We start from the raw sequence: 144179 nt of genomic DNA on the forward strand, positions 1-144179 counted from the left end.
ACCAGGGACTTGATGAAGCTCAATTACTTTCAGAACCAATTGCAGTCCAAGCACTAGGGTCATCTCACTAATCTTTTTCCAGCAGTTTTTCCTCAGGAATTGTGGTCAAACAGAATCTTGGAGAAACTGTGCCTGAATGAACTGAGCTTAGTGTGAGCAGGCCAGGGAGTGGGTCCTGCAGAGATGAAGGAGAGTAGATTTTCTTAGCGCCCACCAGGAACCCCATTACTAGGCCATTGCACCTATTTCTCACATCTCCCTTCTCTGGGGAAATGTCCTGTGGATTAGGACCTCCTCACGGAGGATGCTGTGCCTTTCTTTCTCTCATGTATCCGTCAATGACTTGCTGATACGGAATTGTAAAAGCGCCAAGCTCCAATGCCTTAATGTGGGAGCAACTCCTGCTCTGGGGTTTGCTGTGAAGTCAGGCTGAAGGTGGAGCCCAGCTGCAAACACAGCCGTACTTGGTTCCCCTCTTGCCTAATCCTGTTCCCCACATCACTGTCACTTCCAAAGCAATCTAATCCTCATTTCACTCTCCATTTCTAGGCACCAGCTTGTACATAGCATCCGTCAAGGTCATACTTGCATGCCAGGCCCTTTATTTGGATTATCTCGTGAAATCTTCCTCTCAGCCTGGAAGACAGAAATTATCTTTGTCCTTATTTTGAAGCTGAGGAAAGCCTGACTCAGAGCCCTTAAGGTGCACAGTTCACACTCAAGTCTGAGTTCATCTGTCTCCAAAGCCACTGATTTTCACACTTATGCATGTTTGCATTTGTAGGTAGCAAATTCTGTTACTGCAAAATGGCCTGGAGAAGGACCTTCAAGAGACTCACAGAAGAAAGCACCCTGGAGAGGCTCCAGAGAGGCAAGAATTCAGTCTATGAATTTCTGACGTACTATCAAGGAAGAGAATATCTAAATTAGGTGAAAGCAAAATTCCTGGAAATGCCCAAACCAAGGATGAAAAAAACAAAAACCAAAAACCAAAAAACAACAACAAAAATAAAAAAAAAAACCACCAGAGATATCAGGAGGCATTGCTCATGCCTGGAAGGAAGTAAAGCAAAATGACTCTTGAAGACCTTGAAGATCCTGAGAAGGATTCTACAGCTCTGCCTTCATTATTTAATCGCTAATGGACCAACATGACATCCTTGAACGTGAGTAACCACAGGTCCGCTGGCAGGAATCTAGTATGACTCTTTCAGATGAAAGACCCTGCGTCCTGAGCTTCAGATGGAAATCCCAGAGAACACAGAGAGGGGAAGGCTGACTCTTTCCCAACTGGACGGCAGGTCAGTGCCACGTTTTACCCCATCAGGTCTTGGAGAGCCAACATTCAGTGGAGGAGATGGTAATAATAATGATGTTGATGAAAATATAACCATTCTTACTACATGGAGAGATTATTCCATGCAGTTTACATTACAAACTCATTTAATTCTCATAACTATCAGACAAACAGGTGCTACTATTATTCAAGTTGAATGGCGAGGACTGAGGCACTGATCAGTAGTCTCTTGTGAATGCTGAGTGGTTTTCCAGAGACTGCAATGTGTTCACAATAGACTGAAAATGAAAGCAAATATGAGAATCTACCTTCTATGAAGCCAAACATTAAAGAAATTCTTTTCTTCCCATTCACTGATTTTTTTAAAATGGTAGTTATTTCCATACAAATAGTTACTTATGTCAACATGTAATGAACTTATTATAATTAAACTGAGTTAATTAATAAATGTTTAAAAATATTTCTCAGTTTAGTTTTAATGTTTCAACTGCTGATAGAGATGATCTACATAAAAGCCATTCTGAGGTGGTCTATAATTTTTGAAAGTGTAAAGGGACTCTTAACCCCAAAAGTTCAAGAACCCTTACTTGATTCTGTTCTTTAACCTAGAATACCTTTGTATACCCTCAACCTGGCACAATCTTTGATGATTAAACCTGTGGCTTGTTCATCAGTTTGATTGGTTGTTATGTCCTTTGGGGAGAATATTCCCTTTTCCTCTGGAGATGCCCTATGACCTAAACAATTATTCACTGAATGTGTTGGAAGAAGTTGGCACAAGGGCATCAAGAATGGTGCCGCCTCTAGTAGGACTGGGGGTGGGGTAACATGGGGTGAGGTTAGTGGAAGTTGAAGAATGAGATCCACAGGATACATATGGACCACAAGGCTGTCCCTCTAGATTCAGATGTGACTGCAGCTACCTTGGAGGGGCAAGCCACAGAGGAGGTGGGACACTGCTTCTCTGGTGACCTGATTCTTCCTTATCTGACTCAAAATTGGTTGTGAGGGGGGAAATGTCATTTCTGCACATCACCATTTCCTTACTTTGGGTGGCCAGGATTTAGGTGGACCTCAGTTCCAGAACAAGATTGAAAGAACATGATGAATCATTTGGGAAACAAAAATCTAAACCAAGAGAAAAGTGAGCTGATGCAATGATCAGGAGAGACTCACTTTATTTTCTACAACTGCAGATTTTCCTAAATAGTGTCATTACATTGGAAGCCCAGAAAGAACTGATGCTCCTGAGGAAGAGTACTCACCTCAAGGCTGCATACCTATATTGTAATTAGATGACTACATATGGGATCAACTGTTCAATGACTTACTGGGAGAAGTGCACTGCTTAATTTTAATGGCTGGAGAAACTCCTGGCACATGCAGAGTCTCAGAAAATACTTGCTAAGTGGACAAAAGGAAAAAAGGGAGAAAAGAGGAAGGAGAGGTGAGAGGAGAGGAAAAGAGGGAGGGAAGGAGGGCTATAGGGAGAAAGGGAAAAAGAGAAAGGAAAGGAAAATGGAAGGAAAGAAGAAAGGAAGGAAGGGGGAGGAAGTGGTTTCTTCTCTTGGCTGATTGGATTTAGAAGTCACACTTGTGACTCTATTCCATGATGATGTATTTGACATAAGTGTATGTAAAAAAATCCATTTTGTCCATTAAGAGTACAAAATTCAAGATTATTTTTTTCCTTAAGGCGAGAACTGTGTTTATGGAATGGTCAAGTATTTCTAAGAAAAATGATCCTGTTTGTAAAGCATTCAACCATTTTGTTGACATCAGATTTTTACTATGACAAGATTAGAAATATGAATTACATTGACTATCCCTCTTTGTGCTGGTAGATATAACACTTGTGTAGCTGCAATGCTTCTTTCTGCCATCCTGTACCATACTGAATCACTGTATTTTACACCCTTCTCACCCCAAACAGCTTACTTTCATTTTAAACAGCAAGAATTGAAAGGAAATGTGTAGGTTTAGAAAAAAATATATATATGCACATACCCCAGAGCTACCTTTAAATGCATTTTTCCAAGGCATATCAAAATACCTTTGGAATTTGTTGTGAAAATTCGACCACATCCTAGTTAGCATGAGGTTAAAATTAACAGTAACATGTGTTTTAGGGATCTCAATTTGCAAAATATTAATAGAGTTCATGGGCAGTTAACTGCAATAAAGGGAGGAAATGAGGTTTATAGTGCAAGGCCCTGGGGATTACAGCCTTCCCTACCCCTGAGTACATTCATACCCCAGAGCTCAACATGAGGTGAAGGAGGCACAAAAGAATCACTGGAGGAAATCTCAAGGTTAACATAATGGGTCTTTTTTTGCTTGCCTCTTGGGAGGGCTTAAAGTGCCTCAGAGGTAGCTTCACCCAGACTTGGCTTCTCCCTGTCATTCATAGCTCATGGTTCACCAAGACCTGCAAAAACAGGAACCAATAGCAAGACCCAGAGCTGCTGAAATTTTAGGAGAGAACTCTGATTTTAATATTCTCTGAGGGAATCTTTGTTGGGTTTGGATCTTTAGATCTCCAGTTGAACTTTTTAGCAAAAAAAAAAAAAAAAAGAAAGGAAAAAAAAAGTCTTGGAGGATAGTTTAGGTTGAGGATGTTAAGAGACATATTTTTCTCAGTCTTTTGCTATTGATTCTCCTGTGACTTTGAAGAAATCAGACCTCCCTTCTGGACCTCTGCAGGTTCATCCAACAGAAAAAATGGCGGGACAAGAAGATCTGTAGGGACACTCCCTGCTCTTTAATTTTTAGTCCAATGCAAATCTCATGACATCCAGTGGATTTTATAGTAAATGGTACTAAATAATCTACTTAATACATTAAGACTCAGATGTTAGAGTCAGGAGAAGTCACTGCAAGCTAAACTAATCCCAGCATGTAGGATTTATTTCAAAGATTGGATTGAAGTAGTGCCTGGAGAGGGGAGGGTATTCTAGACCAAGAGAAGTCTCTGGGTTAGGGCCTGATGTGCAGAGATCCAAGGCCAGATTTGAGACTCAATTGGGGACGAGGTGATGGGAGCATGTTGAAGAAGGAAACATCAAAAACCACCATGACCTTCCTAGGACTTCACATGAGAAGGGAGGAGCTTGGTGGGGCTGCCTCTGGGACCACTTTTAGGGAAACATTTTGGACTTAGAATGTCAAAATTTGTAGCTGATCCATGCCCTTTCTGACAAGGACTCTGCAGTCTTGCCTGTCTAACCTGGCACTGCTATAGCTTGATTTTCTCATTTCTGTTGATTGGTGTCCTCAGGTTACTTCCTTTCTCACTGTCTCCTTCATAAGTCTCTTATCCTCACTTTCTGCTTACAGAATGAGGTCATTCTTCCTCTACTCTAGGAGAGTCTCCATGGAAAGGATCTGGGATGGATGACTTTTCATGGTACTGACCCAGGAAATCCTTCACCCTCTTTAGATTCTTAGGTCTGAATCCTCCAAACAGGCAGTGGCCTTTGAGGAACACACGTTATAATACAATCCTGTTCATGGCATACATTATCAGGAAATTTCAGCTACCTCAATGTTCTGGTTGGGGAAGCTCAGACTATCATACACTCTGTTATGACCCATGGACTGAGTACACTGGCCAGATAGTCTCCTTAGATTCTAATCACTTTTGCCACATGAAGTCAGAAACTTGGTAGTCACCAAGAAACCATACTGACACCTCAACTTACTCTAACCTTTTCTGTGGGACTGAGATTTGCTCATGGTCTTTCTTAGTCATGAACCCTTATTTTGTTCATTATCCCAGGTCTCCTGGAACCATGGCTCTGCCAAGAACTTAGCCCATTTATCTAGGTGTTGACGTCCTGCATTGTGCTTGTCGGAGTCAGGATTCTTCGGCAGATTACCTTCTGAACTGTCTTTAGATCACTGTTTTCTCAGGTCCACTTGTCTTCCATTCTCCCATCCTCCAAATATCCCTCAAACATTCTTCTTGCTTCTGCTTGACCTCTGGCTCTTGGTTTCTGAGCATCTGGAGCAACAATGGCTCCCACAGAAATATCAAAAAGTGTTTTCTATCATGAAGACCTTGTTTTTGTCTCATTAAAGTTTTTCTGGAGAAAGAATTTCATGCCAATACTTCATACTCTTTATGGGAATTATTTGATAACTACTTGATAAAATTTTTTAGGCTTATAATCAGTTGCTGTGGATCTTCAGAACACTGTGAAATTGAAGGAAATATGTAAGGTTTATTTGTTCTCTTATTTGCTTGTTTTAATTAAAGTCAGCAGTTGCCCCAAAGTTGTAGTCTTTTAATTGTGCACATTTTGTGCCTTAGTTTATCTGTGAACAGTTCCTGGCCAGAGGTAATTTGTTTTTTAAAGAGAATAAACATGTATCTGAAGCATCAGAGTTACAGGCACAGATCCTCAGTTCCTCCCTGCAGACTTCATCTGGTCCAGTCCCAGGCTAGGGAACTGTCATCTGACTCAGATCCATTATCAGTGGGATCCAGAATTGGTCCTTGCCAACTAGTTCTGGGCTCTGAGTAAACTGGAATCCATCTTATGTGTCAAGAAGTCAGTTGAATGGCATTGTCTCAACCCCCCATCAGAAGAGAGTCACTACCCTGCCTCACCAAGTAGACTGGACAGTCTTGATCCATGGAACTAGTTGTACTGAGTTAATGGGACCCTTGGAGCCCATGAGTAGGGCCTTTGGTCAAATTCATTTAGGATTTCTATGCCATGTTTTCACTCAAGACAAATACAGATTTTGTAGCTCTAATGGGCCTGTGAATTTGTTATCCTAGCATGCTTCAATGTCTGAAAAACAGCAGATTGCTTCTTATAGTTTGGACTTTCTTGAGTTTGTTATAATCAAGGCAAGCGTCCTATCCTCTCTTATTCATAGTTATCAAGAAAGGCCATCTGGCAAGAGCTGACTCAACAAAGGAAGTCACCTACTACCCTAAATTACTCAGGTCTGTTCTCCTTGGCACAAGTAATGATGTGGGTATAATTTGTTCTGATTTCAATACCTGGGTCCTGTATATTTTCTGCTCTTTTAGCAGATTATTTTAAGCAGCCCAACTTCCTCCAAATGGAGCTTCAGGAGATATTTGCTTGCTGAACAGACTCAGCAGAGGCACTACACTAAGCAATATCTTCAGAATGAGGAAGAACTTGGGTTCCTCTCATTTGGGACCAGGATTACTGGTCTATATCAAAAGGTAAAATAATAGAGCCCTCTGAATGATGGGATCAAGAGAAAATCATCTTGTTTTTTTCATAAGCAAATTTGGGTTCTAATCATTGTTCAACAACAACAGTAGGACCGTGAGTCAATTTACATTGTTTCCCCTAGTCCTGATAGCTCCATCAGTTAAATAGGAGTTATAATGTGCATCTTGAAGAGGGATTATGAACATCAAATGTGGCCTTGGTTATGAAGTATATAAATGGAATTTGGTACACAGTAAGTGTTCAGAACAGAGAAGCTGCTTACTAGAGAAAATGAAAGAAAGGAAGGAAGGAAGAGAGAGAGAGAGAGAAAGAAAGAAAGAAAGAAAGAAAGAAAGAAAGAAAGAAAGAAAGAAAGAAAGAAAAGAAAGAAAGAAGAAAGAAAAGGAAGGAAGGAAGGAAGGAAGGAAGGAAGGAAGGAAGGAAGGAAGGAAGGAAGGAAGGAAGGAGGGAAGGGAGGGAGGGAAAGAAAAGAAAAGAGATAAGATGTTGAAGTTACTTCATTTTTTTCTCTGGAACTGAGAGATTCCAAAGAAGTTTCTAGAAATATGGTCTACTTAATTTAGATTTTAGGAAAATCTAAAACAAAATCCACTTAGTTCTTACAAGATTAGCAGAGCTAAAAAAAAAAAAAAAATCACTGCCCCCTGTATTTGCTGGAGAACTAAAAGCTGAGTTTGGGTCCTGTTTGTCTTGTGAACAGGTAGGACCTCCCTCCCTCACATCCAGCACCATGCACATACATATGGGCACACAAACACCCACAAGCATGCATACACCTGCAGACATGCCTGTGTGCACACGGAGGTCCATACAAAGGCCCAGCTCTCAGCTTGAGCTGTGATCTCCTAGGATCCATTTGCACTGTTCTTAAGCGTCTGCACTTTTTCAAAGGAGAAGAAACTGATGTTTCAAGCTGTTGAATCCCAACTCATCGAAAAAGCTTGGATTACCCCCTGTACTGCTTCACCAGGCATGTTAGGCATTTTTTCATGGGTTTGGGAAATCATGTTTCAGCCAGTATTAAACAGGATTGAACCCCAGAAGACTAGAGTTCAATTTCAAGCTCAGAACCCAGGAGGTCAGAGTGGGTTCTATCAAGGAAAGTCCAAACTCCCTTTCCTCGGCAAAGCAAAACATATTCTGGGAGAAAGAGGAGGCTGAAAGTCAAGCACAGCAGTTTCTAATATTTTTCCACTTGACTTTACTTAATTAGTGTTGACTAGCTTAACGAAGCAATTAAGGGGCTTATTTGCTTTTTTAAATCACATGTGAAATTTAAGAAACCTTGAAATAGAAGAAATATTTGTCCCCAAGATCTTACCCCACAAGGGATATCAATTTGACTATTCTCCAACCACTAGAAAGTGAGAACAGCCGGCTCTGCTCTCCACATGAGGCCCAAGCAAAACAGAAATCACAGTAGCCAGCTCTGCATGCAGAAATCACCAGCAGGTACTTTTAAATGTACTACTAAGATTTCCACTGAAAATAACAAACATAATTAGCTTTTAATAATAATTAGTTTTAACAATAACATGGATAATAACATCGACATTTATTGATTACATTAGTTATGTGCTAGCAATGGGGCTACCCACTTTAATATCCCATTTCAATTTAAGTCTATAAATCTTCACCATTCCCTATTTTGGGGAGTAAAAAAATAGGGATTCTGAGAAGATGGTTGGCATGCCAGGGTTCACACACTTGGCAGGCCCTGGATCAAACTTTTCTCATTCTAAGACATGCAATCCTTCCATGATATTTAACTACCAGTCCAGGAGAAGCTTCTTGAACCTGATAATTGTGGCTCAAGTACACTGAGAACTATTGAATAAGTAGATTTATATAAGTATGTTTACACTGTTATATATGTAAAGAGCAAAACATGAATGGATTATTAGCTGGAGATACACCTCAGTTGGTAGAGTGCTTGCCTTTCTTGCACAAGGCCCTGGGTCCAATCCCCAGCACCACAAAAAAATGAACAGGCATATCATTCATTTTTAATAATTAATCTATTTACCTGTGCGGCAACCTAATATGCCTTATAATATATAAGGTATACTAATTATATGTTTTAGTGAGCTTTATCATCGCTGTGACCAAAAGACCTGACAAGAATAATTTGAATAGGAAAAGTTTATTTGGGGGCTCATGGTTTCAGAGGTCTTAGTCCATAGATGGCCAACTCCATTCTTTGGGGCTCAAGATGAGACAGAACTTTATAGTGGGAGGGTGTGGAGGAGGAAAATAGCTGGCAACCTCCCACCAGGAAGTAGGGAGAAAACTCTGCTTTACAAGGACAAAATATGTATCCCAAAGGTGTGCCCCCGGAGACCCACTTCCTCCAGCCCCAACCTACCTGTCTACAGATACAACCCAGTTAATCCCTACCAGGGAATTAATGCACTGGTTAGATTAAGATTCTCATAACCCAATTATTTTACCTCTAAACTTTCTTGCATTGTTTCACACATGAGCTTTTGGGAGACACCTCATACCTAATCCATAATATCATACCATTATTGTTCTATCATTTGATCTTATATCACTTCTTTGAATGAAATGATAAGCTTATATGTAGAAATGTATATTTTATATAAATATAAAAGAATAATATATATACATGTATAGGATTCAAACATGACACATGATGCATAACATATATAATATAGATTCATGATATGTAATAGGAAATATTAAAATACAAAGCCATATTTCACAGTATTGTGAGTACATTGTTTAAATAGTATATAATACATAACTCATATTTTAAATAATTACATATAATTGCTTATAGATTATATAATCTAATAAGGGTTAATAATTAGATTATTTACTTAAATAAATAATGCAGGACAATATTCTCTATTATAATCTAATACAATAGTATGGCATCTCATATGATGAATAAATTTTATGACTAAATAATAAAATTATGAAATAATTTGTAAATCGTGTGGTTCAGAGTCTAGTATAATGCTTTCAGCCATAGCTGATCAATATTTATTACCTACCGAATGCTAGAAACCGTCTAAGGCACTTTACATATCACCGCCTCTGAACCTCAATAAGCCAGCAGAATAGGTTCCATTTTTGGAAAAGAAACTCCGATCAGATGAATATTTTGTTTTTCCTTTAAAGATGGTAAAAGAGCCAGGGATCAACTTTGATTCTGTCTGATTTCAAATCATACAGGCTTAGTATTCTACCAGATCAGATAAGTAGTTGGAGAAGAGAAATAACTAAACACAGGAAGGAAAAGGAAATTGCCCCTGACTTCTTGCCTGGTCCTTGTCATAGAGGACACCGGGGCTTGCGTTAAGTTGTCAGGGATGCAGGGGGCAAGGCAGAGGGACCTGCCCTGGAGCCCAGGCAACCACCCCTCAGCCTCTTGTTTAGTTCACATGCTGTTCCTCAGGGTATTGGGGATGCAGGACTGATCTGGCCCGGCGCCCCCAGCACGTGTCCTGATGCAGGCACATGCAGCCTCCTTGCCAGGCCCCTTCCAGAGGGACACCCTTGTGACCAGAGTCCACACACTTAACGACATGCCCTTGCACTCATTCTATTTTCCCCTTGCCCCAGGCCTGCAGCCTAGATACTTGGCACTGGAAGGACTGCCAGCAGCAAGACAGAATGGGCGGACAGAGACGGCACTGAATCAACAGCCCACGTGGGAAGACACGTAAGTCCAGGGAGATTTCTTAACTATTTACCAAATAGGGGCATTGTTTATTTTCTACATATCTCCCTAAGAGTCCATTTATGAGCTCCGTTTACGACTTCAAACAGGCGAGCTGGCAGAGGGATGGCAGCGGAGATAAGATGGTGACTAATTAACGGTTTTGCAACAGGTTTCAACACCCAGATCTACAACCACCTGTATTTTTTCTTAACTGCCGACACTTATTTTCAAATACAAACATGCTTTTAAGTATTTTTTTAAATACAGCTAATAGTTTTATCTTGTTCCTGGCACTATTTCTTCTTCTTGATAGGGTTATAAATAGGGTATTCCACTTGGCAAGACTCTTGTCCATGGCATTGGAGAGATGGTTCTTTAGTTACTCTAAGAAAACAGCACATTGTTGGCATATTTCTCCTCAAGCTTTCCTAACATTTAAACTACCATCTGCATACTTTTCGTTTGACTTCACTCTGAAAATTGCCTGTTCTTCTGATACATACCAGAGACTTGGCTACTCAGACATTTGGGGGAAAAAAGAGAGAGAGAGAGAAAGAGAGAGAGAAGAACATGAACAGCATTCTTCCCATTTCTGATCTCAGGCTTTTAATACTTGCAACAGAACTTGCTTTCTTTAAAGTTGGTTTTAATTTTAAGATCGTAGGATTCTGAATAGAGGGGCAATTCAGTATTAATACACAAATCCTGACAACTGTATTACTTTCCTTAGGTTTATGCAGCTGATTTCCTATACTCAGATAAGTGTGTAGAAAATACATGATTCCATATCTTGGCACTGTGTGTGTGTGTGTGTGTGTGTGTGTGTGTGTGTGTGTATTTGCAAGAAAATTCAAATATGAGTTTTAAAAATGCAAGCAATAAAGTTACATTTGAAGATCCAGGGCTAAAAGCCTTTCACTTTTCATTGCCAACATTTCAAGCCAATTTAGATAACTTGGGTGAGTTTGTAAGAGGATTGAAGTGCTAGAAAATACTATTGCTTGAAATTCAAGGCTTTTCATTGTGAGTCAAAGAAGACAGTGGTACAAATAGCCTCTGGTCCTTCTCTAAGATAATCCAGGGCCCCCCAACAGCTGATCTTCACCTTTCCTGAAGGACTACAAAAAGGAAAAGGAAAGGTTGGAGTAATACTTAGAGCCATTATGGATGAATTGCAAAAAAATTCTCCAAAATTAGATTTTTTGGGGTTTCCACAAAAACACACATATCAGTAGCCTGAAGAACTGGATGAACAATTTATCTACATTGGTCATGGTTAGCTGAAGCATCATTTGAATGAATGTCAAGGAAAAAATGAGTTCCGAATGCTTCTTCCCAAAACTCTGTATTCTATTGGTATTCGTGGTTTGTAGAAGAAAGGCCAGGTAAATGTTGGCCCATAACACTCTGCATGGAGATCTATCTGGTGCTCTTCAAACTCCATGTGAGGATTCTCCAACCCCAAAATATTTTAACTTATTTAAGAACGCAGCCAAAGGATCTGTTCTTTCGAGGGTCCAAAAATGTTAGTGTTTCAATTGGTGGTGTTAGGGGCAAGGTAGCTTTGTTATTTTGCTATTATTTTATTCCTTTCCTTTTTCCTTCTTTCTTTTTTTCCTATTTTTAAGAAATTACTGTAAGAAACTATTTATCAAGTTCAGCACCAATTTTTGCTTGTGTTTTGATATTTCGTTCCTAAATCTTTGGGGATTCAATTTCTCCTGGTCTGGGGAAGCTCAGTTTTCTTTGTTTTAACAATCCTTTTGGTCCATGAAGCAAAGGCATGGACATTTCCTACTGACAGAATGCTTTATTCATGATTTAAAAATCTAATGAAGCTGAAATAGAAACAGGATTTTTGAAATGGGTTTGAAGTAATACAGATAAGGTGTTCAATGAACTTCTTGGAGGTTTTCAAACTCCAAGTGCTTTAAGATAAAAATTTGAGGCGAGGGATAAGCCAACATACATGCACACATACACAATGTTTTTAAGCATTGCCTTGCTGCAATTAAATGATTGAATGGTCGCTACCTCTAATAGTCATCCCTTCCACCCATTTGAGGTACTGAACTTAACCATGTTATGTTATCACCTACAGGTCTTGGATTAGCTGTCTCTCCATTCAGCAAAGAATTGAAGAATGGGACACAGAGAGAGCCAGAGAGGAGCAGGTTTATTGTGAAGTGGAGTAACAGAATTCTCTAAAGAGAAGGAGCCCTGAAGCAGGGAGTCCAGTGGGGAAAGTTTTGGCTTGTCCTTTTTATGTTCCCTGGAAGTTCTTCCTTTCCTTATCTCCTCCCCTCCTCATGCTCTCCTCACTATTGTTCATTGGTGTCCCCATGTCCATGCATCTATTTTGAATTTTCTATTGAATCCCCCACTTAGGAGCACAAGTATGGAAGTGTGTGTCTGATTGGGTCCCCTGCTTGTGTCCACGAATGAACACTTTGGTCAACTGGGCAGTCGACCTCACTGGAAAACCCTTTCCATGCTCCTGAGGTCTGGATCTGCCCCTGACGTCCTTACTCACCATCTTGCCCTGGCTGCCTGCATCCTTCCATATCTTTCTCCACAACATATTAACAGAACTGTGATTGAGTTTAGCAAAAATATCTTACATAAGGCACAGTGCTGATAGTGAATGTCAATTAAGAGATGACAGAAAGGACATCATTTTGATACTGAAGGGGTTCATTTGTTGGGAATGACCTTCCTTACAAACTGAGTGTGTGTGAGCAGTTGCCTTTTGAACTCTGGTTCACAGATCAGGCAGTTACAATCTTGACATCATCTCTGATCGGAACTTCCAATTCTTGTACTCTTCCTCCATTTCTCCTGACCTCTCCAAAGAATCTCATTTCATCTCTTTCCTTCTATTAGAAAGTATCTATTTCCCCCAGGTAGGTGTAGAATTCACTGTTAATCTCATTCTGCCAATCAATTCTCTGTTCACTGACTATCCACAATGATAGCCCCTAGTAACGTAAGGCCTTTAGATTAAAATTAAAATTAATTACAATGAAGCCAGTTGCAGTGGTTCATGCCCATAATCCCAGCTACCTGGGAGACTGGGACAGAGGGATCACAAATTTGTGGTCAATCTGGACAACAAAGTGAAACCCTGTATCCAAAACCAAGGGTGGAGACTGGAGATGTAGCATAGTGGAATAGCACCCCCGGCTTTAATCCCCAGTAACAACAACAACAAAAAAACTTAAGTTGAACTATTTTAATTTCTTAGTTGAACCTTTCAGTGCCCAATGGCCACATACAGCCAAGAGCTACCCTATTGGATAATGCTGATGATAAAACATTGCCATCATCTCAGAAAGTTCTTCCAGTCAGGCCTGTTCTAGAACATGGTTAAAGGCTTTCTGGTGGTGCTCCTCTCTGCCTGGTGCTCCCCAGGCCTGCCATCCTCCAACAAATTCAGTGTGCACTGTTCTCTGCATATACCCTGAGCTTTGCGGAGGGTCTCTATGCTATTTCCAAATCTTGAAGCTCTCCAGAAATCATGGTATCGTTCAAGACCTAGTTCCCAAGAATCCTTCTCTTTTCCAGTCAGAACTTTGCCTCCTCTGAAATCCTAGATCACACTTCATACTTTGGTTGTACCTGATTTGTGGTTCTTCTTTAGTGTGTTTCCAACTGTAGTCTTCAGAGACCTTTCTTCCTTGTAACCCCTAGCAGATTCTGTTATTTTTGAGAGAGGTGTGAGGCTCATTCTTTTTACATTTCATGACCTCTATTTTTTGATATTTGCCAGTGTGTCTTATTTTATTTTATTCTCTCTCAGTTTTGAAGACAATAAGGAGGAGCTACAAAATGCAGGGGCGTGGGGGGAAGAGTCACATGTGGTAACAAAGTCTGAAGGAGGAAGCGAAGAAATACGTTTATGTCAACCATACAAAAGGGGACAGAATGAGGCATTGCACATGCTGGAAAAGAATTCTGCAATCGAAGTCTGACTCTGCCCTTTGTTTTATGGATCCGAGTACTTTACTTATCCTCATGATTCAGCCGTATCATTTATCAAATAGGAATAGTACTGTTTACCACACAGGTTTTTGTGAATTTCCCTTGAAGTAACATGCATAAAAGTGCCTCTGAGAAAATAAGAGGGGAGTCTCAACAAACACAGAGAGTCATGCTCACACCTCTCTTCCAGAAAAGACTGGTAGGGAACTGGGAGAAATACACATTCCCCTGCCCCTCACAAGCCCACTTTCTTCGGACAAACCCCACCTACTGATAAAGTTGCAGTAGACTCTGCGAGTTATCCCCAGGATTCTCTTTTTATCTCACAGAAATATTTATGTATCTAGAAGTCTCTATAATGTTTTTTATTCCACCCTCTGGGGGACATAGTTATGGCTGTTGAATGTTTACTTTGCAGGCATTCCTTCTCCCTTTGAAGAAATCCACAAAAGAAAGAGCAAGACGCTGACACGTTTTCAAAGCCATGATTTACAGGAATGATTTCTCAAAAGCAAGTGGACACATCCGAGTTCATCATCAAATAATATTTCTAAAGCACCCTCTAGTGTCTGGCCCCAGGCCAGATGAGTCAAGGCCTGGGGAAGCTGCACACTTTTTAAAAATAAAATGGACTCAAGTCAGCTGCTGCAAATCACGTCTGCAAAGCGTGGGCTGCTTCAGGAATGACTGACTCCCTAGGTATAAGACGGTGCATTGTTTTAGAAAAAAGAATATGATTAGACACACTCATTCTCTTAAATGCAATTCAACTCCTTTTTGAAATAGATATTCAGACTTAACAAGACCAAGTTAAAAACTACTCTGGAAATTAGAAGAATTTAAAATCTAAGTAAATCTTAGGGAGGAAAATTTGCTCTCTATGTGAAAAAATTCTGAACTTGAGGCAAGGTAAGAAGGGCAAGAGCAGAGAGGTGTCATCTATTAGGAATGCAGGACTCACCTGCCAAATGATGATGCTGTGGCTGTTATCCTCTGTGGAGCTCGCTCAGTGGACTCTCAGGGGGTACAGTGGAGAGGGTGGACGCCTGGAATCAGAAGGCCTTGGGGTTGTCCCCAGGCTGTGTGATTTGGAACACATCACACAAGTTTTATGACCCTTCATTTCTTCTCATGTAAAATAGTAGTAATTCTGCCAGATTCACGGAATTGTTTCGACTTGAATTAGTTCAGATACGATGGACTTGTTCCTTGGACATAGTATTTGTTCTGAGAATGTAACTTTTTTTCTAAGTTGTGTGATCAATTTGGCAGACCTCAATTTCATAATATGCACTCCATTGGACTGCAATGGACAATGTGACTCTTGAATGCATTTACTCCCCTCAGTATTCCATTGTCACATCTTTGAGAATGGGATCATATTTTACACGGACTGGAAGAGTCAATTTCGGCATGGGCCAGTTGACTTCCACCAAAAATACCCAATCATTCACTCATTCTTAATTCATTCATTTAATTCTCATCTCCTAAATCCAGAAGGCTCCCTTCACTAACTGGAGATCTCATTAATAAGATAGAGCAGGCAATTTTTATCACCTATAAAAGATCTTTGTAGGCAGTGGAGAAAGAGCACTGGATCATTTCAAGAGGTCACATTGAAAAGAAAATGACTTTTGAACATGGAAGAACTTTGGTCCAAGCAAATTATATTTCAAAGTTTTACTTACAAGTTTATTTATTACTGTGTGGAATCTCACTCCTGTGGCTCTGGTCAAAGAAAATGGGCACACAGGTGTCTGCCTATTTACACAGGCATTAAAAAGTGTTGTAAAATGAGCTTCAGCCTTTTAAGTTACTGTCTTTTCCTTTATAATAATAATCTCTTCAATTTTACAAGGTCTATATTATTTTTAGGTAAGAAAACACTGTAGAGTTCATGTTTTATTGTTCCTTACAGTTGTATAAATTATGTTTGGCCAAAACAAATGTAATTCCTACTGTGTGAACTGGGAACCCCAAATGTTGATTTTCCTCAAGTTATAAACAATGTGAAGATATGTTATACTAGGTCACAATTTTCCAGAGCAGGGCAAAATATATAACTCAGTTTTAATAACAAAACTGCATATATCATTAAAGTTTCCTACTCCACACCAAATGTATTATATTACTGTGCCCAGCAAGAGACATCCTTTGTGTTGACCACAATTTCTAAAATACCATTTGATTGAATGGAAAGCATTTTAACCACTTGTTATTCTTAAAAAAAAAAATTTAAAAATCTCTAAATGCTCATGAAAATTCTGCATTTTCTTTGCCAGTGAATATTAAATTGCTTATTGGTTTGATTACCATAGATTTTGTGGACACAGGGTCTGGGGACAATTGTTATAAACCTTTTCTGACTATTGGATAAATCTTCACACTTTAGCATCCTGGAAGCAGATGCCACTTCTTTGTAATATCAAAGAGTCTTTATAATATATTTTATACATATATTATACATATATTTGTACATATATTATATCAACTTCAAGCTGCTTTGTAATTATTCACTTGCAAAGTTTTCACTCTAAAAAGATTGTCATTCAACAAGCAAGGATCAGCTCACGTACCCTGTGCTCCTGGGATAGTATTACAGCATTAGAAATGTCAAACGAATGAATAAACACTGAAGGAGCCACCACTGAATCACCAATTTAACCAATTTAATCTCATTATACAAATTTTAATTGACACATAATAATCATACATATTTATGGAATACAGTGTGATATTTTGATATACGTTTACAATGTATAATTATCAGTCAGACTAGCATATTCATAATAAAACATCATTTCTTTGTGTTGGGAATATTCAAAATCCTTTTTTCTTTCTATTTTAAAATAGAAAATAAATTATTGTTAATTTTAGTTACCCTGCTCTGTTGTAGAACTCTAATACTTATTCCTGATATCTGACTTAATCTGTGGACCCCGTTCCCAGTCTCATTTTTTCTTTCTTTTTTTATACTGAGGATTGAACCCTGGGGTAGTTTACCACTGAGCTACATCCTCAAACTTTAAAAAAAAAATTTCACTTTGAGACAGGGTCTTGCTAAGTTGCTCAGGGCCTTGCTGATTTGCTGAGGGTGTTCTCTAACTTGTGATCTCTCTGTCCCAGCTTTGCCACTCACTGAGATCACAGGCGTGTTCCACCATGCTGGGCCAGTTACCAACCTCTTTCTATCCTTCCTTCTGGTAACCACTATTTAACTCTATACTTGTACGAGATAAATTTATTTAACTTCCCTATATGAGCGAGAACATGTGGTATTTGTTTTTCTGTGTGTTATGGTTTGTATATAAAATGTCCCTCAAAGACTCATGTGTTAAAGGCTTGGCCCCCAAAGCAGCAGGGTTTAGAGGCAAGGTGTCTGGGAAGTGATTGGATGGATCCTAAAGGCTCCAACCTCATCAGTGGATTAATAATTTGAAGGCATTATAGTGCGACCTGGTTGAAGGAAGTATATCACTGGAGGCACTCCCTTGGGGACTATGTCCCTGTCTCCTCTCGATGTGCTTCTTGACTGCTGAGAGCTGAGAAGTCTTCCTCTGCTAGAATCTTCTGCCTCACTTTAGACAGGCCCAAAGCAATGGAGCCAGATGATCATGAATGGAAAACTCTGAAATCAGGAACCAAACTAAAATTTTTCTCCTCTAAGTTAGTTTTCTCAGGTACTTGTCACAGGGGTGACACTGTATCTGATTTACTGCCTTTAACATAATATCTTCCAGACTCATCTCTGTTGCCACAAATGATGCTATCTCATTCTTTTTTGTGACTGAATAGTATTTCACGGTGTGTATGTACAGTTTCTTAACCATTCATGTATTTCTTTTTCCTGTAACATGCAACATTTTATGAGTGCCTATTAATTATGAGAAGTGGAGATTTTCTTTATGGCACATTGGTGCATGGCTATCACATAATTTGATCAATCTCGCACCTTACTATCTTCTCTTACCCTCCTCTCCTCCCTCTCCCTGTTCTTTTTTCTCTCCCATTGTTCTCCCTTCTGCTTTCATGACATCCTTGTGTCCCCTGCCCCTGAAACTGACTTCCACATGTGAGAGAAAACATGCAATACTTCTGTTTCTGAGTCTGACCCACTTTGCTCAACATGATGCGATTTCTATCCATTTCCTTGTAAATGGTACAATTTTATTCTTCTTTACTGCTGTATATGCCACATTTTCCTTAACCATTCATCTGCTGACAGACTCCTAGGCTGATACCAACTTGACTATTGTGAATTGTGCTGAGATAAATGTGGGTTTAAGGCTTGTATCTCTAAAGAATGTGAATTAAATTCTTTTGGATAAATACAAAGTAGTGACATATTGGATCATATAGGGTTCTTTTTTTTTTTCATGCTTTAAGGAATCTCCATACTGATTTTTATAGTGGGTGTATTCATTCACATTCCTACCAATAGTATATAAGTGTTTCTTTTAACCTGTATCTTCACCAACATTTATTGTTATTTGTATTCTTGATCATGGCTATTCTCAATGTAGTTTTGATTTGCATTTCCCTGATGGCTAAAGACCTGGAACATTTTTTTATATAATTGCTGGTCATTTATAAATCTTCTTTTTTTTTTTTTTGTACCATGGATTGAACTCAGGGACATTTGACCACTGAGCCACATTCCCCATCCCTATTTTGCATTTACTTAGAGACAAGGTCTCACTGAGTTGCTTAGCACCTTGCTTTTTTGCTGACACTGGTTTTGAACTCAAGATCCTCCTGCCTCAGCCTCCCGAGCCACTGGAATTACAGGTGTGCACCACTGCACCTGGCCCTACACATCTGTCTAATGTCTGTTTAGTTAACTTGCCCATTTATTATATATTTGTATTATTACTTTTGGTGTTGAACATATTTTAGTTCTGGAAGTTAATCCTCTATCAGAGAGTAGCTGGTAAAGTAGCTCCCATTCTTTAGACTGTTTCTTCTCTCTTCTGTTTCTTTTGCTGTGAAAAGGCTTTTAAATTAATTTGATGCCATCTCATTTATTAACACTTAGTATTATTTTCTTAGGCTACAGGAATCCTATTCAAGGAGCTGCTGCCTATGCTTGTATGTTGAAGTGTTTATCCTATGTTTTCTTTTAACCTTTGAAGCATCTGGTCCTGTACTTAGATCTAGACTTATGTTGAGTTGACTTTTGTATAGTTTCATTCTTCTAGTTAAGGATATCCACATTCCCCAACACTCTTTGTTGAAGAGACTGTCTTTGCTCTGAAGTATATTTTGACATTTTTGTCAAGAATCAGATGCTTATAACTGTGTGGGCTTATCTCTGTGTCTTCTATTCTTTTTCATCACTCTACATAATCTATTTTTATGCAGTATAATACTATTTTGTTAGTATGGTTCTGTAGTGTATTTTGATGTCAGGTATTTTGATGCCTCCAGCATCACTCTTCTGGCTCAAGATTGCTTTGGCTATTCTGGGTATTTTGTTCCTCCATATGAATTTTAGAATTTATGAATTTTAGGATTTTTTTCCTAGTTCTATGAAGCAAGTAATTTGGTAGTTTGGTGAGGACTGATTGACTCTGTAGATTGCTCTGGTACTATAGACATTTTAGCAAAATCAATTCTGCATATTCATGAACATGGGAGTTCTTTTAATCTTTTTGTGCCTTCTCCAATTTCTCTTTTTCTGAATTGTGTAATTTTTCTTGTAGAGTCTTTTATATCCTTAGATTTATTTCTACATATGCTATTTATGTGCTTGTTTTTAAGTTAGTGGGAGAGGAATTATTTTCCTCATCTCTTTCTCAGTGAATCCATTATTGGTGTGTAGAAAAGCTATCGATTTTTGTATGTTGATTTTTGTAATGCATTGCCAAATTTGTTTTTTAGATCTGGAAATCTTCTAATGGAAACTCTGGGGTCTTTTAAGTAAAGGATCATATTATCCACAAACAGGAATAATTTAACCTCTTCCTTTTCTATTTCTTTCATTCATTTCTCTTGTCTAATTTTTTGACTAAAATTTCAGGTATTATATTAAATAGGGTGGTGAGAGTAGGCATCTTGTCTTGTTCCTGTTTTAGAATAAATGCTGTCAGGTTTCCCAATTCACTATGACTTTGGTTTTTCATAGATAGTCTTTATTATATTAAGGTGAATTCTTCCTATCGCTAGTTCCTTCAGAATGTTTGTCATGAAAAGGTGTTGAGTTTTGTTGAAGGAATTTTTTTCTAAATTTAAAAAGATGATCTTGTGAAATTTTTCCTTGGTTTTATTTCTGTGGCATATTACATTTATTGATTTGTGTACATTGAAATATTCTCACATCCAGAATGAGACCAACTTGATTATGGTGAATAAGAGTTTCAAGTTGTTCTTGAATTCAATTTATAAATAATTTGTTAAGATTTTTAACATCTATGCTTTTCAAAGATATTGGTCTTTCCTTTCAATTTGTTAATACTGATAACTTTATTTCCTTCAATTTGTTAATATTTTAGTAAGGATTTTTGCAATTATGTTCATCAAGGATATTAGTCTATAACTTTCTTTTCTTAATTTATCTGTGACCAGTTTTGGCATCAGGATGATATCAGCTTGTAGAATACCTTTGGAAGTGTTTCCTACCTTTCTATTTCATAGAATAACTTGAGGAACATTGGCATTAGTTCTTTAAAGACTTGATAGAATTCTACTATGAATCAGTCTAGTCCCAAATTTCTCTTTGTTGGGAGACTTTTTATTACCACTTCAATCTAATTGCTTACTATTAGTCTAAAATTAGGTTTCCTATATTCTCTTGGTTCAGTTTTGGTAGTTTGTATGTGTCTGGAAATTTGTTCATTTCTTCTAAATTTTCAAATTTATTGGAATATAAGATTTTAAGATCTCAGTTGCATCTACTGTAATATTTCCATTTTTGTCTTCAACTTCATTAATTTGGGTATTCTCTTTACTCTTCTCTCTTGTTTCCCTCCTCAATTTAACAAAATGTTTACGAAAATTGTTTATCTTTTCAATGAAACAATGCTTTTTTTTTAATCCTTTGCATTTTTTGTTTTAGTTTCTATTTCATCAATGTCAGCTCTGAGCTGTATTGTTTTTTCCTTCTACTAATTTTGTTATTCAGGTGTTCTTATTTCTGTAAGACTTTGAGAGGCATCATTAGCTTGTGCATTTGAGATCACTATTTATTTGTAGGCACTCATTGCTATAAATTTGCCTCTTAGAACAGACTTCACTATATCTTATAAACTCTGGTATTTTCTCATTCCACTTTTATATAATTCCAAATATTTTAAAATTTTCCCCTGATTTCTTCAATAATCCACCCATTATTCAAAAGTATATTAATCAACTCTCACATTATTTGTATAGCTTATATAATTTCTCTTGCTGCCTACATCTACTTTCATTCCATGATTATCTAAATCGATACAAAATATCATTTCAATTTTTTCCAGGACTTGATTTATGGCATAATATATGGTCAATATGTTGGAGAAAGTTGCATGAGTAACTGAAAAAAAAAATGAATTCAGCTGTGATGACTAAAATATTTGGTAGATATCTGTTAAGTCCACTTGATCAATGCATAATTTATTTTATTATTTTTTTGATTCATTGTACACATATGGGGTACAACTTTTCATTTCTCTGGTTGTAAACGAAGTAGAGTCACACAGTTTGTGTAATCATACATGTACATGTTTTTCCTTTCCCCTGCCCCCACCCCACCCCTCTACACAATCCATCCTTCCTCCATTCTTCCTTTACCTCTGCTCCCATTATGTATCATCATCCACTAATCAGAGAAAACATTTGACCTTTGGTTTTTTTGGTATTGGCTTATCTCACTTAGGATGATAGTCTCCAACTCCATCCATTTATCTGCAAATGCCATAATTTTATTGTTCTTTATGTTTGAAAAATATTCCATTGTGTATATATACCACAGATTCTTTATCCACTCATCAATTGAAGGGAATCTAGTTTGGATCCACAATCTAGCTATTGTGAATTGAGCTGCTATAAACATTGATGTGACTGAGTCACTGTACTATGCTGTTTTTAAGTCCTTTGGGTATAGGTCAAAGAGTGGGATAGCTGGGTCAAATAATGGTTCCATTCCAAGTTTTCTAACAAATTTCCATACTGCTTTCCAGAGTGGTTGCACAAATTTGCAATCCTAGCCAACACCTACTATTGCTTGAATTCTCAATAATAGCCTTTCTAATTTGGGTGAGATGGAATCTTAGGGTAGTTTTGATTTGCATTTCTCTTATTACTATATATGTTAAACTTTTTTTATATATCTGTTGATTGCTTATAAATCTTCTGTGAAGTGTCTGCTCATTCCCTTAGCCCATTGACTGATTGGTTATTTGCATTCTTGGTGTAAAGTTTTTTGAATTCTTTATAAATTCTGGAAATTAGTACTCTATCTGAAGTGCCTGTGGTGAAGATTTTCTCCCACTCTGTAGGCTATTTCGTCACATCATTGATTGTTTCCTTTGCTGAGAAAAAGCTTTTTAATTTGAATCTATTCCATTTATTGATTCCTGCTTTTATTTCTTGTGCTTTAGAAGTCTTGTTAAGGAAGTCTGGTCCTAAGGCAGCATGATGAAGATTTGGACCTACGTTTTCTTCTATTTCATGCAGGGTCTCTGGTCTAATTCCTAGGTCCTTGATCCATTTTGAGTTGAGTTTTGTACAGGGTGAGAGATAGGAGTTGATCAATGTATATTTTAAATTCTTTGTGTTTTATTGGTCTTCACTCTGATTGACCTATTAGTGAGAATGGTGTATTGAGACCCCAATACTACCATCATTTCATTAGTGCATATCAGTTTCTTAATGTTGAATAGTTTACTTTATAAAATTGGGTCCACTGAAATTTGGTATAAATATTTATAATCATAATATTCTTTTTGAGTTGTTCCTTTTATCATTATGTAATGGTTTTATTTGTCTCTTCTAATTTTGACTTGAAGTCTGCTTTGTTGGATATGAGCGTAACTATTCCTGCTTGCTTTTAGATTCCATAGTTTAGAATATTATTTCCCATCCTTTCACTTCCAGTCGGTTAATGTCTGCCTGTGAGGTGTATTTCTAGGAAACATCATACAGTTTGGTCTTGTTTTTAAACCCAACATGCCAATCTATGCCTTTATTATTTTTATTTTTTTAAGATTGAAAAAAAATGTTTTTCATTTGTCATATAACTTTTTCATTTTTTAATTCAAAATATTTTACTAAGCATCAAGCAGAACAGTTTCCAATCTTTTCACTCAGAACACATTTATTGTTGAAAACTGCCCTGAATATAATTCGTTTACTTAGTCTTTTTGTCAAAAACTCTAAAGCTGTCAATTGGAACTTCTAATGAGTATGAGATGACCAGATTAAATCCTTATAACACAAGTTTAAAGACTGTTTAATTTGTGCATTTTAACTGTGGAGAGTCTTTGGCCTCAGGTTGACAAACATCCATGTTTGCACATCCACAGAGCACACAAACAAAAATAAGTCATAAGTATTGTCATATAAAATGCATGGTCTCACCTGCTCAGGGGAATAGTGCCTAATGCACATAAGCACATATTGAAACAAAGAGCACAGAAACAAATACAGATCACTAAGTGACAAGGAGAATCAACATGGAAAATGGAAGTCATATTTATTTTTAGGTCCTGTGCCCTGGAGATGAAGTGAAAAGGGCATTTGTAAGGATCCATTGACCAGGTGGCATCCAGGTCAGGCAAGGAACACAACTAGATATCAGTTCAGGAGGGAAAGGATCTCCAAGATTAGAAAGAACAATAATAACTGAAATACTGGGCCATAGACCTACTGACTATTCAGAAGACAGTGGAGTGTTACATTGGGTGAAAATATGTAATCTAATAAGAGACTGCATAAAACAAAGAAAAGAAACCTCATTCACCAAGGACAAAATGCCTTCCCCAGAGCAGCTTCCACATGCTCGCTGTGGACGATAAATGGATGAGGATCACTCCGCAGTGTTCCCTCCACCCTTGAGGCACTAGGCCTTTGGAATCAAGTCCATGAAGCAAAAATCTTCCTTAATGGAAAGTGTCTCTTCTCCAAAATATAAAACAAAAACAAAACAAGCAAAGAAACTCAAAAGTAAAAGAGCCATTGGAGTAAGCCTTGACTTCTCACATTTCACAAGCATAGAGTGTCATGCTACTGAGACGGGGTCTGTTTCATTACTCACACTGATTCAGTACTGCAGAGTGTAATAACATGCAGCATATCATGCTTCTCGTATATCCACCCTCAAAAAAGGAAACCCAACACAAAATATAAACCTATCCCAAATAAAAGGCAGCACCAACTTAAGGATCTACTGTAATATTAAAACACTAACCTAGCGTATTTCAACACTTTTCTGGCTCATTTACAAAATACCCACACTATGTAATGCTTTGGAAACATTACAAATGTTGCATTCAATTCTTCTTCTAAGGTAGTTCTTGAAACAGTAAATTTGCATATTTTCCTACACTCCCAGGGATGGGTAGTTATCATCAAAAGCCTAACCCTAAGCTCATCCTCTGATTCTCAGATGATTGTAATTGTTTCCTCAGATCAAAACAACCTAATCAAACAACTTAAAGTTGTACAAAAATGAAATCAAGGGGAAAGAAAGACTCTGTGTCATCACACTAGCAGCCTAAACTTTGCTACAGAAAAAAAAAAATTTGTTTATCAAAGCTAAACGCATTTTATGTAGTACTCAAGAAATTAACAGCTCATAAAAACAGGGGGAAAATTTTAGGTGGAAGCTTAAAACTAACATCAACTCATTCTCCAATAAAAAGTTCTTCCAAAATTCCTTGTCCTCAAGGAGTGATGTTTGGGGAAAATGTCTCTGGGGAGCAACCATGTAGGCCAGACCACTCTTAGGTGTGTGTGGAGGCCCAGGGAGTATCTTCAGAGGCCTGCTTGAGGTAGGCCAAGCAGCCCAGGGCCTTGGGCTGGCGTTGTGTGCTGTGACTGACCTCCAGCACCTGCTGCCAGTACCTCAGCTGTGTCCAGTGCTTCTGGACCAATATGTCTTTGGCAATTTATTCCTTAGATCTGAGACATCTTAGCTCTTTGATTCCTTGTCCTTGTTTCTGTACATAAAACTGCAATCCTTTCTTAGATGAAAAAAAAATCTGTTTTGCAATATCTAGAAATTCAGGGTATTTTATATCGTTCAATTATTTGCCATTTTATGTTATCTTTGTAACAAAATAACTTACACAAGGGGAAGGAGAAAGGACAAAAATTTGGAAAGCAGGTCTGTTTGTATCAATTTAACTAGCAAGCAAAGAAAAGCAAACTGACAGACAATACCATTTCCTTCTTTCCAGATTTAATGATAATAACTAATGATGAGTAGAGGGGGAAGCTCTAATACAGATGAGGTCATAAGGAAACAGAGGCAAGTTGAGCGTGGTGGGGCACTACTGTAAGCCCAGTGGCTTGGGGGCTGAGGCAGGAGGATTACAAGTTCAGACAGACTCAGAAACTTAGCAAGGCTTAAGCAACTTAGCAAGACCCTGTGACTGAGTGGTTCAGTACACCTGGGTTCAATCCCTGCTACAGAAAAAAAAACAAATGAAAGAAAGAAAACAGAGGCATTCTTATCCTGCTTCCCTGAATGGGTACTGGAACAATATTAAGTTTAACAACAAGCGGATATTTTAAAATATTCATTCAATTAATATTACTTCTGTTACTCCATCCATAGGGGAAAATCAGAAATGTAGACAAAATAAATGCATAAAGCAGAAAGCAACACATTATTTGTAAATGTGAAAGAATTTAAAAGTGGGATTGTGATTAAGTAAATTATGATTTATTCATATTATGTCATATTATTCAGCCTTTTGAAAGGTTCTTAGGGAGTTTTAAAAGTGTTAGCTATTTTTTTGGCATAAAAATAAGGTGTACTGTCATTATACAACATGATTTCAAACATATAAATATTACATGAAAAAATTCTGCTGTTACAATATATATTTTAAATTCTGTATAATTTGTATTTATGTATACATTAATATTTATTAAATATTTACAATACCATTAAATATACCTATATATTTTAAACATATCTATATTTTTTTACATATTCATATATTTAAAAATATATTGATACATAATTTATATAAATATATAAGTATATATTTATAAAATACATATTTATAATATATATATTTTATACTAAAATCTATATCTTTTTGTATAATACCTATTTACACAAATACAAAGAACATATAAATATATAAATAAATGATATACATCATATAATAGATATGTTTAAATATTTAAATATAAATAATATATAAAATACATTTAAATATAATGATATTTAAATATACACAACATAATGAATATATTAAAATTAAATGCATGTTAACACTTATTAAATATATATACTTAACTTTTTATTTTAAAAATTCTTTTTAAGTGTTTTAAATTTTTAATTGTGGGTGAAAATATACAAAATAAAATGCCATCTCAATCATTTTAAGGGTATAATTCAGTAGTGGTTAGTATATTCACAAATTTTCCATAGGTGAAACTATATTTATTGAACAACTTCCCTTTCTGTCTTTTTCCAGCCTCTGAAATCAATATTTTACTTTCTGAATTGATAGAGTTAACTACTTCAGATGCCTCATATAAGTGGAAACATGTAGTGTTTGCCTTTTTCTGCTTAGTTTACTTCACTTAGCATAATGTCCTCAAGGTTCATTGGCACAGTAACATGTGACAGGATTTACTTCCTTTTCAAGACTGAATACTATTCCATTACATGTTTTGTTCTGTTTTCTTTGTTAGTTCATCTGATGATGAACTTTTGGGTTTCTTCTGCCTCTTGACTGTTCAGAATAATTCCTCCATGAATGTGGGATTGCAAATATCTCTTCACGATACTGATTTCAGTTTTGTTGGAAACATATCCAGAAGTAGAACTGCAGGATCATGTAGCTCTGTCTTTAAGTTTTGAAGAAAAATGTCATTCTGTTTTCCATGGGTCAAACTTAATGCTCGTAAGTCTTGGGGAAGAAGAGGAGATCAAGTAATGACGTCGAAAATAGACTCAGTGAAATAATACTGAAATAATACAGAAAACTGTCCTAATCTTGGAAAAAGGGATGGACATACCCTGGAGGCATTTAGAATTCTAAATAAACAGGACTGAAAAAGAACTTCTCCATGGCATGTTATAGTCACAACCTCCACCATTTGGAACAAAGAAAAACATGCCAAGTCACTTTTACATGCAAACCCATCTGAATAACAGCAGATTTGTCAGAAGAAACTCTAAAACTAAGAAGGTCATGGATTGATGTGTTTCAAACCTTGAAATAAAGTAACTACCAATCTAAATATCTACAAAGCTATTCTAAAGAATCGAAGAATAGATAAAAACTTTCCAAGATAAGTCAAGTGACTTTTACACGGCCACATTTTTTCCTTGTTATTTATCTCCTTGAAGCTGCCTCTTAAGTACACATTATCTGCAGGGAAACCTAGCTAGTGCACAATCATTTAATTTTTGTTATTTATGTTATTTTCCAATTAATAGATGAGAAGACTGAAACAAGGAGTGTTGTGCACAGGTCATGTGACAAGTCAGCGTTAGAGGTAAGATGTAAATCCAGAATGATTTGCCTTCCTTCAAAGACAATGTTCTTAATGCTCAGAGGGACATAAAAACATCAGAACAGAAAGGTGTTGAGATGTCCTCCAGACTAATGACCCGTGACAGGGAGATAGAAGAGATTCAATATATACATACGTACAAGAACCGGGCGCACCTTGAGTCTGGAAGGAAAAGACAGTGATTCGTCCATTTAGGAGGAGGGCTCATTTTTTAGAAGTTACCTCCAGGTGCACCTTCATGTGTTCAAAGATGAGCTCCCAGTTCACCACTCCTTTCTGGGCTCTTCACAATGGGGCGTGAGATCCATAGAGGAAGGGATCAATTGTTCACCTGTTGATCAGAAATGTGGGGAGCACTCCTCTGACCTTTCAAAAGTCAGGAAATCTTTATGGTCTGAGGCATCAGAGAAGAGGCAGATTACAGACAAGAGATCTAAGCATAATTTGCCCCCCAGACACCAGCAATCTGGGGCTGGTTCAGAAACCAATAAAATAGGCGTTCCATGAGACATTCATTTGTGAAGAATTGAAGATTTCAAAAAAATAAATAAATAAAAACCAACCTGTCAGACATTGCTGCCGTGTGACCTAGCCTGCCCCCACAAGGTCCACGTGTTGAAGATTAGTTCCAAGAGCTAGGCTTCTGGGAGGTGGTGGAATCTTTGAGGGAGGAACCTCATGAGACATCCTTGGGTCATGTGGGGTATGCCTTGAAGAGGACTGTGGGATCTTGGCCCCTTCCTTTCCTGTCTTTGCTCCCTGGCTCATGGTGTTAAGTGGATTTGCTCTGCCATGTGCTCCTGCCAGGATGCACTGCCTTGCCACAGGTTCAAAGCCATAGGGCCAATCAGTCATGAATAGAATCTCCAAAACCGTGAACCAAATAAGCCTTTTTCTCTTTATTAGTTATCTCAAGTAGTTTGTTATAATGTCAAAAAGTCAACTAACATATCGATTCTGCTTGTTTCAATGTTGTGCTAGTTCTTTTTTTCTATTTTTCAAGAGACATTATAGGTAGAAGCTTTATCCTGAAGGCTCTATCGAGACACCTTCCCTCCAAATGCTCTGCATCTCTCCCACAGCACCTGATGCCAATTGTACTAAACACAAATAATAGACTATGTAAGAAGTAAACAGGGAATCTCAAATGTGAGAAGGAAGAAGAATGAAGAACCAGCTAAGAAGGGAAAACCACTAACAAGAAAGAGAATAACTGGGGAGCTAAGAGCAGGGAGAAATATATATATATAAAATACTTTAAAAAAAGCAAAACTCACAAGCACAGCAGAATAATGAACTAATAACTGTTGGTAAGAAAATTTCAAGAATGTCATCAAAAGTTTAAGACATTTATCAATAGTTAAAATCTGTTTCTGAGATGATCTCACCATGTTGCCTAGGCTCACCTCAAACTCCTCTCGGCTCAAGCTATCCTCCTTCCCCAGCCTCCTGAGTCCATAAAACCCTCAAGGAAATAATAAGAAATAAAGAGCTAGTGAATGACCTAAAGTTCAAAATTAAGAAATACCATCATAATGCATTATTGAAAGATCAAATTAATGGATTCTTGAAAGAAGCATGTTAAGATATGGAAGACAGACCCTGAAGTTCCAAAATCTAAATAGAGAATTACCTTCAAAATTCTGGGGGAAAGCTGCGTGTGGTGGTGTATGCCTGTAATCCCAGTAGCTTGGTAGGTTGAGGCAGGAGAATCACCAGTTCAAAGTCAGCCTCAGCAACTTAGCAAGGCCCTAAGAAACTCAGGGAGACCCTGTCTCTAAATAAAAACTTTTTAAAAAGGACTGGGGATGTGGCTCAGTGGTTTAGTGCCGTTGGGTTCAATCTCCAGTACCAAAAATAAATAAATAAATGAGTGAATAAATAAATAAATAAATAAAATTCTAAAAGATTATGAATCTAGAAATCTTTATCTAGAAAAATCATCATTTAAGTGGAAAGTCAAAATAAAGGCAGCACTTTCAGACACACAAGGATCAGAAAGTTTACCACCCAAAACCATAATGAACAGCTTTCCAGAACAATTACTCTTGGTCCTGAGTTGACATTGTAAATTCTGGTTTCCCCATAGGAGAAAGAATGCAGGATCTTTCTACACATGCAATTTAAGAATTTAAGTGGAGTCGTAGGTAGGTTGTGTCTGGTTATTGTTGGCAAATCATTCTGTCGTATTTCAGATTTCTCCCAGCAAAAAACAACAACGAAAAACATTTTCCTTCACTTATGCGTTGTGCCTCCTGCATGCTGCAGAAGAGAAGAAGAGGTTACACAGAGGACCAGATCAGAGAGGTAGGACGGCGCCTGGCCTGGTAGGACACTGTCATGACTGGAAGGTTTGAGCAGAAGGATAAGATCTGGCTCTTGTTTGGTCCAGTGATTCAAACTTCTGTGCTTAGAAAAGACTGAAGGAGAACAGGGGAGTCGGGTGTTGCTACAGGATAGTGCAATCACCCCCTGAATCAGTAAGCGAAGGCAGGAATAGCGCTCTGTAAGAAGTGACCCCAGAGTGCAATGGTTTCAACAGATTCTTATTCTCCAGAATCTGGTTGTTACTAGGAACCAACTGACCTCGGCTGGCTGGGCTGGGAATGTGGGTTCCAACTGTTGGTCTGGTTGTGCTGCCTCCTCATATCTGCTCTAGGACTGCTGGGGACAGGGCAGCGGTGAATTGGGCAGCTTGTCTCAAGGTGTTGGCACAGACCAGAGGAAGCCCCAGGGTGCACGCCCATTCCAAGAGTCAGCCTTCATCCTTGGAGCACACACAAAGGGCACAAAGTCAAGGGCAGCCTATGGACTTTGCCCACTTCAAAGCCGGGGGGAGGGTGGCTTGCAGAGGAAGGTGATGATGGTGTGCCACAAATAATTCCATTATGGCCCCAGTTTGAGGTGTGAGGGTGGCTTGGGCTGTGCCAGAGACTGGGAGCAGGAGGGAAGAGGTCAAGTTGCGTAGCTACTTTGCAGATAAGGCTGATGGGATTTGTGAGTACATCAGACATGAAGTGAGAGACAAAGAAACTGAAGATGTCTTTCCTCGTCCAGGTGTTCAGAAATGTTTCTTTAAATAATTGTACTTTAGATGGACATTAAGTTCACTTCCCTTATTTTTAGTGTTTTGATATTTCCCTTAACTTTCACAATCCCTTCCAAGATCATATACAGAAGGTCAGAGGTCTCATCTTATTTTTTGTTCCCATGTGACTGAGATTCAATGGATTGGGCCAGGTGAGATGGTCTATGTTTATACACCTGTGTCAAAACTCTCTCAATGTCTCCACAATAAGACATCAGATTCTTTGCAACAAAGTTCAGACCACCCTTCTGTCTACCAACAAGCCCTCTTGAACAAAAACGAGAAGTAGAATAAGCCTGGCGTGGTTTGCTTTTCTTGGTTAGTCACCAGCATTAAAGCTTCAGACTTAGCCATGTGCCTGGCCATTTCTTTTCCACTTTTTTTCCTCCAAACATATTGAAAGTCAAACTGCACTCTGCAGATTGTGTTTAAGACACTAGGGAAAGGTTTGAAGGGTTTTCATCATATGTAGTTAACATTTTCTGAAGTTTTGGCATTTAAATTCACAGGCTTGGGTTATTTGGAATATTTATCTGTAATAAATAGTCCATTCCCTAGTGACAGTAAATAAGTAAGGAGTCAGTCCATTTCATTTTCAGTGATTTATGCATCAGTATGGAGATTGTGTTCCATTTAACAATGCAAAGAGTGCACGTGGTGAGTTTGTTTGGTTGCTATGTGTACCGTTTAGTCCCAGGATAGCTCGGACTGGAAATTAAGCCCTGTGGAGTGACAGAGTTGCATAATTCTGCCTTCTTGGTGAACTGTCTTGGGCCTCAGTGTCCCCAGCTCAGATATCTGTGTATCAAATGGAATGTGGGTCTTGCATTGTTCTTTCTGGTTTGACCCCAAGCCAAGAAATTTACAGAAGCCTGAATCCTGAGTCTCCTTCCTAAGCAATTGCCACTGGCATAGAAGCAGTCAATCCCTGCTCATTATTACAGCTTTGATTGACAGAAAATTGGGTGCTGGTTCTTTTCTAAAAATACAATGAAAATCATTCCCTTACAGGTGGAGCTTTCTGGCTCCAATGAAGATTAAAAATGAAATTAGCCATTAGAAATTTCATTCAGCTCAGTCCAAACATTGCAAAATACAGCAAATGCAGAACTTTGCACACTCAACAGTCAAGTTCAATTTCTACCTGTGTCTCTCTTCCAAAGCAGTCAACTGTGAAACCTTTATAATTGCCTGTCATGTATCTGGTTGTTACCAGAATCTAGAGGTAGAACATACCAGAAGAACTCTGATTCCTGACCTGGCATGATTTGTGATCTAATCTGGATGACCAGAGACACCCACATAAACTTCTCAGTGAACAAGGTAGCCAGGGGGTTCAGGCAGTAAGGAGCTCAGAGCCAAAAGCAACTGCTAAGTGCATGACAGAGCCAAATCCAAGAGCAATGAGAATTTGACAAAACGGTGTAAATATGACGCCTGATTTGGATATTTCAACCTCTACTGTTTCCTTTTGTCCAACTTTAATTTCCCTGTAACAGATCAAAACCACTCCATAGCAGTAACCACTTAAAATGAACTTTAAACTTATAGGCTCCCATTCTAAAGCAATGCTCTTATTTTGGATGGACCAACCATTCATCAATCACCCTGACCCACCCCAGCAAAGGGATGCATAATCCATCTCAGAGCTTTCGGCACATAATTCCCCTGCTCATACACATCAGTGGCTTCCTACAGCCCACATCAATCAGCCTCTGTCTGGAGACCCTTGGTGTCCCTAGCAGAGACCTGCCTCACCCACCCATATCTGACTTACAGCATAAGGACTGATCCCTGAGGACCTCTTCTGCAAGGTCCCCATGTCCTCATACTAAGTCCACCACTTTGTGACTTATGTGACCGTGATGGTTCATGGAGGTGATGATAGAGCTGATTTAATTGCTTCCCCACTGCATGTCTTCTCTTTTCAGTTAGATAACATTTTCCTTCAGGACATTCCTATGCAATATGATTGGAAATGGTTTCACTTTCCCTACAACAGAGGGCACATAGTAGATGTTTAATGAATCTCTAATAGGCTGGCTTTAATTTCAGTAGAACTAGAACATGTGGTAATTGTGGACATGGGGCCAAGACTAGGGTGAAGCAAATCAGTGAGGAACTTGGACATAACTGACCACCTTCTTAAATTGAGCACCAGGGACTTTGCTTCTCTCATCCTAGAAGTGTCCCTGATTGGATGGTATTGTGGAGCATTCCCCCCGCCCCCAGGATCTGTCTTTATGCAGTAGAAGTAGATATTGACTTTATTTTCTCTCACGGATCTTCATAAACAGGACACGCAGTGTGTATGCTTAAGAAGGGGCCAATTCCATCAGAATGGCTTCCCTGTAGTGGTGGCAAAACCACTCAGATGACGATGACACTCCTCGAGTCAGCCCCACAAGAGGCTGCAGAGCCTGGCTTTGAGTCAGATCTACTCAGGGTTGAGGACTAACTTCACTCTTTGCTACCTAAGTCATCTCAGCAGAACCACCAAATATTATTTGCCAAAGCAATAAAATAAGAATTAGAAGAATAAAATGTGGAAAATAAGGAGAAGGAGGAGATGGAAAAGGAGCAAAAATATGATTATAGTTTTTCTTTAATTAGGATTGATTGCAGTTGTATCAATTCCAGTTACTTTGTGCAACACTAAGCCCTAAATAAAACTTGGTTATTATCATTGTTATTATCTATAATGGTTGCAGCTTGTTTTTTTAGAATGCATTCATAGCTCACAATTGCAGAAGTATCATACTCTGCACACATATATCTCTGTACAAATGCAATCAGAATACATAGTAAAGTTCCTGTACATTAATTGCTTACTTAACAAAGACAATGAGGGATCACATAGAAACTATTTCTGAGTTGTTCCAACAAATAAGAGAAGGGAAATATTGAATGAGGCCACATATAAAGTGTTTTGGGGTTCTATGCACCAGGGGCCAGCTCTAATTCACCTTCACACTGGAAGATTTCAAAGTTACTGATACTACTGATGCCATTAAAAAAAAAACAAAGACAGCAGGAGCAGTCGCTATGGGGAGAAAATGGCACATCCAGGCTTGAAGTACTAATGACACCAAGGGAGGACTAGGTATTTTTCTAAGAAAAAAAAAAGGTTTTCAATCTACGGGAATCATTTCTTAATAATTCATAATCAAGGAGTGAAATGTATGTCACGTGTGCCATGATGCAAAGCTCTCCTGCACTTTCTGCAACTGTTCCATTAGACATCATAGGCCCACGTGTGTTGCTGAACTTGTTAACTTCAGTGAACTCGCTCACCAGTCAGGACCATTTCTACCATCAGGCGTGATGTTTCCATGACTTACTCTGGCAAGAGCAGACTGGCAGTGAATCAATGAATATGCACACACATAGCCCTGAAACACAAGTGATCTTACCTAAGTTAATTAGGCAGTTGTGAATATATAACCTTGGTTTGAAAAATAATCCATGAGACCAAAATGGAAAAACATATATACATATATATAAAATATTTATTTCTGGCCAGTATATTCAGAAATACAACCTACTAGATCAGGTGATTTCCCATGGTTTTTAATGAACTCTTAGCAGTAACGTTAGCATTTTGGATATAAAGTCTTTACATATACAATCTGAAAAATGAACTAATTTGTTTTTCCTAACCTCATGGGAAAAAAAAAAAAAAAGGATTTATTGGTTGTGTATGTGCATTTCTTTGTTACTTCTTTTGCTCGAGTGTTCTGAAGAATTTTAGGATGCCAAATTCAGTCACTGACACTAAACAGGTTTAAACCATAGTCTAAGGAAAGTGGTCTTTATATATAATTTTAAGGAACAATATTCAGCCAATAAGTGGTTGAATAGTAATAGTCTTTTAATAATTTAATATTTAGGACAAGTAAGCAAAGTCAGATGTTAACTGAAATGTCTCTGGGTCAGTTTGGAGTCTGAGCCTTCTCCTCCAGCATAAACACTCCCACCTCGTACCCAAGAGCAGAAAACCGACCAAGGACTAAGTCACATAGCATTCACAGCCCAATCAGTGTGCAGGTAACACAACTGAAACAACAAGAATTAAGGATATGTTAACAAACTCTTACACACACACAAACACACACACACACACACACACACACACACACACACACACAAAGGAAAAACCTGGTATTAATAACCTCACGTTCTCTATTAACAACCCAATTCTTTTGGTAGTTCACCACACTGATGACTTGAAACCTTCCAGGACTCATTTAAGAGTCTCAGGGAGTCTGATTTACTTCTCAATGGCCCATTCATCCTTTGAACGTTTACTCTGTAGCCTGTGCAGTAATAACCTAAGCTGGATTTCATACATGAAAACCAACCTCCAACACCCAATACTTTTGCCAAGTCCCAGCAAAGGAAGGCTCTTGGAATAATTTAGAGTTTGCCATAATGACAAGTTTAAGATTCAATTATTAAGTGTAGTAATTTATTTTTACTATGTTTGTAAAATGGCTTTCGTCCAACTAATTTTACTCCCCTTCACAGCCAAAAGGCCTAAGATAGCAACACTGATCCTCCCAGCAACGCGACACAGCAGTTCGCTCTCCGTTGTTTAATGCCACGTCAAACAGAAGGATTTCTCCAGGACTCAGATGGAGACATTTCTCTTTTGCCTTAGTTTGGGCAAAAGCTTGATTTCCTTCAGATAGCTGTAATGGATGGCGAAGACGGCAGAGAGGAATCAGGCGCAGCTTGAGGCAAATGCCAGAAGTTTCCCAGAAGGATAAATCTTGTTTCCTGCCTTACTTCACAGAATTAAGCCTTAAACAAGTCATGTTTTGTGGCTTGGATGCTGTGTTTATATCAGCTTTGGCTCTCTGGCTCGTGGTTGGGAACATTGTATTGGTCTGGAACTCAGGAAGGTTTTCCTGAAGCAAGAAATCACTATCCCAGTATCCTTATCTCCTGCTGTATTTTATTTGTTCTATTAATACTAGCAAACGAGCTCTGAATGGTAAGTAGATTCGTAGGAGACAGTGACATTGACCAGGTGCAGCCTGCAAAGCCATTGATTTAGCACTCTGCTTTGGTAACCGTCTTTCCCAGGAGCTGCATGAAGGATACCTCTTCATAAAGGATTTTGTTTTGGAAAATTATAACAGCACCTCATCTGTGCATGATGCATTCTCAGTAGGTTCAGGAGAAAATCGTTTCTGTAGAGTTCAGGGTAGGCTGAAACCTTGCGGTCTCTCAGTGTCTTAAATGAAACCAAATCCTCAGGGAATTGCATTCGTTTATGGTTAGTAACAGGCCACTTCCTGTTTCGAAGCAAAATGGGCTTGAAGAGGCTTATAAAAAAGGCTCAAAAGGTTTCTTGGACATCAAATGGCTCTAGTAAAACATTTTGATGAGTTAAGTGTAAATGCATCAGCAGCATACGGATTAAATTCCCTTCTAAATAAACATTAACAGAGAACATGTTTGGCAAAATGCATTTTGAGTTTTGCAAAACTGAAAACATTTGAAAAAGGAGTGTGAGATATTTGATGAACTCAGAAAGCAGCCGGATTGCCCATCCCATACTTGAATATTTTCTTTGGATGTTCTGCAGATGTCAAATAAATTAGGATGCAGATATTAAAACCAACGTAGGCTGCAGAAATGATCAGCTGCCTGTCAGTTAGAAGGGCGTTTCTGTGGATACCCTGGTCACGTATATGTGGCTGAAGAAGGTCCCAGGGGCCCTGTAACCCTTTCCTCACTCACAGGCAGCAGCTCTTGCCTGGACTGAGCTCTGCAAGTCCTTCTATTATTCATAGTTCTTGCATCTGTTTTTCTGCCTGTGGTATGTTTTAGATCCCAAAGGGAACTCGTCTTTGCTATATATCTGCAATGAAATCTCAGTGCCACCAGCAGATGACATTCTTGGCACTGCTTGGGCCAAGGCCTTATATCAGGAAGCCACTGTCCTTGTCAAAACTTTCATTATCTATCACCATCTCTATTTTTCTGATATGCTCCCAAGACAAAATTTATTAATCACTTGGGGCAGTGGGAAGTGACGGTGGAACAGACAGTAGAAAGCAGAGATGTACACTTTAAATGACCATCGGCTGTGTTTGTTAGCTCACTGTAGGTAGGAAAGAGTCAACTTTTACTCCAAGAGTTGATTTCTCTTGATCAGATATGTGAGGAAGCCATTGAATGAGAGAAAGGCCTCTAGGCACCTCTTGGGTTATAAAGTTTCACAGAGCAGGGATAACTCTATTGTTATTTTGTCTTGTAAAATGCTTGACCCCCATCCACACATTGGCTTGACAGAGGGCAAATCTCATATATGCAGATGCCACATCCTGAGAGTCTGTAGATACACTGACTTCCGGATCATTTTGTTTTTTGAGTTCTACAAGGAGAAAGCAGATTCTAAGAAAGCTTACAAGCAAATCAACTACAGGTATTTGGTGGAAATGCTTGAAAGATTTAACTCAGTGTGTTTGGCAAATGATAAGTGATAACCCAGACATATAAAATTAGACAGGAAATTAATATATTACTCATTAAAGTATTTATTCAAACCTCAATAGGCAGCATCCACTTGTTTTGCATTTATTCGACAGTCCAACAACTGGGGCCTCTTTGCTTCTCCCCTGTTCCTGGATTCATTAAACGGTTTTCCACTGAGGCCAGAGCAGGCAGAGTCTGTTGACCTGACATCTCTCTCCTTTCAATTTACTCTCCATATGGTTGCCAGAGTTTTCTTTCAAAAGGACTCGTCCTGTCATTCACCTGTTCAATAATCTTTGATGCCTACCAGGTGTCTCCAGAATAAAGCCCGAATTCCTTAACCAGGGGTCCAACCCCTCTGGTCTGGCCCTAATTCACCTTTCAGTTCATGTCCCACCACCTCATCACGCAGACAGAGTCTCCGTTCCCAACCTCCGTGTGTTCAGATCCGTTCACAATCCTCGGTTACCTCTTCTCGCATTTTGCACCCTCTAAATGATTGCTTTAATGCAATTTTCCTGCTGCACTCTCTGTTGCATGAGGGTAGGATTGTGTCTGACCCATGTATCTCCAGGGTCTTGGGCAGTGACTGGAACACAGCAGGTGCCATGTGACATTTATGAAGTGGTGAAGTGATCTCTGCATTCTCATGGCACTGGCTTTATATTTACATTATGGCGCTTATAAATTCCATGTTGCTTCACCTGATTTTTCTACCACTGGTCTTTGAACCTGGAGGACAGAGGCTGTGCTTTAGTAGATTTCTGTGTCCTTGGCATCTGCGCTAGTCCCTAGCACACCCGGAATGCTCAATACACATCTGCCAAATTTAAATGAAGAGCGTAGGCTACAGTAAGAGGTCCTGCAAAGGCAGGCCTGCCCTTAAGTGAGCTTTGGGGCTTGATGGCAATTCGGAAACGTGACTTTCACTCTTTTTTTCTTAATTTATTTATTTTGATTCATTGTACTCAAATGGAGTACAACTGTTGTTTCTCTGGTTTTACACGAAGTAGAGTCGCACCATTCGTGTAATCATACATGTACGTAGGGTAATGATGTTTGTCTCATTCTGTTATTTGTCCTTCCCTACTCCTGTCTTTTTCCTCTATACAATCCATCCTTCCTCCATTCTTGCCTCTCTCCCACTCCCTGTTATGTATCATCATTCACTTATCAGAGAGATCATTTGGCCTTTGTTTTTTTGGGATTGGCTTATCTCATTTAGCATGACATTCTCCAACTGCATCTATTTACCTGCAAATGCCAGAATAGCTAAAGCAGTCCTTAGCAGGAAGAGTGAAGCAGCGGGTATCACAATACCAGAATTTCAACTATACTACAGAACAGTAGTAACAAAAATGGCATGGTATTGGCACCAAAATAGACGGTACGTCAGTGGTACAGAATAGAGGACACAGAGACAAACTCACATAAATACAGTTATCTCATACTAGACAAAGTTTCCAAAAACATACAATGGAGAAAAGATAGCCTCTTCCTGGGAAAACTGGAAATCCATGTGCAGCCAAATGAAATTAAATCCCTATCTCTCACCCTGCACAAAACTCAACTCAAAATGGATCAAGGATCTAGGAATTACACCAGAGACCCTGCACCTTATAGAAGAAAAATTAGGTCCAAATCTTCATGTTGGTTTAGGACCAGACTTCCATAACAGGACTCCCATAGCACAAGAAATAAAAGCAGTAATCAATAGTTGGGATAGATTCAAACTAAAAAGCTTTTTCTCAGCAAAGGAAACCATCAGTAATGTGAAAGAGAGAAAATCTTTGCCACACATACTTGAGATAGAGCACTAATCTCCAGAATATATAAAGAACTCAAAAAACTTTACAACAAGAATACAAATAATCCAATCAATAAATGGGCTAAGGAAATGAGCAGATGCTTCATGAAAGAAGATCTACAAGCAATTGACAGATCTATGAAAAAATGTTCAACATCTCTAGTAATAAGAGAAATGCAAATCAAAACTACCCTAAGAGTCTATCTCACCCAATTAGAATGGCGATTATCAAGAATATAAGCAACAATAGGTGTTGGCGAGGAGGTGGGGAAAAAGGTACACTCATACATTGCTAGTGGAGTTGCAAGTTAGTGCAGCCAATCTAGAAAGTGGTGTGGAGATTCCTTAGAAAACTTGGAATGGATCCACCATTTGACCCAGCTATCCCACTCCTTGACCTATACCCAAAGGACTTAAAATCATCATATTACAGAGATGCAGCCTCATCAATGTTCATAGCTGCTCAATTCACAATAGCTAGATCGTGGAACCAACCTAGATGCCCTTCAACTGATGAATGGATAAAGAAACTGTGGTATATATACACAATGGAATATTATTCAGCCATAAAGAACAATAAAATTATGGCATTTGCAAGTAAGTGGCTTTCACTCTTGGGCTCATGACAAGGTTCTGGGCAGGTAAGCTACCAGCCAAAGACTAAATCTTTGCCTCTCCTTGCTTTTGAAGATAGTTAAATTGGAATTCTCCTTTTCACATTGTCTAAGTCAGCTTTCGCACTACAGTGGCAGAGTTGAGTAACTAGAGATGAAAGTCCCACAAGGGCTATAATATTTACTATTTGGCCTGTAAGCAGATGTAGTTTGCGAAGTCATTCTTGTAGGTGGCAGACATAAATAAGAAGAGTAGGATCTGCTTCCTAGAATGGAGGTGAGTTTAAATGAAGTGATATCATTTACCATACTGAGCGTCTTGGTCATATATGAACAGCTCAGCAATTCTTAGGTATCATAATCATTATCATAGTATGATGAGTATTTTCTAACATTAATAATATATGATATAGCAGGAACTTGAGACAGGCTATGTGAAAGGCAGGAACAGGAGAAGCCAAGGCTGAGAGGTTGGCACTGAAGGGCAGCCTGGTAGACTACGGTTTATAGAGATGTCGCTTGATATCTGCTAGTCTTATTATCATCCCCATTTTTCAGATGAGAAACGTGAGGCATCAAGTGTTTGCCCACTTGTCTTAGAATATTAATTGAGATGCCCTGGGGGCTGGGGCTCAAGCTTCGAAAAACTGTTCCACACGACCCAGTAGCGGAAAGGAACAAGTCTACTCATTGTCCCAGCCTCGTGAATCACCAATTAGATAGGACATCTTGTGAAAAGGAATCACCAAAAAGGCCTGGCACCTTGCCAGCTGTGGGAGCCCAGAGGGGAAACAGGAACAGAAGTTAATCCATCAACAAAATATGAAGAGGAGACCAATGCCCTTGGCGATTAGGGGACCGCTCGTCAACATCACACTGGTTATCATTTAACAACCAGGTACGTTTCGCAGTTGGTACATTTTTTTAAAGTCTGACATTTCCAAATACTTGAAAGAATGAAATCAGTAGACAGGATTATAAATGGATACAACCGATTCAGAAAAGAGCTTTATGTCACCTTCTAAATCTGACTGTTCATATACTCTTAAATATTTGCCCAACAATACTTTTGCACACATACAAGAGAGGATATGAATGCTGACAGGGCCCTGTTTCTACTAGCAAAGGCCTGGGTGTCCTTCGACAGAAGAAATGACAAAGAGTGAACAACTATCTTTCATATAACTCTCCAAACAAATGAGCTCCAAGAATACATAGCAATAGGGATTAAGCTTAGTAACATAAAATTAGAAGCTATCAAACTAAATAAACACTTTTACAGAATATGTAGAGGGGTACAATAAAAACATAGTAAGGGAAGGGCAAACACAGGATTTAGGGTAGGAATTTCTTAGTGGGTAGAGGAAGCATTCTAACTGAGATGTGTTTGACAGGTATTAGGTCCTTTATTCCTTTATTCATTCAACAATAGCATAAGTATTTATATGGTAAATGCTGTGAATGATAAAAAAAAATATGAATTATCCATAACGTACAAAGCACTAGTCTCAGGACAGTGAGGGAGAAGACAGAAATGACTCCCATCTTCAAATGGCAATGGATGCCTTCACCTTCCCTGGGCATGACTCCACTCACTCTGTGATTGGTTCTCTCAAATCTTCCTTCCATTTGTGACTTCATTGTTCCTGATCTCTTCCTCATGAGTTTTCATTCTAATTTTTCACTTTCTAGTCACAGAAAAGAAGCAGGATATCTTCTGTTTTTGTGAAAAAAATTGTTCCAAGGGGGCCAGTTGAATGTATCCCCTGGTGGCCTGTTTCTCAGTACCCACAAAACAGTACTTGGGTTTATTGTCCACATGGGGAAGTTGGTTTCTGAGGGTTATGTCCTTCTTGAGAAATTGTATCAAAGTCGGAACTGCTAATTCAAGTCTCCACTATCTCAACAGAGGACCAGGCCAGGACTGGAACCATGACACAGGGCTCCCACCTCTCTGCTTGACAGACTGGGAACTGTCCACATGGGATGTCCACATGCTATTCCAGAAGACCCCAAGTTAGAAGGGGTCCTAGTTTAGAGGGCTTCTAGTCCGGAGGAAGCTTAATTTGATTAAACTTTAAGCAGTTGTCAATAAATCAGGAGGGAATTAGAATCTGACTGTGGTGATAAGATCAGGTGCTCACAGAAACCATTTGGCTGGGACAATGAGTCCCTCTATCAGGCAGGGAAAAGTCAAGTTCCAAAAAGAGAGTCAAGAATTGTCGGTCCAAACTGTGCGAGAAGCAATTTATTTGTTTTGTGGGTGTTTTTCTTCTCTGTAAACACGTTCCGAGGCCAAGTGATTGGTACATGTTTTATAAACTGGAGCTATAAACATAGACATTCTCTTCCAAAAATGGATCTTGAGGACGTCCCTAGGGAACTTGAGCTTGTGTGTTATGAATTCTTAACCTGACTTTCATGAAAATGTTATGCATCTAAGTTTAGGGTGCTGATCCCCACATCTGGGAGAAGACACTGAGAAGTTTTTGAGAAACCCTAAAACACTAAAAAAAATTCCGTTCATATTGAGGACATTACCTTTTTATGGCATGTGTTAATGAAGGAGGAAGGGAAAAGGGATGAGTGTGTATGTGTTTTGGGAACAGGGAAAAATGGCACTTTGGGAAGAATTCCCTTCAAATGCCTATTCTGAAGTCTCTGCTCATGCAGTTTGTTTTCAAAGTCAGTGCTGTGAGATTCTATTTTTTCTCCTAATATGACACTTTTCCTCTAACCTAGATGTGGATTGATTTTAAGGAGCTATTTTGATAGAGCCCAGAATCCATAATAAAATGTCCACACATTGAGTGTATTGAAGATTTCACCAAATGGTATACTTCAAATAAATGGTCTTTCTGCAAATAAGATGGTTCCTCTCCCACCAACTTGTGAAGGGCTGGCCCAGAGAACGACTGGTAGTACATCTGTTCTCAGCTTAAAAGCTCATAAGTCCCCCTCCTTCTTCATAGATGATATTCTTCAGCTGGATAAGAGAGCTACGCTATTTAAACTGCCTGGAAGAACAGTGTGTGTGGGGGAAGCATTTAGCATGCACCGCCTGGGGAATGTGCTTTGGTGTTCTGAGCTAGTTCCTCCTTACACATCTTTCTTCCACCAGAAGCAGGGCAGGGCCTCTGTAGCCCCTTACCTAAACACTGCCCTGCTCCGGAGTTCCCTGGGGTTTCCCTGGAGGTTCATATTTGTTAAGGATGTCTGAGTTTTTATTTGGGGTTTAGAAAATGCATCTTTTACCAGTCAGCTTTGGATCACATATATGTGATCTCTACAGATAATATCTGTAGAGATATTATTATTATTATTATTATGACATATTATCTCTACAGATAATATGTCATCTCTACAGATAATAGTGGAAACACTGGTAAATAAGATGACTTACAAGAACACACAGAGCATTTGATCCTTTCTGTACTTAACAATCGGCATTCAGCTACAGAATCTCTCCAGCTGAAATCTGCATTGACTAAACCTGACGCCATGAGCAATATGTATTTTCCTATTTTTCTCCGTCCCTTCCTCCACCTGTCCAATTCCAGTCAACACTGTTGACACAATAGCCTAGCAAAATGAAGAAGGGAGGCTGGCCTCTGGTCTCATCCTTAGAGAGCCACCAGTTAAACACTGGATGGAACGGGGTCGTCTCTCTTTCTCCACTCTTGTTAACCTGGTGCTAAGACTGGGGCAAATTTCCATTTTTCTCACTGACATACTATCTTCACTGACTTAATCTCCACCTTGATTCTCCCACCACTGGGCCTCAGTTTCCTTAAGCCTTCCAGCCTACTCAGCCAGAGTCACCAGCTGACTTTCCTCATGTCACCATTCACCTTTTGACTTCCACATTTTATAAAAATATGTCGACCTGAAATGAACTATACACTTTTCTGATTTCATCTCCATTTTCCAGCCACAACACCGGCAATCCTACAGGTTCTTCTTTATGCCTGAGACCCAGTGGTCTCTCTGCAGGTTCCCTTTATGTTTATGCAATCCCAGGTGTGTTTCAAGATTGACTTAAGTCTCACCACTTCCTGGCAACCCTCTTGCAAGTCATGTTGCCAGGTGGAACTGTCTTTCTTCAACTCATAGTACTTTCTTGCTTTTGTATTGAACAGAGCTTTGCTTAGCTTTCTGGTAAAGTTGTATCTGTGGACACTGTTACATCATCTCTATAGATAATAGTGGAAACACTGGTAGATAAGATGACACACAAGGCACCATCCATGAGCTCCCAGAAGAGGGTGGTGTCTCATGCTCTGTCCTCCTTCACTCTCTGCTCCAATGTCAGCTTCTCACTGAGGTGTTTGAAATTGCGGCTTGCCTTCTCCCAGAGCAGGTACTGATCCCGTTGCCTGCCCACCTTGGTCTCCAAAGCACTTCTCACTCCTTAATGTCATGCCTAATGAACTTTGTTATTGTAATTATCATTTTGAAGCCACTTGACTCTAAACTTGATAAGGGCAAGAATTTTGTCTGTTTTGTTCATTGCTATATCAGAAACCCTGGAATAGTGTCAGATACATGGGAGCTACTTAGTAAATATTGGCATTAGTTAATAATTCTGAGGTCAGCCACACGTCTAGTGCATTTGAGACCCAGAGAAGACTGCTTTTACATCCACGAGCCTCTATGTGATGAAATTATTTTCATTAACAGTCAGGAAGTAAAGCAAATAAAAATAGGGGCCCCAAATAGCAGGCATTGAATCATTTATTTATTCACATAATCCTATGAGTAAAGTAATAAAATTAACTTACAGTTCAAAGCAGAAAAATACTGTGCAAATATTTATTGAATAGTTATTATATTTACCAAAGCATTTGAATTGATTCTTTAGCTACTTGCTAATATAAAAACATCTTGTGTAAATATTGTCCAATAATTGTGAGTTTTAACAAAAACAAAAGATCCAAAAAGGCACATCACTGATGTACTGTTTCATTTTATTTTTCTATTTTTTCATTTTGTGACAATTAAGAATTTTGGAGAATACACTTCAACTTTGAAGATATTGTTGAAATTCAATAAAATATTCATCTATATTTTGAAATGTGTACTTACCCAACAGAAGTATCACCTCTCAGATTGCACACTGACTCACTAAATGAAATTTTTAAAATGAATAAAAATAAATTCCCCAAGAAGTCACATAAATCATTCAAGATATGTTTCTTTGTTTTTAAAAATCATAATTTCATTGTTCTTCATTTGGAATCTACTATTTCTGCACAAGGATGTTCATATTGTCACAAAGTATACCTGAAAAGAACTCTAACAGTTCTGAATCTCTAATTTCAAAACAAACACATGTAGCTAAATGGATGTGGATTAGCACTGATTTATCACTAGGAGTTCTCTAAATCGACATATATAGAATACAATGTTTATTAAAGAATAAGTAATAAGAGTGTGCACATTTAAAATTTTTATATATAAATATAAATGTATGTTATATAATTACATATTAAATAGTATACTGTTAAAACACTGTTAAATACATATTTTAAATATTTACTTATATATTATTCTTACTAGATTATATTTACATAAATATAATATAATTTTAAAATATTTTATTGTACTTAGACATATAGTATATATTTGTGTAAACATTATATACTGTGTAAATGGTAACCATCATAATTTTTAAAGAATTATAAACATAACAATTTTATACATGATATAAAAACATATAATTTCATAACCTTTTATGATTATAATCCCAAAATAATCATAGTAATTGCTTAGAATTCAGAACAACAAAAGTTTTTTCACTTTCTCACTGATGTTGCTTAGAGTTGCTGATGCGTGGTAATAAAGTGAGCCTTGAATGGACTTTTTTACTATATTTAAATTTTACTGTCTTTCAATACTGAATGTCCACTCCTGTTGCTCTCTTTACACAGCTGGTTGTTTTTGCTCGTCTTTAGCTTCTGTGGCCTGGATGTCCCAGGAGGCTGGACACATCCCACTATCTAAAGTGAATCAGAGTGAAGAAGAGTCTCTAGGGAATGCGTTTTAGTATAGTGAGCTTTTTCTTTAGAGGAGCAGGGACAGGGCAGGGTGTGAGGTGCCATCTGACCTGCTCAGTCATGGCCATGCAGATGCTTGGCCCCCTTGGCCATCAGGACTCCTAGTGCCAGTGCCCCTGGGCCCATTTGGAACCAGTGCTCTCCCAGTGAGGCTTCATGGCAGCTCAGGGGTTCTCAGCGGCACAGGCTGGGTTGTGCAGATGTAGCTCTGACCTTCTCTGCTCAGGAAGGAGTAGCCAGAGTTTCAAGGTCCAGGACTGTGTCAGGAAAGACACGTGACAGGGGATACAACACGTTCGCTGCTTCCAGCACTGTGAGCTCTGCTTCTCTCACTCACCTCAGCAGAAATCACAGTCCTGGGAGGACATTCTCTGTGGGTCTGGGGAGCTTTTACTTTATCTAAATGAGGACTTGCTCTTGGTATTTGTGAAATCATTTCTAAAGAAGCCTTTCTCAGGACCCATGAATAACCTTTCAATCAGTTCACGGGAACCAACAAAATAGTACTCCAAGGAGAGCAGCACATGCATGCAGGAGGCCCTCCTGCAGGTGATTTCTAAGTGAGCACCACAGGTTTACGCTTGTCTCCTATTCGCTGAGGCACCATCAGTGTATAGCATCCCGACTCTCCTGAACCACTTTGTTTGATGGTAATCACTGTGCTTAGCATAGCGAGCACTCTATTCCCAGGGGAAGATGGGCAACTGGGAGCACTTAGGTCAACATCCTTCTCTGCTCATCATTTGTCACCCTTGGTGCTCAGTAAAGCTCTACAACAGCAGCACCTGAGTGTGCCATCAGAGAACCACTGTGATCCTCCCTTGCTCCCAGGGCTAATTCTTCTCCATTCCTTTCATGAAATTGGGTACAGCCCACAACTTTTATAGTCAGTTGCTATTCACAAAAGTGCCTTGGTTTGCTGCTAGTCACAAAACTGTACTGTTTCAGTAATTAAAATGCCCGATGACTAGTAGTGGTCAAAAGTCTGAATTCCATTTAAAGTTACAGTGAGCCCTTCCCCAGCATGGCCTGCTAGGGCTGGGCCTGGTAGTGGGATGGGACAGTGTGGAGGACTTGTCTTTGTCTCTTCCCTGTATTGGTACCTTTCCTTCCCCAGAGAGAGGTTTCGATTCCCTCCGCCAGACAGGCTGCAAGGAGAGAGAGATGTGAGGTACAGGGCAGGAAAGGGTTTATTTGGCTGATGCTCTTGAATTTGCTGTCAGTACTTTCTGGGTTCTTTCTCCTTTGATGGCTTCTGGGGGATCTTTGGAGAATCCTTGCTCATCACTAATAATCTCCTCCCAGTTCCCTTCTGGATGATCAGCTCCCTAAAGGTCACCTTTCTGCCTGAAGAAAACCTCCAGGAGACCTCCAAGACTGATGGAAATCCTAAACCAACACAGTCCAAATGGAGTCTTGCTTTGATGCCTCAAACCGGCCTTCAGAATTTCCCCTCAAGACCTATTGTCTTAAGGTCTTGGATGAAACAGAAACAGACTTTGATTTTAACACTTCTTAATGCAATACTAATCCAGTTTGTCTTGCTCATTGACTTTAATTTACAAAATGCTTCTGAAAATCATGTGTGGATGTGAAAAGGTTCAACGAGGAACCTTTGGTATTCTGATGGGAATTACATTGCCTCTGTATAGCACTTTTGATAATATGGATATTTTGATATTTATTCTGCCTATTGAAGAAAATGGTAAGGCTTTCCATCTTCTGAAGGTCTTCAGTCTCTTTCTTTAGTGTTTGGTAGTTTGCATTGTAGAAATTTTTCACCTTCTTGGTTAGACTAAATCCCAATTTTTTTTAAATGCTATTGTGAATGGAATAGTTTTACTGATTTCTTTCTCAGCATAATCAATATTGGGGTATAGGAATGCTTTTGATTTGTGAATTTTGATCTTGTATCCTACTATTTTACTGAACTTATTTATCAGCTCTAGAAGTCTTCGAGTAGGGTGTTTTGGGTCTTCTACATTTAGGGTCATGTCATCATTAAACAGAGATAAATTGACTTCTTCTTTTCCTATTTTTAATTCTTTAATTTCCCTATCTTGCCTGATTGCTATGGTTACAGTTTCAGTGACTACTTTGAATAGGAGTGAGAGTAGACATCCTTGTCTTGTTCCTGATTATAGAGGGAATACTTTTAGCTTTTCTTCATTCTGTGAGATGTCGGCTTTGGGTTTGCCTTAAAAAGCCTTTATAATGTTGAAGTAAGTTTCTTCTACCCCTGGATTCTCCAGTGTTTTAAAAATGAATGGGTGCTGAATTTTATTAAAGATAATTTCTGAATACATTGAGATAATCATATGATTGTTGTCCTTAATTCTATTTAAATGACAAATTGCATTTATTGTTTTGCATATGTTCAATCAAACTTGCCTCCCTGGGATGAAACTGATTATGGTGCACTACCTTCTTGAGGAGTATTTGAATACAGTTTGTTAATATTTTATTAAGGACTTTTGCATCTATGTTCATGAGGGATATTGGTCTGTAGTTTTCTTTCCTTAATGTGTCTTTCCCTGGTTTTAGTATCAGGGTTATACTGACTTCATAGAATGTATTTGGGAGTGTTCCCTCCCTTTCAATTTTATGGAATAATTTAGGAAAACTGGTGTTAGTTCTTCATTAAAGATCTGGTAGAATTCAGTTGAAGATCCATCCAGTCCTGGGCTTTTCTTTGTTAGAGGACTTATAATTACTGTTTCAATTTCATTGTTTGATATTGGTTTATTTAAGTTAAAAACCTGCATACTATAGTGATACAGCCACATCAATGTTTATAGCAACGCAGCTCACAATAGCCAAGATATGGAACCAGTGCAGGTGTCCATCAGTAGATAAACAGATTAGTAAAATGTGTTATATGCACACAACAGAGTTTCACTCAGTCATAGAAAAGAATGAAATTATGGCATTTGCTGGTAAATGGATGGAACTGGAGAACATCATGCTAAGTGAAATAGGCCAGACTCAGAGAGCTAAGGGTCTAATGTTTTCTCTCATATGTGGAAGGCAGAGCAAAGTAAGAGAAAAAGAAACGAGGGTCAGATATCATAAAGACAGAAGGAATATCAGTGGAGTATAAGAATGAGATTGAGGGAGAGGGAGGAGGTTTGGGAAAGGGAAGGGATTGCAGAATGAATATGACAAAATTACACTATGTGCTTGCATAAACACACCACAGTGAATTGCACTTTTATGTATATCTATAAAGTACCAACTAAAAAAATACAGAAATGAGTGCAAGATAGTCCAGTAGAGTAGCAGATGGGGAATGGAGGATTGGAAGGGAGGGAAAGGGAAGCAATAGGGACTGAAATGGAGGGCATTAAATTCCTTGCATATGTAATTATGTCAAAATGGATTCCTATTGTGTACAACTATAATGCAATGATTGAAGTGGAAGAAGAAGAAGAAGAAGAAGAAGAAGAAGAAGAAGAAGAAGAAGAAGAAGAGGAGGAGGAGGAGGAGGAGGAGGAGGAGGAGGAGGAGGAGGAGGAGGAGGAGGAGGAGGAGGACGAGGAGGAGGAGGAGGAGGAGGAAGAGCAGCAGGAGGAGAGGGAGAAAGACGAGCAGATGGAGGAGGAGAAGGAGGAAGAAGAAGAGGAGGTAGAAGGAGGAGAAAAGAAAAATGAAAAGGAAAAAACAGAAAAGTTTCAATAAGGCAACGAGTAGGTAGAACAAGTGTGTCCAAAGTGTGGCCACAGACATAACCCGAGGCCTCCTGTTTTCTTCAAGCCAAAATGCTTGGAGGCCCAGACAACCCCCTGCCTCCTTGGCCCCGTTGCCATGAGCATCCACCACACCACTTTGGCCCAAGGGAAGGATTCTTCTAAATACAACTAAGACTTTCCTCTGAAAACTTTCTTTCTGCCTGGCGTGAAGGATTGGTTGTTAACATCGCTCCTTGGCCTAGAGATAAATGAATATTGTCAATAAAAGTGTTATATACATTTATTTTACCACCTAAAGAACACTTCCCTGATTTTAGGATCATATTCCACACAAGGTTCTTGTTCTCTTTGAATCACGTTTTGGTTCTTTGTAAAGACTTAAGCTGAAATAAGGTCTTCTGACGTTGCTCCGGACAGCATTCTGGCTAGTATTTACAAGTTACTACCCTAGAAGACCAAATAAAGGTGCCAGTTGTACAATTGCATCTGGACACGCCCTAACTTCGTTTCCTTATGCTTAGTTTTTACACTTGCACGAAATAATAATCAAACAATTTAATTTGATGTTTAAAGCAACCTTAGAAGATAAACATTAGTATTTCAGATTTTTTTAAGAAAACTAAAATTATTTGTTCAAGATCACACCATAAGTAGCAGAGATGAGCAAAACTTATCTTATTTAATAATACTTCAGTTAAAGTTTATTGTGGTAAGAGTGAAAATTAAAAAAAAAAATTCCCATGAATGATCTATTGATTTTCACCATTTTGAAACTCAGCTGGAGAGGCCTGCCTCAGGCTGCCGGAGCTGGAAATCCTACTTGAATGCAAGGCTTTCTCTCTAATACTGCATCATGTCTGTGTGCTTCCCGCCTAAAAACGTGCGCATTTCTTTATGCTATTTGTACATACTTTTTAAATTACTCCGATTAAGAAATGCATAAATGTGGCTCTCACTTATTCCTAATCTCCTGCCTCTTACTTCCTCTTTAAACAACCAGCAGCTTGAACCACAAGACAGGATGAATTAAAAATCCAATGTAAGTACTTTTTGTTTATATCAATTTCAGTACTGGCCCCCAAAATACAAACCAGTATCAACAAGTGGAAATTGCTATGTTAACATTTTCTGTTTCTAAGCTAAGCTAAACATTAAGAGCGAATTGTATTGCAACACGTATTTGTTTTAACTCCAATACAACTGAGATTCTTATCCAAGACATATTAAAAAACTTTCCCATAGTAACCCAGAGAGTGAGGGAATGGATTTTATGGAATATTTTGGTTTACAAATTTGAGTAGAAATAAAAGTTTTACAATTTTTTACAACTCAAAAAATTCTGTTTTTACCCTATTAAATTTCTTTGCTCTGCCTGAGACACAAACATCCTTACGCTTCATCCAGTAAACATTCCATTTTAGCCTTCAATTTGCAGCCACAGGCCTTTAGTGGAAATCTATTAACAAGAAAATTGTTATGGAATATTTTTTTTTCTCCTCATCTACCAGCGGATTTTCTGAAAAAATCAAGACTGATCCTCACCTTAGAGTCTACTCTTGTACAGATGGACAAGAAAAACCTAACCATTATTATTTTTTTAAATTTCATATCACATGATAGGAGACCAAAGTTCTCCTTACAGTAAAAGTTTCTATTGTCCACCTAAACTCATTTTCTCAGGGGTCACTTGACTTTATTTTGGCATAACATCATGTCCTTGGAAAGACAACTAACCTTAAAATTAGAGAAATTGCCTTTTGATTAAATGCATATTCCAATGCTAAAAATGCCTAGGAACGTATCACATATAATAGTGATATCTTAAAACAAAGTAATATTTTAGTAGAAGAAATTTTTAAAATTACTGAATAAATGATGACAGATCATTAAAATAAAACATTGTGCACCTCTCAAAATTGTATACCTATGAAAGATTTTTTAATAACGTGAGACAGGATTGTGAAATACAGTTAATTTTTAAGAGTTTACTGTAAGAAAAAACACTAAATGTTATCAGTTATGAGATGTGTGATTGTCATCTTTTAGCAGCTCTGAAATAAAAATGCACCTTGGACTCTATGGCATCTTACAATCCTAGAAGGCCAGGTAACAGAGGTGGCATAGTTGGTTTTGCTGGCACATGTGTGAGCTTGGTTGTATTCCTGGTAGAAATGACTGTACTGTGACAAACGGTTAGTTTCAGTCAACAAACGAGGACAATGTCCAGAAGCAAGACAAGTCCAAGTTGTTGCCTGAGAATCTTACATACATTTCTTCTAACTACAAAAATGGTGCTAACAACAAATCACTTTAGGTGAAAAACTGAATTCTTTCCCCACTCAAACTGAAAGCCAGGTGAGATGCTGACTCTCACTACTCTTATTTAAAATAGAAATGGAAATGTTTGCCAGTTGAACAAAGGAAAAAAATAAATAAAAGTCATACAGATTAAAAACAGAGAAATAAAACTATCTCTATTTGTAAAAGGACATGATTATCTACATAGAAAATCCCAAGGAGTCTACAAACCATAACCAGTTCTTAGAGCTGACAGGTGCATGTAACAAGGTCACAGGGCACGGTGGCCCTCTGTGTCCATGGCTTCCTCATCCATACATTCATTAACTGCAGACCAAAAACATTTGAAAAACAAATGCATTTGTACCAAACATGGACAGACATTTTTCTTGCAAGTATTCCCTAGCAGTACTGAAAAACAATCATTTACATAGCGCATACATTGTACTAGGTACTTTAGGTAAGCTAGAGATGATTTAAAATAAACAAGAAGATGAGCATAAGTTAATGTAAATAGTATTTCACTTTATATATGGGGCTTGAGGATCTACAGATTTTGGTGTTAGTAGAGAGTCCTGTAACCCATCCCCCATGAATGCCAAAGAACAGTCATTGAAGGGCAACATATAAAATCAATCACATTTCCACACACCAGCAATGAATAAATGGAATAAAACCTTGAAAATACAATGCCATTTGCAATTGCTCCCCTCCGAAACATAGGTAAATATATAAGAAAACAAATGTGAGATCTACCTGCTGAGAAATGCAAAACAATGATGAAAGAAATCAAAGGAGACTTAAGTAATTAGAATAAATTAGAAGACCCACATGTTCATTAATTGGAAGATCCCGTATAGTTAATATATCAATATTTCCCAAATTTGTCAATACTTTTAAAACTATTTCAGCAAGGCCTCAGAAAGATTTTTTGTGTGGATATAAACAAAATAATTTGAAAATGGTTGTGGAAAGGTACTTGAATTAGTAAAACCAAAACAATTTTGAAAAAGAATGAAGCTGGAGTACTCCATCTCATTTGTAAATTATTCTAATGATATGATAATCTAAACTGATGAAAATATGACACAGCTCAATGGAAAAGAGAGAATCCAAAAATAGATTCACATTAATATGAACCATAAATATTTGATAAAAACAAAATAATTGAGAAACAGTAGTTTTTGACCTGATGTTGGTCAATTAATGATGTTGGACAATTAACTTCATATGCAAAAAACACCCTTAATATAAAAAAAGGTAATTTTGCACAAAAGTTAATTTAAAAAGAGCCATAGGTGAATATAAAATATAAAACATAAACAATGTGGGGGGTTGAGTAAAGATTTTAGACATAATGCAAAAAGCACAATCAATAAAATGATTAATCAAGTTGGACTTCAAAGTTAAAACTCTTGCTTTGCCAAATATTGTTAAAAAATTTAAAAGGGAAACTATCGACTGTGATAAAATACTTGACAATAACTTTTTTGTTTTGTTTATTTCTGAATAATTTAGTGTGATTTTATTGTTTCTTGTATTTTTTTCTTTTTAGTTATACATGACAGTAGAATGGATTTTGGCAAATTACACATATATAGAGAATAACTTATTCTATTTAGAATCCCAATCTTGCAGTTGTACATGAAGCAGAGTTACCCTGGTTGTGTATTCAAATACAGGGCTAGGAAAATTATGTCCACTTAATTCTACTATCTTTCCTATTCCCCTCCCTTCCCTCCATTCCTCTTCGTCTAATCCAATGGATTTCTATTCTTCCCCTCCCCACCCTCCCTTGTTGTGGGTTTGCATTCACATATCAGAGAGAACATTCAGTCTTTGGCTTATTTCACTTAGCATGATATTTTCCAGTTCCATCCATTTAACAGCAAATACCATTATTTCATTCTTCTTTTTGGCTGAGTAATATTCCACTATGTATATATACTACATTTTCTTTATCCATTCATCCATTGGGGAACACCTAAGTTGTTTCTATAGTTTTGCTATTGTGAGTTGTGCTGCTATAAACATTGATGTGGCTGCATCAGTATAGGATGCTATTTTTAAGTCCTTTGGATATAGACTGAGGAGTGGGATAACTGGGTCAAATGGTGGTTCAATTCCAAGTTTTCTAAGGAGTCTCCATAGTGCTTTCCAGAGCAGTTGAAAAATTTGCAGTACCACCAAGAACGTTTGAGAGTACCTTTCTCCTCAATTCCTCACCAACATTTATTACTTGTATTCTTGATAATTGTCATTCTGACTGGAGTAAGATAGAATCTCAGTGTAGTTTTAATTTGCATTTTCCTACTTGCTAGAGATGTTGAACATTTTTCATATATTTTTTGACCATTCATATTTTTTCCTCTGGGAAGTATTTGTTCAGTTCCTTTTGACAATGACTTCTATCTAGCATATACAAAAAGACCTCTCAAAAATTGACATTAAAAAATAACAACACCAAATTATTTTAAAATGAGCTAAATACTTCACATAAAAGGTAATGTCAATGTTAAATAACCACATGAATTAGAGCTCATCAACATTAGCTATTGATGAAATCCAAAATAAAATTAAGATAAGATACAATCTCATGAGATTGCCCAAAATAATAATGATAGTAATAATGATCTTGACATTATCGAGTGCTGGTGAGTTTGGGGAGCAACTGGAACTCTAATATCTTGCACCCTGAAGAACCGTGTGGTAATTTCTTATAAACACATACTTATCACATGAACTAGATCTCACTTGAAGGCATTTTACCTCAAGAACTGAAAACTTAAATTCTTATGAAAACCTGCACATGAATGTGTAGAGCAGTTCTCTTATAAGGACAGAAAGCCAGACATGGCCCAGACATGCTTCCTGCTGAACTGTTCTGTGGACTACAATATATCTCTACAATGGACAGCAGTGAAAAGAGACCAACTGCATATGCACACAGCATGCAAGAATCCAAAGCATTGCCATGAGTCATCATCATCGGACATTATGTCCTCTATATATGATTCTATTTTGTTGATGCTCTAGACAAGACAGAACAATAGTAACTGAGGACAGATGAGTAGTTCCCAGAGTCTGGGTATGAGGGAGGGTGGTGGAAAGGACCACAGCACAGGTGGCCTTAGGCGATGGAGTTGATCTGCAGCCTCCATGTGCTGGCAGTCATGCAGATCCAAACGGTAGAACCACCTCCCCCAAAAGGTTGATTTTCTTTACGTTAATTAAAAAAATACAAACCATCCAAACTATATCTCTGTGGAAGTCTACTTATGTGTCTCAACTAAAAACAGAAACAATTTTAAAAAAAGAAAAAGAAAAGAAAAGCAATGTGCCATAAGTTTTGTTGATGGTACATAAACTAATGGTATCTCTTGACTTCAACACACCTTCAACTTAAGGGAGCCCAGTCTCCGTACATCATTAACATGCCCATACATGAGAACAATATCGTGCAAAGTGGTAACAGTGATTATTTAGCAGAATAGAGATGATTTTTAATATTTCTACAATTTTTTTATATTTTACAATGGAGGATAGTTCCTTTTATACCAGAAAAAAAGAATCGAATAAATGCTTTTAAAAATTAACAACAGAGGTTCAGGCAAGTGGGCCCTGCTGGTCCTGATTTTGCAAGCACAGCGTGCCTCGCCCATGGATATGATACCGTGAGGTGATTCACTGAACTTGGAACTCCCTGAAGAAAATTTAGTTCCTATTACTCACACCTATCCTCTCACCAGATAATTCTTCAAGAGACACACATCAAGAACAATCTGCAAGGCAATAATCAACTTGGGATTATTTTTGGCAACTGTAAATGTGTTGTAGTTGGATAATTACCCACAAAAGTAAAAGAAAAAAAAACAGAATTGTTATCTTTATTGGGAAACAGAATACCGCCTATGGCTGCTGCTTCTTAAAATCCTCTTCAATTACAGGATGTGATGAGAAATCCAATATTTCAGGAAAGGTGTGTCAACACCAGTGGCGGATGGGCCTTGTTCCCTGTCTCTGTCCCCTCCTGCCCTTACATGTCCACATGTCGGCTCTCTGACCTCCCTCTGCAATGCCGCCCGTAGCAATAACTGTCAGGAGCTGGAACAGTGACACTTTCTAAAGGCAAATGGCTTCCAAATGTGGACTTCATGAGCCTGGAACAGAAACACAGTCCAGAGCCTGAGGGCAGTTGGAATCAGCCTGGCCACCCCAAAACACCTCAGTCGCCTCCGTCTTCCCACACGAAGGTCACTAGACTTGGCCTGCTGATTAGATGCGAGAGTGACTCTTCCAGTTCGTGCCCTCCCTGCCCTGGGACAGCTTATACTGCCACTAGGTCTCAAATCTCACCCTGGCGAATGGGAAGTGGGTGGCTGGTGGGGAAAACATGGATTGGCGCACTTCCGAGGCCTTTCGTTCTTTTGTCTAGAAGAAAACCTTGTAACTATACCAAGATTCAGGTTCCATATTTTGCCAAGGTCACTCAATCTATGGAAATTTACACTTTGACTAACAAGGTCAAGACCCTCAAAGTGGTTTGCTGATGCTTAAACATTTCTTTCCTGGGGGTGCACAAAGTTATGGAATACTTATAAAATTAAATAACACCAGTGAATTTAAAAAAAAAAAAAAAACATGTTTTCAAACATTTTGAGGATGTGACAAGGGAAAAAGGCAGGGACAAAAAAATCTGCACAATTTTACTAAAATGCTCTGTAATGGGGGATGTCTGTGTTAGACTGAAACAAAACAAGAGAACAACATCAACTTTTATTGCTGTGGTTGGATTGAGAGGGATTTTTACATCTTATACTATTTATATGTTTTCAATTGAGGACATATATTTTTTTTTTAAATTGAAAAGTAATATGTAACTTATCTCTGCATTTTGAATAAGATTTTATTTTTATATCAGTATAATGGGATCTTCCTACTCTTCTCTAATTCCATGTTATAATATACAAGTATATTATTTAATAATAGAAATATATGTCTTTTAGTATTAAAATACAGGATTTGTATCAGCATCTTAGTGGAAGGGATTATTCCACTTACTATTCCATTTATTGTATTAAATTTTGATCATAAGGCACCCAGAAAGTACCTCCATTCTTCTGTCCTGGATCACCCATCTTGGTGCCCACGGAGACAGCCCTGTGTTCTCTAAACTCTGGTGCACTGGATTGCTCTCTTTCAATTTTCTCCTTGGTTCTTAGGGAATTTCCTGGTTATTCCCTGCTGACAAAAGACCCTCTGTAGAGACGTGGAGCCAGCTCATGTTATAGAACTAAAGGGATTGTTTTAAAAAGCAAATAATCTCTAGTCTCCCTGAACAACTTCTGGACATCAGAGCAACTGAAAGATGTTTGAGAAACTCAGGGGCATCCAAGAAGCAAAGTCAAATTGGAGATTTCCCAGCCAGGGAGGCTTAAGGCACTGGCTTCCCCCAAGGCCTGCAGCTGCGGGCTCTGCTATGGTAGAAGCTAAGACAAGAAGCACCAGGCCAGGACCTTTGAGTAATTGACATGGATGCTGAACCCTTGGCTGAGTCTGCAGACCGTGCTCCATTTCAAAGGACCCCCACCCCATATCCCTTTGAAGAGTTTGCTTTCCTGGGGACAAAATATCAAAATTTGTACTGTTTAATTTTCACAGGAAGCCAAGGCACTGATAAATGAGAGCTCATCCATACATGTTTTTACTCTGTTACCTAAGAAACTATCTTCAAAACAGAAGTCCTCATAAATACTCTGGAGATGCATCAGGCTCTCTCCGGTGCTGCGCGACACTGTGTATATTGTTTGGCAGGAGTTCACGGAGGAAGATAAACTAGCACGTTTTGCCAGGATTCTATTATTCTTGACCCTGACCTTGGCTGGACGCTGTTTCCAGTTATGCTCCATCTTAAAGAAAGACAGCGCCGACTCTCCCTGCTTCCTTTTCCCTTCTCTTTTCGGTTGCCCCTGCTCAGGGCTCAGCGTCCTGCCCCACTGGAGGGAAGAATCTTGTGCGGGCTTTGCTTCCGTCCTTAGATTTCTCATTGGAACACAGCAGCTCAAGTGAGCTGTGAAACCCTCGTCTCTGAGCAGCGGAGGTGCGCTCCTGGGGAGCTCCAGATCTTGCTCTGGGAGTTTTGCGCACTGTGATGTCTTTTCCCTGATCCAGGAGTGATGACCCAATTCTTGGGCGACCCCTTTACAACATGCAGCTCCCAGGCTTCCCAAGTGTGGTCTCCCTGGGTACAGTGTCCAGTCCCTCTGTGCACCAGCTCCTACTGTGCTCACTTCACAGGTCTCCAGGGAAGCATGCACCCTTTGAGGGCAAAGCCCAGCAGCCTAAATGGCCACTGTCCCTCTCAGGGGGCCGAGCCCAGGGCTTCCCTCACAGGCTCCGCTAAGTAGCGATTGTAACTGAAACTGACTAGAGGGTAATTACAGTTTTGACATGTTCAGGTTTAATAACACCCTTCAGAGTGAAAACAAAGGCTAATATTTATCAAGCACTTATATGTACTTTACATTCATTATCTCATATTATCCTTAAAATAATCTGATGTGGGTAGGTCTTATCCCTGTTTTACTTATGAGAAAACAAAAACTTGGCGAGGATAAATGATCGTTCCATGGAAAATCAAGTGGTGGTTGTTTCATTCCAAAGATTGGATCCCTTCTTTCTGCTCCACTGATACTACAAGGTCTTAAACAAAAGAGAAAACCATTAAGAATAAAATATTTTTGTACAATTTAGTAATAATCCAGATATACTTAACTCTTACAGCAAAACATGCTCCTACAATTTGTTATAAATTATTTCATGATAATTACAATCTCCATTCTCCTATGCAGAAATCTTTTATTCCACTATATAGATATAAAAATACAATCAAACTCAAAAATGACATAGCAGTTACATTTTAGAGTGCTACTCATCAAAGTCATTTTATTTTAAAGAAATATATGTTCCAGTCAAAAAATTGAGAACAGATAAATGTTACAAAAAATTAAAATCACATACAACACCCCATTCAATAATAAAAGTTTCTATTGCTTTTCTATATGCTATTTTGCTCTAATGCTGACATCCCTCAGTAGAAGGTACTTAAACAAAATTGTATGTGATTTTTTTATCACTCCTTTTCTCCTACATTTTTTGAAAACATGATTCTTATATCCAGTTGCATATTGCATTTATTTTATGAATATTCTATAACTAACATAACTATCTTCTTTTCATGGGCATTTGGATTTTCATTAGATTTTTGCATAATGACCAAACATGTACATAAATCTTTCTACATGTTGCTCATTGTCAGAATATATATTTTTCCCTCCATGGAATAACGAGAGCAAAGAATCTAAACAAATTTAGGGCCTTAGGTGAGCAATATCAGATTGCCCTCCAAAGAAACTGAAACTTCTTCCAGTGACATACAGGAATCTTTATTTATCCACGTGTTCAATCTATCAGATGGTTTTAATCTCCACTTAATATGAAAAGCAAATGATGCATCTTTAATTTTTTATAATTTGAAAGGATTACACTGGTTTACATATATATATATATATTTCAAATGTATATATTTCATTTACATATATATATATTTCAAGTATTTATAAATGGGTCCCTTTTTCATTTTTCTCACCTGTGTTATCTCAGAAACTTCTAAAGTACCTTTCCAAAGATATTTTCAATAGTAAGGTATTGATCTTAATATTTGCCAAAAATATTTTCCCAAGATTTTTGCTTTGTTCTCCATGTCAATGAAAATACTTTTCATGATAAAATGTATTGATTTTTTCTTACTTCCTTTATTTTGTTGTTATTTATTTGCTTTGTTGTTGTTTTCTTTACTCCTGCTGTTTTTTGCATAAGAGGCCTTGGTACCTAAAGTTTAAGGACCTAACTTACTTGTTTTCTGGTTTCTTTGTAGTTTCTCTTTCTCTCTCTCTCTCTCTCTCTTTCTTCTTTTTTTTGTTCTCCATTTTATGTTAATTTAGAATTAAGAGTGACATATGAAAAGAGTTAGGATTTTCAACTACATACTTTTCCCAAACTAGTTGTCATGTTTATTATTCCTGGAGAATAAACATTAATTTAAGAAGAATGAACGTCTATAAAATTCATTCTTCTCCTTTAAGAACTCTATTTTTTCCTCTTAAAATTTTCTTATAAAATTTTTATTGTATTCTTATGTGTTCTTTGCACATTTTTGTCAGGCTAGATGTTTTGTGAGCATTTTATTGTTGATATGAATAGAATATTTCCCAGGCTGTCTTCAAATTGACTGTGTATCTATATTAGAAAACTATTGATTTTAATTTTTATGTTGTTCCAATTACTTCATATGAAGATTTTATTAATACTAAGAAATTTTTAGTTTGTTAACTCCTGCATTTTTGTTAATATTATTTAGAATTATAAACCCCGATTATGGCTGGAAAATGCATATCTGTGTGTAGTCTATTAAGAGTAAATTTTGATATTTGCTCTCTCTATTGTTACCAAATTTATAATTATTATTTATTCTATATTCTGCCCCAACAGTTAACATCATTACATTAATACTATATTTGAATTACTAAATTTTAATGATCTTTTTGACTTTTTTTAATAAAGGATATTTGGGAGACATATTTTCTAGGCCTTAGTGAATCATGAAAAGAGAAAATTTCTGTTCTGTGTGTGTGTGTGTGTGTGTGTGTGTGTGTGCTGTGTACGCTTATCTATGACATGAACAAAAGCTTACTTTTCCTTAATAACATCTTATCCGTGTATGCTGGAGTAAGATTCAGTTTTAAAAAGTAGCTGAAATCTGGGCTGAGTGTTTTTGAGCAGACATTTCAAGGCTAGACAGACATAGCAGAAGCGTTCAGTTGCACAGAAATGATAAGACACTTTTTTTTTTTTTTTTTTTTTTTTTATCTAGGAAGTAAATCCAGTAGATTTTCTAGGTGGTTGCTGCTGTAGAGCAGTTTTAACCAGTACAGCAATGGCAGTCAGGGTTCAATCTTAGAATCTCTTTTGATCCCCGGAGCTAGCTAACCCTCAGCCCTGTAAGTCTCTGCGGGACTTTAACCTAATACTTTAATGATCGTGGCATCTCTGAAACGAGATTTGCCCAGTCGGCAGTAGATTTCTTCTTAGCCAGGGTAGAGTCTTTCCATATCTCCTTCTAAAAAGCTTAACATTTGCAAATCCTGTTGACTTACCCCATGTTTTCAGAAGGTAGGCAATGTATTTTCTAAGGGTAACCTCAGATATTAAGTATGGTACAATGTCTTAAGTGCTTTTTAAAAAATTTTTCTTTCTTTTTTTTAGTTGTAGATGACTCAATACCCTTATTTCATTTATTAATTTTTATGTGGTGCTGAGGATCAAACCCAGTGCCTGACATATGCCAGGCAAGCACTCTACCACTGAGCTATAACCCTAGTCCGTTTTAAGTGTTTTGTAATCCATAGTCAAGTCATAATCAATTAGAATCAGCTTTAGAAGTGGGGAACACTTTATTTTTATCTTTAAGTGACTATAGAATCACCACTTTCTAAATGAAAAGAGTTCAATTAATATTTCATGCATTTGGTGCAAAAAATAAAAACAATTTTTTCTCCTGCCATGCTTCTGAAAGGGCAAAAATTTAATAAGTACAAAGAGGAAGAAAAACATCGTCTTTTTCTCCCTTCACCCCATACTGTCCCAGTGCAACTTTTTATTGGACACGCAGGAAGGGTGGTGGGGAAGATGATAAGGATTATGGAAAGCTAGATTTTAAGAGAACAAGAAATAGACTACTGTTTGATTTGCAATGGTTACTGCTGAGTAATGAAGGAATGAGACTGTACCTTTAAATCTGGACCTGAGAGTAGTCAGTGTAACATGTACAAATCCCAATTGAACTTAAGGAGACTTAGAGAATTTTATAAATGATGACCAGGGCACCACAAATTATTATGGGTGGAGTCTATCGATTATTTTATGAATTGTGTTGTGAAGATGGGCAATCAATTGAGGAAAATTAAATTCCTACCTTGTTCCTTATATCCAAAGAAATTCTAATGGGTCAAAGAAAATGAAATGATAGGTAGTTTAGAGTGGAACTGTAGAGAAAAATAATTAGAGTGATAGTGATAACTCTAAGCATGGTATAAATCCCCAAATTTTGAATGCAAATCAATTAAGTTGGAGCTTACATCATTAAAAAGTCAAAAGACAAATGGCAAACCGAAAAAATAAAAAAAGGTGCACCATAAATAATCAGATGTTGAGCTAGTAATACAAACTATGAACAGCTTTATAAAATCAAAGAGCAAAGAACTGACCCAGGAGAAATATGGACAAAGAATACAGCTGTGCAGAAATATGGAGAACGAATACATGCACCAAAAAATTGCCAAGCACACTTGGAGGCACACACAGCCTCCAAAACACACACAAATTGAAGAAAAAAGGAGACAGCATGATCTTTGATCTATTAGGTTGGCAAAGATAAAAAAGTTTGCCAACATTTGATATTGGTAAGGATATGAAGAAGACAAGATTTCTATTTTCTACCAGGAGTAGTGTAATGTAAATTAATATAATCTTTTTGTGTAGAAATAAGCAAAATAAATGAAATAAATGCACATTACTTCAGATTATGTAAACATAAGGTTCATTGTAAATTGCTTTATGATGTTCACTGTAAATTATTTTATATACTAGTAAAACATACAGAATAACCAAATGGTCACTATCAATAAGATCAATAAATATTTTTTGATATTTTCACACTGTAAATGATTACTGGCATGTGCTACCGCACCTGGCCTCTCATTTTTACCTCTATTTCTATACCATCTGCATTATAAACATTAGAAAAAAATACCCAGATTTCAGTAATTATTTGGAGCTATGGGATTTGTTAGACTTTCACCTCTAAATCAGATATTTCTATATTTGAGAATCATTTGCTATGGGAGATTTTTTTTTTACTTAAAAATATGTCATTATCTCTATAAGAAACAATATATTTATGAGCACTACAGGACAATGGAAAATTTTATGTATTTCATTTGTTAGGTCGGTGATGTTTGGGATAATTGATTTTTCTCATTTATTGACCATCACATTATTGCACCATTATTATTGCCATAGACCTTGGAAGATGGCAGGTGGGAATCAGCATCTACCTAACTTCTTTGTGATTTGCCTTCCTGCTGCTGCAGAGATTGAAACCTGCAATGACTCTCCCAAGTTCTCCGGCAGGTAGGCTTCTGGGTGTGATTTGCCTCTAGCCATTTTGATTTACTTACGTTCTGTCTCCCCAGCATTGCCCATGATGATGATGGTGACAATGATTTTCTGCAGGAGCAACAGATATTCTGGTTTTGAGTCACCGCCGTTCCGAGAATCAGCAAGAAGGGCTTTGGGGATTCATTGGTCAACTCTGGAACTGGCAGCAGTAGTAACAATTTCTTTCTTTCTTTCTTTTTTTTTTTTTTTTTCGGTACTGGGGATTGAACACAGGGGCACTGAACTACTGAGCCAAATCCCCAGCCCTTTTTATATTTTATCTATAGACAGGATCTTGCTAAGTTGCTTAGGGTCTCACTAAGTTGCTGAGGCTGGCTTTGACCTCGTGATCCTCTTGCCTCAGCCTCCTGAGCCGCTGGGATTACAGGTGCACCACCACGCCCAGCAGTAGTAGCAATTTGTAATTCAATAAGTGTTACCTGATGACAAAAAAGTGTCTGAATTGACCTGATTCTGCACAAATCCGAGTCGGTTTCTTCAAACCTTCAAAGGATTTTTTTACACTCGATGTCATGGTTTGGAACTTTAAAGTCCCTTGGAAAGCTCATGTTTTGAAATCATGGTCTCCAATACAGCAAGGTTCAGGGCGGGAGACAGCTGAGGCAATCATTAGATCCTGGGGCTAGAATCTCATCAATGAATGGACTGCTGGGTGATGACCATAGGTAGAGTAAGGCTGGAGGAATTAGGCCCCGGGGCATGCCTTGGCCTGTCTTGTCCCTGGCTCCTCAGTATCTCTCTCTCTCTCTCTCTCTCTCTCTCTCTCTTTCTCTCTCTCTCTCTCACTGCTTCCTGGCTGGCAAGAGCTGAGCAGTTTTTATCCACCATGCCTTTCCACCATGAAATTTCTGCCTTGGAGTCAGCCAGCCAACCCTGAACTGAACCTCTGAAACTGTGAGCTCAAAATAAACTTTTCCTCCTCTAAGTTTTCTTCTTAGATATTTTGATCACAGAGATACAAAGCTGGCTAACACCCTACATGATATCCCAGAGTATTCTCCTTTAATTTGATGTGTTCTCTTATCTAGATTCTGATTGAGACTTTGTTAGATAAGTAAGTAGAGGAATATATATAAACAATGGATGGAAACCAGCCGCTATAACTCTCTCTAACAGTACATTGATAGGGCTTAAATTGAGTCTTTGCTACCAATCCTGAAAGATGTTTCTGAATTGCAGACAGAAGAATGTTTTGAACTGATGCTTGAACATTTCAATATATTGAAGTCTTGGTGGCTTACATAATATACAACTATAGAACAAACACATATTAGAAAAATATTTCATAATATCTATAAAGTATATATGATCTTATAATGATACTCTAGTCTATGTACTCAGAAGAATGCTTACTGCATATACAACTGGAAATAATAATGTGTTGTTTTTTATTCCATAGCACTATTTAATAATCTATATCATTCTGAAGAAATTTTCACAATTGGTGATTTAGGAATGGCAAGGGAGAATTGATTCTCCAAGGAATCTCTTCATACAAAAATTCTTTGGATACAATTCATTTACCATTGGACCATTTGGGTTGTGATGGGGTTTCTTGTTCATTCACTTTCAAGAAATAGTTAAGGAAAAAAGCCTTTTCCTCCCTGAAAGTTGCCATACTTTGAATGTGATGCTAGGGACCTTTGACTTATCTTTATAATCACAAAGGAAATCTTTTGTGGGGAGAAAGTCAAATTACTCAACTTTCCAAAACTAGGGTTCTTCTTTGGAATCACAAAACAAAGAAAATTATCCATGTGGCTATTTTCTTAATTATCCCAAGGATGGTAGTAAATAGTACCATTTAGATGCATAGAAGTTAATGAATTGCAAGCAGTAGATGACTTAGGGCATTAGGGTAAATTCCCTGGGGATCTTGTTGAGCAGGCCATATGATGTGTGGGATAATGGTACCCACTGTATTATTCTCTATTTTTCTCATGAGAAATAGTACATTTCCTTATTATTTAAGGTAATTAGAGGTGGAGTTTCTGAAACTTGCAGCTGAAAGCAATTTAATCTATATGCCTTACTATGAAACAGAGTGAATTTCAGTTCTGTTTCCTCACTGATAAGCATGGGAAGCTAGTGTAAAGTCCCCAAGTACATATTGTTAGCAAAGAAGTTGGATATCTATAAAGTTATAAATTATAGGTCTGCTGAGTTCATTTTAGAAGAGTGATAACTTACTAGCATCATTAAGACCCTGAGATTTCAAACATTTTGTTCATCATTTAGAAAAACAAAATTAGATTACTTTGAGCCCTGCTACGATGAATAAACTTCTAGCATGTAATGATTTAATAATTAGTAATGAGAATAATCCAGTCCCAATGGACTTACTGTTGACAGCAGAAGTGTAAACAACCTCAGTTCATTCATTTGCCACCAGTGCTTTAGAAGTTCAAAGACATGATAGACAAGGGTGCATCAAGCATGGAAGCATAGTACAATTTTTAAGAAGTGGACATTGCCCTGGGAGAAAGGACAGGGACAGCGCTTACTTTGCAGTTTCTCACTTGCCTTAATATAGTGATAAATGACACATGTTTCCTTGTGAATTGGTCAAGGTATAGACTGAGGCATTGAGTAGGTTTGTTACAAAAATGCTTTTAAAAGAGACATTTGATTAATAATTGACTACACCCATTGCTATTTTTTTATTTTTAAAAAGAGTCAGCTGTAGAATGGCTTCATTCCATACAACTATATTTTATTGCAAGGAATTCTAAAAAATTAAATCTGGAGCTATACTTAGGGAAGGGTTTTGTTGGAATATATGGATCTATTGTCTATCTCTAATCTATCTCTCTCCTTCAAAGTAAAAACTGAAGTACCATTTCATTTTATGATACAGGAGAAAATGCTGAACTGATTGAAGTAGGGAAAAGACAGGGATCCCCACCCTCTTGCATGTATTCTCAGCCTTTTAATGGTCCCCCCAAGCAGCTTTGAAAGGACACAATCTCAGAGAATAAAGATGCGCCTCAGTACACCCACACAAATAGACAATGATATGTAACAAACAATTCTGTCACTTCAACTTATCAGTTGCAACATGGGCTCAATCCCCAGTGTTAGAAGATTGGTAAAAGTTGTGGTTCCCACAATTCCTTGCAGAATTATGATACTGTGACTGAGAACTCGGGGATTGGGGCCCCAGGTGACTTAGCAACAGTGCTCGGTAATGATGGAACTTGAGGTAAGGCTGTCCAGCAAAATGGAATTTTTGTTTAAAATTCTCGTTTCATTGCTGCTACTGAGCATGTTGCTTGACCTCTTGAACAATCCGTTTTCACATCTGTAAACTAGAGACAGGATCACAAATTAGTCTATGTATTACGCATCTTAGAGTACTTGATTTCTCTGGCAGCATTCCAAGTGGTGGGTGTTGTGCAGAGTTGCCTTCCTATGCAATAGCTTTGAAGAGAAATGGCAAAGCATACATAGGTTACCTGCCAGAGTAACTGGTACAGAAATGGCCAACTAGTGAAAGCTAACATATCCACAGTACCAGTGTATCTAGAGCCTGGACTTTGGAGCAGGTACCTAGAAGCAAGGACCAGGAAGCCTTCTGGTGACTACATTGATCAGATTCCTAAAGTGCGAAGCAGGTGTTCGTCTATAAAAATATTTGGATCTTTTCTCTTGCTTTCTCTCTCCTACTCACTTTCTTTCTCTCTCCTCATCGCTTTTCCACTCTCTCTAGTGCACGCACTTTCTCTTTTCCTCTCATTTTCTCTCTTACCCTGCAGGGAGACACTCTGTTCGCTTAATAAACCCTCTTATGTGAAAAAAAAAAATATATATATATATATATATATATATATATTTGTACACAAATGTTCCCAGAAACTATTTGTGATAGGAGTTGGGAATAACCCAAATGCCCATCAACCAGTAAAAGGATAAATAAATTGTAACAAAATCATACAATGAAATCCTCTTCACATTTAAAAGAATCAATACACTTAATAATGCTAATGTCTCAAAATAATTATGGGAAAGCAAAAAATACCTAAAAGGGTATATGATTTCATATATGTAACTTTCCAGAGAAATGCAAACCAACTTACAGGGACAGGAAGCATATTGGAATTTGCCTGGGGACAGGAACAAGAGAGATCACAAAGGAGTACAGGGAAATTTCTGTGGTTGATGGAAATACTTATTATCATGAGAGTGGTGATGAGCACATGCATATATTAAAATGTATCAGATTATACTATTTATGTCCATGTTATTTATTTCAATTATCCCTCAGTGAAGCTATCAGAGTTTGGAGGTGCGATGATTCTTAACAAAGGAAAGATGAGAGCGTTATGGAAACGTGAAACAGCAACTTCCCAGGGTGTCTATCAAGGCTAATAACAGGTCACACATGTTCTTGGAAGGTTTTTGAAAAATTAAGAAGGAATTCACATCAAGGAACCCAAATCCCAGGGCAGTGGACTGGAGATGACTCAGAGGCATCAGAAATAAGGAAGGCAGCGTGGGTCCAGAATGTCCATACAAGGCTGGGGCACGCAGAGGTACCAATCTCAAGAGTGATTTACCTTAAACCAAGTCCATGGGAACTGACTTGTGGGCTAGATAGTGACTCAAATTTACATTGAAAATTGAAATTACTGAATGCACGAAATGCTTATGCCGTCAGGTGAACACACTCTCCCATACTGAAATCATTAAAATTGTTTCCAGAATTTTGCTTTTAAGGAGAGAATCACATCTCAATGCATGAGAGAGACAACTCTTCATCTCTACTTAGAAATACACGCGTAAGTGCTAAACCCAGGCTATCTAAACACATTTTCCCTGAATCATGGAGGAGTTACAAATGCATTCATTCTTTTGCAGAAAGAATCTTATCAATTTCACCTTACATACAAATTTCAAGTGTTAAAGAAAAATTTTAGACAATATAAATGGAACAGCAGTTATCAGAGGGAAGAATGATTCCTGAGACAGACAGTGTCCAGAACCAGAAGAGACTCAGAGCACTGTACTACACATGGTGGGAAGTTTTTATAGAAAAAATGTGGAAGTAAGGGCAGATAGGTCACAGCTAGGTATTTCCTCTGCTTGGACATTGTTTGATCAGGTGGCAGCCTCAGACTCACTGAAGTTCAGCAGCTTGGATTGGCTGAGACCTGGTTATCTGTTACCAAAACAAACAAACAAACAAACAACAAACAAAAAAACTTCTAGTTAGGTTTCAATTTGTTTGCAACTAAGTTAGCACAGTTGTCTAAATTCTTGGCTTCTGAGAACTACTTCTGCACTCTCACTGGATTTTCATTTTTTATAGAGGTTATTGAAAGCTCATCATTACTTTCGATACTAATTGGGCTATTAGTGTAGCTCAAGAATTCAATCATTCACTCGTCCTTCAGTGTTCATTAAAAGTCTCTTCTGTTCAAAGCATAAAGCTAGGAGCTGTGTACTCAGCCATGACCTTTATGGCATGTTCTCCCCTCTCTTGTTCCACGCAGTTTAATAGGCGATGCTATTTAATAAACACCCCGTTACAAATTGTGACCAACAGTAGAAGGAAGAACAAAAACCACTTAATGATATTATAAAGAATAATAAAACCAGGGACCTAACTACTTTGTATCAGTAGTAAATAAATAATTCAGGATCCTTTATAGTTGAAAGAAATCTATTCCTTTTTCACCAAAAAGAAGTAATGATAGCACAAGGAAATGAATGGGACACAAATTTAGAAAAAATGAAGGTGATTTGGACTTCAGGAACAGCTGTATCCAGGTACACTGAATGCTGGGAACTGATGTTCCTCTCTTCATGTCTATTCCTCTCGTCTGTTTCTTTCTGTGTGTTAACTTCATCTGCTTCTATTCCATGCCTCCTTTGTTCATTCCATGCTTCAATGCAGGACACAGTCCTTCTTTGCTAATTCTGGTTCCTCTAGAGAAAAAGTGCCCAAGAAATAACCCAACTATCTCAGGATGAATGTTTTATTCTGGAAATTGTATTTCAATGGCAACATCAAAACCTAGCTACAGGATGTTCAGGAGCAGACAATATTAGGAGAAATTGCATGCAAACTTAAACAGCTTTCACTTTAATATTTCCTTCAACAAGATAAGGAGCAGCTATGAGCAAGCAAGAAACAGGGTGGAAGCACATGCCACATGCCACCAGTTCAAGATTGGCCAGTCTCTCACTGTCAGGGCCTCTACTTGCACTCAGCAGGTGTTTTCTGTCTCTGTTTTTATTTACTCCTATTTTACTTATTTATTTACCTATTTTACTCCTATTTTATTTATTAAAATTGGCTGGCAACTGCCATGACCAAGAGGAACCCAAGGAGGCAAGACAGCTAAGTCCAATATGGAGTCTAGATGAGGTCCTGGCACAGCCACAGGACATTAGGGGAAAACTAAGACAATCTGAACACAATATTAGTTAAGGATGATGTGTCAGTATTACTCATTAATTGTAATCAACGTACCATTCAATGCGCTCATGTAAAATGTTAATAATTGGGGAAAGTGGGTGTAGGTAGATGGGAATTGGTGCAAAATTTTATGTAAATCTAAAACTGTTCTAAAATGTCTAAAGTTCATTTAGAACAATCTAAAATGGAGTACTCTTTACAAAAATTCATTTCATAGACTAATGAGTCACATGGCATCTGTGCCTGATCACCAAGGTCAGAGGAACTGGAGATTAAAATTGGCAAACAGAAGAAAGAGAGGTGGTCTGAATCCTGTCAAACAGTTGCAACTGCATTTTATTAGAGGCATATCTATGTGAGGCTTTAATTTAACAAGAACCCTGATATATTTTGTTATAAATTACTAAGGTGCACAAACCATAATTTCTTAGTGATACAATGATAACAGATTTTTAAAATTTTTTTATTTGTTGATAGACCATTATTTATTTTTTGATTTTTTAAATTTTATTTGTTCTGATTAGTTTATTTATATGCAGTGCTGAGAATCAAACCCAGTGCCTCACACATGCCAGGCAAGTGCTCTACCACTGAGCTACAGACAGATTTTGAGATATATAAATACTTCTCAATATTTTTCTCATTATCTCTGCATCAATTTGCAGAGTACAGACTGGCTCCCCTTTCCTTAGGTGAAAACCCACTTCTGAAAGTCCTGGTTCTCTTACATTTCCTTCCTCTCCTCCATTTTTCCCGCTTCCCCTTCTCTTACTCCTCCAAGAATATTTATTGAACATTTTCTCTGCTACAGACACCTTGCTTAGGAATCTTCAATGAAACACCGCCTTGTGGGAGAGAGACATAAAACAGATCATAAAACTGAATTCACTGTGCAAGGATAAGCAAAGCAATGATCGTTCTCTTTTCAAAAGATCTTTACAGGTTTCTTTCCTTGAAAATTCACCTTTTAATGGATCTGGGTGAAGACAAATTGGCACAAGCTGGCTGTCACTGAGAAAGCTTTCCATGGGTGGGACAGCTCAGGAGGCCTATGCCAGGGCACGGCCAGCCTGGGGAGAGTCCATCCCTTCCCATGGCCCCAATTTCTCGTGGGTTTCTGGGATGAAGGTGCTTCTAGCTCCATTCATGGGACCATAAGGGCCTGGGTCTCTTTAAGAAACTTTTGCTTCAGAGGATATTTAAAGATTTCTAATTCTCCAAGGACTGGCCACGGAGGGTTTTCCTGTTTTTCCAAGCCGCCCTGCAGAACGTATTATACTGTCCAGAAATGATGTTTAAAGTTTCAATAGCTTCTGGTTCTCTGGGCCACATCACCTTGCAGTTGCCCTCAAATTGTTTCTGAATCACGTTTCCTCTGGCACGAAGCAGGAGCGCTCGGTTCACATTACGCCTTACAATGCACAGCGCTCTCACCCTGTGCAGAGGAGCTTTAATGTCAGAATGAAAAATGATAAAGCATAAATGAAATAGCAACCACATGTTCTCCGCAGTGTGGCCCTGGGTCTGCACGGCCTTTCAAAGCAGGGAGTAACCGTCTCTGCGGCGCTCGGGAGCGGAGATAGCGCCTGCGAGGAGGGGAGGCTCTGCTTTCGTGGTCCCCGACCTGGTGTGATCTGGAGACTGGAAGGGTTGCCTTGCTGGCCAGGGTCACACCAGAAATGACCGCTGTGTGCAGAGTGGAGGGACAACAGGATGGAGAGCCCAGAAGATGAGGTTCAGGTCTTGGTTACAGCACCGTGTCCAGCTGATCCAACACCCCGGATGTCACACCCTCCCTCTTCATCCCCAGCCCCTTATGTCCTCAGCTGGATTCCTATGGCATCCTTCTGACTCTCATTACTGAAGTCTTGTCACTGTTAAGTCTGTTCACTACCTGACAGGCAAAGCAATCCGTTCTAAAACGCCCCAAAAGCAAATCTGAAAACTTCTTTTAAGTTCCCTCAAAATTAAGCAAACCTAGACTCCTTAACCCAATATAACATTGTCCTTGTGATCTCACTGTTCCATCTCTTGAGGCTCTCTAGGACAGGTCCCCCTAATGTCTTCACAGTCTGCCCCCAGTCCCCTGGGTGCACCACACTGTGGACACTCACACACCCACCCCCATGTTTCCCAGCTGTGAAGCCCTGACCTCTGCTGGACTCCTCCACCCAAGACATCAACTCCTCTGTGACTCTATCCAATAGTTGTTCTAGAAGAGTAGCATTTCCCCATCGGTGTCTGGAGAGACCTCTGTTGCTCCACGTTTCTAATTCCATTTTGTAAAAACTGACTCCCCTATTTTGTCCCTTGCCTAATACGATCAGCACCTCAAATCTAGGGCTCTTTTCTGCACCTTGTCATCTGGCAGTGTGCAAGACAAGGGTCCATTGCATGCATCTCTCTTAACCTTTGAGTTCAGGAGTGGCATATGGGTAGTTAGAAATTGGCCACAGTGAAATTATATATACCACAGAAATTGGCTACTGTGCCCCCAAAACCTGCTTGTTGAACTGGTATACCACAGCTTACATCTGCCCTCAAAACCTAGCACAGGCTCTGAAAACAGTCCTTATGAAAAACCAGAATGAATAAATAAATGTGCGAATGGGTGATATAAATCATGAATAGCAGCACCGGACTCTAGAAAATCTCCAATGCTTTCACCATAAACTGTCATCTAGAAGACTGGGGAGGAAGCTGTGTTACAGCTTGTGCCCAGGCACAAGGCCCTGGTTTGAACCCCATTGCTGAACCAAAATAAAACAAAACAAGGACAACAATAACAACAACAGCAAACCCAAATCTTTCATCTATAAAAGGATGTTCTACCTACCTGTACAGAGAATAGCAAGGCAATCAAGAGGGGAAAGCACAGAAGTTCTATCACACATGCCACCATAAGAGGCTCAATTTACTTTTTAAATCTCAGCACCTGCCTGGAAGTGTCACCAAAAGGACAATTAGTGGAGCATTGAAGGGCAGCTGGAATCCTTTCTACAGGTCACAAATTCTCGTTTGCTCCCATTCATAAACCTTAGGTACCAACCCCACCAGTTTTCACGTCCTTATAATGCATGACTCAACTTCTTGGAATGGGTCCTGTCGTCTACTTTTAATCGCTGAACTCCTATTAAAGAACAATAAGAGCCTCCACTTTGAAATGGCATCTGACTAATTGTTCATGAATCTCCCTGGATTCTTATTGTCACCCAGTCCCGACATGGTTGTGCCATGGCAGCAGCTTTCACCTCCACCTCAGCTTCAGAAGCTGGAGCTGATGCCCATCTCATTGCCAAAATCTGGGAAGAAGTCCCCCTTGCCCAATGCCTACAGAACTCTGTTGAGAAAGAGAATCTGGCACCCGTCCTTGCTGAGCTCTGGAACCAGGGTCAGTTTGCTGACCTGAAAAGTAGAAGGATGATCTTTTGTCCTTTCATCTGCATCTGCAGCTCGGTACAGCAATGAAGGCTCTGGAAATGTGGACCAGGCCCCTACTTGTGGAACATACCAGGCTCTCTCTACTTCTTCTTCACCCCTAGAAGATTCCTGCTCTGAAATCATTTGGAGACTGATTGTCCTTACAGGGTCAGGCAGGCATTGAGCATGTGAATGAGTGGAAAGGGACCAGGGGCAGGAATGGGGGAGAGTAGAGAGGGTCAGAGCGTTGAACCTGGAGGCCCTGGAAGTGCACAGACCTACACAGAAGTAGAGACGGCCCAGGGACTGGGATGCTGCATAAGGACAATTCGATTAATTTTTTCAGAATTTATTTTAAAACAAAGAATGGAAGGAAACACATCTTGACAGGATTCTGCATAGGATGGCTATTTGTCTGAAATTTAATAATTTCTCGACTTGTCACAATTTAGGATGTGTTCTCTAAACAAATCTAACACAGACACATTTAACTTCCAGGGCTGGGGGGGAATTTTGTGGGCATGTCTGCATGAGGGAGGTCTTTGCAGCTGTCCTCCAGCAGGGAACAGAGTTCTGGAATGGACTTCCCAGTAAGTAAGAGGCCACACCCAGGCTTTGAGCAGCAAGAACAAACTTCTTGGCAAGTTTTCAGGGAACCCAAATCACCATAGAGGCAAGAGTCTGCCTGCCTTGGATCTACCAGCCTCCACTCTGTGTGGTTCTTGGGTCAGAGCTGGAGGACAAGCCAGCTGCCGGAGGGAGCCTCTCCCATCTTCTCTCCCTCTCCCCCCACCGCAGATCTGCCTGTGCTCCGCAGAGTAAGCACAGGATTTGCATTGGTTCAAGAGGGTCACAACTGCAGCCTTAGGAGCTGCAAAACAGACGCTATTAAGTATCATACCCCTAGTGGCAAGAGAACGTATCGGTCTTTCCCCTTAGTGGCCACGGAATAAGCACACTTACAGTTTCAGAACTGAAACACAAAAGCTCATGCTCAGTTGTATAAGAATAAACAGATTGAACCCCAGAGCAGGCTGTTTTGGCACTTCTGAAAGTTGCTAATTGGAATATTCAATTAGCAACGATGCAGCCAGTGGGCCTGTGACAAGCAGGAGGCAGAGTTTCCTGGGAAAAATACCATCCTGAATGTGTACCCAGAAAAATTTTGACGCAGGAAACTTAGGCCTAGTCTGTCAACCAAATGTCAGGTTCATTAGTAACTTTTTGAGTGACAGTGCATGCTATTGATGATAAATAATATCAATGTTCTAAAGAGGAAGGTGGAATGATGGGTCATTCGGTAGGAAAGCTAGTTAGCTGCCTCAACTTGCCAGGAAGGCAGGGTGGTGGGCAGCTTGCTCCCATTGGCTTTCTGCCTTTAGCATCGTGGTCAGAGACTCCACGGTGCACATACCCACTAGGCCAAGACTGCCATGTGCCCCTTGAGCCACTGGACAGATGTGAATGTGTAGCAGCTCTGTCATTATTTCAAAGTTGCTGAGAGGGTGTCCGTCCTCCTTGCACAGTTCACATGTGGACCCAGAAGCAAGAGGAAATTCTTCTAAGGATGTTCTAGGATGTCAGGGTCCCAAATTATAAACTGAGGTGCCCCAGGATGGGGAGCAATTTCACAGGGTGCCACGGGTTTTTAACATTTTCTGAATTAAATAAAACAAAATTGGTTTTCAAAGGAAATTGGTTTCAAAGGAAAGAGCTGTGTTCGACTACCTGTCATGCATCACATGAACTTCTGGATGGAAGTAGCAGTTTCCACTTCAGCCTGCATCACATGACCTCCGAGGGTGCTGTTTTTACAAACCATCAGTTTCTGGTGGTTGTGGATAAAAAGCAAGCACAGCACTGGAAATCAATGTGCGGTGGGGTTGAGAGGTGCGGCACCCCATCTGATTTCAAATATTAAGGAGCTCTGGGCTTGCTCAGCACATATCCCACTAGGGAGTATTTGCATTCCTTAAAAAATGAAATCAAATCTTATGTAAATCTGTTATTTTCTTTCAAATGGCTACTAAATTGGTAAGCACCAATATTTATCAAGTTCTTTGACCCTAATTATTTAGTAGGTGGAAAAATTAGTGTTTCTTTTGCTTACCATGAACAAATTATTGAACCACTTAGGGGCAACAGGATTCAAGAAAATGTGGGACCCTCTGCCCTAGGCAGAGCTAGTTGGTGATCTTACAAAAGGACAGCTCTCAAGATTTCTTCTCTAGGTTAGGTTTCATAGACCTGGGGGCAGGGGCGGATGGAGGAAGTAACTGACCCCTCTACAGACCCACCAAATATTTTTTGGTGAATATTTTCTCCTAAAACATATTGAGCCTGACATTAATCAAAGTACTTTAAGTACATTATATTACATAATTCTTGCAATTCCGCAATTCCTCAAATGAAGTGAGTATCATATTATGTTTTACAGTGTGGAAGTCAAAGTTCAGAAGGGTTAAGTAAGTTACCCAAGTCACACAGCTTGCAAATGTCATTTAAACACAAAACGGTTTGACCTGCAGCTAGCTCTCTTTCAACACACCACACTTTTCCTAAATGGACGAGAAGATCATTGCCTAGGCAGAGATCAAAGACCTGGCCTTTCTGAACAGGGTGGACAGGGAGAAAACTCTACGGAACGGTTGAGAGATCTGGACAGCATATTTTCTTGTGTGAAATCATACATATCAATTACTCTTCTCTAGAGGACTGAATAAGTCATTGCAGAATGCCTGATAGATCTACATTTAATCCTGCGAAGTCCACCTCTTCTTTGGCATTTTGAAGACACATAAGAATCATATTCTCTGTTACCCCACAGTTAAGTCCTAAGTACTTAGTAGAGTCATAGCCTGGTCCAAGTTCAAAGAGAACAGTCCCTTCAGCTCTGCATCTCCTTCACCTTGCTAATACATCCACAAACCATGAGTCCAAATACTTGGGATGTTTGGAATATTTCAGCCTCAATCAAGCATATCTATTTGCATAAAATATTTAGATATTGCATTTCTAATGCTTTTAGCAAAAAAAAAAAAAAAAAAAAACTTCAGAGCAGAAGTATGTTTTCCTTAACTTCATTCTTTTTTTTTTTTAAAGAGAGAATGAGAAAGAAAAGAAATGCATCATGTTTTACATAAAGGAAACAGCTCCAGGCGAACATTGCTAAACATTTTAATGGTTTAAACATTCATTTTAGCAAGTTTTCTTTAATTTTCTTAACTTTGTTCCTTTTGAACTGGCTCAACCTTCATGTTTAATCCTTAGAGCTTTCAAGGAACAACTCACAGAAAGTTATATACACAAATATAACCAACATTTCAAATAAAGCCCCGTGCACGAAACAGAGAACAGGAGAACGCGGACAACAGCTGCTCGATTTAACACTAATAGTTTTGAAAGATTTTGGCTTGAAGGTTAAGAGTATCTTATGACAACAAGCAGGCTTTGTATATAATGTCAACAGTCCCGGGGCAACATGTCCAGTTTTAATTTATTCTTTTTCATTTGTATAAGACAAATAATATAATTATGGATGTCTGGTTCATGACATTCAGTTAAAAAAAAAGTACAAAATCAATCATGTTTTTGAGGAATAACAACTTTTAAAATCCTCTGGCCTGTATGTCAGCTAATAGCTACAATTTGGCCTAAACGTGATAATATGCTTCAAGTCTTTATGCATTTATTTTATTCAAATGAGTGTTTGGTGTATCGGTGCTTCTGCAAGCGTTCAAGAGGTTGAACTTTCCACTCAATTTGCTTCTCCAGAGAGTTTTGGGACTGATACTGAATCCACAGTTGGTGGGGTAGGGGTGTCCAATACAGGGACCTCCCTTTACAGAGGCTGAGTAAGGTTCACCACCTTCACCGACCTGTCTTGGCAAAGATTCTGAAACCATCGTAGGCGGATCAGAAAGAGGGTTACATACATGCATGTGTGCACACAACACAATTTGGTAAATAATTTCCTTTTTTGGTCTTTGTTTAAGATATGACATCAGAAACCTGGTTGCTACATAATAAAGCAGACACGTAGAAAACCCGACTGACGTGCACAGCAGGGTACCACAGGGGAGGCAAGGGAGGCTGCAGGGTGGCTTTTGAAGGAGATGAGTTCACCACAATTCCTCTCTCCCAATACGCAAGTCAGCAACAAATGCCTAGGCAGGGAGTACAGGTGACCTGGCCTTGCTTTCATTTATAGCAAAGGACACCAGTGATTTTTCCACATCCTCATAGACTGTACAACAGACCTGGCTTTTGCAGCCCAGTGTTCAGGGACAGAGGAGACCAGGCAAGCTCCTAATTCTTGGGTCCTTCTCAAGGATAAGATTAGACCTTGAGCACCATTCTCTAGAAGTTTCCACAATTAAAACAATGACAATAAGTGAGTATATACTACATGACAGGCACTGTTATGAATGACTTGCTGATATTTCTCTACCATCTAATGAAAACAAGTGTAACTGCATTTCCACACAAAAGAAAACTAAATTTATGAATTTTCCTAAATCCATGGCAAATACAGAACTCACACCCAGATCGGTCTTTCTCTTTAAAGAACCTGCAGCCGGGCGCAGTGGCCCACACCTGTAATCCCAGCGGCTTGGCTCCAGAGGATCCTGAGTTCAAAACCAGCATCAGCAAAACCTAGGTGCTAAGCAACCCAGTGAGACCTTGTCTCTAAATAAATTACAAAATAGGGCTGGGGATGTGACTCGGTGGTTGAGTGCCCCTGAGTTCAATCCCCAGTCCAAAAAACAAACAAACAAACAAAAAACTGCAGTAAGCATCCATCTCTCCAATTAAGAAAATGACAAAGAAAGTGCTAGTGATTAGACAAATTTGTCGTGTTTGATGATGTGATTTTCTTCTGGGCTTCAGTGCGATCCACTGAGGTCTCAAGAATTCACCTTCTCACATGTTCTTCTGTTCCCTGGGGTTTGGTTTGGTGTGATAAAGAGTCATAACCTTGAACTTTTGAAACTTTTGTAAACCTCACTTTGATGGGCACTTGTGGTGGATTGAGTCCTGCCTGACCACACACAAGCACACATGCACACACACGTGCGTGCACAGGTGTGTCAGTCTGCATTAAGTGCTGATATCATATTCAACCACTGAGCATCAGCACAGAACATCGGGGAAAATTAAGACATCGTAGGACTCAAGCTTCAGAACTTGAGAGGACTTGATAAGTCCTCTGAAGTCCAGGAACTGATCAGAGAAAGAGGCACCAAAAGCAACCATCTTTGTCCCTTCAGTACATTCCGACAGCCCTTCATTTTGTGCACAGGTCCAGAAAATGAAAAGAGCAATGTGAAGAGTGGAGAAGAGGAGTGAGAGAGGGTCACTGCCTTTGCAGCTCAGAGCCGTCAGTACTTCCGGGATGGGTCCCTCATGCTGAGGGAGGAAGGGGTGGGGGCTCTGGAAGCCAGTCAAAGATTCTTATCCAGATTTCCTGCCCCCTAGTCTTTTATTGAGGTAAAAATGTAGTAGAATGGTTTATAGCCACTTTTAGGACTTACAAAAATTGATGCTCTGGTGGCTTTTATTTCTCCAGCAAGGATGACAGTGGAAATGTCTACAGCCCTAGAACACTGAAGCCCACTCGACCCGTTTCCACAGCATGCAGGGACTCCCCAAGTTACATGGCATTAGCCCTATTGCCACTAGACTCTGAGCTTCCTGAAGACAGCAGTTACTTCCTCTCTATTAAATACTCCGTTTTAGGATACTCAGTTTTAGCATGGAGTCTGACACCTAGAAAACATTCACCGTAAGTGTGTTGAATAAATGGAGGCCACACTTAGAAAGCTCACATCAAGGAACTCTACATCTTTAAATTACTCTATGGGCCTGGGGTCGCACCCTGCACCGTGTGCGGCTCTGGGCACAGCACCTGAACACATCTGCCTAGTGCCAGTCTTTACCCTGCTCGGACTCTGTGGTCTCAAGCAAGGAGGTCTCCCTAACCCTACCCCTTACCACACTCCAAGGCACAGGCAAGCCTGACACAGACACGGAATGGTGTCAGGGCAGAGCAAATCATCACCCTTGAGATGTCCTTAGACAGGGTGGTGTGTGGGGAGAGCAGCTGGTACAGGACGCTTGGGTTGTCAGCTCCTCTATGTCAATAGCCACATGTGGGACACACTCCTCCTGAAGTCCAAGGTCAGTTACAGTGAACAAAGCAGGTGGAAGACGGGTCCACAGCCTCATCTCCCTCTAACATCTGACAGTATGGAATGCACAGCACTCTGCATCAGAAAACAGGGGGTTCTCTGCTCCTCGGAGATAAACAGTAGTACAAAAACTCATAAAAATGACCATAGGGTTTCACTCTGAGCTATGAATAAATGCATGCACTGAAGATATTCCATGCTCAGGAGTTCAAGGAGGGCACATACTGAGAGCAACCCCCATCCCTCCCATGAACAGTCATAACGGCTAAGGTGTGAGAGGCCAATTACTGTGACAATAATGTCCAGTTTTTCAGCTCTTCTGAAATTGATTGAAAGGACACGAACCAAGTCCAAAGGGTCATACCTGAACCTTTTGGGGCAGCTTTTTACCCAGTTTTCCAGACTCCATAAGATGTGGTGTGCTTTTTGCAGTAGAGGATGTCACCAACAAAAGGGTACAAAAATGTGTAGAAAACAAACTCCTTCACCAAAAAGAGGGTCATTTAACTTAGGTGAGGTGTTTAAGAGGTTGGTGTTTTAAGTTAAGTGGCAGTGGCGACAGTCCCAGGAAATTTAGAAGCCTTGTGGAGATCCACGTGACTGAAAGAAAAGTAAGTCATCAACTTTAATCAAGAGTTTCCTAGAGATCTACATCATACGGGTGACACATTAGGTTGGGGACAATCACAGTGTAATGTCCTGCTGGAAAATCCCCAGGCGGTAACTGTCTCCTACCATATTCTCACTGCCAGCACTTGCCTCCAATGCCCAAGTTGTTGATTTAACAAGGCAGTCCTCAGGGTACCTTGAAGGGGACACAGGAGTCTTATCTCATGTAAGGATCTATACCTATTTTCTGTCCTTTTTATATTCTTAAGTGTTTTAATCAGCTTTTTTACCACTGTGGCGAAAGGACCCAACCAGAACAACTGTTCTGGTTTATCTGGGGGCTCACGATTTCAGAGGTCTCAGTTCACAGACAGCAGGCTCCATTCCTCAGGGTGTGAGGTGAGCCAGAACATCAGGCAGAAGGTGTGGCGGAGGGAAGCAGCTCACATGATGATCAGGAAGCAGAGAGACACTCCACTCCCCAGACCCAAAGCCACGCCCCAATGCCAACCTCCAGCCACACCCTGCCACTTCAGTTACCTCTCAGTTAATCCCTCTCAGGGAATTAATTCACTGATTGGGTCAAGACTTTTACAACCCAATCATTTCTCCTCTGAACCTTCTTGCATTGCCTCACAGGGAGAGCTTTTGGGGGGCACCTAACACTCAAACCATAACGTTAAGTATATTGTTTTCTTTTTCTCTATTTTTTATGCTTCTGACAGAGTCTTATTCATCAGACACTGGGCAAATCCTTGTCAGATTTATGTTTACTTGTTATCCATGACTGCTGCGATTTGGGTGTGGTTTTCCTCCCTGAATCTTCCTGTGTTGGAGGGGTGCTCCCTAGGGTAGTGGTATCTGGTGGAACTTACTAGGTGATCACAGGTCCTCTGAGGGCCCTACCCTTGGGGAAGAAGTAAGGTCATTCTCCTACAACCAGGTAGTAGTTCTACAGAGAGGGTCTCGATTAAAGCCAGCACCTGGTCCTACCCACTTCTCTTGCTTCTCTTCTACCTGCTCTCAAATGCCCTACTACCATTTTCTGGGCACCATGTCACAGAGCAGAGAGGACCCTCACTAAAATCGAACAGTGCAGGTACCATGTCCTTGAACCACCAACATCATGAGATAAAGGAAGTTGTTTGCTTCATAAGTAGTCTGCCTCAGCTGTTTCCTTATAGCCTTGAAAAACTGACTAATATAATTGCCTACAACCACTAAATCTAAAAACAACTCAAACCAGAAGAAAAACACTTAAAATATAGAGAACTAAAGGAAATAATAATAAAAAAAAAACCCTTGTCTGAATTTTTATATATTCTTCCGTTTGAGGGTTATGGTATGCCTTTAAGCATTAAAATTCAATATATTGGGAAAACTTCCTGTGGCAGATATAGAATGAAAAAAACACCTTGAAAGAGTGGAAAAGGATTCACAAACATTTTTCCAATGTTCAGTAAAATTGTGCCAAGCATATTTTTAAAGGATTCTGGTGCATGTCAAATTGTAAGTTTTTAAGTTCCAATGGACAAAATTCCTTGAGTGATTGGAGTCGTCTAATGTTCAAATTTTACCATGTGCTGGCAATTACAATCTTTGGAATGATTTAAATTTATGAAGAAACATTTTAGAGCACTAGGAAACAATGTGTGAGAGTAGAAAAACATTGTGACAATTCACAAAGATTCTTAGGGATTAAAATAGCTCGAAGACACTGCTGTTGACACAGTTTTCCTTTTGGAAGTATGGGCGTTGTAGCTTCTCTTTGTGTTGTAGGCAGATTTTCACATCCAAAAACTTGCTAACACCACCACGGTTGTGTGAAATGGATTTTTCCTGTTGCTTGTTCATATAGTGCTGCTCCTTGTGACATAAGCTGATGTACTGGTCAGTGCAGCTCTTGGGCACAAATGTCAAAAACGGGACTCAGCTTTACATCATCAGATGTTCAGGGTAAGGAGATGGAAGCCTGCAATTTTAGTGGAAGAGCTGCAGCAACCAGAAACCCCCGGGACAGTGAACTCACCTCTTCCAGTATGCTGGTTCCAATCCTCTTCCTCAGTGTCAGCTGTGAGTCTTGGGCTCAGTTCTATTCTCACCAGTATTTCTGTGAGGTAGGGGACATGGTTGGTAATCATCACATGTTGGTGGTGGGTGGTGATTGCCTGCTAGGTTGGCAGTTGTCACCTTCATGATTAACCATTATAAAGAATAAAAGGGATGTTCTCTTCTCAATCCACTTAAGAGAATCCTGGGGAATAAGACAAGATGATTGCTATATGTTTGGTCATAACTCCCAAACTCACCAGCAGAATGGAGCATTGATATTGTCAGGACCTATGCTCACACTGGTCTTGGAAATGGGGTCACAGAATTGGCAACATGCTCAAATTCATGTTTGAGACCGAGGGAGAACAGGTTCCCAAAGAAAGGGTCTGCATTACCAAAATAAGGAAACAAATGTATTGGACATAAAGAAATAATAACATTATAGAATGATATATAATGTCATTATTTCTATTTGTCATCATAGAATGACATATAACATTCTATATGACATGACAATATTTAGCATACTGTGTGGCAAGTTTCAGATGGTTCTTATAATAGATACAAGAGATTTCTACCTACTCATTGATGAAGAAACTAAGGATTAAAGGATTAGGCTGTAGGGATGGGGCCATGGCTAGGGTGAAAGGCTAGAATGTCTTTTACAATCTGAAAAACATTTCTTAAGGTTTTAGTTTGTTTCTAAAGTCATGTCTCTAGGACTGGGGATATAGCTCAGTTGGTAGAGTGCCTGCCTCACAAGCACAAGGCCCTGGGTTCAATCCCCAGCACCACCAAAAAAAAAAAAAAAAAAAAAGTCATGTCTCTAGATGAAAATAAATTGCAATAAGGGCTCCAATCAATATGTCATGTTGATAATCTATCAAATAGGCATTATGGAGTAGAGGGAAAGACATAGATACACATAAAATTGAAATCATAACTATTAAAATAACATTTGTGGTGTATCAATTTTATTCAAAGAAACAACTTTTTGAATTGTTTCTTTTGTTTCAATTTCATCGATTTCAGCTCTGATTTTAATTATTTCTGGTCTTCTGCTGCTTTTGGTATTGATTTGTTCCTCTTTGTCTAGGGCTTCAAGATGTAAATGTGGTATACATACACAGTGATATATTATTCAGCCTCAAAGAAGAATGAAGTGATGGTATTTGTTGGTAAATGGATGGACTTGGAGAATATCATGCTAAGTGAAATAAGCCAATCCCCAAAAATCGAAGGCCGAATGTTTTCTCTGATTTGCGGATGCTAATTCACAATAAGGGGCAGGGTTAGGGAAGAATAAAGTTACTTTGGCTTAGGCAGAAAGAGTGAAGGGAGAGGAGGAGGTATGGGAATAGGAAGGACAGCAGAATGAATCAGACATTATCACCCTATGTACATATATGACTGTACAACTGGTGTGATTCTACATCATGTACAACCAGAAGAATAAGTTATATTCCATTTATGTATGAGGTGTCAAAGTGCAATGTATAATTAATTAGAACAAATTTTAAATAATCAAAAAATGTGACTCACAAAGGTAGTCTATAGTGCTAGAGCTGCAGAAACCCTTCAAAACTGAAACCAGCCTTGGACACTCACTCTTATAAAAACTCTGAAATCGGAGAAATCACACAATTTGAAGATAGCAAATTAAGAAGCAGACTCCTAATCTCAGTGCTTTCGTTAGCATTCCAGAATATGAATCTTTTTACTATTAATTTAGAGAAACTAACAAAATAACTATGAAAGAGAAGCAAAGGTATTATAAGTATAAAAATGATAAAATGTTGGGAAAACAATATATCATTCCAGGGGAAATTGTTTAGTATAACAATATATGACCATTACTTAATGAAAAATAGTAAAAGTATAATGAATTTATGTGTATTTTGAATATGGTCAAAAATGTTTACCAATCTATATAGAATAAAGGTAAAACATACTAAAATCAAGTTCATTAATATGACATTCTCCAAAATGCTTTTTGTGTCCTAGTTTATAAAGGGAATATAGTAATATATCAGACAAGTATATGCACTGAAATAATTGAATTTAATTGTTTAGGCTCAGAAGATGATAAAGGATTCAGTGCCATGAACAACAGAACTGATGCTAAAAGGAATTCTCTATTTATCGAGATGGGTTACCTCAAGACTACATGCTTAATGAGATGTTGCTAGAAACGAGTGCTTCTCTGCAAAATAAATTGTAAGCAGTGCCATTATTTCACTGGTGACACCTGTGCCAAAAGAATGGTCACCAGATAGAGAACGTGGGGGAATTTGAAAAGCAAGTTGACATGAACGAAGAGTTGTGATGGCTGGAGATTGGGAAGATGGGCAGTGTAAGGGGCTTGGATAAAGGGAGGCTGACGTTGTTCAGTGCATACTGTCTGCAGGTATGGATATCACCCTGAATCCCATTAACATGAACATTTAATATATGTTCATCACAAATAATTTTTTACCAAAAATGGGCATGAGCACATTAACTATCAAAACTGACTTGAAAATTATGAATCCAAGAATAATTTGCACACTGATACTATGTCACTTGGTGTAGTTTTATAATACATAATTTGGTTTGTTTACAGGATAAAAAATCTAAAGCATTTTGTGTCACATGTCAATTTGCCGTTCTCATTGTTGAGCAGATAGTTTACCTCAGTGTTTATGGCCAACTTGTTAAGATGACATAGGGAAGAACAACCTTAAGTCAGAGGCAGGATGAGATTACTTCCTGTAGAAGGGATCATTCAAAAGATGGGAAAATGGAAAAGTTCAACAGACACAATTGGTAAGAGAAAATATTTCAGACGAAACACAATTGTGAAATTTGGAATACACCAAATGATTGATGGCTGATATCAGGCCGATTGATCTATCCATAGAAGGCTTTAAAGATACAGGGGGAAAGTAGGTCTCACAGAAGGAAGATAGGATCAGATTGTGAATATTTTGAGGACTAGATGGGATCAAGAAATTCCTCTAATTTGGTTTAGCACTGATTGTTTATTTATTTATTTTATATTAGCAGAAGAGTACCTTAAGTTTTGTCATTTTAGATCTTAAATGTTCCCCCAAAACTTCTGTGTAGTAGAAGACTTGGAACTCAGAGCAGGTGTTCAGAGGTGGAGACTTTGAGGAATGATTGGATCATCAAGAATGGATTAATCTACTTATGAATTCATAGTGTAATGGGCTATTGGGAGATGGAGAAAAACATAGGCAGTGGGGACTAATTAGAGAAAGTGGGTCACTGGAGGCATAACCTGGAACGTATATTTTGTTGGTGGCCCTTCCCTCACCCCTGTCTTTATGTTTCCTGATTCCTACCATTATGTTTGGGCCAAGTGACCATGGACTGAAATCACGTTATCAAATAAATCTTTTCTTCTTTTAAGTTTTATATCTTAGGTATTTCGTCACAACAACACAAAGCAGACTAACACAGGACCTTAGAATTCTTTTCTATAAAATGGAATAAGTAATTCCTTAAGAATTAGAATTTCATCATGCATATGACAGAACCTCACTCAGAGCTAGGACTTTTGTAGATGAATGAAGTTTGTATTCTAGTCTTTCAAGTCTCCTGTGTAAGCAGAATATGCACAGTCTTTTCCCAATTCTGAGAATTCAGAATTAACAGAAAAAATAATATGATTTCCTTAAAGGGGATACACTCTGCCTTTAAGCTGTTCCTTAAACTATTCTTTACCACTAATAAAAGCATAATAAAAGAATACCCCTTAACTTTTTACTCTGCAACCTGTTAACAAGAATGCAAATTACTAAATTCACCTTGTTTTGCATGGCATGGTGCACACGGTTTTGATTCCATGTCTAGTCATGAAATTTTGCTGAGGTTCAGAGCACTTAGTTGGTTGTATATTTTTTGGCTCATATGAAATCCAAGGTAATGAGCTTTAACACTACAAAGGCTCTGGAATGCTTTCAAAAACATTTGCTTCCCACAAGACAAATTAGCTGAACCAAGCAATAAAATGTGACATTAAGCATTCAATACTCCCATTTTTATGTAGTCCCAGGTCAGCAAAAAAATGACCCCATTGGGGGCATTTCTCTAATGCCCTTGTTCAGAGTTCTACTAAAATCCTGTCTCTAGGAAGCTAATCAATAGTTATTTATGTCTTGTAGACCCCCCAAAGAAAGCCTACCTCATAAATTGAACTCAAGACATTTTGGAAGCTTCTGGACCTAATGCAGTTTATAAGGACCTTCTGTCGAGTGGACCACCCTGTGTGCACACATATGCCCAAATGTGTACATGTGCATTTGCCATTGATCGCTTTTACTTATTTGGTATCATATCCTAAGATCCTTTAGAAAATTTTAAAGTTGTCTAATAATCAGCGAAAACTACTGTTTTGACATTTTCAAACATTCATGTTTAGACTGCCCAGTTGTTGAGTATCTTGTTTTAGAATGAAGGAGTGTCCATCTCATGTGGAACATCATGCTCTTTTATAGGGAAAATATTTCCCTAGACAAACTGTCATGAGAATCTAAAGAGGAGAGACCAGAAGAGTCAAGAAAAGTAAGCCACGGTCTTAGTCCATCTGCGGCTGTAGCAGAATGCCACAGACAAGGTGATTTATAAACAATAGGAGTTTATTTGGATCATTGTTCTGGAGGCTGTAGGGTCCAAGAGCATGGTGCTGACTCCGGTAAAGGCCTTCTTGCTGCATCATGGCACGGAAAGTCCCCATGACCTAATTATCTCATGTGAGTCCCCACTCTTAATTCTGTGCAATGACAATTATATTTCCACATGAGTTTTGAAGGGGGAATTCAACCCATAGCAACTAGTCCTCCATGGCCCAGCCATGCCTGGAGAGAAGAGAAAGAGTTGGGGAGTAGAGAGAAGCAAAGGCAGTATCCCTCTGTCCCTGAAGACTGCCAGATAGAAGTGACCTCAAGGCCTTCATGAGAAGCAGGGAAGAAAGCTTAGGAGCAGACTGTAGGTTAGTGTGAAGAGGAATTTACAAAATGAAACTTTAAAACAGCATGAATGGTCTCAGCAGAGACTAGGTAAGAGAAAAACCTAATAGTGATGTTTCAGATCATTTCAGCTCGGAAATGAGATGATTCAGGATGCAGGGACGTGCTTGCTGTCCCTTCTATTTGGTTTCAGAACATCCCAGTCCAGCCTGTGCTTCCCACATGAAGCTTTCCCACTAAACAGTCTGTGCCCTGAGGAGCCCAAGTTTTCTTTCTTTTAAGGTCAGTTTTCAGTAGTTTGCAAAAGTTAAAAGTAGAAAAATTGAGAAAACTGGTTGTTTCACATTCAAATTACTTTTAAGAAATTTTGACTGTTTTTTGAGAATGAAAACAAAAATAAAGTTACTAGGAAAACTGAGAAGGTTAATTAGGTTGGTGAACCACTGCCCATTTTATGGTCTGTGTCCCTGGAAATATACCTTAATTCTTAGACAGCAAGTAGAGGAAACCTGAAGACACCAAGGTACAGACGACCCTATCGGCTCTACTTGTCCTTCATTTCTTTTGAAATGTAATATGCTAACAATTTACAGATGGTTTCTGTGCTACTTGCAGCCTCAACTTGGAGTCATCCAAGTAGTCCTCATCTTCAGGTTGGCATTTGTTACTTGATACCTGGGAGCAACAACGGAGGAGTGATCACATAGCCAAATCCTGTCGAGGCTGCTATAGTGCTAAGGACATCCCCCATCCTCTGTGATAACACGGAGAGCTGAGATTTAATAATTTCTTCTGCAGAAATTCAGTGATGACTTCCCTTCCTTTTGCAACTCTGTTATAGTTTTTGCTTTGTGAGAACCGCAAAGGGACCTGGTTCCCTAATCTACTAGGGGGACCTCAGAGAGGGTTTGCCTCTATTGGTCACTCTCCCTAAATCCAGTTCAAATCTTACTTAAGAGCAACAACCATAACCATGGTTATGGGGAGGAATGTTGGCTGCAAGGATAGGGTGATGGAATTTGAGACTCTTTTTGACACTGCTCCTGAGATTCCTCTGCAAGAATCTGATGGTCATAATCGATACCAGTGCAGTGATACAAGTAAAACTTGAAGATTGAACAAAGGGATATTGCCAAGAAGCCAGCAGACTTGCCTAAAGAGCTTGAATGGCAGACAGGGCAGAGGTGCCACAGACAACAGGTTTCCAAACTGTCTGCCCTGCTCGCTTTATCGTGAGTGCTGTGTATTTTCGAGTTATCTTTCTCAGGCTTCTTCTAAATCAAGGTCTCTGAAAGTCCATCCTCGGTAGAAGCTTCTCCTTTCTCCAACAGCTTTAGGTTCTAAATCTACCCACAGCAATTTTAAGCTCATGAATCAACACATCAACCAAAGAGCAAAAACTCAGTCTGTATTGGTCCATACTTGAAGACATTTTGGAGCGAAGCCCCTTTCCCAATGACCTAGCCTAAAATGAGGATCCATGTTCTGATGTGCGTCTGGAGTGTCCCCCAAAGTTCATATGTTGGAAGCAGGGTCCCCAGTACAGCAGGATTCAGAGGTAGGGCTGTTGGGTAACGAGTGGATTACAAGCACTCTGACTTCATCAGGGCATTAATATGATGATTATTCCATTGATAACTGAATGGAGTACTAGAAGGTGGGATCTAGGAGGAAGCAGGTCACTGGGAGTGTGAGTGGAAGAGCTCATCTTTTACCCAGTCCCTCCCGGCCCCCCACTCCTTCCCAGAAGCCATGAGCTGAAAAGCCTTCCTCCACCACACCCTTGGAGCTGGACGAATCTTCTGGAAACTGTGATCTAAATTAAATCTTTCCTCCTCTAACTTTCCCTGTCAGGTATTGTGGAGTTGACTAACACAATGAGGCATGCACAGGGGAAGAAGTCTATCAATGGTCATCCTGGATGGTTGAAAAAAGACCCAGATAGGCAGTAAATGTGCTCATTTCACCCATGTCAGTTAGGTTGGTCTAGACTAAGCAGAGATTTGAAGAGACAGCTATTTGATCAACCATTAAATGCTATCTCCTCATAATCCATTCAGCTATCAATGAATCAATATATCAAACGGTTCAATAGTTCAGTGGTTCTCAAATTTGTTTGGTTAGCAGAGTACCTGATCATACCTTTTGTGGAATACAATGGTGTTTTGATATATGTGTGTGTATAATATGATATAATAAATTGTTTTCTAATATGTGTCACCTTATGTGAGATTGTGCTGGATTAAAGAGTACTATATATTTCCAAAGTGTAAGAAAAATACATACTGGAAAATGAACTTGAAACTATGACTATGCTATGGGTGGCAACCATTTAGGACCAGCACCATGAAGATCAGTGTCAGTTTTCTGCAAATACATGATCTGAGAATCAAGGATTAAGCCAAATGTTGAAAATTAAGGGAAAATCTTTGGTAAAATGACATTCTCTGATTTTTATAGAGGAAGCAGCTTTGGAGAAGTTTAAAAATGCATCGATCTCCACTCCTCCCTGCTTCTAGAAAAAAGGTTTTGAGAGCTTATAAGGGACACACCAGATCAATTATGTGACAATTGCCTCACGCTACACCTTCCCAACCATGTGCAGACATAATTTCTATGTTCTGTCCTTCTGCTTACATTAATAATTCTTCCTTACCCTCCTGGGGCATAGTCTTGTCTCCGTCCCACTTGGAGCCAGTGTTGGGTGGTAATAGTCTGTTCCCTCATCCTATTATTTTCCTCTACTGGAGGGTCACCTAGCTGACAAGGTGAGATATAGAAGTTTGCTGTATACAGATGTTGGAGTTGAGAAGGAGGGTTGAGGCTTTTCCCAGGGTGTATGGATCACCTCATACAGCTCCTGGAGAAGGTCAAGGGTGTCAGAGGTGTGAGGATCTGCATCAACGTGTCACTCTCTTTCATTTTAAGAACTTGAGGTGGCCTTGGTCAGGAGTTCTCTTATCAGCACCTCTGGACATGAGTATGCATCTCTGAATTTACTTTATGACACGGTATTAACCAGCACACAAGGATTTGCTGTGTTCATCTCCCACTTCTTGTTTAGTGCCTCCCCTGACTCTGTCCCAACAACACGCACACTCATACAGTCACATAGGACTCAACATCTTTTTCTTTATCATGTTCAGTGAATACTTAACCAACTTCGAATTGCTCTCAGTATGTTAGCATAACTATTTCCAAAATATTTTCTTCATGCAAAAATTCATACAGTGTACTATGGTCTGAAAGTTTGTGTCACCCCAAAATTCACACTGTCCTAACTATTAATGCTTAGGGGATGGCACTAGGAGGTGGGATTCTTTAGAGGTGATTATTTCATGAAGTGGAGTTGTAGTCAATGAATCCAGTGCCCTTTCTTTTAAAAAAGACCACGCAGAACCTCAATTACCCCTTCTACCTTGTGAGGACACAGAAGTCATTAAACAGCGCTGTCTCTGGGTATAGTGACACATGCCTGTAATCCCAGTGACTTGGGAGACTGAAGAAGGATTGAGACCAATCTCATCAACCTAGTTAAGCCCTAAGGATTGATTTAGTGAAATCCTGTCTCAAAATAAAACACAAAAATAAGGTTTGGGGATTTGTTCAGTGGTTAAGTACCCCTGTGGTTCAATTCATGGTACCAAAAAAAAAAAGTCACAATGAGCCAAAAGTGAGTCCTCACCAGACACTGAAACTTCTGGTGGCTTGGTGTCTTGATCTTGAAAAACCAATCTTCAAAACTGTGAGAAATAAATTTCTGTCATTTATAGACAATCCCATTTATAATCCTCTTATGTTTAAATTTTCCATAATGTAATTTCTTTCATTATAGTAGTAAAAGTTATATAAACAAAGATATATTGCCATTTTTTATCTTTTGATACTTTTCATATACCATCTCAAGTATTTATAGGAACACCTTATTCATCTGAAAATCTTTTAACTGAAACTCCATGCAATATGTAATATAGAATATAGTCATGTTCTTACTCTGGGAAACATAGGTATCTGGTAAATGTATTTTAAGAATTAATTAAATATATGCAGGTCCTTCTGTAGCTTTTGTTATTCTATGCCAGGATTAATTGTTGTATTATATCATGAACAACTTGGTGTGAAATACATTTTAGCTTGTTTTCCATCCATTGGCCTTTGACTTGTCTATTGCATAACACTGATGAATCAGTTTATGGGAGATAAAACACATCTTAAAAACATACTTTGAAGGTGACCCCATGTAGTCATTGGCAAATACCATTCAGACAGTCTAAAATATTCCACAAACTTCAGCAAAAGGATATCCTAAGTCTTCCTCCCTCTGAAATTCAGTTTCTTCATCATGGAATGAAAGTTGGAAGACAGTCTTTAAGTACCTTTCCAATCCTGATATTCTGTGCCCAGTGTTCTCTGGAGGTGAGTCATTAGGCAATGTTCATTTTTTTTTTTTATTTTTATGTTTAATGTTTTTAATTTTATTTGTTCTAATTATCTGGACATGACAGTAGAATGCAGGTATACATTTTGATTGATCATACATAAATGTTCATTTTCACTCAAGTCTTGCCTTTGTATGGGAAAGCCCCACTGAAATATATTCACTTAGATGTCAGGGGCCCGGATAATGAGGTAGGTCACTATTATCCACTGAGCATTTCAAGATGACCATTATGGTTTTGGTTGCTGTGGTCCTGTGCAGACTGTAACAGGAGATTTTCCTGTCCTTGTCCAGGTCTGCATCCAGAGACCACTCAACTATTTCTGAGGGAGGCCAGTCACTGAGTGTATCTTCACCATGGGGCAGGGAGAGGATGCCTCCTGACTGGATGCCTCAGGGCTCGGTCAGAGGATGCCAGAGTTCTAGACACCTCGCTTCTCCACCACTCCCATTTGCCCCCAGTCAAGTTGTCCTGCAGGCTCTGCTTCAGGACCGATAGGCAGGTCTTTTCAGGAGAAGCCTTCCTCCTCCTTGGCTCTTTCCTTCTGGTTTACACTAACTTTATCTCATAAAGTAGATGTGTGTGGTTGCTTTGTGTTTCCTTGTATCTGCAGAAATTGCAGCTTATTCATCTGGGGACATCTTTGGATTCTGACAGGCATCCTGTGACCATTCTTTGGGCAACAGAATTCTGAATAGATCCCAGCTCCCGTCTAAGATAAGAATGCCTACACCTACAGTGCACAGGATAGAGACTAAATTTTCCTGGACCCTGGCTCTGATACATAAGATGAAGGAGGAGTTTTCTCACCTCTGGACCACATGATGGATTTGTAGGTATTACCTGTTCAGCTCTCGCCCCCTTGCAGCACCTATTATGTTGGAGCAGAGCTGGGCAGTCTGCATCCCACATGTGCCCTCTATCAAGGAGGTAGGGCTCATAACACTCAGCAATGTCTTATGAGGCTTTTTCTAAAGACCTTCCACATCCCAGAAATTAGCAGAGGCAAATCTGCTTCTCATTATCCTGATAGTCAGTGATTTATACCCTAGTCCTTGGGGGAGGGAAAAGTCCCAAAAAAGGTGAGCTGTTTGGCATGTTATTAACCCTTTCAGGAAAACATGCTTCTAGCCCCTTGTCTGGAGTCAGGTCACCTCCATGGTCCTCCATCCCCAGTAACTGTTCCTTTTCCTGGGTAACAAATTTGTCTCAGCTTCTTGAACTCCCGACATTTCGGCTATCAGTATAGAGGGAAACAAACTCTTCTGCCTACCTCTTTGCAACCAAAATCATCTTCCTCCAGTGAGTCTTATTACATGGGCTCTGCTTTTCTCCAATTATCCTAAAATACTTAGGGGTTTCCTGGGTTCACTGACATATTTAACAATCAGTCAGTCAAGTAACAAGCAGATAGGGGACTGACTGTTGGATGAGAAGGGTTATCATATGAAAAATATCTGCATTTTTAAAATTCCGAGTATTTTGCATATAAGACAATATTTCCTATTATGGAATGGCTGTCTTTAAGTTATGTAGACACAAAGCCGAGTGAGAGTTTTTCTGTTTGATGAACATGTGGATGTGTGTGTGTGTGTGTGTGTGTTTGTATGTGTGATTGTGTGCATATGTGAGCAAGTGAGAGAGAGGCTGGGGAAGCAGGGAACTTTCCAAAGATTGTTTCTTCCAGCATGCATTAATTAGAGGAATCAAGGGAGGATTTTTATATAAAGAGTTCGAGGTCTTGTAGAAATCAAGACATGGATACTTTAGCTTCTTTAAGATTCAAAGTTAGGGTGATGATTTGGGATAGAGCATAAACAATGTATTTTTGCAAAATAATGTAACTCTGAAGGTGTGTGAATAACTTCTGTCCCGTTGGGGGAGGTATATAAAATGTTGACCTGGACCGGTGGGTGTGGGTCCTGAAGCCTGAGATGCTGCAAGCTCTTCTGGGCTGCCCAGTGTCCAGGAGAGAGTGCTGTGTGAGTGAAACCTCAGGAACATGTGTCAGTGATCTGGTCTGACTTACCCAACCCTCCAGTTATGAAATGTCCCTCTGCAGACACCTTGGATAACCAGTATAGTAGGGACAGAGGACAACTTATGCCAACAGGCAGCAGCCTGAGCCATAGGACATCAAAAGTGACCCTTGCTGCTTCTGCTACTGCTTCAGCACAGGGGACACCAAACATCAGTTTTATGGAGTAAAGTTGTGCTTATTTGGGATGCTCAGGCTTTGGTTAACTGCAACCCTGGAAAAGAGAGTCTAACTCCTCTGAAAGAATCTCAGCAGTCTGAGCAGTTGTCCACTCTGACATGTTGGTAGTATCAAGAACAGATGTCAGCCTGGCTTTACCACTGCAGACATAGGGACTTCTGTCCTTGATACTTTGTTCCACAGAACAATTCTTTATTGGGGTCTCTTAGGAAGAAAAAGGTGCAATCTGTGAAGAATTCTCTTATGGTACGGAGACTGGTGACATTAATACTCTCCCTGATGGCAGCTGTATCATCCTCCAGTTTAAAACTGCATGCCCTTAAGTAACTCCCTCCCCAAAACCAGAGGGAACTAAGCCAGGCTTGTCCAGCAGATGCTGCTATAACTTGTGAATTTCTAGACAAATAAGTGAGAGAGTTCTAAGAGAATGGATGTCATGATTATCAAGGCACATGGAAACCTAAAGATTGATCTCTGGGATAATTTTGCCCAGTATTGCTGCCCACTAGTAACCCAAATGGCAAATTTGGAGAACCTAGTCGTATTAATATTCTTTTGTTGCTATCACAAGTTACCACAGATAAGTACCTTAAAACAACACAAATTTATTACCTTATAGTGCTGTAGGTAAGACATCTGACATGAGTTTCTGGAGTTAAAATCAGGCTGAGGGCCATGTATTTCCTTCTGAAGGCTTTAGTGGAGGCCTCATTTCCCTTTCCTTGCTGCTTCTAGATTCCTAAGTAGGGCTGTCACGTTCTTTGGTCCCCAACCCCTTTCTTCCATGTTCAGAGCCAGCAGTCAAGTCAAGACCTTCTTGCACTACATCATTCTGAATTCTTCTTCTGCTTCCTCTTTTGCTTCTAAGGCCCTTGTGATCCTAGTGGGTCACCCAGTAGGGTGTCCCTAATTCACTCTCAAGTACAGGGATTAGCAGGTGGACACCTTTGAGGGTGAGGCAGATATAGTCTTTCTACACCTGTTAAGTACATACTTCATGCCCGCTGTGGATTAAATATTGGATTTCCCAAGAGGACAAGTCTCCAAGGTTTTCCAGTCTAGAAGATAGGTAATAATAATGATAATGATAATAATAATAATAATAATAGCAATGTGGGACTGTAGTTGAAATACCATAGGATAAGACCAGAGTGCCTGTCTCAGTTACTCTTGGAGGCAAATGGCATCGTGGAAGGTTTCATGGAAGGGAAACTTCCTGAGGTGTGTTCCTCATGGGTTAATAGGCATCCACTAGGGAAAGAAAGGTACATTCAAGTCACCTCTTTCCTAACTTGCGTCAACATGGCAACTTTCCTTCCTCTGTAAAGTGGCTGATAAAATCTACTGATAATCAAAAGCTTAATGGCAATTGAACTAGGAACTTACTTATTCATTTGTAAAATATATATCAAAGGGGCCCCTATGATATGTCAGAACATTCACCAGCCATCAAAACTGCAATGGTGAGATGAAACATACAAAGTCCTTTTCTTTGGGGTACTTCCAGGTCTGCAGAGGAAGCATTGGAAGCATACATATGAAAAACTACTTATGAACTAGGCCTGTGAATCTGTCCAGAAAGGTGATACTTTTCAGACCCAAGTTATACAGGAAGAGAACAAATCTTCCATCTCCCCAAATTCCTGATGAACAACAGATGCTACCCCTGAAGTTTGTCATCACAAACCAAAGCAGTGGAAAATCCGTGGCTCAATGACTTGGGTGTAGTTCTGGCGGAAGAACACCCATGGCGGCCGTGATGGAGCTGTAGCAACCCACAGAAGCCACTGTTCTACCCTGTCTGTGACCTCAGATCCTCCCCTGGCACCATCCCAAGAAGTGGCCAGCTACTGGCCCCAGTCCTAATTCTGGAACTATTCCTTGTTCCAGAGTTATGGAGCATTATAGACTCTCATGTGTTGTCACAGAAGCCCAAACAGCATTTTCATGCTCTTTGTATTAAAAAAAAAAAATCCTCTGCAAATGACTTCAAACTGAACTATAATAATATTATAGAACATAACCTGTATCTACACATTAGAAAAGACCTTTTGGAGCTTGCAATGTATTTCCTATAGAAGAAAGACAGATCCAAAGAAAAATTATAGTGAGAATACTAGAAATAATACTTATTAAAATTTATTAAAAGTTCTATTTCTGATGAAAATTTGAATTTCTCCAATCATCTGATGCTTACAGCAATCTCGCAAGGTTGATACTATTTTTATCTTCATTTAAAAGCTGAGGGTAATCAAGGCACAGAGAAATGAAGTGAGGAGGCCCAGGCGACCCTGCTGAGTGCAGGCATTTGAACCCAGCCCAGCCTTCGCTCTGCTCTGCAGCTGCTTTCCCCCTGCAGTCTAAAGGAGCTCTTTTCAGACGTTTTGTACCATTAGAGAACTGAAGGTGGTACAGTTCATGCCAAGGATCCTATTCATCCCATGATTAGGACTCGTCACGGCCCAACTTTGTTTCTATCCACTTGGTGACTCCCGCTCCGCCTAAGCCTGGAGAGATCGGTCAGCCCTCTCCAACACTGAGCCTTATTCAAGTGACTGCACTCTTTCTACCAAACATATAAACAATAACCAATTGCCGTACAGCAAAGCAAAATAGCAAATGGAAATAACATATACTTCGAAGTTCACAGATCTCTGCTTCCACCCAGCATTGCCATTTTCTGGCTGGGTGATCTTAGATGATTTCTTGACCTTATTAAGTATCAATATATTAAGCTCCACACAGTCAACCTCACAGAATCCTTACAGAGAAGACTGAACACATGGAAACCCCTGGGCATGGTGCCTGGAGGAAGAGACACTGAGTAAGCCTTTGGATCAACAGCCTCCACATTGATGTTGGCACAACCCTGTCAGTCTGATGAGTCCCTTGCTATCAGGCATTGTTGCCAATTCCCAATACGCAATCCTGAACATCTTTGCGAGGTGAAAATAGCATTAAAATACACGTGAGCGTTTTGGGCTGTTGATCAGTGGCCTTCACTGTGCAGAAGCAAACTGACCTGAGGGTCTCCACTGAGTTGGTGGGAGGTGAGCAGGTGAGGAGGGAGAACCTCAGTGCACTTTTATCTTTGGCCTATTGCTGAGAAACTTGGGCCTCAGCTGTGAGGGAGCAGAAGCTTTCTCACGGCAACACTGTGTCATTCTGCTGATTACAGCAGAACATTTTAGAAATATTGGTTGCTATGTATCATAATCATAAAAGTGTCATATTTATGCTGACAGGCTAGTCTCTGCTAAATAGAAGTTCACAGTTCTCCACCGTGGACCTTTAAGTTTGCCTGAACACAAAGAGAATCGTGCCTTGGGCAGATATAGGAAGTCACATTCTGTTTTTCTTGCAGGTTGTTTGAGAACAAGACCATGCTGTTGTAGAGAATGGGCAGTTCAGACAACAGGACGTGGGGCTCGTTCTAGGTCTTCATCTGCGAAAGCGTAGAGCTTCCAGGTCCCTGCTCTGTTTTCTGTTTTTTGCCCTTGAGAGCTTTCTAGAGTAAAATTTCTAAGTTGGCATTGAAGAACTTCTTTGGCATCAAATGGTTCTTATGAAACAGCACACTGATGAGTTAAATGAAACGATTCAGAAAAATACCGATTAAATTTCCCTTTAAATACTCAGGGGTTTAGAAATTAAGCAAAACTGCTTGGCACGATGCAGTCTGGACTTTAACAAACCTAAAATGTTTGAAAAATTGTTCAAGATGTTTAGACAACCAGAGAATGCCACCCTGCCTTTCCCTTTCTCCTGACATCTCTCTTCATCTGCCAAAGAGAAAGAATTGGGGTACAAACTAGTGCCCCAGAAAGGGTTCTTTCCCATAAAATGAAATAATCCATAGCGCTTGCTTTAATGCTCATTAGCTTTTTGTTGTTGTTGTTGTTGTTCTTCTTCTGGAAAAAAGTAATAGAGCTAGGGTGATTTATTTTTAAAATGAAATAAAATAGAACTGAGTAATATGGATAGCACAAAGTGATGACCTTAAACACAGAGGTCTTATTTGTTAAAGAAAATTCCAATAAGTTGAATTGAATCTGTAACGATTCTGGGCTTGAGCAGCAGATGTGATAACCATGAAATGCCCCTAACTCCTTCCCAGGCCACCCCCACCACATACATTCCACCTGCCATCTGGGACCCTGACCTTCACTTGTCTGCTCAAAGAGGCTGGCTGTTTGGTAGGAAATAGACTCCAGAGCAGCCATGTGGTTGGGCAAAAAGAGTATTGGACCAAGTCAGAGGTCTTGGCTTCAGCCCCAAACCACTGCTGCCTGGATGGATCACCAGGGGCAAGTCAGGTTTTACATAGAAAGCAGCTTCCCTCAGTGAGCCCTCCTAACACTACGGGGGGATAGGGAGTCGCTGGAGTAACCTCCAGTTCTGCATATTCTCAGATATAATCAGGTGATGTGATTTGTAACTCCATAGACAAACAACGTGATTTTTAAGACTTAAATTGATAGATAAATTTGCATCACAGATTTTCCAGTTTAATATAATTTTTCCAAGAAATATTATCACTTTCCCAATGTGTGTGTATATGTGTGTGTGTGTGTTTGTGTGCATATATATACAAAAAGATTTGAAGATATGTATATATATACATATACATATCTTAAAATAGTTTTTCACCTCTATTGAGCTATTACTAAAATTAATCAACTCAGCATCTTGCAATTTACAAAATATATTAACGATCTCATTTCCTCTTACAACACGGAAATGGATTGACTAACTCTTCCACAAATAAATCTCCAGGAAATGGATATTTCTCAAGGTAAATTGCTCAAAGTGACATGGTTGATAAGTGCCAAAACTGGGCTGAGTCCATGTCTCTGACTACTGGTACCAAAATATTTTCTTTGTAACATAGGCTGGGTTCACACATCGTCATTCCATTCTCCAGAAATACAAAAGGACTTTAAAAAAGAAAAAAAGAAAGAAAGAAAAAAGGTCACAACTTTGGAGTCATGGAGTAGCTGCAAGCCAGTAGGCTCTTTCCTGTGGTTTTGATGACCTCAAGCCATTTGGATGCTTACCAGGCTGAGACTGGTGAGACCCAGCCACTCTTTGGCAACTCAGTAAAACAATGCAGGAGAAAGTTTCCATTGTCTACTCCCAAATCCCCAAGCATGTCAGCAACTGAGCTGGGCTGGTTGGGTTTTCTCATAGCAATCAGAGTAGATTTCAAGATTTAAAAGCCAAGTTCATGTTAGAGAACAAGGAGCCACACCTTTTCCCTTGTCATTTTATATGTGCTGTACACTATGTAAGCATGAAATCAGGAAGCTGTAAAGCACCCAAGGGATATCAGAGAGCTAACTAAGTTGATGTGTTTCAGCTCTGGAGACTAATAATGCAGCCAGAGAGACGAAAATGTTATAATAATAATTATGAAGGACCACATTTCAGGCCAGATAGTTATCATAATTTTCACATTACACAAAAGCCATTTACATTTCTTATACCACTTGGTCCTCAAAAGAATCCTGTAAAGTAAGAAGGGTGGGGATTTGTTCCCACTTTACAGATGAGGACAGTGAGCACTGTAGAGTCTCAGGAATGGCAGGCAGCCACCCAGCTGCCGGCTGTGCATCTGCCCTGGTCTGAACCTTCACAGCAATGTCCTCACTGGTCTTCCCTGATATTCCCTGTTTCCTAAACTCAAGTTGGATCTTGAGTCTTTGGGCGGAGCACCACTGGGCTGGGGAGAAGCCACACACTCAGCCAGACCCTGGCTGCTTTTCCCACACCCTCTCTCTCTCCACTGCACTCTAGACTAGTTGCTTTCCTTTACTACCCGGTCTTTGACTCCACGGGCTGGGCAGGGAGGACCCCAGCTCCCAGGATACTGCCTGACACTGAGCAGTTGACATTCATGGCAGAACAGCCAGAGCCTCTAATTCAAAACTTAGTTATCTAAGAATATCCATGCCATTATCCAGAGAGGCCATTAGGCAGAATCTATTCTTTCTGCTTAATACAGAATCTCACCTTTAGCACTACTGATATTCCAAACTGGGTAGTTCTTTCTCATGGGAGGCTATCCTGTGCATTGTAAGATTTTTAACAGCATTCTTGTCACATCTGTCCCCAGCCCCTCCAGATGTGACCACCCAAGTGTCTTCAACTATTGCCAAATTCCCTCAAGAGAAGGGGAGCTAAAATCTCCCTTCAGTGAAAACCACCAGTTTAATAAGACTTCACACCTTGAGCAAATTACTTTATGCTTCATAGCTCATTTTCTTCATTGACCAAACAAACAAAAAATAATAATAATAGATCTTTTTAACATTTTTGTGAGAATTCGTGTAAGTATTATTATACATGTTGCATCTAGCCTTATGCTGGTGCAACATAAGGGATCAAAAAATAGGACCAAGTAAGCAAATTCTTGCCTGAGAAGGCAAAGAACGAAGATTCTAGAGGAGGAGGAGAGATGCTAGAGTTGGCCCCCCTGAGGTAGCACTGGAAACCCGCTGCCTGAAGTCACATCTGCGCTGAGGGACATAATCTCCATTGAGCCAAAGGATATGAGGACACTTGACTAAAAATATGGGCACAGATGGTTGATCCTACAACCTGGATTCACTCAGAGTGCTTTTTCTACCTGGCCTCTGGAAAAGACCAATCCACGTGTAGGTGTATTTTGGTAGGGGAGCTGTGTGGACAGCACTCTTGGTCTGACCTGAGCGAGGTGGCAGTGCACTCAATAAAGCAGCCTAAGGAACATTGGAAGGGCGAAGGGCGGGTTTCAATGGGAGGCAGGAATCTGAGCCCTGATGCTGGTTGTGGGACCCTGCGTGGGCACTTCATGGAACTTGATTAACTTCATCAGGCTTTGTGAGGAATAAGGGGAATACTCCTGAAAGTCCCTGGGCATAGTGCTGGAACACACTGACACATGACAAGTGTGAGCGTGAGCAACACTGACCGTGACTCTGTTAACTTTTACTATTATCATTTCTATTGCTCTTATCACTATCATTATTGGCCAGAGTACTCTAAAGGGCATTATTTTCACTATTATAAAAACCACCACTTCTGGGAGACCCTCTGGCATCTCCTGGTCTCAGATGGCTGTGAAGCAGTCAGGCTTGGTCAGTCCACTTCTCTTTGAGAAGGGTGTGAGGCCTATTTTGGGTAAAAATCTGTGTAGTCTCTGGTTCCTGGACTTCAAAGCGGGCTTTATCTATCTTGGAAGGTTAGGCTACTTGGAATGCTGAGCATTTTGCTGTCACACCCATTGCCAAGGTTGCAATTTGGGAAAACAAATAGGGATTTACAGATAGCAACTTTCCTCTTCTTCTATTGATAGACTGAGATAATTCATGACTAGGTTTGGACAAATGCAAAAATGTGCATTTAGTTTGAATTTGGATTCATTCCTCATAAATATTAGTCATCTTGGTCTAAAATGCAAGCACTTCTCGATTTCAACAGATGGGAGGACATACTGTGAAATCACACTATAGCACAGGGAGAAAATGAGAAGGTCAAAATTAAATTTAAGGATAAGTCTTGGCATAGCGGGACCAAGTGTGCACCGCCATATATTTTTCCTACAAAATAAGGAATGTGCTTTTAGGTGTGGTTTGCATTCTTGCAAAAACAAGGAGATGGGAATATTTTTAAACCATGTTTGCTCCATGATTTTACACACTGCAGGGGTATTTGTTTTTGCAGATAGTTCTTTATGCAGAATTGCCTTTTACTGAGGGTCCAAAGCAGACACTGGCTCAGCATACACCTTGCTCTATTAGAAGTTTGAAAATATGATTCTGGCCCTGCTAATTCCATGTCCTTTCCTTCCAGTTGGCATTCCACAGCCTCTGCAGGCTATTGGTGGTGGTTTCTATTATCATAGCGGAGAATGTACCAGTGTTGGGTGACCAGCTAATGTTGCCAGGTGGAGGAGAAAGAACTGGGAAAGAAGTAGGAGTAAAAGGAGAAGAAAAACAATTTAAGAAAAAGAATGGGAGCAGAAGAACCTAAAAGTTGTTTTTCTATTGTATCACTGCAATTCCTGAAATTCAATTAAAATGCACTTGTTAATTGCACTGGTGAGTTTCTGTCAAATTCCTACATTATATCAGATATTATGAAAGGTATTGGGGCAAAATCAAGCTTTTATGGTAAGAACCAGGAATTCATTGAAAGGGTAAGTAGAGAATTCTAGGACTCATATACTTTCCTCATTATTTTCATTCACTGATACATTGACATGCCAATAGTAGAATAATTCTTGCCCTATAAAATTAAACAAAAGACCATGCAAGATCTTGAAGTTCCTTTTATATCAAAGAAAGAATAGGTGTGATCATAAGTATTAATTTATCTTTTTAAATTTATTTTATTTGTTCTAATTAGTTGTACATGACAATATAATGCATTTATACATGTTGATAGATCATACAGAAACAGTATAATCTCTCATTTTTCTGATTATACATATTGCAAGATCATATCGGTCAAGCAGTCATATATATACATGAGGTAATAATGTCTGTTTCACTCTACGATCATTCCTTCCCCCGTACCCCTTCCCGTCCCTTCACTCCCCTGTATTAATTTATTTTTGGTAATGTTAGAATTTATTAAGCACAAGTCAATCCTTTGGAGTATATCTAGTAAATCTCTTAAGATAATGTTATTGTTTTGGAATTCCCATTGACTTCTCAGTGACACATACAGCTTCTATGAAGTAATTCCGGTTAATACATTTCAAACAAAAATCTTTCATAGAATAATAAAAATATGACAGAGTTTTAGCTTTGTAAAACATGATAAGGATGATTTTGGTGAAAGACAAGTTCACATATGGATAAGACAATGATAAACTGAAGGAAAGATGGAGAACAATTTCATTGCATGTATTTCTAAACAGTAGATCAGATACAGCTGAGTTTTGCTGAGTGTCTTTATGTAGCTGATTTATTCAAAGAAACATTCATAATTTAATCTCTTTTAATCCTTTTGCAGATACTAGGAGGCAGACAATATTGCCCATTTAATAGGTTAGGAAGCAGAAACACAGGTATGACCAAGAACTCATTCCAGGTCACAGATAACTGGTCTCTAGATATCTAGAAGACTAGGTAGCTAGTCTTCTTCCAGGCAGAATTTCACTATGTGTTATGAGGGTTAGTAAAGAAGTAAGAAATTATACTACCCAGATCCTTCAAGTTTCTTGTATATATTTAATAAAGAACTCTTACAAAAACCAGTTTTCCATTTGCCTTTGGACGCTAGAAATAAGATTTAGAAAGATTTTACCATTTATGTGATATTTTAAATGATAAATTAAAATATCAAATCATATTTTCACAAGTTCCCAGTATTTGTATCCAATCATTGACTAGAATGATTGTGTAGTATTTCCTAACGCTTCTTAAAAGAAGGTTTTTCTTTAAATTTTCACCCACTGAAGAGGAAGCTCAAAGTTTTTCTAGGGCAAGCACAGCTCTGACTGGGTGGGTATTTTACTTGACAACATGGTCTCATTGTCAGATGACTTTGTGCGATAAAATAGTTATACCCAGGGTGACTGCTGTCTCAAAATTAGTGGAGGTGATATTTAAAATACAGACTCCTAATCTCTACCCCCAGAAAATTTTATTCAGTGAGTTTGGATGGGCTAAAAAAAAAAAATCTTTATTTTGTCTAAAGCTCCTTTTAACTACCATTGACTCACCATGTGGAATCGCTGAGAACATTAACATTCTACTTGTACCAGCTCTTGTATTCAACTCTGACCTTTGTTGTTGCATTAGTTATGAAAGTTTGGGCAAACGAAGTAAAATTTCAGAGCTTCAGATGGCATGCTTAATGATTTCTGGGTCACCACAAAGGGCCACACTTCTCGTGAGGCTGTGTGTGTGGAAGTGTTTGAAATCTCAAAGTTGTTTACAACATCTATGATTGACTCAGCACAAGAAAACTCTAGGTAAGAGAGAGGTCCACAGTGCCTACTCCATACCAGGCACTTTCCTCGGTTCTTTACCTTCTCAACTAGCCATTTTCATGATTGGTTGAACCATCAGGCACAGAACTTTCTCTGTTGCATCTGTCAGCCTCCTAGATAACTCATCCCAGACCCATTACTTCTGTTTTACCTTTTCTGGATTCATTTCTGGTGCTCTGTTTGCCTCTTTGGCCAAGGCATTTTCCTTGACCACCAGCTCATACTCTCAATTCTTTTCTTTACTAAGACCCTCACCGTCTCCAGGGGATATGTGGTGCCTGGAATTTCATGCGGGCATAGGTCCTAGCATTCTGTACTAGGCTGTGAGACAACCACCATTCTGCAAGTTAAATTATATTATCTGATATTTATCTATAAGAAAGATTAGATGTGGTGATGGTAAGTAACTTGCCCAAACTCCCCAATCAGTAGGTAGCAAATCTGGAATTTGCTGGCAGGAACCATGTGGTCCCAAATCCTGAGATTGTTTTACTAAGCCATCCTAGTCCCCAAGGGTCCCAGGGAAATGAGAGCTTAGAAGGAAGGATGAGTCAGAGACTTTCGTCCTTATTTTGCCAAACACTTCTGATCCACTTCAGAAGTGGATTGATAGCACTTCCTCTTTGAAAACCTGCCCTGATTTTGAAGGGTGTTTACAGTTGCTTGGTTAAATGTCTCCATGACCCTTGCCTCTTGGTCTCTGTTCCTGAAGCGAAGACCCATTTTCCTGGCTATCATCTGCACCACAGACCTCAAAGTTCATTCAGAATGACTTGTGTGCACCCTATCTAACTTTTTTCCAAGTCAATTTTTGGTGGTTCTAAGAGTAGAGAGCATTGAGACCCAGGATTCTGGGGAAAAAAAGCCCAAGAGTAAAAGCAATTCTCTTCCTTGTCGTTACATTAATTTTTATGGTACTTGTATGCTTCCTTGGTTATGTCTTTTGCTTGCATTTGCCTACTAGTTATCCCTATAGCCTAGAACAGAGTCTGGGACAATAAAATGTATGTTTGGGAAATAAATGAAGGAACTCTTTAAGGTTTTTACACCAACAATGCAATTACAGTCAAATTTGGAGAGTTGGAGGGTGTACTAAAAAATCATGTGTTGTACTTTAGACACATGAGCAGAAAAACACCATGGTTTCCAAGTGCAGGCTGTTGTATGTAGAGTCAAATGAAAAATGCTTTTGGGCTTCCATTGTTTATCAGGTTCCCTGTTCCATGTTAAAAGGACTAAATAAGGCCTTTGCATGGTACATACATCACTGGTTATGAGTCTCGATTGTGCTGAAGGACAACCAAGCTCAGAAGCTATGTGTACCAGGTCCCAGAGGATGAGCTGGAAGGACAGAAGGAGGGTACTTGGAATTAGAAGCCAGAGGGAGTAAATCTCAGTGTTAATCAAAGTGCTTTGCTTCCAAAAAGAGCAAAGGAAGACTGGAATAGGAAAGTGTTTGGCACTTACCAGGATGAGAACACTTTTCTACATGATGGTTTCTGGTGGGGAAAAAAGTGAGTAAAATAAACCTCTGAGACACCACTGGGGGCATAGACTGAGGACTGATCCTGGATCATGAAAAGTGTTTTTGTCTTGGGTTTGGTTTTTATGCTGGGCGAAAATCCCAAACTTTGGAGCTCAAAGTCGTTGATGTTCCAAGCAGAGTAAGTCCTCCTTGGCTGATTATGGTGGAGGCAAACTGACTTAGCCACACATAAGTTTTCCTGTGTTTAAAAGTCCTCCATGTTTCTTTCGACTCTTAAATTTTCAAAAGGGAGGGGGGAAAGCAAGTTTAGTTGCTTAATATTTCTGTATATCTTAAAGGACCCTTCATATTTATCATCAGAGACACACCAAAGCACATTACAAGTAATGTAAGCCAGCTGGTGCTTTGCAGGCCAAAATCAGTTGATGGTTTAATAGTAAAAACCATCTTTTTGTTAACATTTTTCTGGAGCACATCACCAAGGAATGCATGGCCCCTTTCTGCATTTTTCAGAAAAGAACGGTCTCATTAGCTCTTTCCTCAGGTTTCTGAATACTTCTACGATACACAATATCGATCTGCTTTTTCTTGAGAATGCTCTCAGAGGTGTTGAAACCATCTTCTAAACTTCAGTGAAACTCTCTTTTAATTTAGATGAGTGGATTCGCCAAGTCTGCCCACTTAGATCACATCTAATACACTTATATAAGGTCATGAAAACTTACTTGTTGGGGACATAAGTTAATCTATGTCCTTTACTCTGGGTCATACATGGGCAATTGATAAAATATTCAGAATGACCTTTAGATATTTGTAATTTTTGTTGTTGATTTCTGTATCACAATTCTGATTGAGTCATAATTCATAGGTTCATTCTGCAAGAATAGAAAGGGAAACAGGAAAAGTGAATATGATCAAAGCAAATTATATGCATGTATGAAAATATCACAATGGAACTCATTACATTTTATAATTAATATGTGACAATAATAATACTAATAAGAAGAAATTAGTCCAGATGTGTGGTGCACACCCATAATTCCAGCTACTCCAGAGTCCGAAGCAGGAGTATTCCAAGTTCAAGTTCAGTCTGGGCAACTCAGAATAAAGAATCTTGACTCAGAATAAAGAATTAAAAAGGGCAGAGAATGTAGCTCAGTGGCAGAGATAATAAAGCACCCCTGGGCTCAATCCTCAGTACTGTTAAAAAAAAAAAAAAAAAAAAAGGAAAGGGAAAAGAAATATAAAGAAATACCCCATGTACCCAGCAAGTTACCAATGCCCTAACACTTCCTGTTTGTTCCTGTATCTTAATGCATACTGTCCCAAACTCAATTCACACCCTTCCTAAAATCACTTTCTCCTCCAAAGAGCCCATTTTATCAGCTTTACCTTCCCCTCCACCCCCAACCTAGTTTATGGAAAACTTCACACAGATTTTTTTGACCATATTATCAGGGAGATACTCAAAGCGCAAGGACTATGCCTGATTTCTTGCTGCATCTTTCACCTTATAGACTTGTAGCCTTCCTAACAACTTGAACATGATCTGAAACATCACTGTTTCTATGCTTGGGACACCGTGGGAAGTTACTACATGCTTGCATAAGGAAAGATGAATAATCTGAGTTTTATTAGCTACAGGTCTATCTTTGGAACAAGATATTATACAAAAGAAAAAAATATTATCGTCATGTATACAGCAGTTGAGTTTAGTGCATGCAAAATTTTCCCAGCAAAGTTTTTCTGGAGGTAACTCCTTGATTAAAAATCTTGGATCTGAAAAGGTTTACCTCCAGAAGAACTTTGCTGGGAAAATTTTGCATGCACTAAACTCAATTATCTAATTTCATCTTCTCAACAATCCTGAGGAAGTGGTTACTATTCACATATTACAGATGTGTAAACTGAAACGCAAAGTAGTTGAAATGCTGACTTGGAACTTTATCAGCGCTCCTGAATTTCAATTCTGTTTTTCTCTTCGTAACAAGAAAAAAACTGGAGAGGAAGAGAGTAATTATGAACAATGGTGCTGGGAGAGGACCTCCACACACTACCTACCTCACTATGCTGCCCCTGATGCAAGAAACCTATTTTAATCATGGAGGGAAGTAGCAAGACCCCGTCTTCAACTCTTTGCATTTGGACCCTTCCTTTACAGAGGGGGCCATAAACTCCAGAGGTCCAGGGACCCTCCTGCTTGGTCACACACATGTCTTTGAGAAGAAAACATGGTGCACAAAACCCCAGAGGCAAAGGAAAAAGATGATTCACTGTAGCGTGATGATTTCCATTGGTGCAGCTGGGGAGAGACATGGTTTCTGCCAACATCCGCTGACGTCTCTTTGTGCCAACCCCCAAAATAGAAACCCCTGAGAAAAAACAGGAGCATCCCTCAGAAACACAAGAAGTCTGTCTGGGATTCGGTTACATGTAAAGATTGGCTTCTGCTGGCTTCGCCCTGTGCTGAATTCCCACCAAGTCTCCCTCCTCCTGCCTCTGACTCACTCAGCAGTCAGTCCTACTTTTCGGGTGAGTTTTCTCTTAGAAGCATTTTCTTAGTTTTTTCTTTTTGTATTACTTCGAACACATTTTTTATTCTTAAATTTTTAATTGGCACGTGGTAATTGTGCATGTTTATGGGATACAGAGTGACATTTCAACACGTGTACACTGTGTAATGATCAGATCAGAGCTACTGGCATCTCTGTCTCTCAGACATTTATTTCTTTGTGTTAGAAATATTCGGAATACTCCCTTTTACTAGATATTTTGAAATACACATAAAATTATTGTTTCAATTCTAGATAAATAAACACCACCATATAAGACTCATTGTGAACAAGCACTAACATTTTCCATCTTTTACCTTCCTACGTATTTCATTTTATTTAAATTCTTCCTAGAGACTAAAGACTACTAACCCACCAAAATGCATTCACCTACCAAAGACAAAACCCCAGCGAGACAATGACATTGCTAGTTTGTTTGCTATTCCAAGTGACATTTCCTCAGATGCTGCTTCCTTGCTGTGCAAACATAGTTACGCATGAAATAAAGTAAAAAAAAAAAAAAAAAAATTAAACAGCAGTTAGTGGTTGGATGTTATTTCCAGTTTGGAACCACTGACCGGGCAGCTATAGAAAACTCTTCCCTCTGTTATTACAAAATAACAGTTTGTGGATGGCGAAAAGAAAACACAAGTGAATTTTCTTTTAACTTCAAATACAGAAGCTGGTGTATCTATCATTACCACCACAGCACAATACGTTATGGGAGAAGGTCATCGTAACTTTAGAGGGGTTATTTCCATCCACGTCTCTCATCCTCTCAAAATTGTCGTTATACCAGGACCAGGCTGATGCCAGATGCTCTGCTAAAGAAAACAAGCCAAGTCGAAGCAAGCTAATTAGAGAGAATGAGATAGAACTAAAAGGTCAACACAGGGGACCCAAGACCAACAGAGTCTCGCATTGTAACTAGACATCCCCAGTCGTCCCCTTTCTGTTTTGCCTTTATGTTCGGTTCTCCCTCTCCAAATAGATTATCCTTTATTGAAAGATCTCATCTGTGATCCTTGTCAATATACATCTAACAATGAAAAGAATTCACCCACTTCTTCAAAATATTTTGTCATTAACACAATATCAATAAAATAGCTAATATTTATTGAGTTTAACTAAGTGCAAGGTAATATTCCTATTTAAATCACATGACAATCAGGTGAGGTGGTGGTTAGATACTTTGTATTTCAGTTATGTGTCTAACTGAACTATCTTCATAGGGGACTTATGTGACAGAAGGAAGGAGTCTATTACATTGTCGTCTCCCTCAACCCCAGACCCTTGTCAGTCCTCAGTTGATGCATTTGGAATGTCACAACTGTTCACTGGAGAGCCTCATGTTCCAGAATACTTGCGGGTATGGTGATCATGTATGATCTGACTAGCCAATGAAGACTGCATCAATACATTAAGTATGACAAAATGAAAGGGCCAGTGCCTTTTCTTGGGTTCCCTACAAGGAACTTTTAATTCTATCTCATTCTAACTAACTTATCTCAGTTTGGGATGTTTTCTTGAGCAGAATACAAGAACACTAGCATTTCAAATGGCTGTGTCTTCATAATTTGTACTCAATAGACAAATGTGTTTCTTGGATAACAGCTTCACTAGTAACGACAGCGCTGAAGGAGGGGCACAGGTCAAAGATCTCAACTCTGGAGCATGTCTCCTCATCTGACATCCCTTAGCAGTGGGAGGGCTGACTGGAGTCAGCCCTCAAGTTGGCATTGCTCTTGCAAAATGAGCTACCACCCATGAGGACACTCAGCTTCCACAGCCAGAGTTGGCATCATCATTTAGAAGGTCTCTTGGATTCTTCTTGGTTTGAGATGGAAAAGGAAATGATTATTTTGCTTTTTTCCCTCTCTCTAAAATGAACTAAAGGCAGCAAGGAGAACAAAAAACAGAAAGGGACATGCTAACTGTGAGGAGTTCATGGAACACCTGTAACTCTCTCCCACAATGAGCAGATGATGGCTGCTGAGGAATGAAATGGGAGGGGCAGTAAGAAAGGACACCAAGAACTGGCCCTTTCTTTTAAAGACCTTGGGCCAGAGAAGGATGAGCACAATTTTCTCATGTCTGGGGCAGTGCAGGAAGCACGTGTGGAATTACTGCACACATCCCCTGAAATCCAGATCGACTCCACACCATGCCAGGCCAATGGGTTGAGTAGCAAAGGAACACCTTCTTTGAAGAAGCAGAGGCTTTGTGTGGACAAGTGGTGTGTTAGGCAGCTTTTTATCTCTGTGACCAAAATGTCTGACAGGACAACCTACAGGAGGAAAAGTTTATTTGGGGCTCACGGTTTCAGAGACTCAAGTCCTTGATCTGTTGGCGACCATTGCTCTGGGCCCCATGTGAGGAAAAACATGGTGAACGAAGGAAAATTACTCAGCTCATGGCAGCTGGAAAGCAGGAAGAGAGGCGGGGTCAGGGGCAAAATATGCAATGCCAAGTGCAAACTTCCAGTCACCCACTTCCTCTAGCCAGGCCCCGCCCTCCCTCATTTATCACCCAGTCCATTCAAATTATCAATCCACTAATTATGTTACAGCCTAATAATCTAAACTTTCACCTCTGAACATTCCTGCATGAACGCAGGAGCTTGGGGGGACACCTCATGTTCCAACTATGTCAGGAGGCAAAAACCAAACTTCATTACATTGGTGCCCCCTATGCAGACAGTGCACCCCAAACTCTGTTTCCCATGGTCATGTTTGTAATATCGTGAAGTTTTGCTCTAAGAAGAAAGGTGTTCTGTTCACCTGGCACTTATTTGTACCTACAGGGTAAAATGTTGAGAAAGTTGATGAACTAACATTCATAGTGTTAGTAGCATGAAAAAGAGAGTAATAAAATGACACCAAAGTTATGCTATATATATGTATGTGTGTATGTGTGTGTATATATGTGTATTATATGTATATATATATATTATTTTTTTAAGGAAAACTAGAAATTAATCTGGAAACTCAAAAGGCTAAGAAAGAACTCTACTAGAAAACAACAGTATATGGTTTTTATCAAAGTAAGAATTTAAAGGAAATGTCTTCCTGAAGGAAAAGTCCAGGATGGAGCTAGAGGGGATCAACAAATGTTTGGAATACCAAACCAGCAGAACTCCTGGGGAAAGAAAAAAGAAAAAAAAAAAAGGTAAAGGGGAGGGAAGAAGAAGGAAGCAGGAAAAAAAGAACTGTTAAATACTACTGAAAAAAATTATGAATAAGTAGCTAAGGCAAGGGAAACCTGAATAAAATGACAATTTTTAAACAATTTTAAAAGATCACAAAGTAGATGACATATGAAGGAATATCAATATATGTATATTTGTCCCTGAAGACACAAATGGAACAAGAATAAAATATTTGAATACACCTCAAAATAATCTTTTCTAGAGTCTGGAAATACTGTAAGCTTTACAGGTAACAGGTGCACCATGTTTCAGGAAAAATAATTCAGATTTATGAGCATAAATATGTATTCTAGTATGCTAATGGACCTATAGTATTTAAAAATACTTCTGGAGGCACGCTCAATAAAACAAGTCCAGCAAACATGATTATGTGTCCCTCATTTTGGCCATCTAGCTCTGGAACCTCTGATGTTCTCCAACATGGTAGGGAGCTCTTCCCCACAGTATCAGTGATGATGAAGTTCAGGGACCATTTCTAAGGATAGTCCCACGTCCATACTTCCTGTATTTAGGTCAAGGGTCATGATGTGAACCAGTCACACCAGGAGCCAGTAGTGGGAGGAGACAAGAGCACGGAACTCTATCTTTGGCAGTGGCAGAAAGAGGTGGCTGAAAGGTCAGGTGTCTGGCACTGATACTTGAATGAAGTGGTGAAAATTGTAATGTTGTATGAAAAGCTAGTTTCTTTTTTGGTTTGTCTTAATTCATTTTTATTTTTGGTCTTTGGGTGCAGAGTTGAGTAAATCATGTTCTAAGATGGTAGCAATTGGTTGGTACATGGTACATGACTTATTTAAATTATGCATTCATTCCCTTCTATCTCCCAAAGTGTTTTGCTTTCACTTTATAAGTAGCATTTTACACAAGTAAGTTCATTATCTATCAATCTATCTATCCATTCTTGTAAATATTATACACATAAGTCTGTATTCAGTCTATTTAGTTTTGCTTTGGATGCGCGTTATTTTAATTACCAACATGCTTTTGAGCTACAGACCTCATTTAGTTTCTTAGGCTGTGGTGTGAATATTTGGCCTCTCTAACCATGACGGTGTTCATACTCCTAGTTTTTCCTTCCATGCTTCTACCTGCTTGCTAGTCCATCACACTGCACCCTTGATTTACTCCTTCATTTCCCCAGAGAACGGGCAAACAGCTTGCTTTGACCGTACACTGAATGTGCTTTAGTGCAACTCTGTCACTGGTTGCCTGTGGACCTCCGGAGAATTTCACTGAGATGATTTCCCTGAGATACACGTCCAGCCACAGGGCTGCTGAACCGTAGGGTTTAAGCAGATTTAAGTAACTCAGAGCTGATAACCTGCTTTCAAAACAGTATCAACAGTTACACTTGTATAAATAACACAAAGTTTCCTTTGCTGACAGAACTTGGCCCTATAAACTCTTCTGAATCTTTTGTGTGTAGTGATATTGTGGCTTTGTTTTAATTCATATTTCTATTATGAACCATGGTTCTTAGCATCTGTTTATGAGCATTTCCCTCCCCATCCCTCACTTTTCTGTTGGATCGTCTCTTTCTCTCATTCATTTGAAGGACTTCCTCCTGTATCCTAACATATTCCTGTCTGATGCTTACGGACATTGTAAATATATTCTCCAAGTATCTGATTTTGTCTTCGGTGTTCCTTATTAAGTGGAAGTGTTTACATTTGTTTTAATCAGATCCATGTCTAACCCATTGTTTGTGCTATTGGGTTTTGCTAAATACTGCTCTGTGAAATCTAAACATCTTGTGTTTCCACTTTTCTATGAATTTGATCTTGAATTTTAATGTGAAAGTTTTAAACTTACCTTCGTATACACTTATGAATGAGGAAAAAGTTGCATTTTCTTCATAAAGTAAGTCATTTTTCCAGCACTATTTGGTAGTTTTTCTTTTCTCATTGATTTTGTTGATATGTTTGTTACATATTAAGTTCCTAGTTTTATTTAAGTCTATTTATGAATTCCAAATTCTGTTCTGTAGGTCTGTCAGTCTGTTCTTAAATCAATATTTACTTTATTCTTACAATGTTAGTAGTATATTTTAATACCTAGCAATGTATTTGCCTCTGTTTCACTCCTTTTATAAAAGTTAATTCACTTATTTATCAACTTCTATTCTTCTACAGAAATTTTAGCCTCAAAAATCTTCTAAGTAAGAATAATTCTTTAAAAACACGAACACAGTCCAGCATGGTGTGGCCCACGGATGGGGAGGCTGAAACAGGAGGATCCCAATCTAAAGCCAGCCCCAGCAACTTAGCGAGGCCCTAAGCAACTCGGCAAGACCATCTCTCAAAATAAAAAATAAAACATGCAGGGGATGTGGATCAGTGGTGAGGCGTAACTGTGTTCAATCCCGGGTACCTCCCTGCCCCCACAAGAAATGATAAAAAAAGATAAAAATACTAACACAAATATATTGAGTAGTAGATTAGTATAGCTATAACTTCAATTTTTTTAATTTTATGTGTTAATTGACTGATAAAATATTGTCAATTTCACATTAAAAACATCAAATATTTTCCACTGTACAGTTATTTTTATGCCCTTTCATAGCATAACATTTTCTCCAACATTTCTTGTATTTTTTAACTTATATCATAGACCCTTTATATTTGTTATTCTTTGAAACCATACATTATTTTAATTATATCTTTCCAGTTAGTTATTTAAGGTATAGATAAATTAAAGGTCTAGGTATATTGAACAATAACATTAAGAATGGTCAACATTGTCTTTTCCAGATATTGATGATATGTATGAAATGTTTGCTATTACTATAACATTAGGTGTTGGGTTATAGTCTTGGTAATGTGTTCACATTGAGTCCTGAAATATAATGTATTTGTGCTTTATTGAGTGAAAGTAGAAAATTACATTAATAGAACATGTGATGTTAAAACATGCTTCCAGTCTTAGCATGGATAATGATTAAAATTGATATGTCATTTTTAAGTCCATTTTGGAGCCGATTAGTCAATACTAGTCACACCGATTAGTCTTCCCTCCTCCACTGCTGTCCCAGCCTGTCTCCCCTGTCCTTAGCAGTCCCTGACTCACTTCACTTGATAGATTCAGCTATCATTTTCTAATTAGATTTGGGAGTTTTTAAATGTATATTCTAGATACAAATTTTCCTGGACATAAGGCTAGCATTTATTTTTTTCAGTCTGTGTCTTGTCCATTCTTTAAACATGTCTTTCAAAGAACAGAAGATATTAATTCAGATGAAATTTAATTTATCACATTTTTGTTCATAGACAGTGCGTTTAGTGTGGGTGAGAACTCACCAATTCGAGCTTGTAAAGACTTCCCTGTTTTCTTCTTAGTTTAATAGTTTCAAGTGGTGCATAGAGATTTGCCATCTGTAATTGCCTTTGGTGGTCTGAGGCATGCATTGAACTTGGTTTGTTTTCTACATATGGATATCCAATCAATCCAGTACTATTGAAAGAACAAAAGTTACCATCTTTCCTCCAGTGCACTTTTAAAAAAAATTTTGATTCTTTGTACACAAATGGAGTACAACTATCATATCTCTAGTTGTATACAAAGTAGAGTCACACCATTTGTGTATTCATACATATACGTAGGGTAATGATGTTTGTCTCATTCTATTATCTTTCCTTCCCCTACCTCTTCTCCACCCCTCATTTCTGTCACAACAATCCATCTTTCTTCCATCCTTCCCTTACCTCCCCCCACCCCTGTAATGTATCATCAACCACTTATTAGAGAAATCACCCAGCTTTTGGTTTTTTGGGATTGGCTTATTTCACTTAACATGATGTTCTCCAACTTCATCCATCCATTTACCTACAAATTTCATAATTTTATTCTTCTTTATGGCTCAATAATATTCCATTGTGTATATGTACCACGGTTTCTTTATCCATTCATCTATTGAAGGGCATCTAGGTTGGTTCCACAATTTAGCTATTGTGAATTGAGCAGCTATGAACATTGATGTGTCTGCATCACTGTAGTATGCTGATTTTAAGTCCTTTGGGTATAGACCAAGGAGTGGGATAACTGGGTCAAATGGTGGTTCCAATTCTAAGTTTTCTAAGGAATCTCCATATTGCTTTTCAGAGTAGCAGCACCAATTTGCAACCCCACCAGCAATGTATGAGTGTACCTTTTGCCCCACATCCTTGCCAACAACTATTGTTGTTTGTATTTTTGATAATCACCATTCTAATTGGGGTGAGATGGAATCTTAGGGTAGTTTTGATTTGCATTTCTCTTATTACTATAGATGTTGAACATTTTTTCATATAACTATTGATTGCTCTTCTGTGAAGTGTCTGCTCATTTCCTTAGCCCATTTATTGATTGGGTTATTTGTATTCTTGTTGTAAAGGTTTTTGAGTTCTTTATAGATTCTGGAGATTATTGCTTTCTCAGAAGTGTGTGTGGCAAAGACTTTCTCCTACTCTGTAGGCTTTCTCTTCACATTGTTGATTGTCTCCTTTACTGAGAAAAAGCTTTTTAGTTTGAGTCTATCCCAATTATTGTTTCCTACTCTTATTTCTTGTGCTTTGGGAGTCTTGTTAAGGAAGTCTGGTCCTAAGCCAACATGTTGAAGATTTGGATCTATCTTTTCTTCTACTAGGTGCAGGGTCTCTGGTCTAATTCCTAGGTCCTTGATCCATGTACTATGAAAAATAAGTTGTTTGAATATGTGTGATTCTATTTCTGGACCCTTATTTGTTGATCTTTATGCCAAAATGCATCATCTTGATTAAGACAGCTTCTTAATGAACCTTGAAATGAGATAGTAACGATTCCCCAACTGGGTTTTTTTTTTTTTTTTTCCTGAAACTGCACTATTTTAGGTTCTTTGACTTTATATATGAAAGTTAAAATCAGTTTTTCGGTCTTGCAAGTATGTCTTCTGAGATTTTTGACTTGGTTTCTCTTAAAATTGAAGTTCAATTTGGGGAAGACTGGGATTTTAACAAATTTGTGTCTTCTGACCCAACCACACAGTATATTTCACTAGTTATTTAGGTTTTAATTTCAGTTAGCAAGGTTTTTCAGAATTTGGTGAATGTGGTTTATATGCTTTTGTAAGATTTATTTCTTAATTAAAGGATTGAGTGTTTTGGAAGTTAGAGAAAAATAAGTGTTGGGGGGAGAACCCCATGAAAATAGAGGAGAAATCTGTGGAGTGGAGGAAGACCACAGAGAAGAAAGGAGGAGGAATGGGAAAAGGGAGGGGCAGTGGAATGAAACTAACCAAACCATGTTATGTGTGCATATGAACTTGAATATGAATGTGACTGTCACCTTTCTGTTATCTATAATGCACCAATTCAAAAAACTATAAATGAATAGAAGGAATCCAGTAGGGTAGGAAAAGAGGTTCGGGGGGAGGGAGGAGGAGAGGGAAGTACTGGGGACAGAAGCAGAGCATGTGACATTCTGTATTTGGATATGATTATGTCAAAATGAACCCTGATATTATGTATAACTAAAATGCACTAAAAAGATTTATGTCTTATTCCACCATATTTGATGTGATTTAAATGGTATTGTCTTTAATTTCAAGTTCTGATTGTTCACTGTTAGTATATAGAAATATGATGGCTATTTCCACCACTGAACTCCCTTGCTAGGTCTGATAGTTTTTAAGCTCCATAGGGTTCCCTATGAAGATGACCCTGGGATCCATGAATAAAGACGAGTTTGTTTCTTCCTTGCTCATCTGGAAGCTTCTTTCCGCTTCTTCCTTGTGCAGGTTGGAGCCTCCAGTTGCATAGCAACAACACCAGAACTTCCTGGTCTTTCCCACTGAGAATGATGGTAGCTCTGGGTTTTCTCAGAGGCCTTTACCCGGCTGAAGAAGTTCCATTCTGTTGCTTGTTTGCTGAGCAATGTTTTGTCTGTCTGTTGCTTCCATTTTTAATGAATAGGTGTTGGGTTTTGTCAGAAGTATTTTCTGCATTCTTCATAAACACAAATCTCCTTTCAATAAACAATAAAATCTTTATTTCAAGATGTCGAAAGGATGATTTTCTTTTTCTTTTTACAAAACGCTATGTGTGAGAGTGCATGTGTGTGTGTTTGTATTATCATTCTAGTCTTCTTGGAATGAACCGTCTCATTTTTTCCGTATTTCATATTTCCAAATTTCTATACTTAATTTTTTTTTGTTTTACTTTTACCTTCTTTCCTGCACTCCTATGAACAGTAAACATTGTCTTCTCCAAATTTAAAGTCATACTTTCTCTTTTTATTCTTATGGTTACTGGACTTTTGACAGAGGCATGTGGTTTATTGAGTCTTTTCAATGTTTTAACTTATCAAGGGCCTTCTTCCTCTCAATGACAAAGATAAGTCCCCTATCTTCTTTCAGTTTTCTTTGATCTACAGCAAAAAACAGTTCCTAACATATCTGGAATGAAATAATAAAAGTGACATTTCAATTCAGTGAATAAAGAATGACGTGTTTAATAAATAGAATTGGGAAAAATACTCGTCATGAGAACAATAAAGTTAAATCCTTATTAAATTCATGTAAAAATAAATTTTTGTGGATTAAAAATCCAAGTTTAAAGACATAAAAATACAATATTTAAACTGAAAGCATTTAGGAAAATCTTAGTATTATTTCAGGGTAGGAAATGCCTTTTGGCGAAACAGGAAACCAGAAACCATAAATAAAATTATGGAAGATTTTTTGCATTCCAAGAAATTTCTGAAAAACATTGTACAATTTATTTGTTACATGTTTTTACCATGATTATTACTTATATTTTATAAGACATTGCTAATTGTTTTTCATTGATTTTTGCTGCAAAATCAAATATATATTTCATGTCACATAGTTAAAATCTTCTTGCTTATTTCACTTAAGAAAAACTATTCTATTTTTCCCTTGAAAACTTTTTTTTCTGCAGCTCATCAATCTTCTCTTCTAGGCAATGTGCACCTGTTCACCATGGGATTTACCATCATTGTTCTCCTCTGCTAACTCTAATGTGTCCTCTACCTCATGCTTTCTTTTCTTGAAAATTTCCTTCTGGGAAATTTTCATCAATTTTTGCTTTTTAAACTTATTTTCTTGAGTATGTTATCCAGAAATTTCCCAAGAATAGTGCATAGGAAAATTTCAATAGAGTTTTATTTGTTGTTGTTCTCACAAATTCTGATAATTTAGCTAAATACAAAATTCTAGATTTAAACTGATCTATTCTTAGCACTTGGGAGGACTTCTTTCACCCTTCAAGCATCCATTTCATTATTCATGAAAATTATTTTGATTCTAATTTGATTTTCATCCTGTAAAGTTAATATGCTTTAGCCTTTTAAAGATTTTCTCTTTATATTTTGTGTTGTGAGATATTAAAAAAAAAAAGAATAAATAAGTCAAGTGTGTGTGTGTCTGTGTGTTTGTGTTACCTTGAGATCACTCTGATGTTCCTCTTGAACCGAAAAAATCACATTTTTATTCTTCTGGTAAACTATTTTCTAATATTTATGTTTTAAACATCCTTCCATTTTTTAAACTCATTTCAGATTATTATTAAATACCAATTCTATTTGTATTCTAGACAACTTTTCTGTTCTATTTATTTATTTGTATTCCCTTCTGGGAAATTTTCATCAATTTTTGCTTCTAGTCCTTCTAACTGAACTTTATGTGTAAGTAATTTAGTCTTTAATTTCTAAGAGGTGTCCCATGATTCTTCAATTTTTTTTGTTATTGTATTCTTTTCTTATTTATAATGGCAACAATATTTCCAAAATCTTTTTAATATTTGTGATTTTATAAAATTTACTGTTCCCAGAATTATTTTTCTTTCAGGTATAATTGATCTGGATGCTTTTATAAGTCTTATTCATTATTCCTACTTATTTTTCTTGTATTTCTCGTAAAGTGTGGGTTGCCTATTCTATTCAGGAACAGAGGTCATTATTGATTGTCTTTAGACAGCTGGAGCCATGCCCCTCTTCTATGCCTTCTTCTTGAGCTAATTGGGTACTTTGTGGTGATTGTCAAACAAAAGATATTACTGTGAAGTCCATAGGTAGTACCAAGTCGGCCATTAGACCAGAAGTGCAAAGAGGAGCAAGACCTTTAGATTAGAAGCCTTGCTCTGAATCCAGAGGTATGTTTAATTGTGTTGAAAGGGAGGACTCTTGTTTTCCTTTGTCCTGTGTTGCTTGCCAGGCAGTCACTTGCTCTTTGGGTGCAAGGGTGTTTGAAATCACAAGAGTTTACTGGATTGCTTTTCTGGAGACCACTTTGAATTAACCCATTTCTTTTTGGCATCTATTTCATACCTGCTAATTCTGAGTTGATCCTCTCCTCTATTTTTCAATACAGATTGGATCATACCTTTTACTTGAGTTTTCATGTTAGTGGGGAGAATGTACAAATCAAATACATGAGGAAACAAGTCCATAGGTCACAATGTCAAATAGTGATCATTGCCATGATGTAAATAAAATCTGGTGACAGGAGGGAAGACAGTGATAGATACCTTATTTTATACCTAAAAAAAATGAAGATTAATTTTGGGAGTAACCATTAGAGAAAAATAAAACGGTATGGAAATACTGAATTTTTCACTTTTTTCAATGTTTTATATTATTTCCTGTATTAGTGTGGATGGAAACCAAATATGAGCAAGACTTGTTCTGAGGTCTACTGGATTTGAGTGCTTGATTTTGAAAAACAGGGTTTGGAATAAAGTATATCTACCTAGAAATACAAATGGTTTTAAGTAAATGAAAGTGGTTTTATAATCACTATAAATGGGAGGAAAGGAAGAAATATTTAAACTTAATATAAAACCTTATTTTAAGTTCAATTATTAAAAATCGTTCACGTATGTCTATAAAACAGGAACTCTGTAGCTTCCATGATCACTATGGGCTTTAGAAAATATAAAACAAAAACTGCATTACTTTTAATATTTCTTTAAAGCAGACTTCTTATCCAATTAGACTGACCTTTTCCCTTGTTAGTTCAGATCAGTGAGGTTTGACTAAATACCTATAAATATATAGAAAAGACCAGATGTTGAAAAGTCATGCAACTAGAAAAACCCTAGATCTCACATAATTTCTGGATCTAGTGTGAAGGCTCAGGAAAGCAGGACTCTTCCTCTTAATGCCTGCAGAGAGTGCCTGGCAAAAAGAGGGGGTTTAGAAATGCAGATGAGAGGAGGAAGGAGGAGAGACAAGTATCAGGAGTTTCATGTCAATACCAGTTGGAGTGGAATCAACATATTACCTAGGTTACCTTTTTAAAAAATGTATTCTATCCATGTCTTTCCCTCAAAATATGCATTGATACCTTATTCTTTTCTCTCTTATACTCTTACTGAGATCTCCAGCCATGAATAGAGAGAAGGAAATACTCTTTTATGTTCCAGAAAACACTAGTTTCACAGGTTAGTACAGGCTGACATATTATGGGATACAAGGAGTTCTGTGATCAAATGAATTTGGGAATTCTGTGTTAAATTTACACAAATCTGCTTATTGCAATTTTTTTTAGAATATGTATTGTGCCGAATCCATGAGAATCTCTAAAGTAAATGCAGTATGTGTGCTGCTTCCCAAATGTATTTGACCCTGGTTAATTTTTCATAACAGTTTTCAGGGATTAATGTCCCAAGAAGGACACTTTATGGTACATTGTTTTAAGCATGCAGCTATCAAGGAAGCTAGAGCTCTGAGATGAAAACATGGAAAATAAACCCAAATGTTAGCAGACGCCTTAGTGCATTTCAAGGATCACTGTAACATTCCAATTAGGATCATGCTTCTCAAACTGGGACAGAGGACCAGTTTTTTTTATTTGTTTTGTTTAAATTACTAATTCATCTCTAAATCAAATTTTCATAAAATGCAATATAAACGTATGACTCAGAAAATAAGAAAACAAAGACACAAAATACAACCCATTTAAAAAAATTAGATTCCTCAAACGTATAAGTAGTACTACTCAGCCATAAAGAAGAATGAAATTATGGCATTTGCCAGTAATGGATGGAACTGGAGACTATCATGCTAAGTGAAATAAACCAATCCCAAAAAACCAAAGGCCCAGTGTCTCTCTGATATGAGCATGCTAACACACAAGCACACAATAAAGGAATGGGGATAGAAGTTCATTGGATTGGACAAAGCAGAATGAAGGGAAAGGAAAAGGGGAGGGGATTAGGAAAGATAGTAGACTGAATTGCACATAACTTTCCTAAGTACATGTATGAACACATGACCAGTGAAACTCCACATCATGTACAACCACAAGAATGGGATCCTAATTAGAATAAGTGATACCCTCTTATGCATAATATGTCAAAATGCACTCTACTGTCATGTATTTCTAAAAGAACAAATAAAAAATAAATTAAAAAACCAAAAAAATTAGTCTGTGAAATAACTCTTGAAGTTTTAAAATCCATACTCAACTCTCAACTTCTGTACTTTACCACTGCAAACCAGTAACATTTGCTGTCTGACACCAGTCACAAGAATCCCCTTCACTGGCCACTGCAGTTGACTCTCCTGTCACCACTGATCTACAGATCTTCAAATACCCAAGTGGGAATCACTACAGGATATGTAATTTGGCCACCCTGAAAATAACTATGCTAAATGTCAGCAGCTATAGTGCAAAATTACAATCAGGTATTTTTCAACAACCTATTATCTGTGGTGTATTTGGTGGGTGGTTAGATGAACACGTGTGTGTGTGTGTGTGTGTGTGTGTGTGTGTGTGTGTGTATCTGAGTGTTTATTAATGCTTCTTTGGGGAAATGCTTCTTAGCCCTATAAAGGCACTTCTTTAGACATCCCCACACTCTTCACTGCATCCCTTTCAGGAGTCTGTAGATCTTTTCCTACCTATAATCAGAGACCCAGGGGCCCCTCCTCTGTCCTTCCAAATACTAGGGCCTATGTGTCTCTATGTCCTCAAATACCTGTCCTGAAACTTCATTCTGTTCTCTTGATTAGGTAACCAACCATGAGTGTGGTCCTAACTTTCCCCCTACTAAAACCCACTCACACTGTTTCTTTTGTCTATTTGCTTTCTTTTCTTTTTAAAAAAATATTTTACACAACATTTTAAAAGGAATTCCAGCCTTAATGAGTTGTGATTGACAAACTGAATTGTATTAATTTTAAGAGTACAATGTGAAGACTTGATTACATATGTTTTGTGAAATGATTATCAAAATCAAGTTAGTTAACACATTGATCCCCTCAGCTAGTTATCTGCTTCTCCTTTCATCTGTTTGGTTTTGCAGTGAGAGTATTTAAGCATATTTCAGGTATGCAATCCAATATTGTCAACTCTATTCATCATGCTATATATTAGATCCCTTATACATATTCATTTTGTAACTGAAAGTTTGTGTTCTTTTACCAATATTTTCCCTTTCCTTCAACCTCCTATCCCTGGTAACCACTCTTCTAGTTCTCTGATTTCAACTTTATTTAGAGTCTGCATATTCATGAGATCATAGAGTACTTGACTTGCTTTACTCTTTATTCAAATCATCTTTAATTGCAGATCTTAACTTCTGTGCTATAGGGATGAGAAAGGGCAACTGATATGTCCAAGGATGTTCAATTAAATGGCTTTTGGTGGAGGTCTATGTCACTAGATGATAATTTAAATCCAAGACCAAACTAGCTATGAAGAGAGGATTTCCTATACTCCTGTTTTTGGTTTTCTCTGATCCCTAAAGTAGGAAAAAAAAAAAAAAGCCCATTTGTATTTTTATTTGGATTTCGCCATTTTGTACCCACTTACTATCAGATATCTAAGGGAATTTAAGCATCCTTGCAAAATCAGTCCACTGGCTGTTTTCCTTATATCATGGAGGGTAGTATAAAAGCACTTTCAACATGATAGGATATGCATTACTTCTAACAAGTTAGCGTTCCTTTTTTGACTATTTGCAGAGAGAAAGAAGAACTATGAATAATCACATATCAAATGCTGAGTGGAGTCTCCTTTCTTCTGAAAATCTTGAGTGTGCTAGGAAATGTTTAAATCAAAACATAATAATAAAAGCGATTAGCTAGTCTTTGTTCATATTTCACTCTGCTCCTTTTCTCAGTAACATCAAATGTATACACTGTACACTGGCCATGTCATTGATTTATCATTGGTAAATTGGGACGTATCAGAAGAACAAAGGTAAAAAATACTGAAAAGACTTTTTAATTTGATTGAAATTTCAGTTTTTTTTTTAATGTGAAGAATAGCCATGTAGTCTAATGAAACTATAAATCCTGAAAATAAAGCTTTTTTTTTTTTTTCTTATGCTCACTGGAGCTCTGGGGAAGCTACACAGTGTGGCTTCATTAAGGATGCACAAAGCATCAGGAATCAAAGTCTCCTCAACTGTCATCAGCTAGAAGACCAAAGCCTTCTCTCATTACCCACCCAACGGACCATGCAGAACCTCTGTGCAACAAAGTGACTTGTCAACAGAAGTGCGCTAGTTGGACTTCCCTTTTATCAAGAGGGTTAATAGTCTTGATAATCAGGGCTTTCTCATTCCTCCCTATTTTTTTTAGCAAAACATGGTAAATAAAGTGTTCTGATAAATTTTTCAATATTGCCTGCATATAACTTGTTTTCTGTGACCTTAGCTCATAGTACCACAGTCGAGATGAATAAAGGAACAGTAAGATCTAGTCAAGCTGAATATTTTAAGTAGAAAACACCCTGACCCTTGGGTCTCTGTAACTCCTATACATCACTCTGCCCAAAGAACAAATGAAAATTCTCTATTAGTTCAAAGGAAAAGAGAGTAAGAGCTGGGCCTTAATGAATCCCTGCCTCGGCCCAGATATTTCCTGACTGAAACGTGCTAATTTACCTTACAACTCCAGGAAAATCTGTGAGTCCAGCACTTCACATTCAAGAATCCGGTCCAAGAAGCCAATCGGTGCTTGAGTATTTTGCACAATGATTAAGAATACTCTGTGTGTGTGTGTGTGTGTGTGTGTGTGTGTGCATGTGGGTACAGTGGGGGCAGGGACAAATAATAAGGTTACCAGGTTGGTTTGTATTTCTCAAAGAATTGGGGCCAGCTACCCAACAGTCTGACCAACTAATGTGCATCTCATTTAATGTAATAATATACATTAAGACCTGTCAGGCCCTATTGTGGAAAATGAAGAACTACACATTGTACCACTTCATGTGGAAGTCTGCATATGGAACCCTTTAAGGTTCTTAAAAGACCCATTGGGGTTTCTAATTATTGTGAAACATCTCCTGGAATCCACGGAGAGAAAGCTTTTGGCAGAATTGCTTCTATTTCAAATGTTCACTGTGAAAATAATTAGATGATGAGATTTAGACAGAAAGAAACCACTAACGAATATTTTTTAAGTTTCTTTTTGCTCTTTAATGTACAGAAAATGAAAATCTGAAATCAGCAGGCACGAAAGGAAGCTGACACGGTGCAGCTGATTCTAGGGGTGGGATTGGGGGCTTTCTTTTCTCTGACTTTAATGCTTGGCTTCCTGTGGTTACAAGTGGGGGGGATTTTCTTCATTTTTTGAACATTATACAATCCTGTTGAAAATTGGACCAAGGGTTGTTTTTTTAAACTTCTGTTCTAACTTTCTAAACTGGAGTGAGCCTCCATTGTTCCTCCAGGATTATGCGCCTTTCTTCAGAGGGAGCCTTGACATTAGAGAAACTTGCTTTAATCAAGCTTTAAAGTTATCTCCCCCTCCACATGCCCAACCAGAACAGAAAACCCGTCCTCGGAAACTAGGAGCCGAGCTAGCATGCATCTAATTACGATCCGTCACTTGTACCCTAGACACAGAGCATATTTGTTCAATTAAAATAAACAAATATGATTAGGAGTTTAAAAAGTCATGCATAGAGAAATGTGGACATTTCAAAAGAAATGCTGGCTTAGGAAGGACGTGGTTGTGATAAAAGTAAGTTGCATGAAATGAGAAAGGTGAACTTAACAAATGGGGACCCAGGAGTCAAACCCCGTGCAAAGCCAATGGGGTCTTGGTACTGCCCCCTCTGCTGCTTGGAGGCTACAGGTTCATGCACAAGCCTTGGATGGTGATGCTCCAGCTTAGAGACTTCATCCTTCTCTACCTGTTCACAGCATCTTAATTCAGAGAACAGGAGTCAAGGAACACCTGGTGTGATGCGCTTCTTTCCTATTTCAAGTTGCACAAATCCAAAGACACTGTTTCCTCTTATCCTGAAGTCTGTTAGCACTGCACTGGTAGTGACTGCTACTGGGTGCCCCTGAGCAACACATTTTCTCCAGTTTGAGATTCATCATCAAGTACTACATGGCGGGTAGCCGGTGTAGCTCCGCGATACAGCAACTGCCCAGCATTCATGAGGCCCTGGGTTCAAATCAAGTACTGCAAAAAAAAAAAAAAAAAAGTAAAATATAAAAATAAGTACTAAATGAACCCTCAAAGCAGGACTCATAATGAGATTTGCTTTATACATTTGATTCTTCAAAATGTATTTCACTCGCTGGTTTTTGACATTAGGATAGGACCTAATGCAATTGAGATTTCTAAATTTCTCTGACTAGAAATGGACTTCTACCAAACTTGTAAACATCATCCAGTAAGACCTTTACCAGATTTCCAGTAAGCAGTGTTTCAGGTGTTGTGTTTAAGTTAAAAGAAAGGATATGATTTAATTCCCATCTACAAGGAATTGATTATTTAAAAGGGGCAAGTGGTGATTAATACTTATATAAATATTAATACACAACAATTGAATGCCTATAATCTGCACATTGATCACATAACTTAAGAAATGACAATATCTATCATTCATAGAGGTTTTTAATTTTTGTATTCCTGAGGTGACAGCTCATTTTTTTTTGTTTACAAACGTATGGAATGTGTGAAAATTGTAAATTCCAGTAAGTCTGCCACCAGTCCTTCCTGTTCGTGTCCCACATGCCAATGAAAGGGCCATATCCTCAGGATGGAGTGCACCCTGGCTTTATGCATCCCATGTTTCCGGGCCAGATGTCTTCAGAGACCCATCGCTGCTGAGATTGGCAGGGATCAACAAATGTGCCCTGAGTACTCATCATATGCCAGGCTCTGTTGCAGGTGCTGAGAAAAAGTAATAAAGACAACAGGCAGCATCTTTGCCTTCCTAGAGATTATACTTTGCTATATGTTGCTTTTTAGCCAATTCTCCCTAGTGTGGATGTATGTGTGTATGTGCATGATGTATGTGTATGTGTATGGTGAGTATGTGAGTGCTGTGGAAACAAAAAGCAGGAAAGGGGCACAGTGACCACAAGAACCTATTACATTTGTATAGTTTTTGTTTATATAGTATCGAATAAAAATAAAAATTGCTGTTAGGAAAGGCTTTATGTTCTAGTCGAAGGAAATGGAATACAGATAAAGTACATGAGGAAACTAGAATGTGAGATGGAAATAAGCACTCAGGGTACAAGCAGGGCAGGGCAAGTCATATGGGAAATGTGACAGTTGGGGGCATTTGGGTAAGCCACACTCAGAAGGTGACACTTATACAATGACTGACAGGGACAGCTGATAAATTACAGAGGAGTGGACTCTGAGTGATTTAGAAACCAGCCTTTGAATGGGAGCGTGATGCCTGTTCTTTTTCCTGGTTGGTACAGACCCAGGCTGTTTGTGCCAGAAAAAGAGACTGGTGGGATTAAGTGTCTTCCTGTCTGTCACTATGTCCTTTTACTGTCCCCACCTGATAAACTTTTTTTTTTCTATTTTCTTAATATCCTCTATGCTTTAACATTGGTGGAGGTACAGATTTTGCCATTTGAATGTCAAATGTCTTTTATTTTTATATTTATAGAGAGCTTCACAATATCTTGTTAATACAAGAAAAGAAAAAATGCAAACCACAGAAACAGGAGTTACTACGAAACAGCACATTAAACTGTGATGCATCTTATTTAATCTTGAAGATAATCCTCACCATAAGCTCTAATTTCATATTTGAGAAAGTCAAGAAGCAAAGCTGTTAAGGGCATCATCCTAGATTGGTGAAGTGGTTCCACATAATAGTTAGTCGAATGCCCCCATCCTTCTGATACCAAGTCTACGTGCTTCCCTCCCACGTAGTCTGGTGGCACAGAACTGCTAACTACATTCCCCATGTCCACCTCCCCTTTCTCTCTCAGTGGCAGGACTTCCATATTATTGTGTACACCAATGCTAGGGTTATGAGGGTTTCCCTGGTGAGGGGGACGTGGCACCTAGGAGGAGTCCGTGCAGTGCAGGAGACATTGCAGGGTAGAACTTGCAGAAGACTTGCAGAACTTGACTCCTTATGGGGTCAGACTCAGGTGAGAGGTGAACCCTTTGTTCATTTGCTATTTCTTCTTTTTCCTCCCTGCTACATGGCTGTGACTGCAGGTCTTCCAGCTGCCATCTTGTGATCTTCAGGCTGGAGGCCATGTGCTAAGGATAATGGAGCATAAAGATGAAAGGGACTCAGAACACTGATGATAGCATGTATCTATCACACTCTCCCTAGGCTGTCTCCCTCCTGGCTTATTTCACTCAGGGGAAAAGTAATGGTCTAATGGTTTATGACACTATTACTTCACATCATTCTTATCAACGGACAGATATAATTTTTAACTCGTACCATGCTCTCCATTGTATAATATACTATTGTGGGAAGTGACAGACTTATTCTGCCAGGTCACATTCATGTAATAATTACTAAAAATTCTTTGCTTCAAAAGCAAAGAAAATTTTATATGGAATGCAGTATTTGGCACATACACTTAGAAAACCATATTGAATAAATGGAGTAATAATATTTTATAGGAACAGATTTCTAAGTGATCAGATTCAGCATATGAGTGGGCCTCACTTGCAATTTGAGTCTTGACAGGCCAGTGCAGCCAAGACACCTCGTTTGGACATGATCAAGATTCTTTGGCTTGAGGTGAGCATTACCCAGACTCTTCTGGGTTAACCTCCATTTTTCTACAACTTTGATATTAATTCTCCATCCTTGCCATTCCTCTTCTAGGAAAAGGAATATCGCTGTGATTGAAATGCATCAGCAATTTCAGTACTGCTGAAAGATTTGATCAGCAGTTTAATTCCAAGGGAGTGTTTTGTTTCATTTTTGCTTTTCAAGAATTGAAAGACTCAGTTGTTCCGGACCAATCTTCACGTAAAGCAAACTAAGCCATAAGAGTTTCTTTGCTATTTGGTTCCATGTGGCCTACAGCTCCAACTGAACCTTTGTCAATGTCCCCAGTAAATCCAGCAGTGCTGACATGACCTCTACAAGATAAAACAGGCCAGAATGGCATCACCTGCTGACAGCAGAGGATCTTCTCAAAGACTGGAAAATCAGGGACCCATTCATCCTCTGGACATCAGGCATTCTTAGCAGAGGACTGTGGTTCAACTCAGTTTGTCCAAAAGTAACTGCTCTTATATTTGCCAAGTCTGTCATCTGTGTGCTTCAAATTGCTATTAGATGAACACCAGATCTTTGAGAGCATGCAGGTGGAAAACAGTCTGTTTTCAGCCTAAAGAATCCACGATATGTTCTACTAAGACCCAAAGACTGGAGTACCTGGGGGTTGAACATCCAATGACACTCATGACCTCAGGATCTGAGGTGGAAGAGGAAGGAAATCAGGATGTCTGTTTGGATTTCCTGCCCATGAACTTTTATTTGTGAAGGTCCCAGCCTAGGTCCCCCTTCCACTCAAATTTAATGTGGTTCAACAAACAATACAGAAAATTCATTATTGAAAAAATGTGTTATAAAACTAAATCAGAAGTGAACTCTAGCCATTCTTCAAAATGGACTTTAATCAATCCCCAGCACCAAAAAAAAAAAAAAAAAGGACTTTAAAACTATACCTTCTGTGAAACCTTCTATATCCACTTATTTCCACTACTAACCAAATGTGTTCATTTGCCCTTTAAACCATGACTTTTTTTTTTTTTTTTTTTTTTTTTTTGCGGTGCTGGTGATCGAACCCAGGGCCTTGTGCATTCAAGGCAAGCACTCTACCAACTGAGCTATCTCCCCAGCCCTAAACCATGACATTTTAGTACTGCAATTCTAGAATCAACATGTCCTGTCAAAGGCACTTAATTTAATCAGCTCAATAGAATGTTAATTAAGCAACATTTCTTTTAGTCCCTGTAGTCAATCCTACAGTGGAATGGAAACTAGGACACAGTGCCTTCCATCCAGGAGCTATTAGTTTATTAAGAGAGAAAAACACTAAGGCAATTTCATATAATCCTATGAAGTATGTACTCTACTACTCAGACCAAATAATCCAGAAGGACACACAAAGATGTGGCACCTATTAATATTGGGTCACAATACCCACCCCACCTATATTCTTTGGTAATACATCTCCAAATTTGTTCAGTTCAGTTATGTCCCTAGTGGTGTCCCCAAGTGACAGGTGTGGTTGATTGAGGTGGTGACAATCAGCTTTCCTGAGCTCCAGCTTTCCCTGGAAGATTTCCAATACAATCCAGCTTCACTCAGTGAGCTCAAAGGGGAAGTTTCTGTTTTCCAAAGGTTTTGCTGTCACAAGTCCTTTCCTCTTTAATCCTTTATTTCAACTTTGAACACAAAAGTAATATATGAAGCAGACCCATGTAGACACTAGCACAGGAGCACTTGGGTACAGTCTGACATCCAACAGCAGGTGGCAAATGAATTCACCATGGGAGTAACTTATCTGCCTTTCTCTGTTTAGCTGTCACCTCACCCCAAAAGACTATGACCAAAATTATGCAGGTTCTTTCTTGAACTCTTTTAAAATCAAGACCCTAACTCTTTGTCTCTGTAGGAAAAGAGAATCAAAAAGAAGTTGGCCTTTACCTATCCAAAGCACCAAACTGAGATAAATGGTTGCCTACCTAAGCCTTCTAGATGTATTAGAAAAATGAACTCCTTTTGGTGAAAGCCACTGCTGATCACACACTGTTCCTCACAGAGCACCTCTGTAGCCCATACAATAGGCCTGAGTTGACATGTCTGGAATAAGTTGGGAAGAGGAGACTTGTAGAGCACCTGCTCAAAAACTATTTATCATCTGAAGTGTTAATCCTATCAATGCTTATAAGTATGTGCATGAGAGTGTCTTCAGAAATCAAAGAATAAATAATGTTTCTTTGTAAACCCTCAGTGCCTGGGACTATTCCATGTTCCTAACATATTTTTTCGGAGGTTTTGATTTTTCTGATGAGAAAAAGGAAAAACAATGACCAGTAGTATCTCTAATGATTTTCTGACCAGACTCTAAAAGAATCAGTCTTCTTTTGAAAGACTTAAACTAAAGGCCAGGTGCAAACTCTTACCTGTATAACCAAACTGCAAACCACCACTGCCTTCAATGTCCTAGTGTCCCCCAGTCTCAGTGCGCTGAAAGGGACATGACCAGTGGGCAAGGACAGCCACTAGTACTCAGTACCTTATACCAGTGTCATCAAGAGTGAGAGAGTAAGAATTTCTTACTGGGAATGCAGAATCTCTGCGAAGGAATCATGCAAGTCACAATTCTCTCTGTCGACAGCTCATATAGACTACTACTATGAACACCTGGGATTGTGGAACTAACAACCCTCTAGAAGATCTTCACTGGAGTCAGCACCAGCCATTCTGGCAGTTGGTAGAGAGAAAGTAGTTGAAGCAACTTCAAGGAGAAGGTCCCGTCGGTATTATTTAACTCTGGGGCTTTTGTTTGTTCTAAAGAAATGTTGGCTACTGACTAACCACATGGCTTTAGATTCAAAGTCCCCTCAAGCTTTAAAATTTGATAACTCTGCCTTGTACATATCTATCATTTCATTTGGTTCAAAAGTTTCAGACAACTGGGACATGTTTAGTCTGCAGAAAGAAGACTATAAAAGGAACTGCAGATTTTCCTTTTGTGTCAAGTGCTCAGATCAAGACATTAGTCAGTGAAGACAGAGGTAGAATTAAAACTTTAAATTTACAAGGTATAAGCTAAGTTTGGGAAAATTACTTAAGATATTGCTAAGAGTAATAAAATTATATAAAATGCTTATATGTCTAATGTCTTGATACCTATAATATCAAAGACCGTATTCTTATGGAGTTAAGCTGTGAGAGCCCTATATTATTATTAATGTCATTATTAATGTCAGAAGCAACCTATTTATGCTTCACTTATTATGTACCAGAGATTAGGCTCTGTGTTTCATATGCATTAGATCTCTATTAAAACTCTCAAAGTTATGTATGTTATTACAACTTTAGATGAGAGACTGAGACATCTTATCCCAGGGTACCTAGATAGAGAGATTCAACAGTTAAGAATATCAATCCCCAAACTCACTGATACGCAACATCAGCTTCCAAATAAAAACATAGAAGAATACTAGTCCATTAAAGTATTCATCAAGATTCATTTGAACTTCTTAGAAAATCAAGTCTTTTGACCTCACAAGATAATCATTGAACTTTCTAGAAATATGTGGAAATTGCTATTCGCAGGTCCTTCTTTGGGTTCTGGTGCATTCTCTTAATTCAACAGCCTCATTCCCCTATAATCTTTATATCTTCTGTAAGAGAGAGAGTAACATTTATTAAAAAAAAAAGAATTATAGCAACTCAAATCCTACATCTTGTAAGCTTCAAGAGTTCAAGGGTTTTATTTTATTCCTTGCTAATTGTCTGGTCTGACACACTGTCAGCCTCACACTAGGCATTGCGAGTTATATCACTGCATGAGTGAATCCATGAATGAATGATTTGGATGCTCCTTGTCCAGATCATACCTCTCAGAGGTCACATATTTTTTGCTTCCTGGACCAGTGTTTTATCTACTCCATGAGAGCAGACTTCTCTGATGTTATAGTTTAGATGTGGGGTACTCCCCAACAGCTCACGTGTGAGACAATGCAAGAATTTTCATAGGTGAAATGATTAGATTATGAGAGTTGTAACCTAATTAGTAGGTTAATCCCCTGATGTGGATTAACTAGGCAGTAACCATAGGCAGGAAGGGTGTGGCTGAATGATATAGGTCACTGGGGACATGCTGTTGGGATTTATATTTTGTTTCTGGTGGGCAAAGCACTCTCTCCCCTCCCACCCCCACCCCTGTCCCCAGTTGTCATCAACTGAGCTGCTGTCCTCTGCCAAGCCCTTACGTCATGATGTTCTGCCTCACCTCAGGTCCAGAGTTTTGGAGTCAGTTGAACATGGACTGAACCTTTCAAATCATGAACTAAAATCAACATTTCCTCCTCTAAGTTGTTAATGTCAGGTCTTTTGGTCATAGTCATTAAAAAAATGACAAAAACAAAAATTGGTACTAAGAAGTGAGGTCATTACTGTGACTATTCTGATCATGTGATTCAGAAGTTTTTGTGGCTGGAAACTTTTTAAAAAAAGTTTAGAGATGCAAGCTGGAAAAGTTTTCACAATGTTGTAACTGAAGTTTAATGGGTGATTCTGGTGGAAGCTCAGCAGACCAGCATGCCAAGACAACTGTGGACAGTAAAGACTGGGCACATGAGGTTTCAGAAGAGGAGGACTCTATTGGAAATTAGATTAGAGGTCATTCATGTTATGTTCTGGCAAAGAAGGTATCTACATTTTGCCCATGTCCTGAAACATTGTGTGAGACTGAATTTGAAGTTGGAGTACTAATTATTCTGGCGGAGGAAATTTCAAGATAGCATAGTATTTGGGAGAGGGGCATGGATATTTCTGATAGCTTTTAGCCAAGTTTACCATGATAATTAAGTACAGAAAGATTGGAAAGACTTGCAGTTTGACCAGAAAAGTGTGAGTAAAACTGGGGCTCAGGAAGCTGTAATTGTTAAAGACTAACGTCAGCTACCAAAGAAGTGCTACATACGTTGCACAGAGACAACAGGAAAAGATGGGCATTTCAGGAATTGACAAGACCAAGCTTATCTCAAAATCCAAAGTGTGAAAGTAAAAATTAGTTTGAGAAGACACCATGGAGACACCCTGCTTTCACAAGAGAACCAGGAAGGGATTTTTTTTGTTTGTTTGTTGTCTTTCTTTCTTTCTTTTTTTTAACCATGCTCAGCAACACAGGCACTCAGAACCTGCTGCAGTTATGATCCCAGGGTGCTTGACTACTGCTCAAGATGATGGCAGACTTGGCATCAACCACGTGGTGCTGGTTCTACAGGATTTCAGTATACCAGATTTAGGGGGTCATGGAGGCTTCCACTGAGATTTTGGAGGAAGGCCTGGGAGGTTAGACAAAATAGTAGCATTGGAGTCCCTGAAGTCTGTCCCTGCAGGGGTGATATATGAAGATAGGAGAATAAAGCTAAAGCTGTCACGGAGATCACTTAGATGAGGAGATGCCAGTACCATAGAATGTCCAAGATATGGATTAACTTGGCAGTAACTGTAGGAAGGTAGGGTGTGGCCAGAGGAAGTAGGTCACTGGGGGCATGCTTTGGGATTTATATTTTGTCCATGGTGAGCAAAACTCTCTCTTTTCCTGGTTGTCATGAACTGCATTGCTACCCTTCTTCAAGTCCCTCTGCTGTGATGTTCTGCCTTACCTTGGGCCCAGAGGTATGGAGTTGGCCAAGCATGGACTGGATTTCTGAAACTGCAATGTAAAATAAACTTTTCCTCTTCTAATATGTTCTTGTCAGTCTCTGGTCATAGTGATGAAAGAGCTAACTAAAACATGTGGGTTCCGCTTAAAATCCCTAGGTCTTCATGACAAAACAACTTCAATATGAGTCTAGTTATTCAATAGGGGGTGAATGCAACCAAAAGTATTCACATTTTAAGGACCACAGGAAGTCAATTTACTGTATCTTTCTGTGGTCACTCCACACTTTATTCTTATAGACAAAGGACTCTAAGATCAAAAGTGCTCTCCTATAGCCATCACATACTCGCCCAACCTCATCATAAGGAAATTCCTTCCATTTGATTAAACCAACTCTGTTTCCCTTTGAGAGGTCCTTAGAGACAGGAAATGACAGTTCATATTCTTGATGTCAGAATAATTTAGAGACTCTACCTTCACTACGTCATAGCACATCTAAAATCTCCAAGGTAGAATGCTCATCCTTGTTTACGTCTCCTGGAAGTCTGACTAGGGCTGCATTCCAGGGCTGAGGACCCTTAATAACATTTCCAAGTGACACTTCTTCATGTTCTCTGATTGCTGGACTCCAGAAACAGCATAAACTATGTACCAAGCACTTTGCTAATCCCTGAGAGGTTAATACAATAGAAGAGAAATGAACTTTGACCTCAAGAAGTTTATAATCAGATGAGAGAAGAAAGTCCACAAACAGGCAATTTTGCTGTTCTGGTCTGGGTTCTGATGACACTTCATGCAGAACCCATGGGAATTGTCCCAGCCTTGTGAAGAAGCATGAAGAGCAAGGTGCAGTGGTGTATGCCTATAATCCCAGCAGTTCAGGAGGCTGGGGTGGAAATATCACAGGTTCAAAACCAGCCTCAGTAACTTAGTAAGTCTCTAAGAACTTAGCAAAACTCTGTTTAAAAAAAAAATTAAAAGGGTGAACTGGGAATGTGCCCCTCTGGGTTCAACCTCTGGGACATTAAAAAAATAAATAAAAAAATGTATGAAGGGGATGAGAACTCTCCCAGGGCACCATGATCAGGAAAGACTGCTTTTCTGTATCCTTAAAGGGTGCATGGAGGTCTACAGAGAACAGCCCCATTATTTAGCAACTTAGCCTGTGGGACATAGCTAATGAAACATTTCATCTTGGGTGTTAAGGTGAGATTCATTTCCTAGAATGGTCACAATGGAGGCAGTTATAAAAGATTTGGGGTAACGAGTCTGGAAGAAACCAGGGAGGCCAGCACAGAAACCGGGTTTCTAGAGATCTGGGCTGAACTAATTGAATAACATTGGAGAACCTGGATATGGGAGATGTCCAGGACAGCTTCACTGTCTCCCAATTCTTATTAATCCACAGTCAGGGACCTGCTGAACACTCCTAACTATACCATATCTGCTCTTTGGGCAACAATTCAATGGTTACTTCAAGCTTTCTCAACCCACGTAGACTCCAGGATCAAAAACGTGCTTCTACCCAGGCTGTTAAGATCTAGGTTGATCTTGAGGTTATTCTAAATCATGAATGCTCTGAGGTGGCCCTACATTTTACTGATCCACAATTGCTTCTTTGCAAATATCAAAATATTAAAAATGGTCTCAATGCCCAGGCCTCTTCATAAGTTTGAGCAAACTCATGTGGCTACAGAGTTGGATCTGAATTGATACAAAATCTTAATGTAAATACTAAAATACTTTGTCACAAGTATTAATATCTTGGATTATAAGGCACTTGCTCATACCTTTCTGCTGGTATAGTCTCTGTGCTGCCATTGTGAAGTCCAAAATATTCTGAACCTGACAACCAAGCTTGTTTATCAGGATTGTGGCTCTCTGTTTTCGTTCATGCCTTTGATGCAGAATCAATGATGGAAACAGCGTTTTTAACTTGTAGTGATTTATTTCAGTCCTTCAGCTATTTCCATTAATCTCCATTCTCCTCAGTTTTAAAGCCCTGCAAGGAAATCTAATGACAGCAGCTGCTCCTTTTAAAATTCTCAGAAATCTCTATTGCAGTTAAGAAAATTATATATATATGTATATATATATACACATAAATATGTATATATATATACACATATATATATATATGATTTCAAAGACCTATTTAACCTTTGCACTGATATTTCAAAGCAACAGTTTATTCAATTAAAAGGAAACATTTAAAAACAGATAATATTTTTTGCAGTCTCTTAGCAACAGGTGATTGAACCCATGCCTAGAACTCAGACTTGAGATTTTGCCAAAAGGGCCACATACTAGTGATATCTTCCTTTTAACAAATGGAATAAATCTCATATTGTTTTGGACAAGTTGTGCTGGATTACATCATAATATGAAATCCTGACAACAGAGCCACAATGCAGGGAGGACGAGAAGAAAGTAAAGGTTAAGTCGCAGAGGTAGGCACAGCTTTCGGGAGAGCAAGGGAAGGTCGTGAGCTCCGTTAGGACCCAGCTTCTGCTCGAGACCTACAGGGCTTGGTCACCGAGAACTCAGTCTTCCCTCAGGAACCTCTGAGGTTGAGAGATTTGTCCTGACTCTTCACAGCCTACCCCAAGCTGGAGGGTCACGCAGAATTGGAATCAGCAATTCTTAACTCATTTGAGAATTTTGTATACAGCTCACTGTAGAAAATTGCACCTTGGAAATGCACATGAAAAATATTTGCATGATTTCAGAAGGCTTACAAGATGGGGTAAACTCAGCTTGGAGTCCCATAATTCCCCATCATTCCCTGGTTATAAATCCCTGTTCCATCAACCAACCTCAGTGGAACCGGGGAGAGGCAGCAATGACAGAAGTGCCTCTTTCCATGGGCACAGGATAACCTGTGCATTGCATGGGCCAAAGGGGTAGTGCAAAGTCACTTTTGTGCTAATTATGACTGAAAAGAGTCTTTTTTTTTTTATTTTTAAAGTAGTTCTGCCCTTGGGCATTTACAAACCAATTGGTAGGTGCAGTGCAAACAACTAAAGAAAATCTCCTTTTAAAGACTATAATTAAAACAATCTTTAACACACTCTCAAGAATGTCTTCAGTCAAGGCCATTGTCCAAACTCCATTTCCAAAAAGTCCAAAGTGCATAATAGCAAACTGGTGCATTTGCTGCAGTAACAAGGTTAGGTATGTGGAATAACTGATATGGCATGGTAACATCGATGCCAGCATATTGTAGCAATTATCATCATAATTATCAATTAGTAGTCATAGCCTGCAGTGTGATGCAATTTCTAGCATCATCATCCCTGACTCAACTTAGGTGAAGCCAAAAGAGACCACACGTTGAAACAGCGAATGATTGATTTTTTTTTCTTTAGACTTGTTGGAAACTTTGATCAGAAAATCTAGCTCTTTTATTTTTACATTTAGTCAGAAATCTAGCTCTTTCAATTTTACATTCAGCCACCCAGCAAATATTTACTATTTTCAGATTTCTTATTTCTGCCAGGCAGTGTGCTAGATGCCAGAAAGATGAAAATAAGTAGAATGTGGTCTTTACTTTCAAGGTATATGTAATTTAAAAGGAGAAGGAAACACATCAGTAGATATTTATCATCTGAGATAAATATCAACACTATATCAATATCAATATCAATATCCACACTGATAAATGCAGATCTGAAGGAGATGTGCAGACAACATCAGAGGAACACAAGATAGAAAGGGAGTTGTCTTAGCCCTGGTTCCCTCAAAAGCAGATGGAGGCTAAAGCAACTGCAGAAAACCAGGGCAGAGGTAAGCTGGAAGCAGAGAAGCAAACACAAAGACAAGCGGGCTTGTTATCGGTTTGGCTATAGCTTCATGTCACATGTGCTTGGTGCTATTTTTCTGAAATCATCTTTGAGTGAAAATATGAACCATGGATGGGATCAGGGAAAGAAGATGAATGTTCCCACTGGCTTTCTCTGTCCTCTGTCTCCCTCTGGTCGAAATCTGTCAGCTCCTGGGTTCCCCGGGCTGGAGCCCCAGCTCGCAGCCAGCCTCTCTGGTTAGTCGGCACAGTGAGGAGTACAGAGGAAACGGATGCTGCAGCAGACTGCCATCCTCGCCAGAGGACTAGCTCAAGTTCTCGCTCAGATGTATAAATGCCAAGACTCAGAGTAAGGACCCTGCAGAGCAGCTCGGATCTCAGATAACACAATAACTGTATCTAGTGTGGAGAGGAGAGAGAGGACTGTTAGAGATCATCAGAGGAGATCTGCAATTATTGCCACCTAAGGGGGAATAGAGCGTTACCTACAAGGAAACTTCGTGTCTTATGAAAGGTTCAGATAACAGGGTTGGAACCTCAAGCACTGAGTGGAGGACATGGGACATGACAGGGAGGGAAGCTCATAACTGGAGAGAATAAGATTTTCCCCTCCAGTGACTGTCGACATGATTCAAAGGCCAGGAAGAATCAGAGCACCTAGAGATATTTTCTCTGCACCCAGACCACATGCTTTTCCTTGGGAGATGCGAGGTCCTCTCCCCACCCCCAAGCAATCTCACATGCATAATCTCTGCATCTAACAGCTGTTCAGCTTTGCCCAACAGGTGCAATTGTGGGCATCAGGAGGGCAGAGTACATAAGTCACCTTGCAGGTGCGCGCACCAGGCAGGGACAGACACACAGACAATGCCTGGTGGTCAACGTTCTGGCAGAACTATTCCAAAATAGACCAGGTGCAGTGAAAGGCAACTGTAATCCCAGCAACTGGGGAGACTGAGGCAAGGAGGATCACAAGTTTGAGGCCATCCTTAGAAACTTAGTGAGATCCTCATCCACTTAGGGAGACCCTCTCTCAAATTTTTAAAAAGGGGGGCTAGGGAGGTAGTTCAGTGTTAAATCACTCCTGGGTTCAATGTCCACTACCAAAAAAGAAAAAGAACCACCACCACCATCAACAACAAAAACCACTAGAAAAAAAGAAATGTTCTAAAAAGGGAGCCCAGAGAAGGGGACAGATGCTTCTCCTAAGAGAGTAAGAAGATGCTCGCCACATGAGAAATGAGGCGCTATGTGATCTGAGCCTTGGGGGAAAGGCTCAGTTTGCCCCGCACAAAAAGATGGAGCAAAGCACCCCATGGGTGAGGCAGCGTGTAAAGAGGAACTGGGTGACGCCATGCTTCGTGCAGGAACTGGTTGGAGGGGTCAGCATCAATGGAGTGTGGGTCCAACCCCATGTCAGAAAGCAGACCAGTAGCACAACCAGGATGGTCATTCAGAGAGAAACTCACTGCCACTAATTCATCTCCCAACACGTTGACCTAGTCCTTCCAATCTGCCAATCAAATTCCACTTTTTTCTTTTCTTTAAAGGTGAGGCTTAGTGATGCCATCCAAAAGAAAGGGACAGAAACTTTGCTCTTGGAATGGCATCCTCTGCGAGCCCACACCCAGACAGCCGTCTAGAGGAGGGCTCTTTCCCACCCCAGCTCACCTTGGGGTCAGCCCACCAGAAATGTGCTTAGAATCACAGTGTGGCCAGCAGCAGATAACACCTCCCTGTGCCTTTGATCTGCAGGCATGGTGATCGTCAGACTGTACATTTCTGCAAGTGATGAAAACACTAACAATACCCCAACCCTAAACTTTAACCCTGAGCCATGAGGTTGATAATATTCTCCAGAGCAAGCCAGGCCAGTCTGGAGCCTGGGCCCTGTTGTTTGCAGCAAACCTTGAAGCAGTCTGTCTGGGTTTTGGCATGACAAGCAGAGCTAGGCTTGTTCCTTTGCAGGCAGATGCCACATTCAAATGAAAGCTGTGTTGCACACGGGATCTGAAAAAGCTTGCGACTGTTTGCTATTAAATCCAGGCTGACTGGCCTACCCCAAGCACCAGACAATCTGCCTCTAAGCAGGGAAGGAAACTTGGAAGGGTGTCTCCAGGCCTTGGCACCACACAGGCTTTCTGGGCCTTGGTGTCATATAGGTGCTTTGTAATGTAGCACATTCGTTCTGCTGTTTAAATATGTGTATGCTGGGTATGGAAAGCTAATATCTGGAACAATAAGGTAATCCTATATGCTTTGCAATGAAAAACACGAGCAAAGGGCCCCTTGCTGCCAGAGTTCTGCCATTCTTGCTTAATTCTGTCTTTCAGTTACGTGATATGTTTGAATACATACTTGGTTAGAACTGCATGGAGAAAATGAGCTGCAAACAATATCCATTCCGCCTTCAAGAACCAGGAGGCCAATTAAGCATAGCTTCAATTAGAATTCAAAGAAACAACCGAAGAGAAGTCGCAGTTCTCTCACGGAAGCATCCTTCTCTGTCACTCTCTGGCCTGCATCACTGCCTCCTGGAGATGCTGAGTGTGGGGAAGAGCAAGGAAAAGAGGTGAGAGCGAAGAAAGGGGTTCTATTCCCCAAATTCTGAAAGTGTCTCACAGGAGGGAAAGACCAAAGCTCCTTGGTATGTTAGAAACAGAAATCTCCCCTGGGCGTAGGAGTGTAGCTTCCTGGGACTACAGTTCTTGAAAGGACGTTTCAGTAAGGATGGAGAAAATAGCAAAGAGAAAACCAGAGTGGTTGGGGAATCTGAAGACCAGCAGGTGCCTCCAGTGGAGCTCAGAATATAAAAAGCTTGGTAGAATGGGAGGCACCCAAGCCCCTCAGTCTCCATCTAGCCCTTTCTCAGTTCTAACTTCCCTGTTCCATATGCTTTCAGCTTCTCAAAGAGGCAGCACCTATTAGTGGAAAGGCCTTGGATCTTGAACTTGGGAAACACTGATTTTATATTCTGACCCTGTGTGTACCCTGGAGTATGATCCACCCTGACTTTTGACTTCTTTATGTGGAAAAGTTTAATAAAGATCTTGAACTTACAGGTTGTAAGAAATCAAAACAACTTTTATACTCGCCAAGCATGGAAACAGTTATCCACTGGGATGTTTACAAAGAGGCAGCTGAATCAAAACACAGAAAAGTCCTGAAAGACAACCCTCTAAAAACAATGCAAGGTGAGGTTCTACCAGGTGCCTGACAAACAAGCACTCTCTCGACTTTTCTCCTACCCTCCAGTCAAGGCTGAACAAAGTATGATTCATAAATTGCTCTTGTATTTATTAGCCCAGTCACAAAAGGCTAAAGATTTTCAGAAGAAACATCAAGACACAACTCTATCTGAAGACAGGAAAGAAAAAAAAAATGCACTCAAATGACAACTATGATTGGTGTCTCCACTTGACCATTTATAACACCTTCTCTCTGGTCCCCAGAAAGCTTAGAAGCAAACTAGACATTTTATTCTCTCATTCACAGAATTTAAAAAACTTACCCCCTTTCCAAGGGCAGCCTTCATCTAAAGAAAGATGGGAAGATTCATGTCTACTGTGAAGGCGTCCAACCGCCTAGGTAAGAATAGAGGGCTTGAAATGCCAGAGTCGTTTCAATCACAGAACCCATTTGTGTCTTGTTAGACACACATCTGAAAAGGAAGACTCACAAGAAGCCTTCACACTCTGATCGATCTTTCAGCTCTCAAAACTATTGAGCCTAGCATGATTTGGCTGCCCATACCTGGGTCTGGAGCTACTTGCATTAGGCCCTGGAGAAAGCAGACTTCAACGCACTCGCTGGGAGTAAGTAGATAGATTACCCTCTCATCCTGAGTTCAATCTATAAGATACTGAGAAATTAAGGTTTTGGATTTTCAACTAAATTGAATTATGAATATTTCACCCTACTTTTAGACAAACTTACCTTCCAATAATTGGCAATGCTGGCCAACTGGGAAGACTAAAAGGGCAGAATCTAAGTCTCTGGGTTGTCTCTCTGTGCAGGTCAGCTAGGATCTAAGGAATCATTTGACAACTGAGTCTACTTTATTCTCCCAACTGAATCTCTCCTCCTCCCCAGGAATGAAGGGCAGGGAGGGCCAGAGTGGGACATTGGCTAACATCTTCACACAGGGGAATGAACAGGCTCCTCTCTATGATGATGATCATGGTCACAGAGCACCTGGGCTGAGAACATCTCTGGCTCCCTACTTGGGGGAACCCAGGGAAATGACACTGCTGGTGGGGTGTATCTATAAAAGCCAAGTTAACCAGAATGAAAGCTAATGCTCTTTTCTAGTAATGGAATCCCCTCATTCCATCATGGGAACAAAAAATGATCACAAGGGGCGGGGGATATAGCTCAGTTGGCAGAGCGCTTGCTTTGCACGTAAAGGCCCTGAGTTCAATTCCTGGCACCACCAAAAAAAAAAAGATGATCACAAGCAAGTTTATCAAATGTATTCAGGATCATAAATAATAACAGCTATTTCTGACCTGGTTTTTGATGGCAAAAAGTGATTGTATTCTAAGAATGGACCTTACAGAGCCTTAAAAACTCTTCTTAGAGTCCATCACTAAAGTCATATAATTAATAAACCTTTCAGACATGTGTTCATTGCTTAAGATAGAATTGAGGGAATTTAGTATTTCCCAAAGAGGTTAATTAAAATTTTATTTAATCAAAATATTCTGGTTTTTACTGTATGGTCAAAATAAATAAAATTGAGTCATGATTTCTGTCAGTTAAATAAATACATTCTGGTAAAGCTTAAATTACCATCCATCTTAGCAAACGGGTAATCTATTATATTAGCAGTCAGTGACTGATTAGTTATTTATTCTCTTAGAGGATAACCAAGGGAGATTAATATTCTGATACGCTTGTCACTGATTACTGACGAGTTCCTGGCTTGCTTTCATCATATAACCTATAATGTGTCAGACATAAATTCCAATATAATTGCAATTAGTACTAATGCTTTCCAAATTGTATTTAATGAAAGAGTCATCACTTTAACTACAAATCTTTGCTTTCTTAAAAGTTTTAAATGGAGTTAAAAGAAAATTGCATAGTTAAATTAATGTTGAAGAAAGAACGGCAAGTAAATTAAAGAGCATGGGAGGAATATAGTATACATTTTTCTCAATGAGTTGCATTTGGTACTCAAGTTCTGGCAGTTTGAGGTGGCAGTGGGGGTATGGAGGAAAGCAGAGAAGAGGGAAGAAAGAGAAGTCTCATGTCAACCAAGCCCAGAGCATCATCAAGTTCCACTGCAAGGATCACTTAAAATTATTTACTTTCATTCTCAAAATAACACTATAAAGTAGATATGTCTCCATGTTTACAGAGTAGCAAAACAAGACTCCTGGAGGTGACATTCCTGAAGCAATTCTATACCACAAGGATATAAGTTAGTGAAAATAAACCTAGGCCAATCCAGCTCCAAAGCCCCCACCCTCATCGATGCTGTAGCTTCTCCTGCTTCCAGCAGTGATAACAAAGAACTTCCCTGGATTAGAGTTGAGGCAGGTGACAGAGACACCAGTGTACCCCATGCTAGTCAGAATCCCTCGAATTTCAGAGTTCCTCTCATTTTTCTGTGATTTGGGTTCCCCCGGACATTTCTTCTCCTATATTTCTAAACATGAATTAATATATCAGGAACAGCAGGAGCAAATAAAGAGAAAAACTGAGTCATCATGAGGCAGCAAGTATTTTTTAATCTGCAAACAGCATGTTGTAAAATGATCATGAGGCTGAGAATTCAGAGACCCAGGTTTGAAACCTGAAAAGCCTGAAGAAGTTAATTAACATGAATTGGTAAAAACAACAACGTAAAAAAAATTTCTTAAAAGCTGAGTCCATGACAGTTAAAGTTGGCCTATATATTTTATGCACACACACACACACACACACACACACACACACAAACACCCAGATTCCCATAAGAAGTAGAGCTTGCTTTGATAAAATATTTAGAAATAAGAACACATTGGCTCTGACTGACTGTGTGGCCTTGGACATGGCACTTCTGCAATACAGGCCTCAATTTCCTTATCTACAAATAATAAATTTGGATTAGGTCAAAGGTTCTCAAAGTGGGAACTTGTTGGAAATGTACATTCTTGCATCCCACCGAGAATAAAAGCATTAGGTCATCCATAAGGGTTTTTATATAGCTCAAAATTCCAGACGTCCAACAATAAAAAGTACAATGCCTTTTCATTGTGATTTACAAATCATTTTAGTATTGAAACTTTATTTGTTTTGAACAAAAACCCACTCATTTAACTTGAACTTTGGGAGAGATGGAGGCATCCTTCGATATTGCATGGGGACTCCTGGAAAAAAAAGGCAAGTCAAAAGAAAGTCAGGTGTGGTAAACATGGTATCACGGATAATACTGGGGGTTACAGGAATACAGCGGAAGGGGATTCAACTCAGTGGGGGTGTTTCAACTCAGATTAGGGAGGGAGAGAAAGGGAATAACTTTGGTTATAATAGAATGCTTCCTGGAGAAGGTATCTTTGAAAACTTTATATAAATCTCATGAGGAAAGCATTATTTTTCTTTAAGTTCACAGCAAAATGTTCAAGTTTACAAAGCTACTAAAATTTAAAGACAGATCATCTTTGGAACTGGAAACTCCGTTTTTATTTGAGCCTGTACTTTTGTAGTTTTCTGTAAAAAAACTGTTGGGCACAATTGAGTCCTCCTGCCCCAACTCCTCCTCCCTGCCCCTGAAGAAATAAAGTCTAATCCCTGCAGATCTGGAAGTAGGGATCCCTTCAGTAGTCAATGAGGCAGCAGTGGCAGAGAGCCGAGGCCCAGGCAGCCACCAGTGAGCCTATTAAATGTATCAGATGTCATCGGTACCTCCTTTATCCTTCTCACTTTGGACCTCACAGGCTGATAAGAAGGGGAAAGCGTTATAACCCAGAAGTAAAACTGTTGCATGATTATAACCCTGACAGCCTCCCTCTAATGAGCTTCCCTGCAGATAGGGAGAAGGGAGAGTGCTTTGATCTCCAGGAGCGGA

General features: G+C 39.0%; 1 long non-coding RNA gene across 3 annotated transcripts; it reads left to right on the plus strand.

Annotated features, from left to right (window-relative positions):
- The first annotated feature begins 10076 nt into the window (after window positions 1-10076).
- LOC124963381 (uncharacterized) lies at window positions 10077-64118 on the plus strand. Of its 3 annotated transcripts, XR_007104721.1 has the most exons (6): window positions 10122-10207; window positions 27789-27847; window positions 30061-30172; window positions 63043-63153; window positions 63256-63349; window positions 64006-64118. It is a non-coding gene; the product is annotated as an uncharacterized LOC124963381 (long non-coding RNA). The 3 variants fall into 3 exon arrangements; XR_007104722.1 differs by lacking the exon at window positions 27789-27847 and having other exon boundaries at window positions 10119-10207; XR_007104720.1 differs by lacking the exons at window positions 27789-27847; window positions 30061-30172 and having other exon boundaries at window positions 10077-10207.
- The last annotated feature ends 80061 nt before the right edge of the window (window positions 64119-144179 follow it).

Source organism: Sciurus carolinensis, chromosome 13 (genome assembly GCF_902686445.1).
Source record: "Sciurus carolinensis chromosome 13, mSciCar1.2, whole genome shotgun sequence".
Taxonomy (NCBI): Eukaryota; Metazoa; Chordata; class Mammalia; order Rodentia; family Sciuridae; genus Sciurus; species Sciurus carolinensis.